The 144,179-nt window shown below is 44.9% G+C and overlaps 3 protein-coding genes across 3 annotated transcripts; 1 reads left to right on the top strand and 2 right to left on the bottom strand.

The window, feature by feature from the left end:
* The first annotated feature begins 2,244 nt into the window (after positions 1 to 2,244).
* Positions 2,245 to 87,001, top strand: TRIM14 (tripartite motif containing 14). Its single transcript, XM_063455332.1, has 6 exons — positions 2,245 to 3,086; positions 49,979 to 50,074; positions 58,851 to 59,084; positions 60,039 to 60,201; positions 78,927 to 79,019; positions 86,250 to 87,001. Exons 1-6 carry the CDS (start codon positions 2,463 to 2,465, stop codon positions 86,783 to 86,785), a joined length of 1,746 nt encoding a protein of 581 aa, XP_063311402.1. The 5' UTR covers positions 2,245 to 2,462; the 3' UTR covers positions 86,786 to 87,001.
* LOC134610501 (nucleoporin SEH1-A-like) lies at positions 22,794 to 24,286 on the bottom strand. The gene has a single exon (XM_063453468.1). It carries the CDS (start codon positions 24,284 to 24,286, stop codon positions 22,955 to 22,957), a length of 1,332 nt encoding a protein of 443 aa, XP_063309538.1. The 3' UTR covers positions 22,794 to 22,954.
* Positions 87,002 to 90,727: 3,726 nt separating the features above from the next.
* NANS (N-acetylneuraminate synthase) lies at positions 90,728 to 112,586 on the bottom strand. Its single transcript, XM_063455341.1, has 6 exons — positions 112,387 to 112,586; positions 102,074 to 102,289; positions 97,148 to 97,247; positions 95,450 to 95,604; positions 94,173 to 94,439; positions 90,728 to 92,064 (listed from the first exon to the last, which is right to left on the bottom strand). The coding sequence occupies exons 1-6, from the start codon at positions 112,516 to 112,518 to the stop codon at positions 91,855 to 91,857; spliced, it is 1,080 nt and encodes a 359-aa protein (XP_063311411.1). The 5' UTR covers positions 112,519 to 112,586; the 3' UTR covers positions 90,728 to 91,854.
* Between the last annotated feature and the right edge of the window lie 31,593 nt (positions 112,587 to 144,179).

The raw sequence follows: 144,179 nt of genomic DNA on the forward strand, positions 1-144,179 counted from the left end.
TTTACGCTCCCAGCAATACAAATTGCTCTCTGGACCCAACCTCTAAGGTCTTCAGGGTCGACCATGCGGTTCTCCGCTCTGGCGTCTTCCGCCAAGTCAAATAATTTGGCCAAAGGCCCGAATATGTCCAGGTGCTTGTCCTGGCAGGACTTCAAAGCGGACTCTAGTCCTTTACGGGGGTTCCAGCCCAGTTTAGTGAGGAACTGGGTCATTTTTGGATCAACCTCTGGGGTGTCACACACCTTGTTGGGCACCAGAGGCCTAGGACACTCCGCCCTCAATTTGTTGCGGGCCGCCTTGCTTAAGGGTTTTCTGACCCAATTTTCCAGATATGTGGCAACGTGGTCGGCTGGGAGCCACTCCGCCGACCTCGGATGATGAAGGTCATCCGGGTCGAAGAGTGGGACCCCCGAAGGATCCACGAGGGATGGCCCCGCAGCCGCAGGGTTCCTGGTCCCCGTCTCGCCTCCGGGCATCTCTGCCTGAGCAGAGGAAAGGAGGTCGAGAGCGCCATCGGCGGAATCCGCATCAGAGTCGGAATCTGACTCGTTCATAGCCTCCTCATTTGACCCGATTTCTGAGTCGGTGCCGCTCTCAATCTGTGCTCTAGCACATTTCCAAAGCCGCGCCCGTTCTGCCTGGCGCGGAAAGGCTCTTTTGCGTGGATGGGACACGCTTTCTGGGGCGACCGAAGGTACGCCAGTCATGGTGTTTCTGGAGGCAGAGGAGTGTTTAGATTTACGGGCAGCCTTTTTGAAGTCCCCTTTAGATGCCTCTCCCTGGGGTGTCGAGGTGCCCGAGAGTTGCTCGTCTGAAGGACGGGGCAAGAGGGCTTGTGAAATGGTGTGGGAGAGGGTGGAGGACATAGACCCCATAGCAGCCATAATGGCGTCTGTCACTGAGCGCTGTAGCGCCAGAAACTGTGGTCCACCGGGTTGGGTAGTCCCATCCGCCAAAGAAGGCGAAATATCTGAGGTGACAGGGACCTCAGTTCTGATTACTGGGGAATCCGACTCCCCAGAGTGAGCGGACCCAGTAGATAGTCTGGGTTTAGGCATGATCAAGGACGTATGGGTTAGTCACCCAAACAAACTAAGCAAAGGAAAAAACGCTCTCACCAGGGCCCAGACCAGCGACACACTAAGAGGTAGGGACAGAATGACAGAAAATGGCCGCCGGGAATCTCGTGGGATTCGCGGCACCCGCAAGCTACGCGGAGGAATAATGAAACAAGAAGAAGTGCGCAGAGAGGCGCTCGAGCAGAAGAAACAGACAAGGTTACATAAGCAGGGGAGGTCTGGGCCCTGAGGTTAGTGTATAACGATACAATTACTAACCTTAGAAATAAAAGACTAAATAATACAAATTAAATAAAAATCCATTAAATTATCAATGAATAGTATATAAGAGAAAATATGGCATGTACTTATCTTTGTGTCAGAGCAGCAAAGAAAGAGGGAAATGGAAGGGAAGTGCTGCCTGTTATACTGGGACCTGAGGGGGAGGGGCCTAGGTTATCACATGTTCATTCTTTTTTCACTCTGTATGTTTCCTTTGCTGCTATTTGTCAACAGTAAAGAAAGGGATATGCAATATGAGCCTCCGTGTCTTGTTATAAAATTGTACAGCTTTGCTTGTATAATGATTACACGTCATGCTTTCCCTCTTTGCCACCCCTCTGAACACCCTCCTCTGACATGTGCATCTCACTAATTCACCTAACCCAATTGTGAACCTAAACTACTGAAATATTGATATAAAAAAAAAGTGCCTGAATAGCAAATGCCATGACTCGTATTATCAATGTTTACTAACTGTCCCTGATGTCGCTGTTGTGGCGCACCAAGGCTACTTTTTAACTTTGTGCACAAATAAAATAAAGAATTAAAAAAAAAAAAAAGGTAAAAAGAAACCAAAGAATAGTGCAGATAGAAGTAAAAAGAAATGTATTACAATTGCACATACAAGATCAAACGGTAAAAAAGGCATGTCTCCATTTCAGAGTGGACCTGGTATAATAAATAGATGCAAGTCCCCAGCGTCTATATCCTACGCGTTTCGTCCTGTGGACTTCTTCAGGTATATCCCTGAAAGGGATATGCATCATTTGACAATGTTTAAAAAAAAAAAAAAAGCAACCAAACAATTTTAGACAAATATACAAACTAAAACAAATCAAGAAAACTGTGTAGTCTCTTTATGATGCATGTCACTTTAAGTGCTTTACTTTCATTTCCTCTTCAGGACGCGAACAGTAAGCCTATACAGGGAAGTGGCTGGCAACAAGAAGGACTACCTGTACTTGGCCTCCATGAATCCAGTGCCATGTGCTCACTGACTCCTATATTGCACATGCCAAGGGAATAAATCTCTGCTCTCCGGACTTACATGAGTGTACTGGCATTGGGGAATAATCCGTGATTAAAGCAGAAGAGAAGAGTTCAGCTGGGAGAGGAGCAGCTATGGGCAGTGTGAGCACAGATAGGAGGTATCACAGCTCCCCACCTGCCCCCACTGTGATGCCAGCAGGGGCCGCAGGGCACAGCATGCCCCCTGGCTTTGGCACATGTGGTCTATGCAACTCGAGCTGCCCAGTCCCTGTGCACATGGGGTCCTGCGGGCACTGCTTCTGCCTGGGCTGTCTGGAGAGCTACTGGCATCGGATCCCCAACAATGAGCGACCCTGCCCTACATGCACCACCGCTGGGGGGCAGCAGAAACTCCACGTCGCTAAGCCGCCAGCGCAGTGTGATTGGTGCCCGCCTCAGGCCCCCTGCACGGCCCGCTGGGGCTGCCTGACCTGCGGAGAGTTCTACTGCCCCGAACACTTCCAGCCTCACATCCTGGGGGAAGGAGGCCAGACCGAGGACATGGCCGGGCACCAGGTGTGCGATGCAGGTGGGGACCAGGCTGTGCAGATGCTGGAGGAGAGGAGAGATGGGCGGCGGTGCCCAGAGCATAGGGAGAGGGCGGTGGAGCTGTACTGCGGGGCGTGCAAGCTGTGTGTCTGTACCCTGTGCCCCCTCCTAGGGACCCACAAAGGACACCCTGTAACCCTCATACAGCAGGAGGTCCAGCACAAGAAGGTAATAATAACACCAGGTAATACATGTGCCAGGTGTGTGGCTTGTGGTAGAACCTTTAAGAATGTTGCTTTTGGCATGGTTCTAAGATGGAAACAGTCACCTTGGGAAACGATGCAGTCATTATCATTATCACTTTGACCATAACAATCAGATTTTATTATCAGAGTAGTTGAATATTCGAAGTGCAAAGATTTCTGGCTACATGGGTGAAGACGGTTTTAAAGCCACCCTGCATGTGTTTAAAAAAACCAAAAAAAAACTTTTCTTATCTACTAAGCTGTGTTACTAAATATATGCACTTGTAGATTACTATGTTTACATATGCTTAGAAATGCATATATTTGTTATGAGTCATGTGTTTGTTTATTCAAACATTTATGTCTATCAACATTCCTCTTTTTGGCTCTCACCTGAGGGAAGGCTGCTTGCTCCTTTGCTACTACTGTATTTAGTTTAATCTTCTTACTAAGAATCCACGTTTGTAAATTTGGTAATGGTGGTTCTCTGCTTAAATATATACTGTAACAATCTTTATAAATAGTTGCCTATATAATTTACTCTCTTCACGCCTTAGTTACCTTGTTTAGTCTATGCTATTTCGGAACTTTGTATACTAATATTCACAGTTTACCAGTAATCCCAGTGGAGCTGTGGCTAAATTCTATCTGTCCTCTGACGTCATTAAACTCTTTTTATCATATTGTGTCTGGAATATCTCCCTTATTTAACGGCACCTTAAAGCGCTAGTACATATTATTTCTTCTCTTTTTATCATACTCTCCCTCTTTTTCTTATTCACCTACTTCAGCGCCTTTTCTTGCCATGTATTTGGTCCTGAAAAAAAGCCTGGTTAGGATTGAAATATTAATGCTTAAGTATTACTGCACAAACAAAGTAGCAACTATTGAAACCTACTTATTAGTCCTTCAAGAGCGCTCTGTGACGTTGGTTGTATTGGAACAAGAGTTTCTGTACTGAGGCAGAAACAAAACAGAGACAGTGAGTGCTGGGTGTAAGGATGTGTGTATATATATATATATATATATATATATATATATATATATATATATATATATATATATCTCAAAAGAAGCTCTTGCACTCCAACAAAAAAATTATTTGATACGAGTGTCCTAATGAAAGCTCCGCAATGGAGCTGAAACGTTGATCTTATACTCTGGAATAAAGAATACTTTCTTGGAAAGCCTAGGAGTGCCGGTATTTTTCCATCTATATATATATATATATATATATATATATATATATATATATATATGTGTGTGTGTGTGTGTGTGTGTGTGTGTGTGTATATATATCTGTGTGTGTGTGTGTGTGTGTATATATATATATATATATATATATATATATATATATACACGCACACTTTATTAATTAAACCTTGACGTTTTAAAGACACACAAACACACAAACACACACAACATACACACTTTCTAACTAACCTGCCTACGTCATAGACCCGTTATATTGACCCTGTTATTTTTCTGATCCAATTCCTGTGACTAGACCTCACTATCTATTAACCAAGAATTATTTTGTTCCTGAATAGCATATCAGCTCCGACCTGTTTCTGACTTTAAGTTATTTCAGTATACCTGTCCCAGTTGTTTTATGCTATAGTGCCAACTTTCAGAGGGCCCTCATGTTTTGTTAAAATCCCCCTTTGCCCGCCACACGTCGATGGCAGCTCTAAACAAAAATATTGAAGGGGGGTGCACATGCCATTGTCCTTAAGTGTGTGTATGTGTGAAAAAAAATCTACCTACCCCCTGACCCTAAGAATAATAATGAGGGTGACCCAATCAGTTTAAAAACCTGCAAAGACACATGTATTCTGCCTTCTTAAAACTTGTGGTCTTCAGACCCCAAAAAAGGACAAATAAAAAAACATACTAGAGTGCAAAAAAAAAAAAAACATGTTGAGATAAAAACATGATGCAATAAAAATAGGCCAACTTTAACCCTGAGGGCTCAGTCAGACTGAACTTTCATGTCTGGAAAAGCCCAACAACCAATATATGTTTAGAACATTTTGTAGAATGGCTTGTCCACCCCCTTTTGTAATTCTTATTTAATCCTTATTATATTTTTTAATAGGTGATCCCCATTGTCAATATTATAGCCATCTGCTTTCCATGCATGGGGGTTGTGGGGGACACTAGGACCTCTGCATTTATTATTATTAGAGCCCCCACCTTCTGACAATGGATGGGACATATGGGAGACATTAGATCTGACACAGTTGGTAAGGAACCTAACACACAGACAGGGCACAACAGACAGAATTGAAATACCGGTCCTTAAAATGGCCGAGCTATGAAAAGAATAGTCAAAGTAAGCCAAGGTCAAAGGGAAATAGAGAGATGGAAAACGACGAGACAAGCCGAGGTCAGGTAGCAGAGAAAATAGAGTAAACGTAAGACAAGCCAAAGTTCGGTAACCAATTAATCAGACAGAGTATAATGTGCTATTGGGCTAAACAAAGACCACAACAGGGCACTGAGGCAAGGGGGAGGTGAGCGTATATACACACAGGGTGTGTCTGATTGGCTAACCTCCAATTAGTGTTAACCACAACACATGTTTCTTCCCTCCCTCGAGGTCATCACTGTGTGCTCGGTCACATGGCCGGGTCTGGCACACATATAAGGATGCTGTTCTGGAGCGTACAGTGTCAGGTCCGCACGACGCGGACAGGGACCAGATGGCACTGCTCACGGTGATGGGGTAAGCAAGGCTGCCGCGAGCGGCGCAGAGGCAGGGGACCTGACAAGATCGATCACCCCATTTAATCTTTTTATTAAAACACCCACTGTAGGGGCACGGGGGATGGACAGTGGTTTATCCACCACTGGTTCTTTAAATTAAAACATGGGGGTTATTACTAATGACTAGGCAGCAATAGCTGCCCATTTGCTATTCTTTATTTTACTTAGCAGACATTCCTCCACTTGAAACATGGCGAGTGGGCTCATGGGGGTGGTGTAAAACATCCCTTGTACTACTGGGGAGGTTATATTGTCCATCACTTGCAGTTTTAACCATCTGTCAACTGACTGCTAGTGCTGCCAGTGTACAAACTGTTAACATCTAATCTTGAAGCAACTGGCCATTGGGCGATTCAGTTGTTTCCAAGTTAGATCACGGTTCTGCTTTTTAGTTAGATTTTTTCAGAAGAATCGGTAAATGGTCCAAATTCATCAGAATTTCTCTTCTTCTAATTCCGATTCTACAAGTCTACCGCTTAGTACTGGTAGTAGTCTAATGCCTACTACTACTGTTACCTTTGCTGATTCTAGTTTCCACAGTGAGAAGATGGATCAAGAGAAGATGGATGATGGAAAAAAGCCTTGATATCTTTTTTTTTTTTTTTTTTTTATTCTTTATTTTTGTTGTGCAGTTTATTACATATTATTGACATACGCCACAACAGCGTGTTTGTTGATACATATAAGTTTGATAGTGGCATGAGACATTGCACATTTTTATATAGTTATAACAGGCTTTGGCTAAACAGTGAAATTGTTATGATAATATAGTAAGGTGATCAACGCTTTATGGTGCTAGGTTGGCATTGCTAGTGTTGTTGTAGTGTGGCATTATAATTTGCAATAGAACAGTAGCTGGGCAATCGGCACATTTTTGTTTTTTATGTTACATGAAGATATCAGGCTTCTAGACATCATTTTTATGGCATAACATGCTAGGCTAGACATGCGTATAACAAGCTAATTGCGCTTAAGATTGTAAATGTATTGCACATTTTATAGTATAGCATGAGGCGTACGTGTAAGCAAGAAAACAGTACTAGTAATCAATTATCTATTGTAACACAAGCTTGTGAACTATAGTACTATGATATTTACTCATGAGTTAGCTGTTGCTAAATTATGCCCTTAAGCTGTTGCCCTTGCTAATTACGCTTAATATGCAGGTAGAGTCCTGAGGTCATTTGCTTAAAACTATAAGAGTATAGGAGCACCCCGACACCCCAGTGGCAGGCTGCCAGATACTTGTACCCCAAGGAGGTAAGTTATGCAGGCTTCGCTCCCCCAGTGAGTCCAGAATTGTTTAGTGCTGTGATGTGGAGCTCTTTTCCGTCGTTTTCTCCCAGCTGTCCGGTGCCTACTCCCTGCGGTCCGGCTGGCTAGTTTCACTGCGTCGTTATGGAGACGGTGTAGGTCAGCTCTTCGGGATGGAGTTATGGTGTGCACTCTGTGCAAGCCATTTGGGCAGGTCCAAGGGGTCTGCTGGGTCTGGGACGATGGGTCTGTGCTTTGCTGGTTAGCAGGTAGTCGCTCCCGCCGTTTTTTCGTGGTATTGCTTGTACAGCTATCACTGCGGCTGTGGGTTAGTGGGTACTGATCCGTTTCTGCAGGCGTGCAGGGCTTGCGTGGGATTCTGGAGGGTGCCATCCCCTCGGAAGCCAGAGGCGCTCGTGTGAGCCAGCAGTGTCACTGCGCCACCATTTTAGGTGCGGTCAGGGTTGTGTTTTGGCGGCCTGTCGGGGACTCAAAAGCTCCGATGTAGCAGGAGCCACAGGGCGTACAGGGTGCAGGCCGGGATCACCCCCACTGGCCCAGAGGGGGGGGCGGAACAGGGCCCAGGTCGCCCAACCGAAGGAGCCTGGCTGAGTAGCATTGGGCATGATAGCGGGCGGCGGCCGTCCGCCTCACTCACCGCCTGAGTAGGCCTCATCCAAAAGGAGCGATGCGTACCCCACCGGGGGACTAAAACATCAGCTGCAAGCCTCTCCCCGGGTCCAGTGTCTCCATAGGTGCCAGCCCACCGCGGTAGGTCAACGAGGGGAGTTCAACAGGTCCAAATTGTAAGTTTATGAGCCAAGATTTGCCGGAGCTGTTGTGAGGTGCGACCGGCCAGCTCGGCGGCCAGGCCCCGCCCCCCGCCTTGATATCTTTTTACCCCTTAGTGACCAGACTGTTTTTCAATTTTCTTACCGTTAAGGACCAGGGCTGTTTTTACATTTCTGCTGTGTTTGTGTTTAGCTGTAAGTTTCCTCTTCCTCATTTACTGTATCCACACGTTAAAAGGCCTGAACTTGTGGCCCTGTGGGGGGTAGGGGTGCTGTGTTCACGTAAGTTAAGTGTAAGAAATAGCGCCCCGCTATTTCCCGCCGTTCGGGCCTAAAAACGTAGGGGTAGGCTCCCTCTATCATATTCGTACAAATACACGCTTTTTTAACCGATTTCAGTGTTCACGCCAAAACAAACGAACGCTCGGCACTTTATCACTGCTTTTACATATTCGTACGGAAACTACCTAATCTATTATTATTTATATACACAGTAATATTATTACGGGCATTCTCTTATTTCCGTTTGGTCACCCAGGACCAATCTGTTTCGTACGATTAAAACACAAACACCTTGCTCTAAATCCATTTTCGGCTAGTTCTTATTCAAATAGGCTACAGTATGCACTAAGTTCTATTTCACGAATTCTACTTTTCTTTACGTATATTCCCTGTTCGGTCATATTGCTACTGATACCTTTTTTTGTCAGTTTGGGGAAATAATTTAGCTTGTTTAAAAATCTGCCTTGTGATTTTCTTTCTATGTTAACCAGTTAATTTGTTTTACTACTTTTTAAAATATCCACGTCTATCATAAACGTACGGTTTCTATACACTGTGGCAGGATGGCCAGGCTCGTCACAAACTTCAAATCAACAGTCAGGATAAAATAGTACTGCAGTTTGTCACTTTCCACAATATATACAAGGTTGTGCTCTCCCACAAAATAAAACAAAAGAAAATAAATCCTACTCCAACTTGGAGACTTACTAAACAGTATTACTAACTATCCAACTGGCCAGCTAATCTAGTTCCCAGTTTTAAACAAAATGAAATACAGCACTTTAACCCCTTAAGGACCAAACTTCTGGAATAAAAGGGAATTATGACGTGTTACACATGTCATGTGTCCTTAAGGGGTTAAGCAGGTTTCACACAGTACCTTTGTCTCAGGCTTAACTGCCTCCTCTCTCCCAGCTGTTAGACTCTCTGATGTCTTCAGAGGCTAACCTTTTAAAACCCTAGTGCTGGTTAATTACATTCACCTGGTATATAACATTCAAGGGGTGACTCCCACCAATTAACCCCATCATGCTGGGAATAGAGAGCACTCCAATCTATTACTAACATAGAAAGCCTCTCTGACCTTGCCACAACACATATTTACCTATTAAACACTTCATTTTGTCACATATACTAATAAATACTGTTTATAAACACAATATCCGCACATAAACGTCTGTACTATTCATTTTCCATATAATCACGCTGTCACATATTTTTGGCTTTACAGACTGCATCGGTTTCTCGCTTTTTCTGCGCTAAAGTTGTTTATTTCAAGGTCTTTTATTACAGGAACAGGTATTGTATTTTATCACTTTGCATTATAAAGCCATAGGCCTAAAATGTTTACATATTGGGTTTTATTACTTACCTCCACACCTGTCGTTAACTATGGAATTTTTCTTCGGTTAACCCTTAGCTCCAGTATTATTCTAGGCTTCCCCCGGTTCTACACAGTTAAACCGTTTCGCATAACGTAATTTCTTTATGTCAAACCAAGGTATAGTTCACAACTCGTTTGTTACTACACCTCATATAAAACCTATCACGGTCTCAAGTTCATTACTACTTTTCCACAGGCTTACGCCCACGGTACGTTAATTCTTTACTATTATTTCTACTCAGACATACGGTCATACAGCCATCAGGCTCCGGAAAACACCAAAACCTGACCCGGTACTCAGCCATACCTTCAGGTACTTACGTCTATACCCAAATACGTCCAATCGTCACCCCAAGGCCTCATCCAGCCTTCTCACAAATATCTATTTCAGCCCAGTCACACACTTAAACCTTCCAGATCCCTCAATGCAGGATCTCACGTTGCACCCCTAACAAACAACCTACTCCCAATTCAAATCATACGCCACCACGATACGCATAAATACGTCAACATCTGTCTTAAAGCCTCAGGACTCTTCCTCAAGGACAGCATAAGACGAGACTTACCACACTTATTACCACCAGAAGGTTCCAGATACCATTCGCAAGAAGTCAAGGTTAGTATCTACACAACATTCCAGTCCTTTCACCTTATCCTTAAATATACAATCGAACTGGCTACAGGGTCTAGGCTAATGCCTTAGCGCACCCTATCAGAAAACCCGTCCCAGCGAGGCCTTCCATCCCCCCCCACCTCAACACGGAGGTACGGCCCCACGCCCAAATCATAGTTACAAGCCTCGCATGCCCTACTACAGGGCGCTAGTCAGGGCCTCACCTGTCACGGCCACACGTTTTGATTTCTCTCTACTGTCACCGAGAGGCCAACATCCCGCCACCACGTCTGTGGCAACTACGTCATAAGCCAAATCATAGGTAGAGCCTCTCACCGCCACTTGGCATTAGCAGGGCCTCACCTATCCAAACATTCAACAGTTAAGTTTTTCGCTTTGGCATCTAGCATTACAGTCCAGTTCTTCCATATACACCACCCCACATACCCCGCCTACTTACCTTACGCCCCTTTTAATATATCTTTCACATAATCATTCCTTTTAGAATGTCCCAAGAACCTATTCCAACCAAAGAATTGACAGAAGAAACTCCATTCACGCCTACCAGACCCGGGTCTCAAGGCGAATCACTCACTCTTTCAACCCCCACGTCCTTGAGAGCATGGACTATTCCCAAAATTACGGCCGAGCTTAGGCTCAGGGGAATCCCCTTTCCGGCCACAGCTAGGAAGGCTGAACTTTATAGGCTACTTACTCACCAAGCCCCCGAGCCCAGGCCAGGGACTAGCTCTCAAGGACAACCACCAAGCAACAGCACGGCCACCCAGGATACCCTGGCAGAGATCTTGGCCAATCTACAGACCCTCAATAGCAGGCTATCTAAGGTGGAAAGCGCCATCTCCTCCCCAGGTACTACCACGGTAGTCCCAGTCGCTTTCACGGCTGTACCTACTATACCAACATGCCCTCCTATACTCCCCCCTGCAGCACCGGGCACAGCCATTACACCATTTGAGTCACCAGCACACTCCGTCCCTGACTCTATCAGGAAAGATATCCTAGACGGGAAGGATGTGTGTCTGGTGTCCTTGCTCATAGCCTCACAGGATGTACTTGAGAACAAGGCATTCAATTACGGTGATATCTCTGTGGTGCTCAAGACAAGGGATCCCAGGCTTAATCATCTGGTGGATTATCTCACCACAGGGTTCACTATAGGGTTTCTCACAGGGTATTGTAGCCATTCCCCCAGGTACACTAGAATGCCCTAATCTCCAGTCAGCACGTTTAGACCCAGTCTCCATAGACACTCTCATTGCCTCTGAAATCACCAACGGTTTCATGATCGGCCCCTTCACCTCTTCACCATTCTCCTCCTGGCGCACTAACCCCATTGGTATTGCTATTCACAAATATTCTAAAAAAAAAAAAAAAAAAAAGTCTAATTATTGATTTATCGGCACCGCACTCCTCTTTTGTTCCAAGCATAAACGCACTCATTCCAGCAGACGAATTCTCACTTCAGTACGTAACCATCGACGACGCCATACAGTCCATCATATCATCTGGTAATCGACCCTGGCTTAGCAAAACGGACATCACAAACGCGTTTAAATTACTACCCATGCACCCCTCACTCTGGCACTTACACGGTGTTAAATGGCGAGGGAAATATTACTTCTCTACACGACTCACTTTCGGTTCTCGAAGCAGCCCCAAACTGTTCGACATTTTCGCAGAGTCACTATGCTGGCTGCTTCTGAACGTCACCAGGTGTCACTCCATTATCCACTACCTCAACGACTTTTTACTAATAGAGCCAGGGTCACCTTCACCCACAGCAATCAGAAGCACTACTGCACTATTTTCCACACTTGGAGTCCCTTTGTCCACAGCCAAAACTATAGGCCCCACAACTAAATTGACCTTTCTGGGGATAGAACTGGACTCGGTTAACCTCAGAGCTAGCCTCCCCCACGACAAACTGTCACGTTTGAGAGGGGAGATGACTTGTTCCTGCGGAATGATGTTTGCACTAGAAAATAACTTCAGTCCCTTCTCGGATCCCTGAACTTTGCGATGCGCATCATTCCGCAGGGAAGGTCTTTCATATCCAGACTCCTTTGCCTGCTGCACGGAGTTCCGGACTCTGGCACAGTTTCTTTGGACCCCCACGCCAAGGCTGACTTAGCTATGTGGGGGAAGTTCTTGAAGGACTGGAATGGAATCTCCATGTTTATTCCCCCTCTCTCCACCTCTTCACCCATCATCCACACAGACGCAGCAGCCAATACCGGTTTTGCAGCCATTTTTGGGAACCACTGGTTCAGAGGCCATTGGCCCACTGATATGGATGCCTTGCCAGGATTCAGAGAGACCTCAGCACTATTTGAAATTTATCCCATTGTGGCGTCCGCACACACCTGGGGTCATCTCTGGTCTGGCAAGGCAGTCAAATGCTACTCTGATAACTCGTCAGCTTGCGAAATCGTGAACAAAGGGCGATCATCTTCCCTGACCATCATGCGGCTGATTCGCAAGCTGACCTGGTTGGCAGCATCCGGCCAGTTTCACTTAGTTTGTTTTCACATCCCGGGTATTCACAACACGGCCGCTGACGCTCTTTCTCGTTCTCAATTTCAGGCATTTTCTCAGGCACTCCCAACGGCTCACCTACAACCATCCAGGACACCACGGTTCCACGATCTAATCCTGGATTAAGCACACTCTTGAACCACGCTAGAGCACTCACTCACCAAGCATTATCACCAAACACGGCTATCACTTACAATAGGGCTCTTAATATATTCACAGCAGAGTTCGGTTTACAAGGTGACTTCTCTATTCAAACCATGGTGGCTTTTGCCTCTTTTTTCCACCTACACCTTAAACTATCTCACAACACCATTAAACTATATCTCACGGGGGTCCAGCACCACAGCCTCACCTTTTTTTCCTAACAACACACCTTTCCTGTCTTCATACCCCGTCAAAAAGGTTTTGAAAGGAATATCAAAGGTTTCACCTCCACTCTCTACCATTAGATTACCTATAGATGGGCCTATCTTCAGGTCACTTAGCAATCTCCTTGACACAGCCCCATTCGACATCGGCACAAATACGGTGATCAAATCTGCTTTATATCTCGCTTTCTACGGTTTTCTCAGACCTAGAGAGTTCACCGTAATTTGTCAAGGAGATACGAAGCTAAGACTTAAAATATCACACCTCACTAAAATAGAGGATCACTACCAACTTTCGATCCCTACAACTAAAACCAACCGGTCACTACACCCTACTATAATTCCTCTCTTCCCTACTGATAATGCCTGGTGTCCGGTAAAAGTACTAGACCACCTACGGTCAACTCTGCACGGTCACCTACTGGACTCTCCGCTCTTAACACTACAAGAGCACCCGTTAACCACAGCAAAATTGATGGTTCATATCAGAATTCTGTTATCTAAGCTCGGACACAACCCGATTGCATTCTCTAGGCACTCCTTCCGTATAGGAGCAGCCTCTAGCACTAACACACCGGTCCATATCATCAAGAGACTGGGGCGGTGGAAATCCTCCATATATACTGCATATATTCCACAGCCGGAGAAAGAGCTTCGCCAAGCTTTCAGCAACTTGGTTTTGTAAAAAATGCAATAAAGTGTGTATTTCTCAAATTTATCTTTTTGCCCTCTTTTATTTACAGGCCCACACGTACGTTGGTTTCGGCACACCACAACCAACTTTGCTCACAGTTACTATCCATTACGTATTTAAATTCCGAGCACAAGTTAAAAGGCCTGAACTTGTGGAGGCCTGAATTTGTGGGAGGAGTAAGTCCCCTACTTAAACTCCCAGCCCCTACTCACCTCTGCCTTTCAGCTGATTGTTCCCACCCACCTACACCCTGTTATAATTACATTCTCCTTGGTGGGCCCTCTTTTATTTACAGGCCCACTCGTACGTTGGTTTCGGCACACCACAACCAACTTTGCTCACAGTTACTATCCATTACGTATTTAAATTCCGAGCACAAATATTATATACAGTTTTCCCGCCATTAAATGGTCTTTCTAAAGATATCATTATTTTCATCATAACATATAATTTACTATAAAAAATTTATAAAATATAATGAAACAACAAAAAAAACCGAAACTTTTACTAACTTTGACCCCCAAAATCTGTTATGCATCTACAACCGCCAAAAAACACGCATGCTAAACAGTTTATAAATTTTGTCCAGAGTTTAGAAATGCCCAATGTTAACATGTTCTTAGCTTTTTTCTCCAAGTTATAAGGCAATAAGTACAAGTAGCACTTTGCTATTTCCAAACCATTTATTTTTCAAAATTAACGAAAGTTACATTGTAACACTGATATCTGTCAGGAATTCCTGAATAACCCTTCATAAGTATATATTTGTTAAAAGAAGACAACCTAAGGTATTAAACTTGGGGTATTTTGACTCTGTTTCTGCAACCATTTTACCACCAATCTATGCCATAAAAAAAAAAAATTGGTGATTTTTTTTGACACACAAAGCAATTTAAGAATACATATACTGAGAACTTTAAGGATTACTGCCAAAGAAAACCTCAATATGTGTTCAGCAACATCTCCTAAGTACAGTGATACCACCCATGTATAGGTGTGTCGGGTTCTCTGGGGGCTAAAGACCTTATTTGGAAGGTGCGAATTCCAGTTTTCCATCTTGGAACTGGTCATCATGCACAAATATCCTATTTGGGACATTTTTGAAGCCGGCCCATGTAATTTATCCTCATCAAACCATATATTTTTTTAAAAGTAGACACCCCAGGGTATTTTAAATGTTGGTATTTTAACACTTTCAATGCACTAATTCTACCACCAGTCTTTGTCAAACCTTTGGGTAGCCATTTTTTTGTGTTATTTTTCTTTCACATTGTACTTTAGGCATGGATTCTCAGTTCCTGTTGTTATTGACAATAACACCCCAATATTAGAGATGTCGCGAACATAAAATTTTCCGAACGGCGAACGCGAATTTCCGCATATGTTTGCAAACAGGCGCACCGGGCGAACTGCCATAGACTTCAATGGGCAGGCGAATTTTAAAACCCACAGGGACTCTTTCTGGCCACAATAGTGATGGAAAAGTTGTTTCAAGGGGACTAACACCTGGACTGTGGCATGCCGGAGGGGGATCCATGGCAAAACTCCCATGGAAAATTACATAGTTGATGCAGAGTCTGGTTTTAATCCATAAAGGGCATAAATCACCTAACATTCCTAAATTGTTTGGAATAACGTGCTTTAAAACATCAGGTATGATGTTGTATCGATCAGGTAGTGTAAGGGTTATGCCCGCTTCATAGTGACAGACCAAACTCCCCGTTTAACGCACCGCAAACACCGCAAACTGTTGTCAGAGGCAGACACACCAAAAAAATGCCACACTGCTGAGCTCTGCAATGACGGCATTCTGGTGGTGGCAACAGCATGCGTTGATTGGCGTGCTGTCTGGCTGACCCCGGGTGCCGATGCATGCTGTCTGACTGTGCCACTAGCTCCTTGCGACGACCTCCCCCTGCTTCCAACTCGTCTTCTCCTCCTCTCTGTCTCCCCATCTGAACTTTCCCCCTGTTCTTCTTCTCTTCTAGCGCGCACCCACGTGACATCCACGGACGCATCGTCATCATCAACCGCTTCACTTGTATCTGACAACTCAGCAAAGGAAGCAGCAGCGGGTACAACATCATCATCATCACACCGTACGTCCATGTGTGTAATGCTGTCTGACTGAGACATATCCCTGTTAGCTACATCCTCTGGCAATAATGGTTGCGCATCACTCATTTCTTCCAACTTATGTGTAAATAACTCCTCTGACAGATCAAGTGAAGCGGCTGTGGTGCTAGTGTTGGTGGTGGCGGCAGGCAGGCGAGTGGTAACTTGAGAGGTGCCCGAAGCTAAGCTGGAGGAGGTTGGTGCGTCAAGGTTCCGAGCGGAAGCTGTAGAAGATTGGGTGTCCTGTGTTAGCCAGTCAACTATGTCCTCAGAACTTTTCGAGTTCAGGGTATGTGGCTTCTGAACACTGGGCATTATTCTAGGGCCAATGGGAATCACAGCACCACGACCACGACGGCCCCTGCGGGGTGGCCTGCCTCTGCCTGTCATTTTTTTTCCGATTAGTTGTACTATGCGTCTAAGCTACTGTGACAACAGATATGAGTGGCACTGTGCACTGGCAGAAGTTGGCAGAGTAGACGCTGTAGGCCTGACACACACGCTTGCAGACAACTAACTGCTATTCAATCTATCACAGTTTTTTTTTAACTGTACACTACTGTTACACCAGATATGAGTTGCACTGGTGTGACACTGTGCCCTGGCAGGCCCTGAAACGCACACGTGTGAAGGAAACTGACTGCTATTATTTCACAGTCAAATTTCTATTTTTTTTTTTTTTTATTTACACTACTGTTACACCAGATATGAGTTGCACTGGTGTGACACTGTGCCCTGGCAGGCCCTGAAACGCACACGTGTGAAGGAAACTGACTGCTATTATATTACAGTCAAAAAAGTATTTTTTTTTTTTTAAATGCAAGCTATTGTGACACCAGATATGAGTGGTGGCACTGGGCAAGTGGGCACAGTATACGCTGTGAGCCTGACACACACGCTGGCAGGCAACTGCAATTCGATTACACAGAAGAAAAAAAAAAGCTGACTGATGTTCTAGCCCTAAAAAGGGCTTTTTGGGGTGCTGTCCTTACAGCAGAGATCAGATGAGTCCTTCAGGACTGTAGTGGACACTGAATACACTAGCCTAGCTATCGATTTCCCTATTAAATCAGCAGCAGCTACACTGTCCCTCCTCTCACTACGAATGCAGCTTCCGGGGGGCGGGGCCTAGCTGTCATGGAGGAAAGACGCACTTCGTGTGAGCTCCCTCAATATCTCACTTTAAGCAGCTTTCAACAAGCGAATTTCACCCCAGAAGGGGATGACCCAGCAATTTTGCTCCTACCTGACCGACCCGACAAGCTTAATAGCGGTCAGCAACTCGACAGAGTTTTACTTACCTCCGCGTGGCAAGTGTGGCCTGGTGCTCACCCGGCGGGAGAGGCGGCCAATCTCCCGATCCTGGGATGCCCAGGAGCAGCTACTTCCCGGCAGGAGCTCCATTACCCCCCCCCCTCGAACCGGTGGGGGTTATCCCGGTCCACCCCTGAGAGGCTGTCTGGAGCTAATGGACGCACAGAGCACAGACGCCCAGGATGACATACTCATCTGCGACTCTCCTAATATGGCGGCAACCGCGTGTCCTCCTGGTACCAGCAAAGCATGGCAGGATATTGAGTCTAAGCTGGACAGACTCTTCAATCAATTTTGGAAGCAAATAACAAGCAGGAAGCCCCAACAAGCTCCACCACAGCCCCAACAAGCTCCACCACAGCTAAGCGAAGCAGTCCCCATTAAAATCCACCAACGTAAAAGGCGTAGAAGACGGGACCGGAGGCACAAACAGAAATGCAGAGCCTGCCCCACGTCAAGCACTCGCCTCCACCTTAAGCCACCACAATCCCGCACCGGACGTGAAGCACCACCGGGACAGATCCGACCACCCGACAAAACAAGCTTCCACCACCTCAAGCCGCGAACCCGGCACTCAGCCAGAGACTTGCCTTTGTTGTTCCAGGTATCAGGGACTCCCAGGGTCTGCACCTGGCGCCCAGAAGGGATCTGATGAGCACAAGAAGTAATCAGCAGCTTGCCAAGCATAAACTGCCATTTCACAGATGATATTATCACTATAATACATTTTACTGCTCTAAAACAATTATATTTGTGTAGAATAATGTTTCACAAGTACAAGAGTAACCCTTAGGTTTTATGGTGCTTTGGAAAGTTACAGGGTCAAACATAAGATTTTCCAGTTTCTGTTTTTGTAAATTGCTATTTGCCAGATTGGCTATGTTGCCTTTGAGACGGAATTGTACCCCAGAAATGAAAATTAACTCTACCATTTGAAAAAGTAAACAACCCAGGGTATTCAAAATGGTGTATTTTCAGTCTTTTGTAGTAGCCACAAACGCTTGCCAAAGTTAGCGTTCGTATTTGTTTTTTGCATTTTTTAAAACAAAAACTGCACTTTTTACTGGGGATTTTATTGTCGTGATAAGTTTTACTGTTTTAAACACTCATATTTGTGTTCATCGAAGTCTCCTGAGTAGTAGAATGTTTGTGTATATATATATACACATATATATATATACACACATAGTAAAAAAAAAGAATTTTTTTATTTATTTTTATATTTATTTATATATATATTGGAAGGCTTGGTCTGAATTTGTAGGAGGGGGCAATGTGCCTTTAAAATGGACTCCCCCCTTCCCTATGTTACTGCTATTGGTCCAGACGTTCTGCTGGCCCACCCTCAACTCCCTCTATTCAACTTTATCTAAGGTAGGCCCACTTTATTTACAGGCCTACCACCTATGTCATTATCGGCACACCTCAACCGACTTTGCTTATTTTAAGGTAAATTACTTTATTCTCTATTCGTATCATTACTGGAATAGTCCCGAGCACAAATATATATATATATATACAGATGAAGAGAGCACTCCAGAGGATTTTTTCAACGAGTTTTATATGAGGTTAAAGTGATCAATGTTTCGACCCAAGAGGTCTTTGTCAAGATGTGCATACAAGTGAGTGAATTGTTTATATAAGGCATAAAATATTACAGAGTAATCACTTACCCAGTGCAGGTGTGACACCCAAGATCCGTGTTCTAACGCTGTGTTGTGCTCTAGTGATCACGCGTGTGTGACCGACGTGAACGTGATGATGTAATCAAACTGCAACCGAGAAGTCGCGAGTGCGTCTAGTTGCCATAGTAACGCGGTGTTAGATGAATATCAGTGAATGTGAAACATGCATTAGATGAATGATGTGGAGATCTCCACATCATTTTTATTATATTATTAAAGGTTATGTATTAACTACTTAGGGCACTCACTTCCTCTCTTTATTTTTTCACTACTTTGGTAGTTCTTTTAGGGTTAACCCCTTTTTGAGTGTTTTTTCTAGGCTTCCAGCTTTCTATTTTTTGTATGCATTAGATGAAAAATAAAACCAACGAGGAGGATATGTAGTATGATGTACTGATGATATATAAAAGAGCAGAAAAATGTGTGATGAGACTAAATGTAGTAAAGAAGACCAGACCAATGGATAGCAGATGAGTGGATGAGATGTTTTTTGGGGGTTTTCGCACACAAACTTATAACAAAGAACTTCTCATGTGTATTTTGTAAAGTTGGTGTGTGCTATTCCTGTACAAAGTTGTATTATGTGTTCAGTTACTTCTGCTGAGTACAACGGTACCCCCACTGTATGTCTTTGGCACTATTTCGTGAAGTTACAGTGCCATATAGGAGACCTATCCATTTCAGTATTCACAGTAGAATTTTGAGAGACGGATTTAATGAGCCTATGTGTCCATTTGGGGTATTATAACAGTTTGACTGTTCAAAAAAAAACCACAAAGGCCTACCATTTGTAAAAGTAGACACTCCAGGGTATCTCATAAGGTGCATATTGTGCCTTAACATGCCCCCATTATTTCACCAATATATGCCAAAGTATGTGGTAAAAAATAATTTTGTGCGTTTTTTACATATGGATTGCATTTTTGCTAGGCATTTTGTATATTTCACATGTGCCACTAAGTTTAACCCCCCCAAATTACGCTCAGCTAAGTCTTCTGAGTAAAATGACACCCCCATTGTATGTCTTTGGCACTATTTCGTGAAGTTACAGTGCCATTTAGGTGACCTGTCCTTTTCAGTATTCAAAGTAGAATTTTGAGAGACGGATTTAATGAGCCTATGTGTCCATTTGGGGTATTATAACAGTTTGACTGTTCAAAAAACCCCCACAAAGGCCTACCATTTGTAAAAGTAGACACTCCAGGGTATCTCATAAAGTGCATATTGTGCCTTAACATGCCCCCATTTTTTCACCAATATATGCCAAAGTATGTGGTAAAAAATAATTTTGTGCGTTTTTTACATATGGATTGCATTTTTGCTAGGCATTTTGTATATTTCACATTTGCCACTAAGTTCAAACCCCCCAAATTATGCTCAGCTAAGTCTTCTGAGTAAAATGACACCCCCATTGTATGTCTTTGGCACTATTTCGTGGAGTTACAGTGCCATTTAGGTGACCTGTCCTTTTCAGTATTCAAAGTAGAATTTTGAGAGACGGATTTAATGAGCCTATGTGTCCATTTGGGGTATTATAACAGTTTGACTGTTCAAAAAAACCCCACAAAGGCCTACCATTTGTAAAAGTAGACACTCCAGGGTATCTCATAAAGTGCATATTGTGCCTTAACATGCCCCCATTTTTTCACCAATATATGCCAAATTATGTGGTAAAAAATAATTTTGTGCGTTTTTTACATATGGATTGCATTTTTGCTAGGCATTTTGTATATTTCACATTTGCCACTAAGTTCAAACCCCCCAAATTATGCTCAGCTAAGTCTTCTGAGTAAAATGACACCCCCATTGTATGTCTTTGGCACTATTTCGTGAAGCTATAGTGCCATATAGGAGACCTATCCATTTCAGTATTTACAGTACAATTTTGAGAGATGGATTTAATTGGCCTATGCTTCAATTTGGGGCATTATTGCAGTTGGAAAGTAAAAAAAAAAAAAAAACCACGAAGGCCTACCATTTCCTAAAGTAGACACCCCAGGGTATTTCAAAAGGCATATTTTAAACCTTAGCGTAGGATCATTTTTTTGTTAGTTTGTACCAAGTCTAGTTACAATTAGCATTTTTTCTGCCTTTTTGACACACACTTGGAGATGTTACTGTATATTTTGTAATCCTTATGTGTGCTATGGCAGTATAACACCTAATATGTTGCTCAGCTATGTCCTGCTCTTAGTGCAACAATGTGTCACGGGCAACGCTGTCACGGATTCCAAAACACAGACAGACCACAAAGAGAGAGAACACAGAGAGAGAAACTTGTAATACCGGTCCTTAGAATGGCCGGGCTATACAAGCAGAGAATAGTCAAGGTACAAGCCGAAGTCAAAGGGGTAAAGAGAAACGGAACAACGATAGGACAAGCCGAGGTCAAGGATCAGAGAAGACAGGATAAACGGGAGACAAAGCCAAGATTTGGTAACCAGACAGTTGACTAAAATCACACCCCAAAACGGGTCTGCTTATTCGGCCTGGGTGTGGAAAACTTTAAAACAATGGCCAATACATAGGCCGGGCTGAGAGGGGCAATCAGGGCAGTAATAGCTTGTCTCAACTCTTACGCCCCTCTTGTTACACACCCTGCACCTTTTCTGGGGGTTTTGTTTTTTAGGGGTTGGTGGAATCTTAAAGCAGAAGTGACCTGCCTCCATTCTTCTGCTAGGCTCCACTGATGGTCCCCCTCTGTGGCACTCAAGTAACCCAGAAATGAGCTGAAATTGAAATGAAAGGAATGTGCATTTCAGCTCAGCATTTGCCTTTTTAAAAATAATAAAGGCATTGTGGACTGCCGTCTGCATTATATATATGCCCACTTTTTTGTACCATGCCCTGGTTTTGCGCATGATTAGATACGGCTGCATTAGTTGATCGGATAGATCAACTCCCCCCCATGTACCGATTATATTGCTGAATGCAGACTGGCACCCATTTATATTCCTCTCTGCCACGAACTGCGACCCTGCGAGTGTTTTCCCCATGGATCGTAGTTAGGATGAAAACCTCCTTTTTATCGCGGTACTTGAGTGCCAGCAGTTCATTCTGGCAGAGAGCTGCTGTTTCCCCCTTTTTTAGTTTTTTTTCTGCTAGAGCCTTTGGGAAACCTGTGCGACTCTTCCTGATAGTGCCACAGGCCACGGTCTCAAAACAGTACAGCATTTATAAGAGTTGGATGCTGTTATAAAAGTTATCGATGTATAAGTGATAACCTTTGTTGAGTAATGGCATTATTAAGTCCCAGACAATTTTCCCACTTGTCCCTACTGTATCTGGGCAACCTGGGGGATCAAGGTGGCTATCCCTTCCTTCGTATACACGGAAGGTGTATACATAGCCACTGCCACTTTCACATAATTTATAAAATTTTATCCCATACCGGGATCTTTTGGATGGGATGTATTGTCTAAATCCCAGTCTTCCCTTATATTTCATGAGGGACTCATCAATTGAAATGTGTTTTTTGGGGGTGTAAATAGTGGCAAAATTTTCATTTAAGTGGGAAATTAGAGGGCGTATTTTATAAAGAATGTCATACTGCGGATGACCTTTTTTTTTTTTTTTTTTTTTTTTTGTTTGGTTGGTTGTTTTTTGAGATAAGCAACTCAGATTAGTAGCAGACAATATCCAAATTGAACAGTATTAGATGAAATACACAATGTCATTATACACACAGACAGTGCTCCAGACTCAAGCATCACAAAAGGTGCCTTTTCAGAGCACTACCTGTGAACAGATACACACTAGACTCTGTAGACAAATCTGCAAGTCATTTCACACTCTGATTAACAAGAACTGAAAGGTTTAGCAATCATTTAATTTTCTTTTCTCTTGAAATAAAAATATATACATATACATAAAATGGGCCTTTATTTCATTTAGAAGTATGCAGCTTGACCGTGTATCTTGGAAGGTCTCAAACTGTGCTGGGGAGGAGAAAATGAAGTTCGGCATCCATTCCTGTGTGCATGCAACAAGCAGCAAAACAGCAAAGTTACTCCTGTTAGCTTGGAATCAGCTGTGCTTTCTGCTGGATGCTGAACCATTCACAGAATTCTGAAGACTCTGATTTGTTGATCCAAACGAAGAACCCATGAATCCTTGCTGGGATGGGTTTACTGGGTTCCCATCTCCCTTTAGAACACCAGTGCACTTCCAATTGTCCATGTAGTTTGCTTTCCACAGTCGTACACTTCCATCATCTCCTGATGATGCCAAAACAGTACCAGTGATGTTCCAACTCACTCTCCATACCTGAGAGTTGTGGTTATCAAACTGAGCCACTGTGTGAATCTCAAACTTTGTCACACCTCCAGAAGAGGTCTGCTCCTTCCTTAAGGGTTTCATGGTAAATATTCTAACATCTTTTGAGGCAACAGCAAGAATGTGGAAAGATCGTCCCAGATTTGGAGCAAAGGAGAGGTCATGAACAGGATCTGTGACAGTCATAAATGTTTCTGCTTTTACATATTTCCTTGTATTTTCATTGTATTCATATATTTGGACTTTTCCCATAATATTGGGACTACTGTCATCACTACCAACTGCGATCATTGGAGAATGAGCTCGCGAACTGGAAGGATTCCAGGAGATGCAACTGCAGCTCAACTTGCCAGAGATTTCATGCTGCAGAGACCACTGGCTCAGGTTCATCACATCAGGTGCTTCATACACTCTCACTACACCATCTGCTGAACATGTTGCCAACATCAGCCCCATGTGCTTTGGAGCAAATTTTACATCAGTAACTGAGGTTCTACTGTCCACAAGTGTTGTCCTCTTAACCCAATGACTTTGCCCACGTAATTTATCATTTGATTCACCAACAATTTCCTCCCACACAGCAGCTGTTCTGTCAAACGAACATGAAGCCAAAACCTGTCCAAACTCTGGATGAGCCCAAGTTACTCGCCACACAGAACCACTGTGCGTCTTCCAACTTGCTGTGCAGTGCCAATCGCCATTTTCACTTTTATCCCAAACACTGGAGACCGATTTTGTTTCTGTAGGGGGGCGACAGTGGGTCTTGATGGATTGCTGCCTGCGGCGAGGGACCCTCCGCATCCATGATCGATGCGGTTCATCCCTGCTGGTTTTCGGCCCAGATAGACCACGTGAGGGTGAGTGTGCCGCTGTTGTGGAGGGAGCGCACTGGGGTGCCCGCTCTTTTCCCACCTCTCCCCCTCTGTTCCTCCCCTTCACCGGAGCTGTTGGCGCCCGTAGGTGAGCTGAGAGCTTGGCCCAGAAGGTTGTAAAGATTTCGGTCAGGTGTCGTGGTACCTGCTCGGGTGAGCCCTGTGTGGTCGTATCGGTTTCTTGCACATGAGGTGGCAGCGTGTCCGCCATCTTGGGGTTTACTGTCCCGTCCAGGGCCTGCATCGGTGTGGGTGCTTAAAAGTTGCAGAGGGTAGTGGTGTTTGCCCGTGGGGACCGGGATAACCCCCACCGGTCCAGAGGGGGGGGGGAACACAGCCAGGTGCCGGTCAGAGAACTGGAAGAGCGGCCGTCTCACCCCAGCTCAAGCTCATCTAGGCCTCAGTCCCCTCAGTCCGGGTAATACAGCTTTAGATCGGTTTGTGTCAGGTATCCCTGAGATCCCCAGCTTCCGCTTAGCAGGGTGAGTACCTTGTAGGGTCAGATTTAGCGTGTGTCCCGCAGTTAGCCCCGGATTTTAGGTTACAGAAGCCGGAGCTCAGACGATACACGTCTGATCCGTCCAGCAGTCAGGCTCCGCCCCCCGCGGATGACCTTTTGGGGGGCACTTCATATTGTCATTAAAATGCATAAAACGCAGTATGTCCTCATATCTCTCCCTATGCATAGTCTGGGAAAAAATGGGGGTATTAAAAATAGGATTTTTAGTCCAGTACATTCTAATTGTGGGCTTTTTAACTACCCCCATTAACATGGTCAGTGCCCAGAATTGTTTAATTTCTGGCACACTGGTTGGGTACCATCTCTCTGTGCTGGCGATTCGGGAGTCTTGGTTGCGTGCAAGATATTGCTCCGCATACAGATTCGTCTGGGTAACTACTTCCCCAAAACAATCATCCCCCAAAAACAGCTCCATACAATCCAGCGCATTATAGCCAGACAGGTCAGCCTGTATGCCGGGATTGGCAGTGAACACTGGTATGTCTGGCGAAAAATGATTAGGGGGTACCCAGTCATCTGCGCCATATTGAACATTAGGGGAATCAGCGATTTCCTCTGACGTTACTGCACTATCTGGCACATAGTCCCTGTCCCCTGCGTCACTCCCTGCGTCACTCTCTGAGGCAGTGTCGGTCGCCTCTGAGTCGGCGGCTAACAGGGCATAAGCCTCCTCTGCGCTATACTTTCGCAACATTTTTAATACAGTTAACACAGCTAAGAAAACTTTAACTAAATAACTAAACTTTTTTTTTTTTTTTTGACCCCTAACTAAATTCCCCAAATTACCACTAAATTCCACCCACCAACTAACTAAATCACAAATTAATAAAATAAAAGAATAAAATTTAACCCCTTAGGGTTACAAAAAAAATAAAATGTAACCCTTAAGTGTAAAAAAAAAAATAGATCACAGTAAAGTACTGTGACCTGTATATTGATCACTGCTAGCAGTGATCAAGCAGCAGGGAAAGGGTTAATATTTTTTTTAAAGGAAGGGGAAAGGGATTAGGAACTGAGCTGGAACAGTTGAGCTGGTCATTTTAGAAAATTCTCATTCTGCATACTGGAAAACATTTTAGAAATAATTCCCCAAACAAGGGTGCACTAAGTAGTTCTTTTCTTCTTCAACATATGAGAACTATGTTATTATGTAGAGTTTTAGATTAGATATAAATCTGTGTTGTGATATGTCAACAAACAATTGTTTATATGGTCATGTCAACCAACAATAGTGTTAGAGTAACTCTTGCTGGCATGTTAGCCACCTAGAATATAGCTATAGTGCCATATAGGAGACCTATCCATTTCAGTATTTACAGTACAATTTTGAGAGATGGATTTAATTGGCCTATGCTTCAATTTGGGGCATTATTGCAGTTGGAAAGTAAAAAAAAAAAAAAAACCACGAAGGCCTACCATTTCCTAAAGTAGACACCCCAGGGTATTTCAAAAGGCATATTTTAAACCTTAGCGTAGGATCATTTTTTTGTTAGTTTGTACCAAGTCTAGTTACAATTAGCATTTTTTCTGCCTTTTTGACACACACTTGGAGATGTTACTGTATTTTTTGTAATCCTTATGTGTGCTATGGCAGTAGAACACCTAATATGTTGCTCAGCTATGTCCTCTTAGTGCAGCAATACCCCCATGTGTACCCTTTTTGGGGATATGTGGATGTTGAAGGGGCACATTGGAGACCAAGCCATATCAGTTTTTACCGAACTTTGAATTTTGACGCTCGGCCCATGTGCAATTTCCAAGCATCTTAGCAGGTTTTAAGTTCAAACTACCCCACAAAGGCCTACCATTTCTTAAAGTAGACACCCCAGGGCATTTCAAAAGGCCCCCCCCCCCCCCCCCCCCCTTACACCTGTGGCGAAAAATGTTTTCTCTTTCTCGGTATGTGCAGTGTTTCAAACTGAAATGCGGCCCAAACATGACAACTTCAAATCACTAAAGTGGTTATAGTGCTTTTAGTAACTCGTTAAAAGGACACCATTGTCACCAAAACATCTTAATGAAGCGTTTTGGTGTATATATCATGCCTCAACAGTCTCACTGCTCAAATCTCTTCCATTTACAAGTAAAATCACTTTCTTTATACAGCTAGTCACAACTCCCTAGTCACAACTCCCTGCATGTGACTTCCACAGCCCCCTAAACACTTATTGTAAAGAGTCACCTAATGTTTATACTTCCATTATTGCAAATTATGTTTTATTTAGATTTTATTATCTCCTACTCTGTTAAAAGCTTGCTCCTGTATGTAATTCAAGTTCAATTTACAGAGCAGAAGATAAAATATTTTAAGGTAAGTTACATGTGATGGAAATTGAAACCATTTTGTTTTTGCATGCTGGCTGTGTCAGTCACAACCGGGGGAGGTGTGGCTAGGGCTGCATAAACAGAGACAAAAGTGATTTAACTATTAAATGGCAGTGAATTGAGCAGTGAAACTTCAGAGGCATGTTCTATACACAGAACCTGACTCATTAAGCTAAAGTTGTTTTGGTGACTATATTGTCCCTTTAACCCCTTAAGGACCAAACTTCTGGATTAAAAGGGAATCATGACATGTCACACATGTCATGTGTCCTTAAGGGGTTAAAGAAGGGAAAGTTTAAGTAATATATTTATAGTATTTTTATGTAACATGTTAGCTTAAAGAAACAAGCTAATTCTAACCTTAGTCTTCTGTAACTTAATTAACCTATACAAATTTCCAAAAAAGTGGATTTATTTTCTTTTGCGCTACCTCGTTGATGTTGAAAAGGGCTGGCCAAAAGATCCCTTGCTGTCATAGACCTACAGGTACAACGATGCTTTGACAGGCTACACACTGAGAAAGCATGATGGGAGTTGTACAGCTGACGATCTGCTGTTTGGTCATGCCTTTTGCAAATTGACTTTAAACGTATCACACCATCTGTGGCATATTTATTCAGATACAGAGAACTGCAAGTTTAAAGACCTTTACCCAGCAATATAATCTCACATGATTTTAGAGTGTGCTTCAGATATCAATAAGTATTAATAATTAACTAACCTATGTCCAGAAAACCTGTATGTTACAAGTATCCTTTTAACTAGTCAGTGTAAACTGAGATTTCTCTTGCTAAATAAAATTTCATGCTACCATCCACCCGTACAAAAATAAACAAAAGTTATCTGACCAGGGAAAAATGGCAACCTTTTTACATAATTTAAATATTTAGCTGCCGTAGTGAAGGCTTGCCTTGTGGTCTATTTAGCAAAATCAAATTGCTGAATAGCTCCTGTGACAAGAAAAGTAAATTGAAAGAAACTTAAAGGACCACTATAGGCACCCAGACCACTTCAGCTCAATTAAGTGGTCTGGGTGCCAGGTCCCTCTTGTTTTAACTCTGCAGCTGAAAACATGTTTCACTGAGGGTTAATCCAGCCTCTAGTAGCTGCCTCACTGACAACCGCTAGAGGCGCTTCCGCGATTCTCACTGTGAAAATCACAGTGAGAAGACGCTGGACGTCCATAGGAAAGCATTGAGTAATGCTTTCATATGGGCTGTTTGAATGAGCGCATGGCAGGGGGTGGAGAGTTCCCCAGCACAGAGGAGCCCAGCGCTGGAGAAAGGTAAGTGGCTGAAGGGGTTTTAACCCATTCAGCCCAGCGTAAGGGGGGCCCTGAGGGTGGGGGGGACCTAATGACCCTATAGTGCCAGGAAAACAAGCTTGTTTTCCTGGCACTATAGTGCTCATTTAAATTGTGTATAAACGGTAATATTTTCCATCTCCTGTTATGTAGCAATGTTATATATTCTTGGTTTGGCTGTCAAGGAGGAAAATTTATATTTTTGCACAACTGAGAAGGTGACCTGCACCCAGTAGAGTCCAGGTAAGTTTTCAAACTACTTACAAAAGGTTTGACTACTTATCTTGGAATGATTCCAGGGCACTCCTGACACCATAACCACCACAGAGAGCTGGAGTGATCATGTTGCTTGGAGTGTTCCATTAACATACCAGTAATAGACCAAATTAATCCTCAATATAAAGCTTCTACGCCTCGAAAAAAATAACTTTACTTTCTAGTGAAATCTACACTATATGTAACATTCAAAAAAGAGGACACACTCTTCACACATATAGCAAATCAGCAAGCTAAACTGCTTTAGGTGTTTGATGTCTTCCTTTAACAATCAATTATATAAAGGTCTAAATTAGATTAAGATACCATTTAATGAACAAAGTATTTTCCCCTTGTGCTAGGATCTACAGATCTGACAGTGTTGTTGAAGTGCAGTTAAAAATGATTTACATTAAGCAATTAGGTTAGCAATTAGGCATAAAAAGACTCATTATTAATTATTGAAAATATAAAAAATAAATAAAGTAGTTATGATATATATTTGAGGGGGAAAAAAAACAGGATTATGAAAGAACCAAATTAGAAAAGCTTAATTGACTTCAGAGATTACATGTATCCGAAACCTTTGGATATTATTATTAAACTTGTACAAAAGTCACACACTGTTTAATACTGTCTTTTAAATCAATAGTTTTTAGGCACGAAGACACCAAAACGTTGTTAATCCAGTATGTGATGGTTTAAATCATTCAGGATGTTCCAAGTGCTATAACCACTAAAACTGAAAGTGCGGTATCAGTCCATTTTTAATCAGTTTGATGAATATTCCAGTAGTCCCTATATCTTTAAGCCCTCTCTTCCCTGTGACATCATAATGGGGGAATTTCACATCACATTCACAGTATAAGGGCTTGTATGGTGGGATAATATCAGGAAGTGAGTGTCTCTGAGTGCTGAGGAATAAAATTATTTGACCGAATCAGTACAGGCCCTTTTGCTACTACTAAATAGATTTAAGACTTGTCAGTGATACTAACCCTGCAGTGAGCATCTAAGTGCATTACCATTGTTTACAAATAGTGATGTCCCGAACGGTTCGCTGGCGAAAAGTTCCTGGCGAACATAGCGTGTTCGCGTCCGCCCCCTATTCGTCATCATTGAGTAAACTTTGACCCTGTACCTCACAGTCAGCAGACACATTCCAGCCAATCAGCAGCAGACCCTCCCTCCCAGACCCTCCCACCTCCTAGACAGCATACCATTTAGATTAATTCTGAAGCTGCATTCTTTTTTTTTTTATTATTATTTTTTTTTTTTTTTTGGTTTATTATACATTATCCTCCATAGCCAGTAACCTGTGTTTATTATACATTATCCCCCATAGCCAGTAACTTGTGTTTATTATACATTATCCCCCCAACAACCAGTAACCTGTGTTTATTATACATTATCCCCCCCATAGCCAGTAACCTGTGTTTATTATACATTATCCCCCCATAGCCAGTAACCTGTGTTTATTATACATTATCCCCCCCCCATAGCCAGTAACATGTGCCTATTATACATTATCTCCCCCATAGCCAGTAACCTGTGTTTATTATACATTATCCCCCATAGCCAGTAACCTGTGTTTATTATACATTATCCCCCCACAACCAGTAACCTGTGTTTATTATACATTATCCCCCCATAGCCAGTAACCTGTGTTTATTATACATTATCCCTCCCGCATTTCCAGACTTTTCAGGACTTTTGTTGCAGCCGCTTGGTAGATAACTCCTTAATTCCAACGGTATTAGGGAGTTATCTACCAAAAGGCTGAAAGACCTAAATTGGTCTTAAAATTGGTCTTTCAGCCAAATTTACTAATACTAAGTAAAAATTACTTAGTATTAGTAAATTGTGACCTACTCGCAATACCGCGAGTAGGGGCATATCTATTAAACAGTGAGCAGCCTGTAAGTCCCCCCTCCCTGAGCGGATGGGGGCCCTAAAGTAAAAAAAGGGGGGAGGACCTATTGTCCTCCCCTCCGGCCCCCACCCCTGAGCGGCGGTGGGGGCCCTAAATAAAAATTGGGGGGTGGGACCTAATGTCCTCCCCCTGGCCCCCACCCCTTTGCGGTGGGTGGGGGCCCTAAACAAGAATAAGGGGGGGACCTAATGTCCTTCTCCTGGCCCCCACCCCTGAGCGGTGGGTGGGGGGCCCTAAATACTAATAAGGGGGGGACCTAATGTCCTCCCCCCTGGCCCCCACCCCTGAGCGGCGGGTGGGGGCCCTAAATACAAAAAAGGGGGGACCTAAGGTCCTCCCCCCTGGCCCCCACCCCTGAGCGGCGGGTGGGGGGCCCTAAATACTAATAAGGGGGGACCTAATGTCCTCCCCCCTGGCCCCCACCCCTGACCGGCGGGTGGGGGCCCTAAATACCAATAGGGGGGGGACCTTTTGTCCTCCCCCCGGCCCCCACCCCTGAGCGGCGGGTAGGGGCTCTAAAAAAAATGTCCCCCCCAGGTGACTAGGGGTCCCCAAACCCCTAGTCACCCCGCTCCCCCCCCAAAAAAAAGTATCCCCCTACCTACCCCCCTAACCCTAAAAATAATGAGGGGGGGACCTTTAACTAAGAACCGGTAAAGAAAAAGAAGAAAAACTTACCATTGGGTGTTTTCTTTCTTCTAAAATCTTCTTCTTTCAGCCCCAAAAAAGGCCAAATAAAAAAACCATAATAACCGACGCAGTGAAAAAAATAAAAATAAAAACGAGCGCAAAAAAAAATAATCCATCTTCACCCATGGAGGGCTCCACGCAGACTGAGCTCTGCAGGGCGGGGGAAGGCTTATAAAGCCTTGCCCCGCCCTGCAATTAGGCTCAGAGCACTCTGATTGGTGGGTTTAAGCCATCCAATCAGAGTGCTCTGACAGGTAAATGAAGAGACTGACAGGTAAGTCTCTACATTTACCTGTCACAGCACTCTGATTGGTTGGTTTGAAATCCTCCAATCAGAGTGCTCTGTGTCATTTTTCACAGCGTGGGAAAGTTCTTTGGAATTTTCACACGCTGTGTAATTTGACTAATAACACTCTGATTGGTTACTTAATCCACCAATCAGAGTGTTATGAGTCAAATTACACAGCGTGGGAAAATTCCAAAGAACTTTCCCATGCTGTGTAAAACGACACAGAGTGGCAGCAGCTTCAAGACCAATGTCCCTTTAATTAGCTTCAGTCTTATAGCATATAAAAACTATATAGTAATGGAAGCATTTTTCATCTACACAGATCACAAACCTACAACTAACATCCAGATGGTGAGATTGAGTGAGGGGTAGACAGCCCCTTGTTCCAGAATATGCTTAATTGGGCAAATCACAGCCTTTGTTTAAGTGAATTTTTAAGAAGATCATGCTGTACATTTGGAAGTTGAGATAAGGAACAGATGTGCTAATTAATTTTTGTGTCTGAACTGGCCGTCTGTGTATAGCTGTTGGCTAGCTTTGAATTTCAACAAGTGTTTGTTAATGTTGTTTGTCCAGGGTGTGGCAGAACTAACATAGAGAGTGGGCCTAGTGCAAGAATTTTTTTGGACCCCCTATCACAAGGATGGTTAAAAGGTAGATCCCCTTCTGTCGTACAATTCCCACAATGCTTTGTCAGCTGGGGATCTATCATTTGTCCATCCTTGCAAGGTTGTATTAAGCACTGAGCAGTCAGGGCCGCCATCAGATATTTGAGGACCCCTAAAATAGCTCAAGGTCTTGGCCTCCGGGGGCCTGCATTCAGGGTCCCCCTCCAAGCCCGCCCACAAGGATACAGTGTGTGTAAAGTGGATAGAGGGTGTGTTTGTTTATTGGGTTTAGTGTGTATAAAGTGGACACGGTGTGTCTTAGTGCATGTGTAGTGGATGCAGTATGTGTATATGTATGTAATGTTTAAACATCATACTTCTATTTGAGTACAACAAACCTGTATATATATATGTGTAAATATGTAAATACACACAATTTGTGTTTGAATGTAAGCATATTTTTGTATGGAGTATGTGTGTGGACGTTGGTGTTTGAATGTAGGCGTGCATTTGTGTGCAGTGTATACACTTACACACACACACTTATACATATACACACACAGATACACAGACACACACGCAAATACTGATACACACATATACACACACAAACACACATAGATACACATACAGACACTCATACATATTTACACAGATACAGACACTCATACACATTGACACAGAATGCAGGACATGACCGGGCCCCTGATAACATATGCCCATCGCGGGTCCTCAGTGCTAAGGAACCCAATGAGCCCTCTCAGCTGCACCAGCAGTAGTTCCGCTGCTAGGTGTGGTATATAACATTTTATAGTAAGAAATGTGAGAACTTTGTAAGGCACTGAAAATGTAAAAGGGAGCTAAGTTCATATTGCTTTCTACTGTGCTAGAGCACTGCTCTTATTTCCAGCCATTGTTAATTCCATTCCAATTTATAGTGCTTTAATAATATCATAAAACTATTGCATTTATCAGGATGGATACAGTTGTAAAAAAAACAATGATTGGTTGCAAGTGCTAAGGGCTTATAACTTGTTTTGTAAACTTTGCCAATGCTAGCAATCTGAACATGTTTTGGGGTCAGCAAGCATACTATACCTACCCTTCAGAAATGTATCTCCTTCACTAAAGTGATTAGGTTCACAGAATAATTGACCTGTCTCCTACAGCAGATACACTTTGACTTTGTTCATCTGGAATACTTTTTCTGCTTGTGAGTTCACCTTGTAAATCTTTGCCCTGTACCTTGGTATTAGGCTATAGTAGTGATGTACCGAACTGTTCGCCGGCGAACATAGCGTGTTCGCGTTCGCCGCCGCGGGCGAACACATGGGCGGTTCGATCCGCCCCCTATTCGTCATCATTGAGCAAACTTTGACCCTGTGCCTCACGGTCAGCAGACACATTCCAGCAAATCAGCAGCAGAACCTCCCTTCCACACCCTCCCACCTCCCTCCCAGCATCCATTTTAGATTCATTCTGAAGCTGCATGCTTAGTGAGAGGAGGGAAAGGGTAGCTGCTGCTGATTAGATAGGGAAATTGATAGCTAGGCTAGGGTATTCAGTGTCCACTACAGTCCTGAAGGACTCATCTGATCTCTGCTGTAAGAACAGCAACCCAAAAAGCCCTTTTTAGGACTAGAACATCAGTCTGCTTTTTTTTTTGTGTAATGTAATTGCAGTTGCCTGCCTGCCAGCTTCTGTGTCAGGCTCAGTGGATGCTGTGTCCATTTGCACAGTGCCACCACTCATATCTGTTGTCACAATAGCTTAAGCTTTACATTTAAAAATATATATATTTTTTTCACTGTAATAGATTGAAGAGCAGTTAGTTGTCTGCAAGCGTCTGGGTGTCAGGCCTCCTTCAGCGTGTTCTCTGCAGACCCCTGCCTGTGTACTTTGACAGTTGCCACTCATATCTGGTGTCTCTATAGTGTGCTTTTACAAAGAAAAAAAAGGTTTCCAGTGTAAGCTAATAGCAGTCAGTGTCCTTAAAGCGGGTGTGTCAGGCCTACAGCGTGTGCTCTGCAGAACTGTGCCAGTGCACATTGCCACTCATATCTGGTGTCACAATAGCGTGCATTTAAAACCAAAAAACTTTTGTCACTGTTATAGATTGAATAGCAGTTACTTGTCTTCAAGCGGGTGTGTCAGGCCTACAGCCTGTGCTCTGCAGACCTGTGCCAGTGCACATTGCCACTCATATCTGGTGTCTCTATAGCGTGCTTTTACAAAGAAAAAAAGTTTTCCAGTGTAAGCTAATAGCAGTCAGTGTCCTTAAAGCTGGTGTGTCAGGCCTTCAGCCTGTGCTCTGCAGACCTGTGCCAGTGCACATTGCCACTCATATCAGGTGTCACAATTTTGTGCATTTAAAACCAAAAAACTTTTTACACTATTATAGATTGAATAGCAGTTACTTGTCTTCAAGCGGGTGTGTCAGGCCCACAGCATGTGCTCTGCAGACCTGTGCCAGTGCACATTGCCACTCATATCTGGTGTCTCTGTAACGTGCTTTTACAAAGAAAAAAAGGTTTCCAGTGTAAGCTAATAGCAGTCAGTGTCCTTAAAGCGCGTGTGTCAGGCCTACAGCGTGTGCTCTGCAGAACTGTGCCAGTGCACATTGCCACTCATATCTGGTGTCACAATAGCGTGCATTTAAAACCCAAAAACTTTTTTCACTGTTATAGATTGAATAGCAGTTACTTGTCTTCAAGCGGGTGTGTCAGGCCTACAGCCTGTGCTCTGCAGACCTGTGCCATATATATATATATATATGTGATATGTTATTGTTCTAACACGACCCCCTCCTCCTCCTTCCTCAGATACACCTCCCATATGTTCCTGGCTTCCACTATGTGGTGTGGGTGGTGTAGCCGCTGGCAGGTTTTTGTTTCATATGCTAGGTTTAGGGAGATCTGTTGGAGAAGGCTAGATCTCTCCGGTGGCTGTTGTTGTTTCCACCCTCTGGCTATTAATAAGTTGGCAGCAATCAAAATATGATATGTTAGGTCGGCATGTGCTTTTGGGAATGGGTCAATCGAGATGAAGGGTAGGGCATTTTCTGGTCTCAGGTTGGTTCTCGTGACCATTGCCCCTTGTATCACCCCCTCAACTGCCTTCCAGTATCCTCTGAAGGCCGAGCAGGCCCACCAGATGTGGAGCATTGTGCCCTACTCTATTAAACATCTCCAGCAAAGTCTCGAGGTGTTGGGATATATGGTCGCTAGTCTAGTCGGTACCAAGTACCACCTATATTGTATCTTGCGCATTAGCTCTAGGTGGGATGCGCATCTGGATCTACCTTTATGGGCTATGAAGGCTTGGTTCCATTGTTCTTCTGAGAAGACTGTACTCAAATCCTTATGCCATGCCTATCAGGTGTGCGGTTCCTAAAATCGCTGCCATATACACGTCTACTGATAGGAGACGCAACAGGTATTAAACTGATAAGAATAATACTAAACACACCACTCCTATCTGGTGCCACATTAGATTGCACGCGCAGTGCCCCAAATTTGAAGTAGGAGGACCGACCAAGCATCTTCTTCCATCTCCCTGTTACAAAAATCGCTGCCATATCCATATAAGTTGTACATGATGTCCAGGATAGTTTTCCAGGGACAAATGTTGTAGCCTGTTGAACGTGGTGACCTTGCTCGGGTCCCAGGTGTGCGGTTCCTAAAATCGCTGCCATATACACGTCCACTGATAGGAGATGCAACAGTTATTATTAAACTGATAAGAATAATACTAAACACACCACTCCTATCTGGTGGCACATTAGATTGCACGCGCAGTGCCCCAAATTTGAAGTAGGAGGACCGACCAAGCATCTTCTTCCATCTCCCTGTTACAAAAATCGCTGCCATATCCATATAAGTTGTACATGATGTCCAGGATAGTTTTCCAGGGACAAATGTTGTAGCCTGTTAAACGAGGTGACCTTGCTCGGGTCCCAGGTGTGCGGTTCCTAAAATCGCTGCCATATACACGTCCACTGATAGGAGACGCAACAGGTATTAAACTGATAAGAATAGTACACCACTCCAATCAGTCGGTCCCCCCCATTGTGATTTATGCCCCCCACCCACGGCGCAGGGGTGGGGGCCGGGGGAGAGGACAGTAGGTCCCCCACCTTATCCTTATTTACTGAATATTCCCCTGTATAACAATGTTTGGCATTTAGTGAATATTACCCATTCTGCTCTGTGTCAGTGTGTATCAGGGATCCTTAGGATAGGTGTCAATCCATATCTGCCAAGTGACCCTATGTAGGGGGAACAGTCCCTATTCTGCTCTGTGTCAGTGTGTATCAGGGGCTTTGAGGACCGGTGTCAATCCATACCTGCCAAGTGACCATATGTAAGGGGAACAGTCCCTATTCTGCTCTGTGTCCGTGAGCATCAGGGACTCTGAGGACAGGTGTCAATCCATATGTCAAGGTGTCAATATGTCATATGTCAGGTGTCAATCCATATCCATTGTGATTTAGGAATGTTAGGTGATTTATGCCCTTTATGGATTAAAACCAGACTCTGCATCAACTGTGTAATTTTCCATGGGAGTTTTGCCATGGATCCCCCTCCGGCATGCCACAGTCAAGGTGTTAGTCCCCTTGAAACAACTTTTCCATCACTTTTGTGGCCAGAAAGAGTCCCTGTGGGTTTTAAAATTCGCCTGCCCATTGAAGTCAATGGCGGTTCGCCCGGTTCGCCGGTTCGCGAACGTTTGCGGAAGTTCCCGTTCGCCATTCGCAAACCGAAAATTTTCGGGTTCGCGACATCACTAGGCTATAGCAAAATAATTTGCCAACTTGTTTCAGTTTACTTTTGTCATTCTATAGATCCCTCAAAACGGGGGGTGATAATTTGGATTAATTCCAAGGTGTTTAATAGAGCACAAGTCACTTTAATCCTTGTAACCTCTGTTATAATGCATAATGCATGTTGCTTGTACCCCCGTTATAATGCATGTTGATTGTACCCCCCATTATAATGCATAATGCATGTTGATTGTACCCCCTGTTGTAATGCATGTTGATTGTACCCCCTGTTATAACGCATAATGCATGTTTATTGTACCCCCGTTATAATGCATGTTGATTGTACCCCCTATTATAATGCATGTTTATTGTACCCCTGTTATAATGCATAATGCATGTTTATTGTACCCCCGTTAAAATGAATGTTGATTATACCCCCTGTTATAATGCATGTTGATTGTACCCCATGTTATAATGCATGTTTATTGTACCCCTGTTATAATGCATGTTGATTGTACCCCCTGTTATAACGCATAATGCATGTTTATTGTACCCCTGTTATAATGCATGTTGATTGTACCATATGTTATAACGCATGTTTATTGTACCCCTGTTATAATGCATAATGCATGTTTATTGTACCCCTGTTATAATGCATGTTGATTGTACCCCCTGTTATAATGCATAATGCATGTTTATTGTACCCCCGTTATAATACATGTTGATTGTACCTCCTATTATAATGCATGTTTATTGTACCCCTGTTATAATGCATAATGCATGTTTATTGTACCCCCGTTATAATGCATGTTGATTGTACCCCCTGTTATAATGCATGTTGATTGTACCCCTGTTATAATGCATGTTGATTGTACCCCTGTTATAATGCATGTTGATTGTACCCCCTGTTATAACGCATGTTTATTGTACCCCTGTTATAATGCATAATGCATGTTTATTGTACCCCTGTTATAATGCATGTTTATTGTACCCCCTGTTATAATGCATGTTGATTGTACCCCCTGTTATAACGCATAATGCATGTTTATTGTACCCCCGTTATAATGCATGTTGATTGTACCCCCTGTTGATTGTACATAATGCATGTTGATTGTACCCCCTGTTGAGTGTACATAATGCATGTTTATTGAGCCCCCTGGTTAAACTGCTGTCCGGTATATATCTGCACTTATTATAACTCTATACTGTAGATTACCATAGGTAAGCCTACATTTTTAAGCTACATTTCTATAGACTTGAGCAACCCCTTTTCTGTAAAATGCACTGGTTTTGTGCTGCCCCCTGCTGAATCTCACGCAATACGAAAGAATGTTGGAAAGTATTGGCACCTAAACTAACAAAAGTTTTGGCAAATAGCCATGGTTTTGCCTTCTGATTTTATTTTTGGATCATAATTAATGACTGCCACATGCTACAAAAAAGGAAAATGCTGACAAATGAATGCTGGAATAATAAAAAGTCTCCTGTTAATTGGTGTATGTGGAGGTAGTACTATCACAACTTGAGTTCAATCAACTTATCAACTTCAGGAAAACTGCAAACACAGCTCTACTAGTAAAGTTTTATACACCATCAGCACCTATACTGTCTGAATTTTAATTTCATGATACTTTTTAATCTATAAAAGTGAATCTAACTTATAACAGTATTTCATTTTTGCATAATACGTATGCTAAAAAGTGTAAATTCTATATTATATTATTATTATATAGAATAGTCTTTAGATATTTACATTTAATTTTACATTTAAAACAGAATAGAAATCCACCATGAATTGAAGTCTTTTAATTATTTTGCTTTCTCCTCTGAGAATCTCCAGAACCCTGAGATGGAATTATATGTTCCTTAGTGCACGCTTCAGTGTTATGTAATGACATTTTCATATTAGAGTTAATGTTATGGTAGTGTAGTGGTATGAACCAGTGCTGCCCAGAGTTTGGTGAAAGTTACAGTCCCGGGCAGCAACTATTTCAACTGCCATCAATACAATGTAATATAACTCCCACTAATTTCAGGTAACACCTGTCCATTATGGAGTATATTGCTATAACCATTCATGCAACATGGGCATTTGTAAACAGGCAGATCGTGCAAATATAAGTAGTATGTGTGTGTGTAATTTTTTTTTTTCGTGTTTTGTACAGTACAGTATATGCTGCCATTTATTGATTTCTTCAAAACTAACAATACCTATAAAGAAGAAACACAAGAAAAACAATACAAAATGTTATCCTGCATTAAAAACAATAAGCCCTTGGTGAATACTATCCCAGCAACCTACGTTTCTACCATACCCTTACCTTTTGTGTCACTATACTCCACTCCATCTAGCTTGTAAGTTCATTAAGCTGGGCCCTAAATCCCTCTGTTCCTGTGTGTTCGACTCATCTGGTTACAAATATGTCTGTTAGTCCACCCATTGTACAGCGCTGTGGAATTTGTTGGCACTTTCTAAATAATAATAATAATAGTATTAGTATAACCAAATTAAATAATACAAAAATGTTTTTCGTGTGTTTGTAGATTATATTAGGCAAGATTAAAACCAGCCTTTGGAAGCTCACGTACAGATCATATTGACAAAAATGATGTCTGATTTAATAGATCCAATAGGTAAACAATCTTCTTTATATAATACAATAGGTGCGATAGGAGTTGAAAGTGCCCCATGCAGCACTTCTACATGTATATTATTATTATTATTATTGATATTTATATAGTGCCAACTTACTCTGCAGCGCTTTACAATATTATGAAAGGGGGAAATATAACAATAAATGAGATTACAATGTTGCAGGAACAAAAGATAGATGAGGACCATGCTCAGCCGAACTTAAAGTCTTGAGGACGAGCTTACAGTCCATATAGGAAGAAAGGCATAATAAGGTAATAATGTTTCAAACATACTTGCGTTAAAGAAAATGAAAATGCTTACAGAAATATACAACATGCCCTTGTTTCACAAAGAACGCTTCATCTATAATCTTTCGCCCACATTTCCTTCCTTATTCTGGTCACAGTCATGCACCCAAAATTTTGTTCAATTGGAACAATAGACCGTATCCAAATTCATTGAATGCTTCACTTTCATGGCTGAAGGAAGTCTGGATATTTATAGAGCCCCAAGTAATGAGAGAGAAAACCAGCATTAAAAAATCCTAATCTACCCATTTCTAGTTAGCGTTATGTTGTTTTTAGTTTAAACCAGTGAATTAATGCCAGCATACAAGTAACAGAAATGATGTGTTTGTAAATGTGGTCATGCTGTCCAGTCAAGTCAAGTCGTTTTTATCTGGGAGCAGATGTAGACAGATATTGCACAAAAAATGATTTAAAGATGGGTCTAGGGGTGAGCTAAAGTGGTTATAGTGCACCCAGGCATCTCAACTTTGAAAGATAGTTTGTACTGTGCTTCTCTTGTGGATTCTTTTCACAGTTCCTCACTCAACTTGCCTACTAACAGCGATCTTGGCTGTTAAAATCAAGCCACCCTGCCTCTGTCATTCAACCCATGTTCTGATATATTTATGTGTTTTATGCATGTTTTAACTCTTTGTGTGTGTATGTCATTGTTGTGTCAAGGCACATCCTAATGCAGCACCAAACTGTCTCCCTGCTCCCCTGTCTAGGTCTCTATTGGCACTTTTGCAAAGGTTTGTGTTTTCTTGTTACATGGCTATTTCTGTACTCATTTAAATTGTAGAGCAAAAAAGTATGATCTCTAACAATTTCTTTAAGTTAATATTTGGTAAGAGGTTTTTCCATTTTCTAGTAGTACACCCTAAGATAGGTGTATGCACATATTTATGTACATTAAAACTTGAACACCTTGAGTGCCTGGAGAATTTCTTGTGTTGTTTTATCAGAGCTCCTCTTGACTGAAGAGGTAGAGCAAAGCTCCCAAGTGGTGTCCCTAAGGTCTAGTCTTGGTGGTGAGAAATCTGAAGATGATAATCACTAAAACTCTAGACATTTAAGTCTGTCCCAGGAGGAAATCAATTTTATTAATGACACGGAGGCTCCTATTATGCTGTCTCTTCCTTTATTTTCCCTCAGCAGCAAAGAGAAAAACAAGTAACTTGAATGAAATATGAATAAAAGGATCAAATATATCAAATCTGCCTTGGAATCTTGCTGATTGATAGGGGATCAAATACGTATTTCACTCAGTAAGATGCAAATCAATTTATAACTTTTCTGATGGTGGACAAATGGCGCCGACCTCCCCCAGCGCGGGAAGCACGGGAGGGTCCCTGGAGGGAAGTGAGGGAGAAGATGTGCTGGCACTAATTAGGCAGGAGCTGGCTCGGATCTCTGCCCATATGCTCACTAAGGCAGACACCGGCAACCTGCTGCAGGAGTTCCGGACGGCAGTGAGGGAAGAAATCTCCACCCTGCGCACAGACCTAGTGACATTGGAGGTGAGGGTGGACGCGCTGGAGACTGAAGCACAGGCCAGCCGTAACCAGCATCGTGCCGCCGAACTCGCGACCACCCACCAAGGTAACCTTCTCCTGACCCTACACCGCCAGGTTGAAGATTTGGAAAACCGCAGCCGCCAAAATATACGGATCCGCGGCCTACCAGAACCAGACACCGCACCACTGCAGGAGACAGTGAGAGCTCTCTTCCGGCAGATTCTAGGTGAGGAAAAAATCTAATATACAAAAAACTGGGTAGTGTTTGCACTCAATTACTCGGTGGTGCTGGTATTTTAGAGGTATTCCCTCTACTATAACCTCTAAAGTGAAAAATCCAAAAAATTAAATAAAAATACCGCACTCAAAATCTAGTATCAAAAAGTCAATCGATAAATCAAGTATAATTATACAAAAAATAATTTATTAGTATATATATTTTAGATCAAAAATTGATATATGTACATCTAAAGTTTTGATGATCTCTATCATTGTTTGAAAATGTATCCGCTATGTACAATTCTCAAACGTTTTAAACAGGAGATTAATTCATTGATTTTAAATCACTCTGATAGTGCAGTAACTGCCTCAAAATTCATATATATACATACATAAAACTTTGCATCAAGATCAATACTTAATCAAATTCATGAATATTCATAAGGAAACACCTAAAGTTCATATATGTACACAAAATGCTCTAATCAAATTCATGCGTATGACACTGTCCTCCCCTCATCTGAAGCTATGCATAGCTATGCAATCTATTTGTACACTGTCCCGATGGATCCAAATCCTTGCAAGGATCAATATATAAGAAAAAATAGAAAAAAAGGAAAATAAGGCAAAAAAACAAAAATTGTGTGAAAAACGTGAAAAAAAGAGAAAAAAGTATAAAAAGAAAAAATAAGTGAAAATAAGTCCTTTGCAAAGTCACTATGTACATGTACAGTATTTCTATGGATGGATCTAACCACTTTATATGTTGTAATCCAGACTCAATAATTAGCTGTAGTTTGTTGGATATCCTGATGAGCTCTGTTTGTAAAGTAGTTGGACAGGTTCCAGGTCGCTGAAGTAGTTCGTCAGGTAACCAGGACTTCAAACGGCTGGGTAGAGTCAATGTACTGCAGTTTCTCCGGCAGACTGCTGGATAGAGTGTCCGATCAATGAGATGAGTTGCTCGGGCTGCGCGCTCGGGATATGGAGTCATCAGGATATCCAACAAACTACAGCTAATTATTGTTTTTTTGCCTTATTTTCCTTTTTTTCTATTTTTTTCTTATATATTGATCCTTGCAAGGATTTGGATCCATCGGGACAGTGTACAAATAGATTGCATAGCTATGCATAGCTTCAGATGAGGGGAGGACAGTGTCATACGCATGAATTTGATTAGAGCATTTTGTGTACATATATGAACTTTAGGTGTTTCCTTATGAATATTCATGAATTTGATTAAGTATTGATCTTGATGCAAAGTTTTATGTATGTATATATATGAATTTTGAGGCAGTTACTGCACTATCAGAGTGATTTAAAATCAATGAATTCATCTCCTGTTTAAAACGTTTGAGAATTGTACATAGCGGATACATTTTCTTTCTTTTTTTATTTTTTTTGTCAATCTTTCTTTTATTGAGGCATATAGTTGTATGGGAACAGAAAGAAGAAGGGGAGACATTTAAGATACATTTCAAACGGGTTATAACAATACAGTAGGTGTCGCCTCCTTGAAGCATCTGCCTCTTTTTTTTTTTTTTTTTTTTTAAGAACAAGTAAATTACTAACACATCCATAGCTGTGTGGTACAATAATTACGGCAATATTCAGACTGCACAAGTAACAGTATATGTAGTGTGTGTACAACATACTAGGAGCTGAAACAGGCTAGTGAGGTTGTATGCGCTAGTAGTAGTGAACGTAGGAAGTATATAGACTGCTTATCCAAAGTGTGCCATATTCTCGTGTCAGAGCCAATGGTTGTAATCTTAAAACTTTACGTGAGAGTATATAGGCTATTGGCATCAAGCTGAAAGTTGCTAAACATTTGTGTCTGTGTGTAATCAAGCTTGTTAAACATGAAGTCATGCATGCATAGGGAACATTATACCACTGGGTTCAGGCCCAGGCACAGCAAATTGCGCAACCAGTAGGGGCAAAATTATAGGCAACAAAACAAACAAAATGAGCTAGAATTTCCTCTACAGAAAATGGGGAGTCTCTTATCTGGCATGTCCCTTCGCACGGTGTCTTCTGTGAGTTAACAGAAGCTCCGGGAGAGGGTGTAGGTGCCCGGTCATCCGATCCCCAGTAGCGGTAGGGACGATGTAGGTATAGGGGAGTCCCATCGATTGTCTACCGCAGTGTGTCGTATCATGGCTCTCTCCCAGCTCCGGGACTGCAGAAGGGTGAGTGTCTTTGGTCCATCGTCCCCGGCGGTCATGCGGATCAAGTCCGTCTCCCGTTGTAACTGTATGAGGGGTCATGGGGGGCTGCGGTCATGCCGGGCGGTATTCCACCTGCTTGGCTGTTGCAGGGAGACTGTGCCGTGAGGCGTTTTCTGCCTGAGAGGATGGGTAGCTTGACAGGTTGTCAGCTGCAGAGATTGGTTGCCGGGCTTAACCGGTGAGCAACGGGTGCGGGGGGCTATCCTCCTGCCCCAGAATGTTGCGATAGCCGACACCTTCTTTCCACGGACTCGGTATCCACGAGCGGCCCGGTCCTGGCCCCTTAAGGGGCAGTTAGAGAATCGCGGTGGCATCCGCCGCCTGCGGCGTGCGTCCTTCTCCCTGTGTGGTCGATGTCTCAAGGCTAGGCCTCTGTTGGCTATCTGCCCGGGTGGGCTGTCGCTGGTGCGATAAGGCGATATGCGGCGTAGGTTACCCGGAGGGGAATCACCCGCCTCCCGTTCTGTACACCGGTTGAGTTGTTCGGCTGTGGCACGGGTCTGCAGTTTGTCCCAAAATGCCTGGAATAAAGCGTCCAGTCTGGTTTCAAGGTTGTCTGGGGGTAGCTCAGGTGCTCGTGCGGGAGGTTGCTGCGACTGTGGTACGGCCTCCGCCATTTTGTGAGGTCGGGGTGCCTTGCGTTGTCTACTGTGTTCAGACAGCTGAGGTAATGATTGGTGCCACAGTCCGTTCTCCCATTGGGGACCGGGATAACCCCCACCGGTCCAGAGGGGGGGGGGGGAGTAGGAGTCCTGTAAAGTCGCTTGGTGTGTCTGGAGTCGGGTTGAGTGGCCGTCTCTCCCCAGCTCCAACTTTAGTAGGCCGCACTCGGCGTTTCGCCTTCCCGGCCCCGACGGGTTTCAGAGGTGTGTCCTTCGGTTCCGGGGTGCATTCCCAGCATGGGTAGCACAACCCGGTGAGTCTGCGGTCTATGTAGCCGTTGATTTTGCCCCAAATTCGGCCCGTCAGGCAGGAGCTCGTGGTGCCCACGTCTGTGCTGCTCGGCGGTCAGGCTCCGCCCCCCTAGCGGATACATTTTCAAACAATGATAGAGATCATCAAAACTTTAGATGTACATATAATCAATTTTTGATCTAAAATATATATACTAATAAATTATTTTTTTGTATAATTATACTTGATTTATCGATTGACTTTTTGATACTAGATTTTGAGTGCGGTATTTTTATTTAATTTTTTGGATTCTAGGTGAGAGCTGCCCCACGGATCTCCAATTTGACAGGGTGCACTGAGCCCTGGGACCCCAGAGACAGGATGGGAAGCCGAGGGACGTTCTCTGCTGCCTCCACGCCTATAGCCTTAAAGACCAGCTGATGACCGCTACCAGAGGTGTGGAGGTAGCCCTATTTCAGGACCTGTCCAGCCTCACCTTGGATGCAAGACGGGCTCTCAGACCCATAACAGCGGTCCTCAGGGACAGGAACATTGCGTACAGGTGGGGATTCCCTTTTAGCCTCCAGGTGAGACATGGCGGCTCCTGGCTACAGATCCGGTGGCCAGATGATGTACCACCACTGCTGAGAACCCTCCGTATCCCCCCTGTGCGCATCTGCAACTGGCTCTTGGAGACCCCGCTGGCACCAAGGGGAAGACCGGCTGATCGAGAGACCCAACCGACACCTACTCAGGCACGAGAGCCCCCCGCGCGGATGTGGGGAGGACCTGCCGAGGCAAAGAATAGCACGCCCGAATGCAGCAGCGATTGATCGAGGCACAAGGTACTGGGGGTTCCGCCTGGGCTGTGGGAGCACGCTGGCCATAGGGGTTTAGTTTTTAAGGTTGGGTGGGTGGCGGTGCATGGACTGGGGTCCCCCTTCCTCCACTCCCCCCGAGCCGATGGATGAAGCACAGATGCCCTGGGACTTGGCAACGTGGGGGGCGGCGGCATGAGATGACTGGGGAGATAGGTGGGGACCCCGGGGAACCGCACCATCCGCGGACCTGATAGCAGGTGGGAGCTCGGGCGGGCAGACCCTTGGTGGCCTAGCCCAATGGCCAGGGAGCTGGGGGTGGTTGACTTGTAAATAGTTTATCTTGAACCTGGTTACTGCACGGACACAACAAGCATGGACACCGGCTGGCCCGGGGCGGGCGCTGGGTGACACAGAGACACGACACCTCGAACTCAAAACACACGACGGGACTGACCAGTTCCCTGTGCGGATTCTGCGCACGACCCCTAGGACAGACTGTGGGAGGCAGTGAGGAGGGACGCAGGATGTAGAGTCACATATTGGACGGGGGACTCACCCCCTGCAGATACCCCCCCAGACAGTTAAGTCCCAACACGAATCTACAACGGACACGGACGTAATTCTGATCCCAACCCAGACCACAGACGACCTTTCGACTTGACCCCTTCTCCCCCTCCAGTCCTTTCCCCTCCCCCCCTACCCTCTCCACCAAGATGGCGTGGCCGGTGGCCGCCCCGGGGGCTGGGGGGTTCCTTCCCACACCTCTGCGCCTGTGGACCAATAATGTTAGAGGGCTTAATGCTCCTGAGAGGTGGTCGCACCTGCTGCGGTCCCTGTGGGTCAATAGGGCTTCAATTGCGTTTCTCCAGGAGACACATTTTAGAGACTCGGACCACCCCTCACTGAGCGACTCCAGATTTCTGACTGGCTACTTTGCCAACCACCCAAGCATAAAAAAAGCAGGTGTGGCGATCTTATTCGCCAGACACATCCCGTTCCGCTGCTTGGAAACGAAGGTGGACCCAAATGGTCGCTATCTGTTCATCAAAGGCACGATTGCGGACAGGAGATATACGTTCGCCTCCATCTACGCCCCGAATACGAGCCAACATCGCTTTATCTCCAGGACCCTCAAGTTGCTCGACCACTTCCGTGAAGGACTCCTTATTGTAGCTGGAGATCTGAACGTGCCCCTCGACCCCCGTATGGATACCTCCAAGGGTCGCAGCGCGCACTCGGACGTGTGTCGCCAGGTTACCCACGGCGCAATGCACGCCGCCGGACTGGCAGATGCATGGAGAGTCCTCCATCCGGAGGATCTAAGATACCTGGGGATAGGTTGAACATGCATATTTCATTCAGACCTGCATAAATACCGGGCAGGTAGCCCTTATTAAACCAGACCACTGCTTGACACTCAACACGGAGCCTTGTCTCGTTCTTGGGGGGATTTACTGTATGCTGCTTCAGACCGATTGTCAGGAGTGTAAACTGTTTGTATGTTTTTTCCTGTAAGCCTGTTTGCAGTATTCGTATGGTTCCAGTTCGGGAATTTGAAGCATTCGTTTGCTTCCTAGTCGGGAGATTGGTGTTCTGCAGTAGCTTCCTGTATATCTGGAAGGGAATATCCTCTTAATGGCTTTTAACCCCTTTTACGCCTGGGGGTGCCGTTACAAGTATCAAATTGAACTTTTGAGCAGCTATTGTCGTGTCCATAAACCACTGTCCCAAGTGAGTAGGTGTTTTCTCTGTCTGGGAATATTCTAAATCTCCAACGTTCACAATTGTCCTAGCAACTGATGGAACAAATAGGATTCCTCAAGAGTAAAATCAAAGTTGGGTTACTTTGCTGTTCACTGTGATACTCAAGGCATGAACATCTGCTAGTCAAGATACAATTGGCCACACACGTGTCCCTTCAAAGTTGTTTCCAAATGTAAAAAAAGTATTCTAAAATCTAGCAGTGAATAAAAAATGTCAAATTACATTTCTCCTGCAACTGTGGCCCCCTCTTTTTTCAAATGCCTTTCCTTGTAGTGGTTTCATTTTGCCTGGGAAAGCTTTGTCCTTGTCAGGTGTTGAAAGTGGTCAGTTAGTGGCCATTTTTGGAAACAAAATCACCTTTTTTTTTTTTTTTTTTTTTTTTTTTTTATTTATAAAATTCTTTATTTTATTTGTGCATAGGTTGTACAAACAGGATGGCAATGCCACAACAGCTATTGCCAGCCTCATAAGCATCGGTATTACAAATGTCTGGCATGTAAGGTCATAGCACATTTTTAGGAAAAAGAAAAGTTGCTTACATCTTAGTATCTGCATATTATGTGTAACAGAACAGAATACGCAAAGCACTGATCAGGCAGTTAATTGTACACTTACAAGTTACAAGGCATTTTAGTATTCTGCACATTTATGTTAAGCAAGGTAGATTACAAGCTAAGCAAAGCATGTCTAGGTCACACATTCGACAGGATGATGCGACTAAGCGGGTCAGAATCCTAGGCATGTTGATAGAGTTATGAAGGTGAGAAAACATATTTAGTAAGATAGGCTAGTCTAGTGTGTCTGGTGTACTGGTTTGCATGAGGTATGCTGATTCTTGGTATTACAACGTTTACTTAGCGGGTAGCATCTAGAACGTTACTATACAATCTTGGTAACGAGTATGCTTGTTGTCGATTATAAAATAAAAATGTGAGTGGCAGGCAACAGGCCTCATGGGGACATGGCCTCGTGTGGTGAACAGAAAATGGTACAATAGGGAGGTTATTATTGTGAGAAAACAAAGTAAAGTATTGAAGGGAGAAGCATAGGAAAGAAAACATATGCAGACAGTGAGGGTTACTCAAGTGTCAAGTCCAGCTCGGTTGTGGAGGCTGTTGTAGGGTCAGGGTAGCGTCCTGAGCGGCAGAGGCTCTATTTAGACAGGAGGCTCTCCTGACAGGAGTATGGGTGCTCTGTCAGCCTATACCCCGCTTGGGAGAGGACTTTGCGGGCGCTTGAGAGTCCTGCTGGGATCGAGCAAGGTGGGACAGTGTGGATGCCATTGGTGTTCTCAGCCGCCTGTCGCCATGAATATCTGTGCCGGTATTGACGGTGGGTGGTCTCTTTGTTTGGGTCACTGTGGCTCTCTTTGGCGGTGGCTGTACTCGGTGCTGTGAGGCTGGCCCGCTGGCTGGAGGTTGCGTCGTGGTTCTCAGCCGTGTGCCGGGTCTAGTGGGGGCCCTTGGGCCCATTCGAGCTGGCCTTGCCATGTGGCTCGGTCGTGGGTGTTTGCGTGCATGCTGGAGAGGCCTCCGTCTGCGGCACCATCTTTGGGATGTCGTCGGGTGCTTGTCAGCGCGGCTGTGGCAGGTGCCCTTTAGTTTGCTGTCAGGTGGGGTTGCCAGATTGTGTGTTGTAGCCTGTTGCTCCCGGATTGCTATCTTCCTCCAAAACCTGGCGAACAGCTCATCTATTTTGGCTTCGAGGTCAGTTGTCTTTGTGCTTCGAGCACACGTGGCATCGGCCATCTTGCCTGGCTGCGCAGTTTCTTGCTGCTCGCTGGGTTCCACCCCTGGAGTCTGGGCAGAGAGGTTGCCCCTCAGGGCTGGACCGGGATGACCCCCGCCGGTCCAGGGGGGGGAGCAGGGCATTGGGGGGTCTGTGTCTCTACCGCTTGGACGAGGAGAGCGGCCGTCTCTCCCCGGTCCCGCCATCAGTAGGCCGCAGCTCTCCACCTTGGGTTCCCGGTCACCAATTCGCTTGTGACAGATATCAGGCTGATCCCTGGGGTCACCCCTGTTGTAGGGAGTGTACCCCGGTTTGCTTGGTTTCTCGATTTTAGAAGGTATCTGTGTGGTATCGATAAGCAAGGCAGGAGCCCAGTTTACACACGTCTGCTCAGTTTGCTGGCTTGGCCCCGCCCCCTACAGTACTGAAAGTTCTAAGTAGCGGTGGTAATGTCAGGATTCTTGGTCCAGGAGGGAGAACCTTACCCCTCACAAAATCACCTTTTTTAACTTCAAATGAGTCATGCTCCACATTTTTAATTAATGCAATATACCAAAAGGAAAATAATGCAATCCATAGTAAAACTCTCGCATAATATTTTATTTTACAACTCCAGATATGTAATAATCTCATTTTGGCAACCTACCATTGGTATTGCAAAAATGCCCGGTATTATGTAGCCATTATGCCTGGCGATATTGTAGTAATTTCTGAATTTCATCACACTAACCAGGTGCCTTTTTTTCTGGCTGAATTTCTTTCCAGAATTTTTGGGCAATGAAATTCTGACAAGCCGAACTGCATCATGGACCAAAATTTTGCCATCCTCAAATTTATTTTTATTGTCCAGATAAAGTGATTTGATCGACACAAATATTTTTTTCTTGAAACGTCTATTAATTATTACTCTTTAAACACAGTTTGAAGCAAGTAAAGCATTATATTTGTTTGATATATGTAATATTTGCACATAGTGAACAGTAGTTCATTCTTTGATATGTGCCGCATTCTAGCAACTTACACAGCATTGCCCTGATATTTTTTTCATCCAACGCTGGATGAAACATAATGGTTTTAGGATAACAGTTTGCTCTTTGTTAAAACATCCCTTATTCTTTGCAGAATCTGATGAGCAGATGCCTGGAGCAGCTTGATCAGAAGAAGAATCATGTACTTGGCAACGTGGAACGTATTGAGAATGCTGCAACTGATCTTGAGGTATGAGGTATCTTTTATAAGCAAGATTCTGCCATATTGTTTCAGACAACAAAAAAGTACAATATTTATCCAGATAGCTGATGTGCAGTTATACCATTTTTTGTTAATTTTATGGTCTATGTGAATCAATAAGAAATAATAATAAGTAGTTATCGGATACGATAGTCTGTGAAACTGTTCATTTACCTACAAAACTAATCGCGCTGTCTCTGCCTCTGTCCCCTCCAATGTCAGCGCAGAGGGGGAACCCTAATGCACATGTGCAGTGAGCACTGCACGTACATTAGGCATTTCCCATAGGAAAACTTTTATTCAGTGTTTTCCTGTGGGGGATTTGAAGACACTGGACGTTCTCATGCAAAGTGTGAGGACATCTAGCGTCATTTCGTAGGATCAAACTCCATGAAACAGTAGGAAGCGCCTCTTGTGGCTGTCTGGTTCTAACTCTGCAATATAAATATTGCTTTTTCTCTGAAACGGCTATATTTTAGGATTGCAGGGTTAAGGGGACAGGAACAGTGTACCCAGACCACTTCAATGTGGTGAAGTGGTCTGGATACCTATATTGTGCCTTTAACATCTATTTAAAACAAAGAATATTTAGATTTACATCATTTTAATTAGTTTTCTATTTATTAATATGTTAATTAAATATTTAGTATAAAATGGTTTAGAAACCATTTGATATTTCATGTGTATATATATATATATATATATATATATATACATTCCATATATTTGATTTAAAAATTGTGCTTATAATAAAAGTAGAAATGTCATTATTGTCACAGACAGTCGGTATGATAATAAGTGATAAAGGAAAATGGTCAAATACTTGCTTATAGGTATTTGTAAGGATCCAGATTGTATTTTTGTAATAATGGAGCATCTGAAGTACATTTAGGTGGCATTTGCATCTGCATTATTTAAAATTATTATTATTATTATGATATTTATATAGTGCCATCAAATTCCGCAGCACTTTACAATGGGTGGACGAACAGACATGTAGTTGTAACCAGACAAGTTGGACACACAGGAACAGAGGGGTTGAGGGCCCTGCTCAATGAGCTTACATGCTAGAGGGAGTGGGATAAAATGACACAAAAAGGTAAGGATAGTATTAGACTAGTGAAAATTGCAGTAGAGGAATCAGTCAGGAGCTATTAACAGTTTAATTGATACGCTTTTATGAAGAAGTGGGTTTTTAACGATTTTTTGAAGGAGTGGAGACTGGGTGAGCATCTAACGGAGGAGGGAAGCGAGTTCCACAGGAACGGTGCAGCCCTCAAGAAATCTTGAAGGCGAGCATCAGAGGATAGAAGATAGACGTAAGTCTTCAGCAGATCGTAATGGCCTAGACGGGACATACTTGTATATAAGGGAGGATAGATAGGTGGGAGCAGCATTATGTAGAGATTTATAAGCAAGAACCAGAATTTTAAATTGAGCTCTATATTTTATAGGAAGCCAATGTAGGGATTGACAGAAGGGTGAGGAATGGGAGGTGCGGGAGGACAGGAAGATGAGCCTTGCCACCGCATTCATTATGGACTGTAACGGCGCAAGTTGGGAGCACGTAAGACCACTGAGAAGCGGATTACAGTAGTCAAGGCGAGAAAGGACAGTGGAATGGACCAACACCTTAGTTGCATCTGGCGTTAAGTAGGGGCGGATGCGCGCAATGTTTTTGAGATCGAAATGACAGGATTTGGCGATAGATTGAACATGAGGCTTGAAGGAGAGGTCGGAGTCAAAGGGAACACCTAGGCAGCGAGCCTGCGTGGTGGAGCTGATGATAGCACCGTTGACTTGGAGGGAGGGAGACACAGGAGTAACAACACTTGAGGGAGGAAAGACCAGAATTTCAGTTTTGGTCAAGTTTAGTTTAACCCCTTAAGGACCAAACTTCTGGAATAAAAGGGAATCATGACATGTCCCACATGTCATGTGTCCTTAAGGGGTTAAGGAAGTGGGCAGCCATCCAATTAGAAACAGCAGAGAGGCAGTCAGAGACACTAGTCAAGAAGGACGGGGAGAGATCAGGAGAGGACAGGTAGATTTGCGTGTCATCTGCATAGAAATGATATTGGAAGCCAAAGGAGCTAATGAATTTACCAAGGGAGGCAATATAGATGGAGAACAGTAGGGGACCAAGGACTGAACCTTGGGGGACACCAACAGAGAAGAGTTGGGGAGAAGAAGCAGAGCCAGAGAAAGAAACACTGAAAGAGCGCTGGGAGAGGTAGGAGGAGCACCAGGAGAGAGCAATATCGTGTAGACCGATATTGCGGAGGATGAGAAGAAGCTGTTGATGATCAACAGTGTCAAAAGCCGCAGACAGGTCAAGGAGAATTAGGATAGAGTAGTGACCATGAGATTTTGCAGCGAGTAGATCATTGGATACTTTGGTCAGTGCCGTTTCCACAGAGTGCTTAGCGCGGAAACTAGACTGAAGCGGGTCTAGCAGAGAGTTGAACTCGAGGAAGTCTGTCAATCTCGCATACACAGTTCTTTCAAGGCAGTAGCGAGATAGAACGATAGTTGGATGGGGAGTTAGGGTCAAGATTGGGCTTCTTTAGAATTGGGGTTACAGTTGCATGTTTGAAGGGCGATGGAAATATACCAGAGGAGAGAGAGAGATTGAGTATTTTAGTGAGAGGTTGAGAAAGAGAAGAAGACAGTACAGAAAATGAAACCAGATTTTTGACAACTACCTTATATATAACAAAATGGTGTTTCTGTAATAATATTTTACAAGAACATTATGTAAGAGACACAGTATAATTTCTTCTATGTTTTACCTCTTACCCCGATATTTTTATACAAGCACAATTAATTTATAGGCTTGGAGATTTTTTTTTTCTGAACTGCAGTTCATCCAAGTTTGGATTGATCAAAAGCATTACTGGACTCTGAAATGATATGTAGCTGAATCACGAACCAAAAGAAGAGATGACTAATAAAAAAAAATATATATGATTGATAGCTAGATGACAGTCACATGCAGGTTTATTCACTGAACTCCGGTGTGGCGAAACCGACCTCGCCATGTGTCCTTGGAGGGGGCTGCTTGCCCGCATCTTGCCTTTGGACTATGGACCAGACTTTATGTGAATGTGTTAACCCAGATAGCTATGCCATGGAGCCCATTCGTGTAGTTAAAGACTTCGGCTCCATGGCAATTGAACTGTGTGAATAGGATCTGCGCGCTATTCGGTAGTTTTGTGCGCTCAGATCCCAGCTATCTGGGAATATGTGAAATGTCTGTGTGTTATGTGTAAAAGGTGACTTTATGTATTTTAAAGTGTTTTATGTCTTTTTGCAACCATGTGCTCAATGGAGTCTGCCTCTAGCCCTGGATAATTTGATTGCTTTCCCCTTTGTCTCCAGGATAGAGGCCTCTGTAAAACCTGTTTGAGCCAGATTGATATGCTGCCAGCCAGGGGAACAAAAGATACTTTTACTAACTTTTGAACCCCTGGTCTGATTCATGCCAATTTTGAATATGTTGTTCCCCTGAATGGATTGATTATAAAAATTTAAGTTTTATTCATGTACTATGTAAAATCATAAAGTTATAAAAATATATAAAAATGTGTAAGTTTTAGCTTGGAGATAATTGAGTAGATATAGTAGGAAACTCAATTATCTCCCAAGCAGAGGGGAGGCAAACTGTGGGCTGTGCTATTATGTTATTGGTTGTTTTATACCTCCCCCTGGGTGTGTTCTGTTTGTACCTGACTGTAATAAAAACCAGGTTGGGAGTGCCAGCCTGAGTTCCTGTTTAACCCTCAAAGTGAAGTGTCGTCTCATTCTTGGGGGAGGATTTATTGCATGCTGTTCCAGTTTGACTGCTAGGATTGGAAACCTATTCGTATGGTTCCTATTCAACGGTCTACAGCATTCATATGCTTGAGAGGATTTATATGCTTCTCTGATATGGTGATTGTGGTGTCTGCCAGAGTGCTTGGAGTCCTCAGGAAACGCTAGGAGCATCCTTTAACGGAGGTACCCAGTCGGGGTGCCAGGCGATCCGTTACATCGGATTTTATCCGAATGGACAAAATCTGTCGAGAATGACCGAATACTTACCACAATGGCAATTCTCACATTTTTTTTAAAGCGAAATATGGTTGGGCCAAGTAAATCTCTAGCAATTTCCCAGATGCATTGTGTCCAGATTTAAATCAGTGCTCCTGCTTGGAATCCTATACAAAGATTAGGATTTGGAAGATTCACAAACCAAAATCCAAACTGAATGCATATGGCAGGAAACACATTAGCAAATTATCATTAGCTTGCTTTTTGTAAGTGAATGATCATTTCAAGTGGTGTTTGCCCGCTAACAACACTAGCATTCAGTGGGCAAATACTTTCAAAACCATCAACAATGCGAGTGTTAACTATGTGGCAGCTGATTGATACTTGCTAGCCAGCCGCAACATTAAAAAAGGGTCCTACACTAGCAGCCTAATGCTTTGGGAGTCCACCCCTCCCTGTCACAGGTGCCTCATTCCAGGACCCTATTTAGCCTTGACTTGCAGAGAGTCCCAGTAAGGAAGTATTTCCCAAGTAAGTGGATTAATCTCATAAGAGCAAGCATTAGGCTTCTAGAGTAGGACCTGCCAAGAATGGGGTACATTGACGGTGTGGCAGGCTTATGCACTATATGATCATATAATGTAACTAAACCCCCATTATTTTTTGCCTAGGTGAGGTGTTTTTAAATAAAACTATTACAATCTCTAAGATTTTAAATCATTGTTTAGTGAATAAGCTAGTGCGCTGGATTCTGTATTTTGTGTGTGTATATCAGGGGTCAAGTCCTGGGTAAAAAAGTGCAGGAACTCACCCAAGACCCACTCCCCGCCCCCTTCCCCCCGCCCCCCCCTCACACCACAAAAAAAATGATAAGCTTGTATGCAGGGGCTGAGTAAGGGCACAGGGCTGAGGAGGGGGACAGGAGCTGAGGCAGAGGGACAGGAGCTTAGGAGGGGTGGGGGGCATGGGCTGAGGAAGGGGACATGGGCTGAGGTAAGGGATGGGGGCTGAGGAAAGGGGACAGGGGCTGAGGAAGGGGGACAGGGGCTGAGGAAGGGGGACAGGGGCTGAGGAAGGGGGACAGGGGCTGAGGAAGAGGGACAGGGGCTGAGGAAGAGGGACAGGGGCTGAGGAAAAGGGACAGGGGCTGAGGAAGAGGGACAGGGGCTGAGGAAGAGGGACAGGGGCTGAGGAAGAGGGACAGGGGCTGAGGAAGAGGGACAGGGGCTGAGGAAGAGGGACAGGGGCTGAGGAAGAGGGACAGGGGCTGAGGAAGAGGGACAGGGGCTGATGAAGAGGGACAGGGGCTGAGGAAGGGGGACAGGGGCTGAGGAAGAGGGACAGGGGCTGAGGAAGAGGGACAGGGGCTGAGGAAGAGGGACAGGGGCTGAGGAAGAGGGACAGGGGCTGAGGAGGGGGGCAGGGGCTGAGGAGGGGGACAGGGGCTGAGGAGGGGGACAGGAGCTGATGCTCGTATGCAGGGGCTGAGTAAGGGCACGGGGCTGAGGAGGGGGACAGGAGCTGAGGCAGAGGGACAGGAGCTTAGGAGGGGAGGGGGGCAGGAGCTGAGAAGAGGGACAGGGGCTGAGGAAGGGGGACAGGGGCTGAGGAAGGGGGACAGGGGCTGAGGAAGGGGGACAGGGGCTGAGGAAGAGGGACAGGGGCTGAGGAAAAGGGACAGGGGCTGAGGAAAAGGGACAGGGGCTGAGGAAGAGGGACAGGGGCTGAGTAAGGGGGCAGGGACTGAGGAGGGGGGCAGGGACTGAGGAGGGGGGCAGGGACTGAGGAGGGGGGCAGGGACTGAGGAAGGGGGACAGGGGCTGAGGAAGGGGGACAGGGGCTGAGGAAGAGGGACAGGGGCTGAGGAAGAGGGACAGGGGCTGAGGAGGGGGGCAGGGGCTGAGGAGGGGGACAGGGGCTGATGCTCGTATGCAGGGGCTGAGTAAGAGCACTGGGCTGAGTAAGGTGGACAGGGGCTGAGGAGGGGGACAGGGGCTGAGGAGGGGGACAGGGGCTAAGTAAGGTGACAGTGGTGTGGAAAAGGGACAGGAGCTTAGGAGGAGGGGGGGCATGGGTTGAGGAAGGGGCCATGGGCTGAGTAAGGTGGCAGGGCTGAGGAAGAGGGACAGGAGCTTAGGAGGAGGGGGGCATGGGCTGAGGAAGGGGCCATGGGCTGAGGAGGGGGACAGAGGCTGAGGAGGGGGACAGAGGCTGAGGAGGGGGACAGAGGCTGAGGAGGGGGACAGAGACTGAGGAAAGGGACAGGGACTGAGGAGGGGGGCAAGGACTGAGGAGGGAGACAGGGCTTGAGGAGGGGGGCAGGGACTGAGGAGGGAGACAGGGACTGAGTAAGGGGACAGAGCTTGAGGAGGGGGGCAGGGACTGAGGAAAGGGACAGGGACTGAGGAGGGGGGCAAGGACTGAGGAGGGAGACAGGGCTTGAGGAGGGGGGCAGGGACTGAGGAGGGAGACAGGGACTGAGTAAGGGGACAGGGCTTGAGGAGGGGGGCAGGGACTGAGGAGGGGGGCAGGGACTGAGGAGGGGGGCAGGGACTGAGGAGGGGGGCAGGGACTGCGTAAGGGGACATGACTTGAGGAGGGGGGCATGGACTGAGGAAAGGGACAGGGACTGAGGAGGGAGACAGGGACTGAGGAGGGAGACAGGGACTGAGGAGGGAGACAGGGCCTTAAATAGGGGGACAGGGACTCGAGAAAGGGACTTAGGAGGGGGACAGGGACTGAGGAGGGGGACAGGGACTGAGGAGGGAGACAGGGACTGAGGAGGGAGACAGGGACTGAGGAGGGAGACAGGGACTGAGGAGGGAGGACAGGGACTGAGGAGGGAGGACAGGGACTGAGGAGGGGGACAGGGACTGACAAGGGAGGACAGGGACTGAGGAGGGAGACATGGACTGAGGAGGGAGACATGGACTGAGGAGGGAGACAGGGACTGAGGAGGGAGACATGGACTGAGGAGGGGGACAGGGACTGAGGAGGGGGGACAGGGACTGAGGAGGGAGACAGGGACTGAGGAGGGAGACATGGACTGAGGAGGGGGGGCAGGGACTGAGGAAAGGGATAAAAAAAAAAACCTAAAGTGCTTTCCCCCCTCCCTGAGGCTTACCTTGGGCCAGGAGGGGTGGGACAGGATCTGGAACCTGCAGCCTGCAGAGTAAGCCGGCCTCTCCTGATGATGTCAGGAGGAGGGGGCGTGACTTCCTCTGCTCCCCAGCGGTCCTGTGAGAAGAGCAGAGGAAGCCACGCCCCCTCCTACTGACATCATTAGGAGAGGCCGGACGACTCCACTGACTGCAGGGGGAGAGGTGAGTTTAAAAATCCGAGTCCCCAGTCAGAGGCAGGGTTTTCGGATTTGTACTCCCCCTGCTCTGGCAGCCGCTTGTGCCAGCCCTGGGTCCTGCAGGATTAGTAATGGGAACGGCGTTCCTGCTGTGGAAAAAGTGCAGGAACGCCGTTCCCACGCGTTCCTGCAGGACTCGAGCCCTGGTGTATATATATATATATATATATCCAAGAAGAGAAGAGAGCACTCCAGAGGACTTGTTTGAAGCAATTTATTCCGTGAGGAAAATCGTGCAGAAAATCACGGAATAAATTGCTTCAAACAAGTCCTCTGGAGTGCTCTCTTCTCTTCTTGGATATACATATACGCTGTGTAGCACCGAGGCTTTTTTCTGCGGTTCTATTTAAAGGTAGAGTGCCAGACTTTGAACATTTTATTTATATATATATATATATATATATATATATATATATATATATATATATATATATATATATATATGATATTAGAGGCACCAAAACAAATTTAGCTTAATGAAGCAGTTTTGCTGTATGAATCATACCCCTGCAGTCTCATTGCTCAATTCTCTGCCATTTAAGAGTCAAATCACTATGTTTATACAGCGCTAGTCACACCACCCTGCATGTGACTCCCAAAGCCTTCCAAACACTTCCTGAAAAAGAACCTATATATTTTAGGTCTGTTTAATCCAGAATTCCTTAGCTCCTGTTCTGTTAAGAGCCTCTTAGACTCTATGATTCAAGTTCAATTTACAGAGTATGAGATAAAACCATTAAGAGCAAGTTAACATCTGATTGAAAATGGAAAAACCGTTTTCATGCAGGCTGTGTCCATTACAGGTGTGTCTAGGGCTGCATAAACAGAATCAAAAGTGATATAACTCCCAAATGGCAGAAAATTGAGCAGTGAGATTGCAGGAGCATGATTTATACACCCATAACTGCTTCATTAAGCGATAGGTCTTTTTTATGCCTGTAACATGGCTTTAAATATAACATATAAATATACATATTTTTAGTATCACAGGCAGAACTCAGAATTATGGACCCAAAAAACATGCTCAGAGGTTAGGAAATCCACCTGATCGATCTGTATTTGGTCAAATTGCAGGTCAGATCAAAACAAATATCCAGGAATACCAGTCAGTTAAGATCATAGTGGTTTGATAAAAGGTGTTTTTTTGATGTAACTGCTTTATTCAGCTTCCTGCAGAACATCCTTCTGTCATTGTCAGACATGACATAGTTAAGATGCACATTTATTTGACAGACAGCAGCTGTATACTTAATTTTATTATATTTGTGTCTCATCAGTGCATGTCAGTTGCAAGACTGTACTAAATGAGACATGAAGTCTATTGCTTAGAGGTCTTATACTTTCTTGATTTTGACTATGTACTTTGAGTTTCAGGGCCGTACTGTGGAAAGCAAAAATTCTGTGATGGAAAAATTCACAGAACTCCGATTGCTGCTTGAAGAAGAGGAAAATGTAGCAAAGAAATATATTGAAGACAAGGCAAAGCTTGCCCTGTGGGCATATGAAGGGCAAATAGAGTCATGTCAGGAGCACATAAATACCCTTGAGAAATTTGCAGTGCAAGTCAGAAATATACATCAGCAACCTGATTCTATCAAACTAATACAGGTAACATAAAATGTGTGAACAGAGAATAAAATGGACCAGCAGCTCAGTTCTACATTTAGAGGTCTACTTTTTGTCTGTTAACTCCTACCCTTGTGTATCTTACCCTGCCTGGGTCTCCTACATACACCCTTGCATTGTATCCCTTATTGTGTGTCATACCCCTCACTATGGGATGGCCTCACAGACCACGATACACCATCTTCTTCCTCTACCCTATCTAGGGAGCAGCTCATTGTTTGCCCCTTCCAGTCAGAGAGAGCAGATCCCTGTCAGACTGAGTTGAGGAGAAAGAAGATCCTCTACCATGGTCCACGAAGCCATGCTAACGAGAGTGACCGGTGGGAGGGGGAACTCTGTGTACCCATAGGTGTGAGAACCTATCAGTCGTACTTTGCACCACCAGCCCTGGCTCCCCCAGCATTTATACTAGATTCCTTTTCTAACGCAGATTTTTAAACTCAATAATGTATGATGGATTGTAGTATATGTCCTGGCCAGGTGATTCACTGATAGTTTGTTTCTGCCTTTACTATCTCGTAAGTACTCTGGTAAGGTGACTTGAGAAGATATTTGGTTGCAGTATGACTAGAACATTTTATTATTATTAGTTCCATAAGAAAGAATTATACACAAAGAATAATGTTAATTATTTAGCTTTCTCCCCACTTTGACAATTAAGGATATTAACTAAACCGTAAATTACGATTAAAGAGAAATGCTTTTAAATATTTATATTAATTTATATTTTACTTTTATAAGCAATGTTTGAATTTGTAGACGTTCTGAAAAGACAAATTAGCTAAAGTTAAATTTAATAAAGTGACAGCAACTTTTTGCAATTTGTTATTAAAATACCTACCTTTTGCCCTTTTATATTGTATAGATAAATTTCACTGTTTGCAGTAATCAATACACACTTTAGTTGTGATTCTGTTATCCACGTTACTCTTAAAGGAGTACACAGCAGCAGAAAAGGAAATGCAGAAGCAGATGTCTCCTGCTGAACTTTGGCACCCAATTCCAGTAACCTATGAACATATTGAGAAATACTTTAACTCCATAAAAGAAGTTATCAAATCATCTTTCAAGGAGCCTCTAGTAAAGCGTCTTCAGCAAGGTAACTTCCAACTGAATTTTCATGTCTTGCAGTAGCATAAGATGTATCATATGGAATCTTTTCGATTGGGAAAAGCTTCACAGGGCCCCTCCCTGGTCACACACTCTCATTCATGTATAGTGTGTATATGCAGGGCCGGGTTAACATAGGGGCTGATGGAGCTGCAGCTCCAGGCCCAGGCCCATGGAATAGGCCCTTTGATTTACACACTACTCTTAGGGTTGCCAGGTATTTCTTAGGGTTGCCAGATATTTCTCAGAAGTTTTTCTCAGGTATTTGAGGCTGCCTAGCTGGTGCCGGTATTGCATTAATACCGGCAATACAAATGTCTGTCTCCGTATAAACAGAGATTATTCTGCAATACCAGCGCCAGCCAGTAGGGGTCGCTGTTCGTGTGAAGAGAGGCAGGGATAAGAAATTATAGTATCTCCCTCCCTGCCTCTCACTACTCACTGATAGGCGGGGGAGCAGCTCTGCACAGAGCCCAGACAGCTTCTCCAAGCCTGCGAGACATGGGGACGCTGAGACATTGGGAAACTGGGCGACATGGAGACTCTGAGACACTAGTGGACACAGAGACATGGAGACACTGGGGGACACAGGAAGACATGGGGACACTGGGCGACTGGGAGACATGGGGCACTCCCAGTGTCCCCATGTCTCCCAGCCAGTGTTCCTCGTATCTCATTATTCCCATGTCTCCCAGTATCCCTGGTGTCTTTCAGTGTCCGTAGTGTGCCAGTGTCCCTAGTGTCCTAGTCTCCCAAAGTCCCCTAGTCTCCCAGTGTCTCTGTGTCCCAGTGTCCCCGTGTCTCCTAGTGTCTCAGTGTCCCCTAGTATAAAAGAAAAAATCTCAGGCACTCACTGTGATAGATTTAAGCAGGTTTATTGGACACCGCAATGTTTCGACCTGTACCTAGGTCTTTATCAAGTCTCCAGTGTCCCCTATGTATCACAGTGTCCCTTTTGTATCAGCGTGTCTCAGTGCCCCATGTCTCCCAGTGTCCCTGGTGTCTCTCAGTGTCCGTAGTGTATCAGTGTCCTTAGTGTCCCCTAGTCTCTCAGAATCCTCTAGTCTCCCAGGGTCCCCATGTCTCACAGTGCCCCCAAGTGTCTGTGTCCCCTAGTATAAAAGAAAAAAATCTCAGGCACTCACTGTGATAGATTTAAGCAGGTTTATTGGACACAGCAATGTTTTGACCTGTACCCAGGTCTTTATAAAGTCTCCAGTGTCCCCTATATATCACAGTGTCCCTTGTGTGTCACAGTGTCTCAGTGCCCCATATCTCCCAGTGCCCCCTCATGTCTCAAAGTCTCCCAGTGTCCCCAGGTCTCCCAGTGTACCTTGTGTGATATATTTGTGTATTGCCTTTGTGTGATATTTGTGATGGGTAATTACCGTATTTTTCCGTGTATAAGGCGACCCCTATTTTTTGTGCCTAAAATTAAGAAATCAATATTTTAAACAAATAGAACAACTTTGATATTTTAGAGGTGACTTTTGAGAACAACACACTTCTTCTGATATTCATTCCTCCCACATGCTAAGGTAGTCTGTGAAGTAAATGGCTATATAGTGCATGCTGGGAGACTACAGCTCCCACAATGGAGCAGGTGGTGTGGTGGCATGCTGGGAGACTACAGCTCCCACAATACAGCAGGTGGTGTGAGTGCATGCTGGAACATCACAGCAGTATTCCCACTGCTCCCTGATCCCCATTTCCTCACTTCATAAATATAAATCAGAAAGCAAGACCTACCTGAGGTGGAACATAACTTAATATGGCTGCTCCTTTTATGGTGTGGCATGTCTCTGAAGCTCCTTTGGTGATAATGTGTCTGCTACTGCTACAGCTCCCACGCATATAGGGACCTCTTCATCCTTGCCACAGCATTCAGAAGTGGATCAGCAGGTGGGAAGCCAAGTATGTGTGTGGGACGTAACACACTGAAATGTGCCAGGTGTCATCTTGGCTTAGGCCCAGTGTTTTGTTTTTTTTTAACCCCTGCAGTGACATTTCATGTATAAGACGACGCCCAAATTTAGACTAAAAAAAATGTAGAAAAAAAACATAGTCTTATGCATGGAAAAATACAGTAATTCAGATTTGTAAAAATGCACGTAGGCCAATATGTGATTGCAGGTGTGTATTTTTATGGTTTCACATGAACACAGTACAGTCGGACACACAGATGCACATTTATACACATATACTGTTTCATAGAGCCACATACACACAATCGAGGCACATAATCACTCACACACAATCACACGCACAGCTTCAAGCAGATAGTCACACACACACACACACACACACACAGACAGTTACACACACAGTCAGAGGAAGCCAAGAAAAGTTACAAACAGACAGTCACAGTTACAGGCAGTCACACACACACTCATGGGTAGCCACACACAGTTACAAGCAGACAGTAACAGAAAAAAAAAACACACCACTAATAATACATATACAAGCAAACCTACTGGAAAAGTGTGCCCTCTAAAACACCAATACAATAGTAAAACAAAAACAGAAAAGTAGGAATGCCAAAAGGGTGACGTAAAGGTATAAATGGAAATATACAACCTTATACAATAACAGCGTGATGAACAATATCTATAAAAATATATAAAAATCGCACATAGAGTAATAAGAGTGTAAATGTATGGACACGCAGGATGTATATATTGAACTCACAAAATATAAGTGAATATCAGGCCCATCATCCTTAATCAGAAGTAGTCTTCAGAATAATATGTAGAAAATCTTCTTTAGTACTTGTAAAATAAAGAAAACCAAGACATAGTGCAGATGGCATTAAAACTTCAAAGAATTTATTACAAATTGCACTTACAAAGGTCCAAGTAAAAACAGCATATAATCCACTGCAGGGTGGAGATAAAAGTACAGCAAGTCCTCAATACTTGGACCTGTGTAAGTGCAATTTGTAATAAATTATTTGAAGTTTTAATGCCATCTGCACTATCTCTTGGTTTTCTTTATTTTACAAGTACTAAAGAAGATTTTCTACATATTATTCTGTGAGTTCAATATATACATCCTGCGTGTCCATACATTTACACTCTTATTACTCTATGTGCGATTTTTATATCTTTTTATAGATATTGTTCATCCCGCTGTTATTGTATAAGGTTGTATATTTCCATTTACACCTTAGAAGTGATTACTTCACCCTTTTGGCATTCCTACTTTTCTGTTTTAGTTTTACAAGCAGACAGCCACACAAACACAGTTACACACACACACAGTTACAGGCAGACCTACACAGTTACAAATGGACAGTCACACAGTCACAGATACAGTCAGCCACACGCAAAGTTACAGATAGATGGTCACAAGCAGTCACACACGCACGCATAGTTACAGGCAGACATTCATACATGCAAAGTTACAGACAGGTAGTCACACACTCACACACAGTTATAAGCTTTTACACACACACACAGTTACAAGCAGACAGGCACACACACACAATCACAGGTAGACAGGCACACACACACACAGTTACAGGGAGTCACACACACAGTTACAAGCAGACAGTCACACACACAGTAACAGGCAGACAGTCTCACACAGTCAGAGGCGGCTCTCTAGTTGGGTGATTTAGGCGGCCGCCTAAGGCCCCGCGCTGACTAATTCACCATAGGGCAGACTGACCTGTCAGGTCTTTGGTCTATGACTGAGGGCCTGACACAGGAGGGGGTCAGACAGCTTGCCCATTATGCCGCCGGGTGTGGAGCCCTTCCGTACAGTCTGCCTTTGGCAGCCTCTTATCAGCAGCTACGCCAGGTGCAGAGCTACAGACTGAGGTGTCTCGCAATCTCCAGTCAATCAGAGCATTGCCGTGGGTTACTGGACTTTAGATCACAAAACTTACTATGTGGTCTTCAACTCTGCACCCGGTGGAGCTGCAGACTGGAGAGCCAACCCATCAGGGAGAGAAGGACCACCAGGGAAATCCAAAGGACCACCAGGTACTTATAAACCCCTCCACACTGTGTTACAGACTCCCCACCACATCCACCTTGTCACAGTCCCCCACCCTGTCACAACCCCCCTACCCTCTTACAGCCCTCTACTTTGTCAAATCCCCCCTACTTTGTCATAGCCCCCCTACCCTTTCTCATGCCCCATACCAGGTCACAGCCCCCCTACCCTGACACAGTTCCCCCTACCCTCCCACAGATCCCCCTACCCTGTCACAGCCCCCACCCTGTCACAGATCCCCACACCCTGTCGCTCTATGACAAAGTAGGGGGCTGTAAGGGGCCTAACAGCCCCCTACTTTGTCGTAGCCCCCTACCCTTTCACATGCCCCTCTACCAGGTTACAGATCCTCCTTCCCTGTCACAGAACCCCCTACCCTCCCACAGATCCCCCACCCTGTCACAGCTCCCCTTCCTCTCACAGTCCCCCCCCCCCTCCCACCCACCCACACACAGTCATGAAATGTAGCTGTGCCATAACACAATGCACAAAGGCCACAGGCAGCCCCCATAAACACAACACTGCAAGCAGCTACCCCAGACACATTCTTACAAAGACATACACTTTCACACACACGGATACTGTCTGCCATGCACATACACAGGTAGACAATGTAAGACACACTCAGAAATACACACCTGCACATGTGTATACGTGACTGCCAGGCTATGTAACCATACCCCACTAACATGTATATCGATTAGCATAATTGCTAATTAAATGTGTTTATTGCAAATTAATTACGTTTGCAAATTATGCAATTACTTCACTCTGAGAACTCACAATGGAGCGGCACAGGGAGCTGCAACACTGCAAGCCTCTGAACAATGAATACAGACACTAGCTCTCTGTATCCAGCGCTGCAAGCCGGTCCTTCAATCAGTAGCGGCTCTAGACTTGGCAAAGCCTAAGGCGAAACACATACATGACTAACACCATAATTGAAAAAAATAGAAGTTGACTTGTGTGTGTATAAGAAGTTGTAGATATATTAAAGGGGGGGGGGGGGGGCTTGCAGCATTGGATATATAGAGCTAGTCTCTGTATACATCGTTCAGAGGCTTGCATTGATGTGGCTTACTATGCCTCTGCGTTGTGAGCTCTCTGACTGTAGTTATGGCATAAATTGCAATAAACAAATTAAATTTGCAATTATACACAATTGCAGGGTATGGTATACAGGGTATACATAAGTGATGGTGTGATGGGGTTATTGGAAACAGAACTTTTTATTTTTAAAAAAATCTGTCACATTGTGTATTTATCTGGCTGTGTGTATTTCTGAGTGTGTCTTGCATGGTCTACCTGTTTGTGTGTCTGACAGTGAGTATCCTTGTATCTGTATGTATGTTACTCTGAGCATGTGAATGTTTATGTACTGCCTGTGGTCTTTGGGTCTATTGTTGGGAGGTGAATGTGACAGTGCGAAAAAAGGTAAGTGCTGCATGATTGGAGGGGGTGAGGGTGACTGAATAAGAAATTAATATAAGTGTGGGGGTGGTGGCCGTGTTTGGGGGGTGTCCGAGTGTTTGGAGGGGCTGTACCTGAATGTGGAGGGGGTGACAATGCATATGGAGGGGGTTGCCAGAGTGTGGAGGAAGGTGCCAGAGTATATAGAGGGGGATGCCAGAGTGTATGGAGGGGGGTGCCAGAGTATGGAGGGATGTGCCAGACTGCGGAGAGTGGTGCCCGTGTGTATGGAGGGATGTGCCAGACTGCGGAGAGTGGTGCCCGTGTGTATGGAGGGGTGACAGTGTGTATGGAGGGGGTGCCAGTGTGTGCAGAGAGTGGTGTCATTGTGTGCAGAGAGTGGTGTCAGTGTGTGCGGAGAGTGGTGTCAGTGTGTGCGGAGAGTGGTGTCAGTGTGTGCGGAGAGTGGTGTCAGTGTGTGCGGAGAGTGGTGTCAGTGTGTGCGGAGAGTGGTGTCAGTGTGTGCGGAGAGTGGTGTCAGTGTGTGCGGAGAGTGGTGTCAGTGTGTGCGGAGAGTGGTGTCAGTGTGTGTGCGGAGAGTGGTGTCAGTGTGAGGAGAGAGGTGACAGAGTGTGAAAGGTAGGGTGACAGTGTGAGAGGGAGGGTGACAGTGTGAGAGGGAGGGTGACATAAAGTGAGAGGAGGTAACATAGTGGGGGGGTGACATAGTGAGAGGGGGGTGACGTGACATCAGTGTGTGAGGGGTGTGACCTAGTGTGAAAAAGGGTTGACCTAGTGTGAGAGGGGGGTGACATAGTGTGAGAGGAAGGTGGTGACAGAGTGAGAGGGGGTGACATAGGATCATGGATCAGGAGCAGCAAGTACTGGTGCATTAGTTAGAGCCGTCTTAAGTTGGTTAAATGCCTGATCACACTCTGGGGCCCAGGCATCCTGTCGGGGAAGGTTCTTGCGGGTCAAGTCAGTCAAGGGTTTGGCTAGGGCACTATAATTGGGCACAAATTTCCTATAGTACCCTGCCGTACCCAGAAACGCCAGCACTTGGGTCTTAGTCCTAGGGGTGGGCCACTTGGCAACAGCTTCAATTTTGGCCGGTTCAGGTTTATGGTGCCCGCTCCCCACCCGGTGACCCAAATACTGCACCTCTGCCATCCCTATATGGCACTTACTGGGTTTCAGCATCAGCCCTGCCTCCCCTATACGGTCAATATTGGCCCCTATGTGTTGTAGGTGCTCGGCCCAGGTCTGGATATAGATGGCAATATCGTCCAGGTATGCGCATGAATATTCCTGGAACCCATCCAGTAGCCGATCTACCTTCCTCTGAAAGGTCGTTTTTCATCCAGAATGCCATGACCCGAAATTGGTACAGGCCAAACGGGGTGACAAAAGCCGACTTGGGGATGGCATCCTCGGCTAATGGAATTTGCCAGTATCCCTTACATAAATCTATGGTAGTGAGATACTGACCCCTTGTTATCTTATCCAGCAGCTCGTCTATCCGGGGCATCGGATGGGCATCAGACACCATTTTGTCATTTAGCCTCCGGTAGTCGACACAAAACCGGGTCGTGCCGTCCTTCTTAGGTACCAGCACTACCGGCGATGCCCAGGGGCTATCTGAATGTTCAATAACCCCTAGCCTCAACATTTCCTCAATCTCTTTCTTCATATGTTCCCTGACTGCTTCAGGGACACGATATGGGGTCTGCCGCATAGGTAGCTGTCCAGGGGTCTCAACCCGGTGAGTGGCTAGCGTAGTGTACCCAGGTAAATTGGAGAAGGTGGCCCCTTTAGCCGCGATCAACTCTTGTACCCGGGTCCGCTCCTGAGGGCTTAACCGCTCCCCCAGTTGAACCCCCGTGGAGGTCTCTGTCTGGTCCTCCCATTCTAAAAGGTCAGGTAGCGTCAGGTTCTCCTGATCCTCAGAGGCTGAGGCGCATATTGCTACCACGTCCTCTATCCTCTCATGATAGGGTTTGAGCATATTCACATGGAGCATGCGTCTCTTCCCTACCCCTGAGCAGGGGCCAATCACATAGGTGGTGTCACAACGCTGTTCCACCACCTGATATGGGCCTTGCCAGATGGCCTGCAGCTTGTCTGTGCAGACAGGTTTTAAAATCAAAACCTTCTGTCCCACTTGAAAGCTGCGGTCTCTGGCTCCTCTATCGTACAAGCGGCGCTGGCGTTATTGGGCCGCCTGGAGTTGGTGCGTACGGCCTGGGTTAATGCCTCCAGTCGGTCCCTGAACTCCAGCACATAAGATACAATGGGGGTCCCATCTGGGCTACTCTCTCCCTTCCAATGCTCCCTAATGAGATTTAACGGCCCTCGCACCCTTCTCCCAAACAGCAGTTCAAACGGGGAGAAACCTGTCGACTCCTGGGGTACCTCCCTATAGGCGAAGAGCAGATGGGGTAGGAAACGCTCCCAGTCTTTATGAGCCTCTCCAAACGTACGGAGCATCTGCTTCAGGGTACCGTTAAATCTTTCACATAACCCATTCGACTGGGGGTGGTAAGCAGAGTTTACTATCGGCTTAATGCCACATATCCTCCAAAGTTGTTGGGTGACCTCGGCAGTGAATTGGGTGCCCCTATCGGATATTATCTCTTGGGGAAACCCCACCCTGGAAAATATTTTCATTAAGGCTTCGGCTACCGTCTCCGCATGAATGTTGGAGAGAGCGATGGCCTCTGGGTACCGGTTGGCATAGTCCACTACGGTTAAAATATACCTCTTCCCCGAGGGGCTGGGCTTGGGTAGGGGCCCTACAATATCAACGGCCACCCTGCTAAAGGGTTCTTCAATAATGGGAAGAGGGCACAGTTTAGCTTTGTGGCGGTCCCCTCGTTTGCCCACTCGCTGGCAAATGTCACATGAGGTGCAGTATTGCCGTACATCTTTAGAGATCCCGGGCCAGAAAAAGGCGTGGGTCAATCGGTATCGGGTGCGTGTCATTCCCAGGTGCCCAGACAAGGGAATGTCATGAGCTATTCTAAGCAGTTCTTGTCTATACTTTTGGGGCACTACCAACTGTTTAGTTGTTACCGTGACTGACCCCCCACTCCTCTTTCTGCAATGCGATACAATAACTCTTTCTCCCAAGTATACCGCTCCCCCTCTAGCCCGGCCTGATCTGTGCTCACTCTATCCCTGTACACATGCAGTGTGGGGTCTAACTTCACCTCCGCATCAAATTTGGTGGGGGTATCCCAGGTCATACGTGTCAAGGGGGTGTCATGGTCTCTTACCTCAGAGTGTGCTTGTGGAGCCGTGGTGGGAGCCTGCTGCCGGGTGGTCACTGGGTGGGCTTCCTGGTGGGGAGCCTGGGGTATAAAAGCAGAAGTCATCTGGCCGAAGTCATTCCCCAGCACAACATCCGCTAGTAATTTCTGCATCAGGCCCACCTCTACCATCCCCTCCCCTGCACCCCAATCCAAATGCACTTTGGCAGTGGGTAGTCTGTACACTGCTCCCCCTGAAACTCGCACTGCCACTGATCTGCCGGTGTGTGCTGAATCAGGAACCAAATGGGGTGCTATCAGGGTTAAAGTAGCTCCTGAATCCCTGAGCCCCTGTACTTCTTTCCCCTCCAGTGTCACTAGCTGGCGATGATGCTGTCGTTTGTCAGTGGCTCGAACCGACATCACCTCATGCAGGATTCCTAGTGGTTCTTCTGCTTGACCGCTCAGTATCTCTTGAGCGGTTGGCTCCATTTGATAATGGTGGGCAGTGGCCCTTGGTGCCAGATTCTGTCGGACTTGGTTCCATGCGTGCCTGCTCCTGCTCCTGCTCTGGGTGCACTCACGTGATATATGTCCCCACTGTTTGCAGGTGTGGCATTGTATGTTAGCCCTGCCGTTATATCGGGATGGTGGTGGATTCCCCTGAGATGAACGAAACGGAGTTCCGGTGGGAGCGGTAGGCTGTAGAGTACTGGGTTGCCCCGTGGGTCGAGGGTAACTCCTAGTTAGGTGCCCGTGATGCCTTCTCGCATCAAAATGCTGGTCAGCTAACCTGGCTGATCCGTTAGGGTGAGGGGTTTTCGGTCTCTCACCCATTCTTGTGCCTCTGGGGACAAGCCGTTAAAGAATTGCTCCAACAGCATCAGTTGTCGCAACTCCTCCATAGTAGTAGCTTGGCTGGCTTGTATCCACCCTTGTGATGCTTGATCTAGCTTGTGCGCCCACTCGTCATGCAAATCTTTCTCCGGTTTGCGCAAGCCTCTAAACTTGCGCCGGTATGCCTCCGGAGTAATGGCATATCTCTCTAGTATCGCCCGTTTTACTTTGGCGTAATCCTTGCTGTCCTCTCTGGGTACAGCGCGATAGGCTTCTTCTGCCCTACCGGCTAGCTTGCCTACCAGTAACGGCACCCATACTGTCTGTCTGTAGCCACTCAAAGTCTTGTAAATACCCATCAATCTCATCCTTCTCCTCGCAAAACATCTTAAAGGCATGGTATGGGATTTTGGGTTTTACCTGGTTGCTGAGCGAAGCAGTAATGGATTCTGCTCAGGAGAGTGAATTCCGCGGAATGTGTGCCATCACGTACTCCTGCACATCCACCATCACCACGGACAGCATGTCCTGTGGTACGGGCTGGGGTAAAAATTCCAGCCTGGTCCTCATTTCCCTCTGGTATAGGGTCTCTTCCATGGCTGTGTAGCGCTTCCATGGTGTAGCGCTGCGAGCTCTGTCTCCCTCCATCAGTTCAGCAATCAGCACAGCTTTGGATTTGTTGCTGGCTATCTTACCTCTGGCTTCTAGCAGTTCTTTTAATGTCTGCCGCTTTAATGTAGAATAATCCGTATCCATTCACTTCTGGGTTCGGTTCTTTCGTCATATTCTAATTGCCATTCCCTTTTCCTGTTCGGCAGTTTAAATTGCACGAATCACGCTTTTCGGCTGTAAGGTTGGATCCCGTCGCTTGCCACCAATTGTAGCGGAGCGGCAATATTAAAATCCACGATCTCCGCTGATACAGAAGGTAATCCACAGTCAAGCGCTGAAAAGTAAGGCAATGTCCCAAATCCCCCAGTAACCGGACGAAACACAGTTCTGGGAGTCAACTGAGGCTTTATTCACAGGCTTCCAGTATTTATGCAAGTCCCCATGCAAGTGGTTTCCAGACAGACATAACAGGGGTAATACAGTGGGGGACTACATGGGGGACTTCACATTCTGGGCATTTCTCCCATCAGGCACTGCTGCACGAGAGGGATACTCCCACTGGGATACACCGTTAAGTGGATTATCCCTCCGTGCAGCAGAACCGGCATTTCAAATTTAAATCTGTAACTTCCACATAATTCACCTGATTTGCACGAATGGACGTTCGGTAGATAGCTGGTGTCTGGGGTTACATTTTGTGGGGATACCGCTCAGATCCCAGCTAAAACTACCGAACGCCGCACGAAATACACTTTGTTATCGAGTTCGGTTTAAAACCACCGAACACCGATGGCGAACCTTGATGGGATACGGGCGGAACTCCCGAACGGCCTGGAAGTCCAGCGGTGTTCGTGTCGTCGAGTATAAGTTTTCAGTTCCAGGCGCTCGACGACCAAACACCGCTGGTGGGACAAAGGATCCAAGATGGCCGACCGCCGCGTGGTCGGTAGTTGAACGACAGCAACCTAGGAGAGCCCTTAAGTACCGATTGCAACAATGTTGCAATCGGTTAACGAGCGCCACACATCCCTCTATGGGTGGTCTACCAGGGGGGTCCGCATTCGTTTCACAAACAGCCCGGACAGTCGCTGTTCATGAAACGAACTACATGAATGCTAGTGGCTTATGGCTGCTAGCATACGAATTCTTAAAGGCAGCACAATACACATTAAAATTATACATACATCATAGCAGTACATACAGACAACCTTTTGCTACATAAAGTCCAGTATCCTAGAAGTGGCTAGGTTTGCCACAGTAGGTAAGTAGCACAGAACAACTAAGCAATGAAAGCTCAGCAGTTATAGCTTTAAATAAGGTGCCAGACTAAAGGCACACTGGGGTTGCCATGGGAGTAAGTTAACCGGTAATATGTTCCAGCCACCCTGTTCTGCGGTGTGCCTGGGACATGTGACGCGATCTGCCTTCGAATGTCGTGGACCACCTGCTGCCTTTGCGCAAGCTTGCATTTGGGCGGTCGCGGCCTGGATAAATTGCGGTCGGAGCAGAGGTAAGTTGGGACTAGGTGAAAGTAAAACACAATGTTATGTAAGATCTAATTGAAAATGTAAAAAAATTCATGAAACCTGTGTAAATCACAGCCAATGAAGGTGTGGATATTGTTGCCTAAATCAAGTTGTTTAACTCTTATACAGCAGAGAATTGAGCAGTGTTACAACACTCACCGCCAGGGGAATGAAGCCGCCGTTTAGTCAATAATCCCCTTTCTCCAGAAATGCAATTTTAGTCCAACCGATCGTAAAACTCCCGAACGGAGCATACGAATACGGCAACTCCCGATCAGCAATTCATCCGAAATCCTTCCACAGCTAGAAATAAACGAAAACGCTGTCCCAATAGTAAATCCCTCCACAAACAAGGCAAAGCTCCGTCTTGAAGGTCAAACAGGAATGTGTTTAATGGGGGCTACCTGCCCGGTATTTATGAGGGTCTCCACAAGGTGGACACTCCCCTAGGTGACCTTGTGGAAGACTGTAGAATATATTAAACAGTAGCCAATCGCAGTGGCTTCAATACAAGTCCTTCCCATTTTACCCATAAGTCATTCTTTTCTATCCCGGAGATAATTAGGGAGAAACCTAATTATCTCCGAGGATAGAGACCATCGCCATTTTAAATCATAATAAGAAAAATACAATAAAATACATAAAATCAGAAATACCGATTGCATAGTGTTCGTGCAACGTATCCCCAGATAGCCTGGATCTGAGGGCATATTCCTACCGAATAGCGCTCAGGTCCGATGTACATAGTCCAATCGCCATGGAGTCAAAGTCTCTCATAAGTCCTTCGGTATACGAATGACTCCATGGGACGGCTACCTGGGTAAAGTCCATACGACTTAGAGAAACTACCGAACTGACCGGTGTTCGTACGCCTCAAGGAAATAGAAGGGGGGCGGCCGTCTCCAGCGGTGTCCGGTAGATAAAGAGTCCGTTTTTAGATCCATAGGTTTTGCACCGAACACCGCTGATTCGCCTCATGTCCAAAATGGCCGCCGCCTCGTGTTCGGCATACGAACGACGACCACCCGTACGAATGGAATGGAGAGGTGTTTGCGGTTAACCACAACGTTCTAATTGTGGTCAAGGTGTTAACAAGCCGCACACTCCTCTCCTGGGTGGCCGTTGGTTCGGTAGTTTCAATCGGTACTAGGGAAAACAGACGAACAAGGGCATACGGACAGGAAATCCATGAACTCAAGGCAAACAGACGAACCAGCAATACAAGTCTATACAGATGGGTTCGTCACACGGCTCCCCCCTTGTGGGACACTCCGGCAGACCCGGCTTGGCCCTTTAGCGGGTCAACTTGGGGATGACCAGACTAGGAGGTAGCAAGAACGTCGGTTTGCCGCGACAACCCATCTGCATTCCCATTCTGCTTACCGGGTCGGTAGCTGATGGTGAAGTTATACGGTTGTAGGGCTAAACTCCACCGCAGCAGTCTACCATTGTCTCCTGAGACCCGGTTAAGCCAGACAAGGGGATTGTGGTCCGTCACAAGGGAAAATTCCTGTCCCTACAAATAAGGGCTTAACTTTTTCAATGCCCAGACCAGGGCTAAGCATTCTTTCTCCACTGCCGCATAACTCACTTCTCGGGGTAACAGCTTTCTACTGAGATATGCGACAGGGTGCTCTCCTCCATCTTCCCCGACCTGGCTCAGCACAGCCCCCAGTCCATACATGGAAGCATCTGTATGGACGAGAAAACGTTTGTTAGGAACTGGGGCAGCCAGGACAGGGGCATTCACTAGAGCCTGCTTAAGTGCTCGAAACGCAGCTTCACAGGCTGGAGACCACAGGACCTGCTTAGAGAGGTTTTTCTTAGTCAGGTCGGGCAGGGGCTTAGCGATAGAGCTGTCGTCGGGGACAAAGCGTCTGTAGTACCCGGCTGTCCCTAGGAAGGCTAATACTTGGGTCTTAGTGATAGGTGTGGGCCAGTTCGCTACTGCCTCTATCTTAGCTGGCTCTGTTCTCTGGCTCCCACACCCCACTCTGTGACCCAGGTATTGCACTTCAGCCATGCCTAGATGACACTTATCTGGCTTCAATGTCAGGCCGGCGGCCCGAATTTTGTCCAGTACTACCCCTACATGCACCATGTGTTCCTCCCAGGACCCACTGTAGATCGCAATATCATCCAGGTATGCACAAGCAAATTCCTGGAATCCATCAAGGAGCCTGTCCACCATACGCTGTAAGGTAGCTGGGGCATTCTTCATCCCAAATGGCATGACCTTAAATTGGTATAAGCCAAATGGGGTGACGAAGGCCGACTTGGGGATAGCGTCCTTGGCCAGGGGAATCTGCCAGTAGCCCTTACACAGGTCTATGGTGGTCAGATAGCGTCCCCTGGCAATGCGATCTAATAATTCGTCTACCCGGGGCATCGGGTAGGCGTCAGTGGTGGTCCGCTCGTTGAGCCTCCTGTAGTCCACACAGAACCGGGTGGTCCCATCCTTCTTAGGCACCAGGACTACAGGGGAGGCCCAAGGGCTATCGGAGTGCTCGATGACCCCAAGCTGGGTCATCTCCTGTATCTCCTTCCGCATTCCTTCTCGGACTGCTTCAGGGATACGGTAAGGGGGCTGTCGCAGGGGATTCTGTCCAGGAGTCTCTACCTTATGTACAGCTAGGGTAGTGTAGCCGGGCTCTTGGGAGAATGTCGCCTGCTTCTCCCACAGAAGCTGTCTGTCCCCTAGCTGTACGAGGCTAGTCATGTCAGTCTGGGAATCTCTTGCTAACAAGTCGGGTAAGGGTAAATTTTCGGTATCGTCTGCAGCGGGGGCACATACTGCAGCTACATTCTCAGGTCGTTCCTGATACTCCTTTAGCATGTTCACATGAAAGGATCGCTGGATCCTGTCATCTGAACAGCTGGCTATAAGGTAGGTAGTATCACACACCTGAGCTACCACCTTATACGGGCCCTGCCAAGATGCCTGCATCTTGTTCGCCTTCACAGGTTTGAGCAATAGCACCTTCTGCCCAACCTGGAAGACTCGCTGCCGGGCACCCCGATCGTACCATTCCCTCTGTCTCCCCTGGGCCACCTGGAGGTTCTCTCTTACCATCAGAGACAGTTTCTCCATGCGGTCCCGGAGTTCCAGAACATAAGGTACTATGGGGGTCCCTTCCTGCTCTGTCTCACCCTCCCAGTGGCCTCTAATGAGATCTAGGGGTCCGCGGACCCTTCTCCCATAAAGCAACTCAAATGGGGAGAACCCAGTAGATTCCTGGGGCACCTCCCTGTAGGAAAACAACAGATGAGGCAGGAATCGCTCCCAGTCTCTGCAAGTGTCAGAAAAGGTCCTGTTTGAGGGTGCCATTAAATCGCTTGCAGAGACCGTTAGTCTGTGGATGGTATGGGGAACTAAGTATCGGTTTAATGCCGCATACCCTCCACAGCTGCTGGGTGAGCACAGCGGTAAATTGGGTTCCCTGGTCAGAGAGGATCTCTTTAGGGAACCCGACCCTGGTAAAAATCCTAACCAGGGCATCAGCAACTGTCTCTGCCTCTATGTTAGACAGCGCTACTGCCTCTGGATAGCGAGTGGCATAGTCCACCATGGTGAGAATGTATTTCTTACCGGATGGACTAGCCCTGGCCAGTGGACCCACAATATCAACAGCTATGCGGGCAAAGGGCTCCCCAATAATAGGCATCGACATAAGCCTAGCTCTTGGGTGGTCCCCCCGCTTACCTACCCGTTGACAAGTGTCACACGTGCTACAATATATCCGCACAGCCTGGTTAAACCCTGGCCAAAAAAAGTTCTGTATAATCCTATAGGCTGTGCGGCGGGACCCTAGATGTCCGGCTAGCGGAACATCATGCCCTATCCGCAGAATCTCCTGCCGGTATTTTGCGGGCACTACCAGCTGTCGATTCGGCGGAGGGGCAACACTCTTCTGGGACGGCTTAGGGATCCGGTATAACCTGTCCCCCACCCACTCATACCGCTCCCCATCTTTTCCTTCCTCTCCAGTATCTGCTCTGTCCCTATATCTCTGGAGGGATGGATCTGTCTGGGTTTCCCTCCCAAACTCCTCTGGGGAATCCCAGCTAACTAAAGTCTGCCCTGGGGTGTCAGTCGGGGAATCGGTTCTTACCTGGGTCTCAGCAGCAGGTGGGCTGGTTCCAGCAGCACGGGTCTGAGCACGGGTAGTCACTGGGTTGGCCTCGGCAGGTCCCATGGGAGCATATACAGAAACCAAAGGGGCCAAATCATTTCCCAGCAAAACGTCAGCAGGCAAATCCTTCATAACTCCCACATTCACATGTCCGGATCCCACTCCCCAGTCCAAATGAACCCGGGCAACAGGCAGACGGAAGACGGCGCCTCCTGCCACCCTTACTGCCACAGTATTTCCAGTATGTTGGTGTTCGGAAACAAGGTTCTTTTGGAGCAGGGTCATAGTAGCTCCGGTGTCACTCAGACCAGTGATCACTTTACCATTCAACTTAACGGTCTGTCTGTGCTGTTGGCGGTTGTCCTGCTGAGCTGCTTGTACTGGGTCTGCCTCATGTAGGATACCCCAAAACTCCTCCTGCTCAAGGCAGTGAGCAGAAGGCTGAGGTGGCTGCTGGGCTCCGCCGGCTGGTCTTCTCCATGACTGTGCTTGGCTGGCATTGTTCAATGGGCACTCTGGTCTTTTATGCCCCAGTTGCTTGCATCCATAGCACCGGATCTGTTGTGAGTAATCCCTAGCGTTGAACCGGGCTGACTGCCCATAGTTGGTCGCTGGCGGCATAGTGGGGGTACGTTGTGCTGGGGGGTGATGTACATTGGTGGTTGGAGGTGCTGCCAGCTTGTATTCTACTCGGGCAGGGACCTTGGCTGCTGTCTGGTCTAGCTTTCGTGCATCCGTGTATTCGTCGGCCACACGAGCAGCTTTAGGCAAGGTAGCGGGTTTGCGGTCCCTGACCCACTCTCGAACTCCTGCAGGTAACCGGTCAAAGCAGTGTTCTAGCAGGAATACTTGCAGCACCTCTTCTCCAGTTACCGCTTGGCACCCTGCCATCCAGTGGGCTGCCGTGCGGTGTACCCTGCATGCCCATTCCACATAGGAATCACCAGCCTTCTTGTTAGTGTCCCGGAATCGCCTCAGGGGTAACAGCGTATCGGGCCAAAAGGGCATCTTTTACTGCCCGGTAACTTGTAATTTCCTCCTCTGGGATGGCCCGAAAAGCCTCACTGGCCCGGCCGGATAATTTCCCAGAGAGGATAGTAACCCATTCTTCTGCGGGCACCTGGTGTAAAGCACACTGTCTTTCAAAGTCAGCCAGGAACCCGTCTATCTCTCCTTCAGTCTCCACAAAATTTCTAAAAGCAGCAAATGGTACCTTTTTCCTTCCATTATTATTATTAGTATAGGGTACCTCTGCTGCTGCAGCTCCTCTCCTCTGGAGCGCCTGTTGTGCTGTCACTGCGGCTTGTACTTGTACCACAATATCCGCTGCAGGATTGGGGCCAAAGTGTGCCAGCCTTATCTGGACTGCCCAGTTAAACGATATCTCCTCGGGTGTTAAATCCAGCAGGCCAGGCACATTAGCTCTTTCCATTCCCTGTGCTGCATCCATCTCCAACAATATAGAAATAATCTCCCTTTTCTTGAGATTACTTGCTGATCGTCCTCTGCGCTCCAAAATATCTTTAAGGGTAGCACGCCTTAATTCCTCATATTGCATTTCCAATCTGGGGTGTGTAGCTGGCCTTCAGGGCGGTGGGATTCATCCCGTCGCTTGCCACCAATTGTTACGACACTCACCGCCAGGGGAATGAAGCCGCCGTTTAGTCAATAATCCCCTTTCTCCAGAAATGCAATTTTAGTCCAACCGATCGTAAAACTCCCGAACGGAGCATACGAATACGGCAACTCCCGATCAGCAATTCATCCGAAATCCTTCCACAGCTAGAAATAAACGAAAACGCTGTCCCAATAGTAAATCCCTCCACAAACGAGACAAAGCTCCGTCTTGAAGGTCAAACAGGAATGTGTTTAATGGGGGCTACCTGCCCGGTATTTATGCGGGTCTCCACAAGGTGGACACTCCCCTAGGGGACCTTGTGGAAGACTGTAGAATATATTAAACAGTAGCCAATCGCAGTGGCTTCAATACAAGTCCTTCCCATTTTACCCATAAGTCATTCTTTTCTATCCCGGAGATAATTAGGGAGAAACCTAATTATCTCCGAGGATAGAGACCATCGCCATTTTAAATCATAATAAGAAAAATACAATAAAATACATAAAATCAGAAATACCGATTGCATAGTGTTCGTGCAACGTATCCCCAGATAGCCTGGATCTGAGGGCATATTCCTACCGAATAGCGCTCAGGTCCGATGTACATAGTCCAATCGCCATGGAGTCAAAGTCTCTCATAAGTCCTTCGGTATACGAATGACTCCATGGGACGGCTACCTGGGTAAAGTCCATACGACTTAGAGAAACTACCGAACTGACCGGTGTTCGTACGCCTGAAGGAAATAGAAGGGGGGCGGCCGTCTCCAGCGGTGTCCGGTAGATAAAGAGTCCGTTTTTAGATCCATAGGTTTTGCACCGAACACCGCTGATTCGCCTCGTGTCCAAAATGGCCGCCGCCTCGAGTTCGGCATACGAACGACGACCACCCGTACGAATGGAATGGAGAGGTGTTTGCGGTTAACCACAACGTTCTAATTGTGGTCAAGGTGTTAACAAGCCGCACACTCCTCTCCTGGGTGGCCGTTGGTTCGGTAGTTTCAATCGGTACTAGGGAAAACAGACGAACAAGGGCATACGGACAGGAAATCCACGAATTCAAGGCAAACAGACGAACCAGCAATACAAGTCTATACAGATGGGTTCGTCACAAGCAGTGTTTAAAAATTCATGATCTATACACCGAAATTAATGCAATAAGCTGAAGTTGTTTTTGTGGTTAGAGTATCACTTTAACCCCTTAAGGACCAAACTTCTGGAATAAAATGGAATAATGACGTGTCACACACGTCATGTGTCCTTAAGGGGTTAAAGAAAAGAAAAAATTGAAACATGAATAATTCTAATAAATTTCTCTTTTCCTCTTTTTTGTAGATGGTTTGTCTGGAGTCAGTGCACCATCCAAGCAGAAGCCTGGATCATTAATTAAAACAAAATTATTTGTGGATAGGTCATCACTCCTAAAACGTAGGTGACGTAAGGTCAATTATTGATTTGGCATAATTTTAAAACTTGTTTCTGTTTGCTTAGCTGTGTTGATGTTGTTTTTTTTTTTTTTTAGTTTAGTGATAAGCTATAAAATAACTGTTTTATAATACATTTAACTTAAAGGGGCACTATAGTCACAAGAACAACTACCGCTTAATTTAGTTGTTCTGGTGTCTTTTGCTGGAACCTGCAGGCATTTTAATGTAAACACTGCCTTTTCAGAGAAAAAGCAAAATCCCCTTTTTAACTGGAGGTAAGATGGGGCCGGGGGGCCCAAACAGCTATTTAGACAAGAATGTCAAGAATATACATTTGTGTTCCTGACACTATAATGTTCCTTTAAATGTCACTTTGGACATTACTTGTATATCGATAAATTATTATTCGCAAAGAAGATATACTTTCTATCCCATAGCTAATGGAGGGGGAAATATATATGGGGCAGATATCTTATGGCTTGTAATTTTTTATTTTATAAATGTTATTATCCCTTTGTATGAAGGGTGATTACCATTTGCCATATCCCCCTGGTAATAAATGTTCCATTAGAACCCCAAGTCATTTTCATCAACATTATTTCACTTACTGCACATGTGATAAGGGATGATTAGATAGCCAATTTGGTAACCATCAGTCTCTCACTCAAATGTTGAGGGAAAAGGAGGGATAATTTCTGAGCAATTTCCTACCTTTTTTGGTCCGCAAACAGCTTTTATAAATTTTGCCTATTGGCTGTAGGTACAGACGGAGAGTGACCTCAAGTTTTCATTTGCAATCTAATATTTCATTAAGCAATTACTAATCATCCAAGTCTGTGTAAGAATGTAGCAGTCATTGATTATTTGCTTTGTTTAAATATATAGATAATTAAAATGTCTATGTATTATTTTATTAGGACACTATTTCTCAGGTTATTCAACTATAAATTATTTTTAATAAATGAAAAAATTAAAATACAAACTTTATAACCAGAAAAATAAACAAAACAAAAAAAAAAGAGATCAAACGTAGAAACATATTCACTAAATGGTTAATTTCCAACCAACTTACAAAATGTAGGCAATAATACAGAACTTGAAAAAAAAAAAAAAATATTGCAAATCTCAATATGTATCATCTCTATATTTAAGTGCTTACAAATTTGAATAGGGGATGCCTTAAAAGAATATCTATTTTTATTAAATTATGGTAATAGGTCTGTGTCTATTTTTAAGGCCATCTTTAATGTTAGATTTCAATTGCGATAGCTGAGCAATCTACACCAGGCAATACTTTAACCAGGTCCGGAGAGAGTAGGATGGGAAAAAAATAAAGTAAAATTGTTTGAGACAATGTTATTAAAGAATTAAATCAAATAAGAACAAACAAAGATGTCTATGAGGAATGTGAAAAAGACAGAATAAATGTAATAACTATACGATATGGATGTGGGACAGATCCAAACCCAATTTGAGGGAGCAGTCGGAAACACAATTTTAACAAGAAGATAAATTAATGAGAATCTTTGTGTGCTTCTAATATTCACAAATCCTGAGCTATGCCACATCAATTAATGCGAGCGATACAAGAGTGGAGGTAAAAAAAAATATATATATATAAAAAATAAATATGGACTGTAGGGATGTCTAAAGCTATAGATGGTAGACAAAAACTATTTGACATCCAGCCTTCTCACTAAGTAAGACAGTAAATGAAGGGTAACATAGGAGAAAGCGAGGACCTTGTTCCCAATAATAATGGGCCCCTGAAAGAATAGAGCTAACTCACCCCAATCTCTAAAAATACCTCAGTACACCTTAAACTGGAGGTTGTTCCTACATTACTTGAATAAGTGTAGTAACAAACCACTAAAGATATAATCAAGGAAGAATGTGAGAGTGCTATGTCGAGTTTCCTCTATAATACACTGGTACCAAAGAAAACAGAGGGTCCCATTGTGGAGAACACCCAATACACACTCCCTAAGAAAAGCACTATTACACCATCTCCTCAGCAAGGAAGTGGCCACTGAGACCAGTCAGAACACAAACCCTAGCAAAAACATCATACCTACTGAGTGCCTAAATACTCTGGCACACAAAATAACATGTGCCTACCGGATACCAATACCTAAACTTGCCCTTCACCTTCATAAAGATATGCCTTACCTCTATGAAGAGCTATGTAATGCTGCAGAAGTAAACTTTTATATACCTGAGAAGAGTCTCCTGATTCTGTCTATTACTTGTGTGTGTGGCACATTTTTGTTGTGCTGCATTTATATCTTATATAACTATATATATATATATATATATATATAATATGTTATGTAACTATAGTAGTTATTTTATATATTGGATTCATTATCTGTCAACAATTGATCTTATTTTTTGCATACTTGGATTGATGGCTGATGTTAGACTACAGTCAGGTTTTATGTAATAAGGGAACTGGAAACAAGTTAAAAGGACACTATAGGTACTAGAAATGTTTTAGCTTAATGAAGCTGTTTTGGCATATAGACCAATACACTTGCAGTATCACTGCTCACATATCTACCATTTAGGACTTTGTTTGCACATTCTGTTTAATTTAGAATTTCTTATCTCCTGCTCTGTTAATAGCCTTCTAGACCTAGCAGAAACCTCATTTGTGTGATTGAAGTTCAATTTACAGAGCAAGAGATTAGAACTTCTAAAGCAAATCTACATCTGAAAACTAAATTCTCTTTTTCCATGCAGGCTGTATGAGCCACAGCCAGGGGAAGTGCAGCTAGGGTTGCATAAACAGAAACAAAAGTGATTTTACTACTAAATGGCAGAACTGAGCAGTGAGATGCCTATAGTCTCCCTTTCATGTTCTGATTGTGTCCATCCCATTGCTCAAGCAACACCACCAATGGTCCGTATTTTGTTACTATTCCCATTGAAATACAATTGGGAAAAGCCTAGATTCTGGACTTGTATGCCTTGAGAAATGGTTTTGCAACCACTGACTTCATAGGGCTCAATTTAATATTTTTGGATAAGCTTTTAACCCCTTCAGGACGGAGTCAATAGTACACGTTCTGATCAAAACAAAACCTGGAATTTGCGCTATATGTCTGTTCAACCGTAATTCACCTCTTTCATATTAAGTGCATCCCCCCTTATTATATATAATTTTTCCAGCAGAAACAGGGCTTTAATTTCACATAAACTATTCATATATTAACCCCTTAAGGACCAAACTTCTGGAATAAAAGGTAATCATGACATGTCAGACATGTCATGTGTCCTTAAGGAGTTAAACATAACTTATTATGAATAAAATAAAAAAAACTGTGAGAAATTTAACTTTGTTTTAAAAATTTGTAGTTCCGCCTCATATTTTAGCTGTAAATGTCATGATACGGTTAACTTTGACTGCAAAAAAAGCACATATTTGGATTCAGCAAAGTCTCACGAGTACAACAGTGTGTCAAGTCTTTTGTAGTAGCCACTTAGTCACAAACACTGGCCAAAGTTAGCATTCATATTTGTTTTTGTGTGGAAAAAGCAAAAAACAAATATTTGGTAATTAAAACTTAATTAAAGGGATTTAACTCCTAAATGGCAGAGGATTGAGCAGTGAGGCTGCAGGGGCATGTTCTATACACCAAAACTGCTTCATTAAGCTAAAGTTGTTCAGGTGACTATAGTGTCCCTTTAACTAATTTAATATGTATCATTGGCCTTCAAAATTGAATCATAATTAAATTCCAACCAACCTATAAAGTAAATACAATTGACACAGGTGTCAGAAATCTCAATTCCTAGTACGAACCCCTAGTATGAACCTGTGGGAAAAGGTCAGGAAAATCAGGACACATCATCCAGGTTTAAACATTTTATATTAGTAGAATTTTATAAGTGACTGTAATCACGTTTGTAACCAGTAATCCCCTGGAGTACCGGTTGAATTCGTGCCTATTTTGTGAGTTGTAATCACCGAAAGAACTAGATAGAGTGTTGAAACATACGAATGGATACATCATAAGTGTAAATCGAAAACCAAATGGAAATTTTATATGTATATAACCGAATGATAGCGCTCGTTAGATTAAGTAATGTGGAACATGCGTGTAGATAAGGAATTTTAGCCGAACGGCATACTGTACAAAAAGAACCGAACGCTGGTTCAAACGAACGGGGCTCCGCCATGTAAAGCTAGGAAGTTTGCGGCGGGCCTGACTTACGTTTTTTTCCGCGGTGGCAAAGTAACGAACAGGCTGTGCGGACGCCGGCGACGGGAAGGAGAGCCAGGGAAGCACCGGACCAGGAGAACATGAGGAAACAGGTAAGAAAAATCCAAGATGGCGATCTGAACCGGAAGTAAAACGTTTCAGACTCGCCAGACCAGCAACGGTAAGGTGGGAGTGGATTGGCAGCCCTTTTAAAGGGGAACCAAGCCCCTCCCACAACTACAGGCCAAGCCTTCAAATATATATAATTTTACAATTATTTTTATTTATAGGTGTGTATATATATATATATATATATATATAGTGATATATACATATATATTTATGTATATAGATATATATTATTTAGTTCTAAGTGTATTTTGATATCAATATATATTAATATCAAAATACAGTTAGAACGAAATTACACATATAGATTTTGTACATTTCTTTTCCATTTTTAACGTATTTATATATTTATTTTATTTATATATAAATATATATAAAATTTAAATTAATATCATTCTAAGTGTATTTTGATATATATAGATATATAGATATATATATATATATATATATATATACATACAGAATACTTCCAGCCAAAGGAAAACTCTGGCAGGGAGTACAGAAGGGGTTACAGGGCATAACCCTAAATTATATAAAGAGAACACAAAATAATGAGGAGAGCTCCTCGTGAAAACGGGGTAATTCTCCTCAAAACCACTACCCCCAATGATGAATCAAAAATTATAGCTTAAAAACTAATAAACTTTATTGAAGAAAAAAAAAAATGCCAAGAACACACAATCACCCTAAAAAATAGGGAATAAAACATTAGAACTAGAGACTGATAATCTAGCTGGCTATAGATGACTATAAGGCATAGTCCCTTTGTAGATTTTCAGTCTCTAGTTCTAATGTTTTATTCCCTATGATATATATGATCTAAGTATATATCATTTAATTTTAAACAGTTTTTTACTTTTATTTAACTTTTTACAGGCAGCAGGGGGACTACCTGTCATTCAAGGCAGTCCCCCTGCTTGCACTGCTATTAACGGCTATTCCATCCATGTGATCGTGAGGTCCTCGCAAGGACCTCACAATCACATGGCCTAGGAGGGCCGGATCCATGGCCGGCCTTAGGGCGCCTTGTGTGAAAAATCTTCACAGCGCCCCTCCCTTCCCCCTTTCCCCACACCCTGTCACACACACACAACCACACACACACACAGACACACGCAGGCAGTCACACACAAACAACCACACACACACACACACACAAACAGACATAGATACATAGTATGTGATGGCAGATAAGAACCATTCAGCCCATGTATTCTGCCCAGACAGTCACACATAGGCAGTCACACACACATAGGCAGACAGTCACTCACACACACACACACACACAGGCAGACAGTCAAACACACACAGTCACACACACAGGCAGACAGTCAAACACACAAAAGGGCAGACAGTCAAACACACAGACAATCACACATAGTTACCTATGTTCCCCTGCAGCAGTTACACGGCACTTTTTATCCCTGCCCCCGCCGCAAATGTATTATTATTTTTTATATATACCGGCGGCCATGTGTGAGCTGTGTCGGCCGCACGGTGCCCCCTGCTTCATGGCACCCTGCGCGGTCGCAAAGCTCGCACACCCCTAAGGCCGACCCTGGCCAGATCAGACGCAGTCTCCCTGGGATGCCAGGCAAGTCCCCCCCCATCGTGATCACTGGCAAAGGAAAGCCAGCGAGCAGGTAGGTCCCCTGGACGGCGTGCTTTGCCACCCGCTGGCATTTAGAGCCGGGTCCCCAAGTATGGCATAGCATGCCCGCCGTCCTTAATGGGTTAAGGAAGTAAAGTTGTTTAGTCAGTCTGCCCCAGCAAGTTCTGTTTACCTTTTCTCTCAGTAACAGGGTGATTATTAATAGGGGTGACCATCCAACCACCCTTAATTTTACTAAGGAGTTACCCATCAGCAACCAATCTAGTGAATCAAAAAGTGCTCAAATCATAAGTGAAATAAATGTGAAGCAAAAGAGGCGACGTGCGTTTCAGCGCCACAATTGCTCCTTGGTCTGGGTCATGTCAGGGCAGACTAACTAAAAACAACGTTCTAGTTCCTCTCACTTATCCGCTTATCTGGAGTATTCGCTAATCAAATGTTGTGGCAGATTCTTAAATGGGTCTCTTTAGTATTATGCCTAATAATTGATTTTTGTACATCTAGTCTTGTATTAGGCAGGATTTATTTTAAACAACTTTGCGGGCATATTATCTAAATGTCTATTGGGGCCCGGTTTCTTTCTCTTTAATGGAGATGTGCTATTCTAAATATTATTGTGGTTATACATTGCACACAAGTGGTCTGTTATTTTATATATTTTTTCACTCCACCTGGTATATCCAGAAGAGCGATCTCTAGTGGTCATTTTTTTTCAAATAAGTCTAAAATCCATTTTTGTGAGAACTTTTGTCTGGCTTTTTGTGGCATCTGGGGATATCCCTGCCCAAGACCCTGGTGAATTGCTCCTTCTGTGAAATGGTTGGCGTATATGTACATTCTGAAATATAAACCTAGTGTTTAACCCCCATCATGCACCACAGCCTCATGGCTTTTTAATGTGCATATGTACTGTCTCTTACTCTATTGTTTTTCAATTGTTACATATTCTAAGAACGTTTTTCTTCCATTATTTTAGCTACAGGAGCGATCTCCATCTTTGGACTTGTCTGCCCTTTTTGTCTATTTTGTAATCTAATTGAATTGTTGTGGGTTACCCCTACTTGGAGTCTTACGCACGGTTATTTGGTTCCCTTGTGGTTTCTTTTTGTTATTTTCAAATAAGGAAGTAACCTAGTGCAGGAGAAGAGAGACGATTTTGACCATTTATTTCTGAAGAGTTTAGTAATCTAGCATTAAAATGTTGATTGCCCACACTGGGTGTATTAAAGTTCAAGTTTAAATTGAAAAATAAATTCAAGATCATTTTATGTAAATTTCATTACAGATGGCAGGTGTCCGACCTTAGACCCTGACACTATGCATCCACGACTGAGGATGTCGGAAGACCGTCTCACAGTACATTGTGCCTGGTTTGGGAAATTTAATGCTGGTCACCCTCACAGATTTGATAAACTCTTACAAGTAATGAGCAGAGACTCCTATGCATCGGGCAGCCATTATTGGGAGGTGAGTCTTCTTCATGCGGGACAAGGATGGTGGATTGGGATCACCTATGGGTCAATCCAAAGGAAAGGAGACTCAGAGTTCAGTCGCTTAGGCTGGAACAGCGGGTCGTGGTGCATTAAACGGTATGATCATGAATACTGGGCCTTCCACAAAGGAGAGAGAACACCGCTAAGAATGAATAACCATCCAGAAAGAATTGGCATTTTCCTGGACTATGAAGCTGGAGTCCTTTCTTTTTTTGATGTCCGTTCTGGCATGAAGCACATTCATACATTTCGCTGTAGATTCATTGAGCCAGTCTACCCAGCTCTGAGACTTTGGGATGGATTAATAAGTATGTGCAGACTTAATTAAAACAAGCAAATGTTTTAGCTTTGAAAATTAAAAACTAAATGTAATTTCTTTTTGATTTTTTCTCTTTTTTTGGTGTGGAAATTTGCCAGGTTTAGGAGTTTTAAATACACATCCAATGTTAAATAAGATTTTTAGCACATGACCCTTAACATGATGCACAAGAAAAAAATTGAACAGATACAAAAGTAAAATTAAATATTTTGTTCTAACAATGAATTTGCATGTTGTCGTCTAATTTGCATATAGAATCTGCAGATTTTCTCCTTTGTGGGTGTCTTTTATAATGACTTGTCAGTACGGCTGAACATTTTTTTTTTTTTTACCTGGGTGCTGATGGGTCCTGGCACTCTCACTAAACACATTCTTTTCTATTACTTTCTCCCTCGAGCAATCCCAGTTGGCTACTTCCGACCCACAATATCCTTTGCCTCATTTTTTCAGATTAATGCACGGCCTCTAATATCTCTAAAACTTTGTTTCCTCTGTCAGATCACCCCCTCATATCTTTTGTTCATAATAGCACCCTCACCCAACATTCTCAGCCTAGCCCTCTTTTAATTCTTTTGACCTTCAGAAATTGACTGCTGATCTCCATTCTCTCCAGGCCTTTTATCTTCTTGCATAACATTACCCTTAACTCTGCAGTCCCACTCATAACATACACCTCAAGGCCAAACACGCCTCAACCCATAACACACAGTTGACGTGGTACTGTTGCTCCTGTTCAGCTGAAAACTGCAAGAGGAATATTCGCAACTTGTTAAGACTTTAAAGGGACACTATAGTCACCAGAACACCTACAGCGTATTGTATTTGTTCTGGTGAGTATAATCATTCCCTGCAGGCTTTTTCCATAAAATTTGTATTCAGAGAAAATGCAGTTTTTACATTACCGCCTAGGGACACCTCCAGTGGCCACTACTCAGATAGCTGCTAGAGATGCTGTGTTTGGTTTGTGCTAACTCTGCCCCTGATCTGCCTCCTTGACAAGCTAATCAGTCCAATATTTTACTATGGGAATGCATTGATTGGCTCAGAACACCATTTCTGTCAGTCAAGAAGGCAGATAAGGGTCATAGCCAGTAGGCTGGAATAAAAGGTAAGATATTGGAGGGGGAGGGGGGGGGGGCAAATGGTGTTTTTAACACCATAGGGTCAGAAATACGTGTTTATTTAACTACACATTCATGCTACATTTCTACAGAACAGCCCGCTACCTTGCTAAACAATCATACTTTTCCCCATAATCTTACTCATACTCCCGCAATCGCAGATGTCTGATACTTTCAACTCTCTGCTTCACCCTACTGCACCTCCCCTGCCCCCCACCCATCCCTCTTTCAACCTGACTAAGGCCGTTGCTCTCCAACCCTTCAGGCATTTCCCCAGTTACTGAGTTGGTGTCTGAAGGAATCTACTTTCCTCTTGCTCCACCACTTATTCCCTGTCACATTATCAGATCTCTCTCCCCTTGCATTGTGTTAAGGATGGCACACCGTGAAACTCTTCTGGCAATATCTCTGCTCCTGTCGAGAGAATATATATATATTTAATAGATATCTATCGCGACCCTTCTTCCCAATCTAATTACACAGAATTTCTTTGGTTTGTCTTGCGTTTGCTACTATATTTCAAGTATTTATTATATATTGCACGTTATTTTGTGACCCTTCGGTAATTTGCCAGCTATATTTCTTTAGATTATATTGTATATCACTCTGCTGTACTAGCCACAGTAACAGTTGGATATTTTCTTTTCCCCCTAAAATGATGTACTAAAAATTTAATTTGCCATATCCACATATTTATGGGATAAGCATTATTCAAAATTGAACATTGTTAGATTAGATCAATGCACAAAGTACTTTTTTTTTTTTTACTTTAGGGAGTTGCAGTGTATAGATCAGTTCACTGCCATTTGGAAGTTAAATAACTTGTTTGTTTATACAGTCATAGCCACACATCCCCTCTTACTCGGAGATCTCACTTTACAGGAAGTGTTTAGGAAGGCTGTGTAAGTCACATGCAGGAAGGTGTAGGTAGGGCTGCATAAACAAAGTATTTTAACTTCTAAATAGAGAATTTAGCAGTGAGACTGCCAAGGACATGATCTGTACATATAAATGGATTCATTAAGCTACAGATATGGTGACTAGGGATGGATTATTTTCAACATTTTAAAAACAGTATTTTTCAGGACTGACTTCATTTTTTAGAATGTCCTCACACATCAATGGATTCAATATTTCTAGGCAGGATGCATGGAAAACAGTACATTGAAACTTAGGTTAACGAAGATAAAGACTGCAGAATTTACATAGTAACATACTGAAAAGACTTAAGTTCTTTCACTTACACGAACCTTTAGTGCAGTTCATCCACTGGGGCGAAAAAAAAACCAATTTGAAAACTGGCAAAAAAAAAAAAAAAAAGCCTCCAAAATCGCAGATTTCTCCTCGTATCAACAAAAGTTATATCCTTGGATATCAGGTTATTTTATGCTTACTATGAAGAAGCATATACTCTGCCATAAGCAAAATCTTACCAGGGTACCAGAACGGTTTCTACTGGCCTTCTAGTCATGTGTGAAGCATCTTTTATCCATGGTAATCAAGGTCAAGTTGTCTTGCCTTCCTTCTTAATTAAAATAGCTTTCATTCGACTATGTTAATGGAGAAGCAGGCTACAAAATGAATCTAACAAAAGTTCAAGAGTGCACATGTGTTCAATGTGGGAACTTACTATTCATACAGAGGCAAAATTATATTGTCCTCTTTATACATTACAGTGCACATTGTTGGCCATAACTATTCACAAAGTCTTAAAGTTGTGTGGCACGCCTAGGGAATAGGTGTGGGAACCAATGCACCACCTGGTAGTCTGTGGTGGAAGCCTCCAACTTCCAAGCAATAGTATGGAATAGGGAATCCACAGGTTCAACAGATCAGTTAGAATTCTAACTGTTGAACCTATAGATTCTCAATTGGATACAAAAATCAAAGTCTTTTCATTTACCATTTAGTGAAGAATTTGTTTGTGCATTCTGCAAAACTTTGGAAACTGGTCAGCCATGTGGTTGATGAAGTTTAATGTGGATAAATTCAGTTTGTCCAGATCCCGCTTCAGTGAAGTAATATCCAGCTCACACTGTTACCTTACTTAAATTTTGTGGCATCTACAAAAAATGACAATACTTTCAAAGCCTATTGCATGATTAATAGATAGGTTGAAGATGCGTGTGTGTACGTACCCAGGACAGACCTCTGAAGGACTCCACTGACCATCTTTATCCAGCATGAACATTTCCCAATAATACTCTCTCTACAAGCCAGTTTGCAATCCATAACCAAGAATCAGCATATAAACTCTATGCTTACAATTTCTACAGTAACTTTAAGTTCCATTTTATTTTGTTTTAAATAGGTTTGTTTTCATATTTTGTAATGCATTTTCATACTGCAATACCAATAATCATGTTTGCACCTTCCTACAAAGAACATTTCTAAAATTCAGTTTAAACCTAGTTAAAATATCTAGCTTCAAAACACAAAAAGGATTTTCTAACCCAAAATATTAGGATGCAAATAGATTGATCACTTAATGGGCTAAAAAGCATGACTACTGCAATAATGTAATGGAATTCTGCATATTTATTTAATTTATTAACATCACAAAGAGGCCATGGTAAAAGCTAGCAAGAATGTCCAGTGATGTAACTTGTTTTTAATGCTTATTAACCCCATTCATTAAGCTAGCTACTTAGCTTGCACAATCTATATATTCAAATATTTGTAAATTTGAGGGATTCTGCCATATAGTCTGTGAAGCGGTCTCAAGTAATTTGTTTGTACAGAATACCAATGTTCTCCCCACCTCACCTTCCAAAAAAAAAAAAAACACAAACCAAAATTATATAAAGCACAAAGACAATTTTGTACACACTTTACATTTTGTTTGGCTTTTTAATCACAAGTATGCCAAAATAGCATAATCCTTTTCATAAAGCATTGTTTAAATCAGAAAACCTCATTCATAAAGTGCCAGGATCAAGACTGTAAAAAATAGGTTAGGTACCATTCCATATCAATCCATTCAGAACCTGTATACAGAAAACATGAAAATGTATTTTGGCTGAAATTAACATGCATTAATTAACTGGCCAAAAGATTCTGCAACCGATAACACGTTTGCACAACACAAAAGTTCCATTGGTTTAATCAGAGGCGATTTCTTTGTAAGTTTGATTACACATGCATGGACAAACTAGTCATAGATCCTAAACTGGTGGTAGTAAGCCATAAGCCGTATATAGTGAGGGAAAACAAAACGTTACAATTTCAGTAGATCACTATAGTAGTTCCTACAAAAACCATAAAATTCTATGCAAAAGGCAGCGTAGAAGCGGCTCTCACAGGCAAACTGTAGTAATTGTGATATTGGTTAGCCTTCCTCATTTATTAAAGGCCATCATCTGCTCAAGATTTAGGGAGTTGTGTTCAAACAAGTGCTTGTTCGTTATGACTAGTTTGAAAAAAACTAGCCTTTCTAAATGGCTAGTGGAAGAATGTTTTAAAAGCAAATATTAGCTCAGATGGGTTAAACAAATATGTACGTGCAACTCAAATTTGATTTATAACCGTATGGAAAACAATTCTTCAGGACAAGAAAAAACGGTCACAAGATTCTTTAAAATTTACAAAGTGCATTTTCATCTCAAGGAAGCACAACCTATAGCAAAGTAGCCATCTGGATATTTTTTGCATCTATAGAAACCGTACTACAAAAAGTTGTCCACAAATTGTGATTTACCATTATCTGGAGAAAATAGAAGTCTAACAAAACATTGATTGCCATGCAGTATTTCAAAGCTTTACAATAAACAGTATTTTCTCTTGTACAGAAATTACAGATCTAGTACAGCAACACGATCTGGCATGCCACTGAATGTTCCGTACAAAAAGATCCAACAACCTGTGCATGTGTAAGATTCTACACAACATGTATTGGTAAGGTATAAAGGTGACAGGAGCGTTAAAAACCCACAGATTACAGTCATACCCTCAATTCATTTAACATTTAGTTCTGGTGTTGTAGTTTTCTATTGCTTCTTCTGTAACAGATTCATCCTCTGCGATCTCCCTTTTAACAGTTTTGCCTTCAAGGTCAAAAATTTCTTCAGGAGGGAAACCACGTGGCTCTGCAACCTTCACAGTCAACATGTTCAGGGTGAGCACGCTGCCCGCTGGGATCCTGGTTTTAGCTACCACAGACTTGCCAAGCTGCATTTAAAAAAAAAAAACACTTGTAAGTCATAATCTGTTCCACAGTTCTCAAAGAAGATATAATTTAGATTACCGCTATTGGCATGGATCATAAGTCTTTCATACATGAATAGGAGGGGAGCCTGCATTAGTGGTTAAGGTGGTTGGAGTGGACACTATATGAAAAGAGAAGTATACAAGACTTTAATTTCAGACTTCCTTAGAAACTTAAAACAGGTTGAGCAATTTGAAATCACTGATCTACCATTAAAACATTCATTGTGATCTGTACCCCATGGGAAATTCTAAATTTAGCCTAACTTGTCCATGTGTCCAAATCCCATAAACTTTGTGGTCGTTCCCCTTGAGTATTACTGTATGTACTATAGCATTAGGAATACAAACATATATACCTAAAGGCGATTTATTTTCTTTGAGCTAAGGGAATTACAAATAAAGGAACACTATAGGGCCAGAAACAAAGTTTTAATCCCAACCCTATAGTTTTTTTTTAAAACTACCAATTAGTTGGCTTGCCCCCCTTTTGAAGGGGTTAAAGCTCACCTTATTTCCAGCGCTGTGCGTGTCTGCCGGCGCTGGCCCTGCTTCCTTGCCGACATCAGAATTTACGATTTTTATCCAATCCTTTTCCATATGGAAAGCATTGGATTGGCTGAAAACGGCAAGGAAGCGGGAATGGGGCCCAAACGCAGTTTTGACCAATCGGCACCTCCTAAGATTCATTGAATTAATGCATCTGAGAAAATGTTAGAGTCTCCATGCAGAATGTGGAGACGCTGAACGGCAGTGCTCCTTACTGTTCAGCACTGCCCCAGGAAGCACCTAAAATAGGCATCTGAGGAATGGTCACAAGGGGGCAAAGTAAACACAGAAGGGAATGATTATACTCACCAGAACAAATGCATTCTGCTAATTGAAGTGGTCTGGGTGATGTATCCCTATTGCACCTAATGCTGCAATGTAATTTTTTGAATAATGCTTTCCTATTGGAAAATGTTAGTGTGCGTGTGGCCATTGTCGCGCATGCGCATTAGGTCTCCCCCGCCTGCTGATGTCGCCGGGGAGGAGCTCGACCCATTTAGGTAAGTGGCTTAAGGGGTTTTAAACAATTCTGCTTAGACACCTGTAGGGCCAGGAAAACTGCTTTGTTTTCCTGGCACTATAGGATCCCCTTAAGCTGTAGTTGTTCTGGTGACTATAGTGCCCCTTTAAAAAGATCTGTACTATTCACTTTTTTGCACCCCTTTATCTTATTGGAATACACTACATTTGGAGTATTTTTGTCTTTGAAATGATAGCCAACATTAATGGCTGAATTTGTAATAGTTTCACATTGTTTATGAAACTTTTTTGCACTCTGCAACATAAACATGAAAAACCACGCTTCCTTGGTGCCAGGAATATCAGCTACACATAGTTCTAGAACAGGGATAGAAAAACCAGCATTCCAGATAGTGGTCTACATCTCCCTTAATGCTTGGTCATCTGTAAGAGCATTACAGTATCTGGAGTGCCAAAGGTTGCCAACACATTCTAGGAAAATGGGTAGCAGATGGTTATTTTATAAACTATAACGGTTGGCTGAACTCCTCTACAGAGAGGAAAAAAAATAGGAAAAACCACACACCACAAAAGGTGGCCTTCAGAAATAGAGGAGAATAACTGCATTCAATTATCCTCCTAAAATGATGCCACCATATATTGGGGTGATGACTGCATGGTCCTGGTTAATCTGTTATGGTAGACACCTTGGAGGAGGACTAAGATCTTTAGATAGGTTTATAAATACATTAGCACACGCTTGAACTACATAGATTGTAAAAGTCCTAATGCAGAGATAAGGAAGGAATCATAAAGTATGCCTCCTAACCAAATCACAGGCAGCCAATGGTGAGAAAAAAAAATAAAAAGATTTTTAACCCCTTAAGGACACATGACGTGTGTGACATGTCATGATTCCCTTTTATTCCAAAAGTTTGGTCCTTAAGGGGTTAAACTAGACCAAATAGTAAATATACACAATTAAATCACTGCAGCGGAGATAGCTATACGAAGATGACCATCACAGGCTCATCATGGTTGTGCTTTGAAACTAGCGATTTTACCTTGTTGTGGCAGGCCACTTCACATGGCAAGAGACGTTTTACAGAACTACCCATTGCCTTTTCTACAAGCCGTATTGAGCGGACCAGTTCAACAAATTCATTTGGCTCTAGTGAGGCCTGATGATCACTTCCCTTCCAGGTTTTGTCCAAAGTCACATGACGTTCAACCACTTTGGCACCCATGGCAACTGCTGCCACTGTGATAGTAGTGCCGGTTTCATGACCAGAGTAACCAATTGGAATGTCAGGGAAAAGTTTTTGATACTCCTTTGAAAACAAACAAAAAACACAGAAATCACACTATCAGACCATCAATTAAAAAAAAAAAAAAAAAAACCACAACACAACCAAAATTTTTAACATATGCTGCACTTCTATTGAAAATAATGTGAGGACAAGACTAGCAGCAGGCCTGGAGATCTGTAGCATACAAATGACATTGGAGTGTACATTCAAGCAGATCAAGATTTTTAGTCAAATTACAATTTTGCAGCGTAGACTATTTAACCCGGTTTTCTTCTTGGAACAACAACTATTAGAATGTTGTTAATATGCATAAAAAGTTATATTTTGGTGAATGGTTTGAAAATAAAACGAGAGCTTAAAGGGACACTGCAACAAACACCTCAACTACTCTAGCTTAAGATAGTGTTCATGATGCTGAAAAGCTGTAGCACTGTCCCTTGACCTGACCACACCATAAATGACCATTGCAATTCAGCAAGGCTTAATCAAACCTATGATTAAGTCCTGTAGACACATTAAGTAGTTCTACTTTGCTCTGCTGAAGGCTTTTTACAAATGTTTCAGCAGGGGACCTGACCTTAGTTTGTTGTCTTGCTTTTTTAAAATGGACAACCTTTATACTGGTCCTTGCAAAGCCCCAGGTTCAAAGTACACATCAGCAGGGCTTAAATATTCAAGGCCTATGCAACAAGCTAGATATTAAAAGTTACGCTCCATTACAAGTCTGCAAGGCCAAAGTTCATTCTCCAGGGGTGAATTTCTATTCGCTAAAGCTACATTTTCCACTCGCCATTGGCTAGTAGTAAGTGGAGATTTTTAGCCTGATATGCCTGTGTGTGTAGATGTATGCATTCGTGCGCACGCACACACACAAATGTGCATCAACATGTAAAAGAAAATGGTGGCAACCCTCAGTGCAAATGTTAGTGTCCCTAAGTAAGCCATTAATAGTCTGCACTGCATTCACACATCATCAATAAGAAAGAAAAACTAAACAAAAAAGGACATACAAAACAAACAAAAATTCATACGGTTATTATGCGGAGATTGACATCTTCTGGAAGAAGTGGGTAAGCACTAGTACACTGAAGAATGCAGAAATTTGTATTACTTGATTTTACAAGATTATAAACGCGACGCATAGTTTCCATTGACTGCATTCCACTAGAGATTACCATAGGTCGACCTAGGGAAGAAAAGAAAAAAGGAAAAAAAGTAAAAATACACTTTTACAACTAACATTAAAAAGGAGTCTTATAATGCAAGTCACATTATCTATATATGCACATTGGGTGTGCCTGCATGATTTGAGCTAGAACATGTTTTCCCTGCATCCATGTCACCAACCTTCCATGTAAATGCCCCACTGTATTACCAGATCACTTACTCCATGGCAAGAACCATCACCCCCATGTCAGTAACTCCCTCTTCTCAAATGCCAGCAATCAAGTTAATTTCCATTTTTCTTTAGTATGACATCTTCACCGATTAGCCAACATCTGCAGGTGAGGCTTTATCTATGGTTTCAAGTGGCAAAATGCAGCCACCATCATCTCTGATGTAGTTCAGCACAGACCCAAGTGGGTAACGAACATAATCCATCCTAACATTGTGATACGCACAGGATCAGAATATACATATAAGCTCTACGTTGTTGTGCTTGTTCCCACCAGCAGAGGTCCTGGTCCTGGTCCTGGCTTCTCTTCTCTGTGGCTATCATCTGGCCACACAGGATATGTTGCTGTAGTATAATAATGAATCCCTCCTTCAGGTCTGTGTGTAGATCTTTTCCTTGTAGTATTCATATAAATTTTTCAAGAACCAGGAGAACATTACATTATTGCACTGAGGTTCTCTATCACGACAAAGCACAAGGACTAAAACAGCGCACTGCAAAAGGTGTTGAACTAGAGGTCCAAAATAAGCATTTCCTCTTGAGGAAAAAAAATTAAATAAAAAATTAATTACTGGAGTAGACCTCTTGACCCGCTTTCCCCAAAAGAACTGTTTATTTACTGCGATGTTACTTTCCCAATTATGAAAGACTTAAAGGACCACTCTAGGCACCCAGACCACTTCAGCTTAATGAAGTGGTCTGGGTGCCAGGTCCTTCTAGGGTTAACCCATTTTTTCAGAAACATAGCAGTTTCAGAGAAACTGCTATGTTTATCAATTAGTTAAGCCTTCCCCCTATGTCCTCTAGTGGCTGTCTCATTGACAGCCGCTAGAGGCGCTTGCGTGCTTCTCACTGTGATTTTCACAGTGAGAGCACGCCAGCGTCCATAGGAAAGCATTATGAATGCTTTCCTATGTGACCGGCTGAATGCGCGCGCAGCTCTTGCCACGCGTGCGCATTCAGCCGACGGGGAGGAGAAGAGGAGATCTCTCCGCCCAGCGCTGGAAAAAGGTAAGTTTTTACCCCTTTCCCCTTTCCAGAGCCGGGCGGGAGGGGGTCCCTGAGGGTGGGGGCACCCTCAGGGCACTCTAGTGCCAGGAAAACGAGTATGCTTTCCTGGCACTAGAGTGGTCCTTTAAGCTATCTGGGCAACCGGAGAGACCCGGGACAAGAGGAAACCATCTCAAGGGTGTCAGGAGCACAAGATGAAGCAGCAACTTAGTAAGACAATTGTTAGTATTCAAAACATCCTGATGTCATCTATCTATGCTCTGTTTGCAACCCGACAGGAAGGATACAAACCAGGTCCACAATCACTGCTGATTAGGTTTACCTTTCTCAGATGTTTTCTTTAAATAGGGGAAGTTATTTGTGTCTCCAGAGCCTACTTTGAAAAAAGGAACCCCTAGCTCATGTAGAAATTCCACAGCCATCTGAAAAAAAGATATACAACTACAATTAATCACATTCCAATCAATATTACTTTTTTTGCTGTACTAAACATATAATATAAAAGGGACTAGTTAGTGATCCTTGCCAGTACCAAGTCAAGAGCATGTCTTGAGCTAAACAAGTCAAGATCAAAGTTTGCTGGGGACTAGATCGTAATAAAAAGGAAAGCATAAGAAATACAAAACACCTAGAGTTTGTTTCTCTTACTTTAAAATTTAGCCCATTCCCATACGGAATGAAAAATAAATAAGAATTGCTCACCATTTGCACCAGGCCATAGCTCTGCCCCCTAACAGAGATCATCAGTAATGATGGTCTTAGCCAAACACTTCTCCACAGAGAAGCATTGATCCTTCTCGTGTGGAAATCACCACAAGATGCCAATCGGAATCTTCCTCTAGGGATGCATTATACGGTTACATCTCCACGGAGAGCATTTAAACACTGCAGGGGACGTTCTCAACCTATCATTGCCCATATGGTACCCCCTCCTCAAATCAGGAAATACATGTTAATATATTATTATTTATATAGCGCCATCACATTCATAGTGCTGTACATTAGGTGGACTAACAGACATGTAATTTTAACTAGACAATTGGATGTACAGGAACACAGAGGTGGAGGGCCCTGCTCAATGAGCTTACATTCTAGAGGGAGTGGGGTATAGTGACACAAAGGGTAAAAGTAGGGCACGAAGTAGGTTGTTAGAAAAGTATTCATTGAGGGCTTAGTAGGTAATTTTTGACAGTTGCAGGAGAGGAGTCATGGGAGTGGGGAATAAAAAAAAATAGCTGGAAGTAACAAGATATACGGTCAATCAGAAAGTTGGGGGAGATGTAACATGGTACATTTATAAAAAAGTGCTGATTTCTATTGAAATGAATGCTTTGTTCAGAGCAAAAAAGCTTCCAGCTGCAAAGGAGGTGTCACAGGAACCTATATACCACAGGTAAGTTGTCAAACAAGTTGATTACTTAGAGGTTGGAAGACAGAGCATCCCTGGCACCATAACCACTACAGTCCAATGTAGTAGTTAGTAGTAACAAATTACTTATAATTTTAAAACGTAAGCCTGGAGGAACAGCTTCCTAATGCCATACCAACTACAATAAGCTGTAGTGGTTTCTGTGCTTGGAGTGTTCACTGATAAAGAAATTATTTTGCTTCTAGCTTTTTATTGCTGAACTCCAATCCTCAAGGACACTTGAAATAAACGGCTGGGAATTTCCTAAACCACTGCTCTGTAGTGTGTGTAAACCTCCTCCTCAGTGCAACGTGTCAAGGGTTTCCATGGAAACACCCTATTGTTCATTACTGATCAACGCATACACCGCCTTATTAACACAGGCAGGAACCTTGAATACACACACAATGATCCATTCCGGTGTATGAATATCGTACAGTGTACACATGGAAGATGGGAACACAATGGTCCCACTGCAGTATTCCTTGGTTTGTATTCACTGCCTGAGAATGTTTGAGCTTTACTGCAGTATAAAAAAAAATAAATAAAAAAAACAAAAAACCTTAACAAAGCAGCTAAACATTATACCGACTTTCAACTCAGCAATGCAAAACTACAGAACAGCAATAACATTCAGAATTACAAAAAAAAGAGACTTAAAATAATAGCTGGGATACACACACGCATTTTAGGTTCAGTGAACCTAGATAATTAATATATCAAAATCTGAAAGCTTTTAGCATTGAAACAACAAGGTCTTCCTTTTAGTAGGTCTTATATAACTGCACAAATAAGTGAAAATCCTAGACATTGGAGGTATTTCTAGAATAAGGACAAATATATAAATTGTGTTGACGATAACTCCTGAGTTAGGCTGGATAAAAAAAAAAAATTTTTTTTTTTATATATATATATATATATATATATATAAAAAAAAATTTTTTTTTATATATATATATATATATATATATATATATATATATATATATATATATATATATATATATATATATATATATATATATATATATATATATATATATAATGTAATATTCAACTGCACTAAACCAGGTGTTATCCTTATTTATACATCTCTAACATACGCCATAGAGCTTTACAATGGGAGAATGGGGATAAGAACCAGATGTCAGAGGCAAGGAGGAACTGATTGACAAGATGCTTGTCTCAAAATAAGTTAAAGTGGTGTATGGAAGAAGTGTGTAAACTGGACTATGGAAAAGAGGGAAGTGAGGAAGGTCATTATAATGAGAGCAGAGTCACTAAGGAAGGATGTTAAACTTTCCTACAGAGATGAGTTTTCAGTGAATTCTTAACAGACTATAGGCTAGGGGAGAGCATGATGACACAGGGTAGAGAGTTACACAAGACTAGTGCAGCCCTTGAAAAATACTGCAGATGACAGTTAGCCAAGTAGAAACGAGCAGATGACAGGAGAAGGTCACTTACAGTGCTAATGGAATGAGAAGGGATGTATTTGTTAAGTAAAACAGGTAATGTAGCGAGGAGTGGAGTTATTGAGGCTTTGTAGTACAGTATTAAAAAAAATTTAACAAAAAAAAACACAAACTGAAAGATTGGGTACAGGGAGGCAATGTAATGAGGGTGAGGGAGTAGCAGTCAGTCAGGAAGATGAGCCTTGCAGCAGCGTTTATTAAAGGCTAAAGAGGGGAACTGTGTGTATTTGAAAGATTGAGGAGTGGTGAATTGCAGCAGTCAAGTTGGGAAATTCAAAGAGCATGAAGTGCCAAGGTTGTGGAGGGTTTGAAGAAGAAAAGGAGAGGTCAGCAGTAGCAAAAGCACAAGTAATAAGCTGTAGATTTGGCAGAGATTAAGTCATTAGTCACTTTGCTAAGGGAGGGAGCAGAAGCCAGACTGAAGAGTAGCATGGAGGGAGTCGGTATTGAGAAAGTGAGATAGAAAGAGTTCCAGGTAACTTTTATTGTGCAGAATGTCAATAATTGGCTGAGAGAAAAGTCCGCTGACGGTCTCGGCCAATGAATGTCGACCACCATGCCAAATACTTACCTGGACAACCAGGTAGCATCGGAGCCCAGAAAAGGAGGCAAACTGTTCAGCAACGATTTTCCCCATTACCAGGGAACCAAGCCAGGTCAGCAGGCCATAGAGTAAAAATTATGGTGGAACACAAATTCTAGGTTTTGTTTCAGTTCAGAAGTTGCACAATTGCATTATTAATACTTAAGAGTGAAATTACCACTGACAACATAGCAAAATATAAACATTGTTTATGTTTAACCCCATAACGACCGGTGACAGTTCAGGACCGTCATCGGAAAAATCCCAGAGGACCGGTCACGGTCCTGAACCGTCATAACGGTATTATGTACTTACCTGATCGCCACCGATCACTTAGAATTAAGTTATACATGTATATATAAATAAATCAAAATACGAACTATATAAATCCATATACAAAATTACATAAATAATTTCATATATATATACACACACACACACACACACACACACACACACACACACACACACACACACACATTTATGTAATATTTTTTACCTAATTTTATTGAATGCAATTTGAGAGACCTGCCTGACAACCCAGGCCAAAAGTCCAGAGAATTTAATTTGCTAGCACTGTATTTAACCATGTAACCTTCCAGGACACCCTTAAATCTGCACATGGGGGGGTACTATTTTACTCGGGAGACTTTGCTAAACACAAATATTAGTGTTTCAAAACAGTAAAACATATCACAGCGATGATAGTCAGTGAAAGTGAAGTTTTTTATGCATTTTTCACACTGATGATAGAATTGTTGTGATACGTTTTACTGTTTTGAAACACTAATACGTGTTCAGCAAAGTCTCCCGAGTATAACAGTAACCCCCATGTGCAGGTTTTATAGTATTTTTGAAAGTTACAGGGTCAAATATAAAATGTCAAAAAAATTTACATAGAAAATTGCCAGGTTGGTTATGTTGCCTTTGAGAGCGTATGGTAGTCCAGGATTTTTTTGCATTTTTAAACACACAAATATAAATGCTGACTTTGGCCAGTGTTTGTGACTAAGTGGTTACTTAAAAAGACTGGAAATACCCCATATTGAAAACCCTGGGTTGTCTACAAAAAAAAAAAAAGTATGTACATGTGAGGTGTGATTCTGAGATTTATGACAGATAACAGTGTTACAATGTCACTATTGATACATTTTAAAAATATATATTTTGAAACAGCAATTTCCTATTTGTACTTATAGCCCTATAACATGCAAAAAAATAAAAAAAAACAGCATGTAAACACTGGGTGTTTTTAAACTCAGGACAAAATTTGGAATCTTTTTAGCGTTTTTTTCCCATTAGCTTTTGTAGATAAGTAAAAGATTTTTCAAGTAAAAGTAAAAAAACATGTTTTTTTTTCCACTTTCTTATTTAAGTAAATTATACGACATGATACAAATAATGGTATGTAAAGAAAGCCCCTTTTGTCCTGAAAAAAAAACAATATATAACTTGTATGGGAACAGTAAATGAGAGAGAGGAAAATTACAGCTAAACACAAACACCACAAAAGTGTTAAAAGAGCCCTGGTCCTTAACGTACAACATGGCCAAAACAGGCCGGTCCTGAAAGGGTTAAGGTACACAATAGGCCTTGGCATGAAGTGGTTCAAGTCTTTGAAAACAAATATAAAAACGTTATTTGCTGTACTTTCTTCCCAAAATTGCATTGACACTTTTACCCACTTCAAGAACTGAAGGAATGGTACTGGAATAAGTGAGAAATATAGTTTTTTGTTTTCCCTCTGGTTAAGTATCCATAATGCATTCAAGTTATGCTCACCTCATCCATCCCAGAAGCTGTAAAATAAATCCCTACTTCCTGTGCATACTTTTGTAGCTCTCTGTATTGGTCATGAGTAAACTCCAGGTGGCGCTTGTGCTCGCCGTATGTTTTTCCCCAAGCATGAGGAGAGTTGTATGGACGTTCCAGGGCTTTTTTGTTGAACTTGCACTCCAACTCACTCTTCTGGAACTTAGCACAATCGGCACCACAGTCCTATGAAGAACAGGGGGTGGGGGCGGGAGTGGGAGAGAAGAAATGGTAAATTCATGAAATAGGCAATCTTGGCATGATAAATAAAATTGAGAAAACTCATGTTTATTTGAATGGAATTTTTAAAGATATTATATATTAGGATATTCAGATGCAAACAGTGACAGGTACATTAATGAAAGAAGGAAAGAGAATAAGGGAGATGCAACTGAGATGTATAAGCACCAGACATGGTGCAAGGTTCTAGAATTCAATCATTTGGGGAATTCTATTGGTGCATGCAGAACTTGCCTCAGATTTAGCCAGAGTCCCTAAATGCCTGAATAAACAGCACATCGTTTTAATCAAAACTCGTTCCATTAGAGTAACTTGAGAGAACAGCTTTCAAGTTATAATTAGCCCGAAGATGCGGCCCAACAGCACTGTTGAAGTTCTGCCTTTGAGAGTCAAAAACCATTATCCTAAAAGGGACACAGTAGGCATTGAAACAGTTTCATCTTTTTGAAGTGGTTATAGTGTTTTGAGCACGCTGGTGCCTCCTTTCCATTCAGTGTTAAATGGTTTTTACATTCTAAAATATAGTCTCTAGCAGCACATTATCTGCTGAATACATGTTTGTGTTCCTGACCCTATAGTGCTCCTTTAAATACACATCATCTCCCCTCAATAATGTATATTTAAAGGAGCACTATAGAGTCAGGAACACAAACATGTATTCCTGACCCTATAGGGTTAAAACCACCATCTAGCCTCCCCTGCCCCCCTAAATATAGTAAAATCTTACTTGTATTCACGCCTGCAGTTGCTTACGTTGTCCCGTTTCCTTTAGACCTGCCCACTGCCTGTTGACATTAGTATAAGTGGTAGTCTGATCCAATCACAATGCTTCCCCATAGGATTGGCTGAGACTGACAAGGAGGCAGATCAGGGGCAGAGCCAGCACAATTTAAACACAGCCCTGGCCAATCAGCATCTCCTCAGAGATGAATTGAATCAATTAATCTCTCTGAGGAAAGTTCAGTGTCTACATGCAGAGGGAGGAGACACTGGATGTGTAGATGCATTTTAGGCAGCCATGACCCAGGAAGGATCTCTAGCAGCCATCTGAGGAGTGGCCAGTGGAGGCATCACTAGGCTTTAATCTAAACAGTGCATTTTCTCTGAAAAGACAGTGTTTACAGCAAAAAAGGTAGTGATTCTACTAACCAGAATAAATTCAATAAGCTGTAGTTGTTCTGGTGACTATTGTGTCCCTTTAATAAAGAAAATCTTTATGAAATACTCATAACTTGTAATTTAAATTAAATGTTCCTCCATAGACCTCACTGCTGTACTCTTGCGCATGCTGAAGAGGAACCAAAGGAGGAAGAGGCCATGTCCACGAGGAACAGGTTTAGGTAAGTAAGTTTCATCTGTACGTTTCCCCTGGCGGTAATATCACTATTAGGGTGATTAGTGAATTCTGGAAAATCCCCCGATAGCGCAGCTTCAAACTATTTACAAATGGTTCAATAATGAATAAAAGAACATCACCAGCGATACATGCTGACAGAGGGATTTTCCCGTCGCTGTAATAATTTGTTCTTGTTTCAAATTCATATAAACCAGTGAATATGGACATTTCTAAAATGGGACCAAGCTTTTCGTGTAAAAGGAACTCATTTTGTCATCTGAAGAACAATATATTCAAACCTTCACGATTCAGTTTAAAGCTCAACACTTAAAACTGCTGCAACTGAATGCTACACCCACTCATGTAGGACTGGTTCATCTGCATAAAATTACAGATGGTGTCATAGCACCACAGGACTGTGTGAGAAAGACAGAAGAAAAATATAAAAGCAGATACGGCATCTTTGCCCACATAACAGTTCTGTTTTCCTGAAGGGATAACCTTCTAGATTCACAAAATGGAGTTACTTATTAAATGCTAGTATTATCAAGATTTACTGTGAAATATATATAAAACACTTGAAAATTATTGCGCTTTGCACAAACAAGAAATTGAAATAGCCAATGAAAACCCTCTAATTCTGATCTTTGCACACAGTCATGTTTTTATTCCAGCATTGCAAGTGTAATTTTTAAAATGAAGCATGTAACACAAAAAAAAAAAAAAAAAAAAAAAAAAGGGGGGGGGGAGAAGGTGAAGAAGAAATAACATGCAGTCTAGCACAAACACAAACAGATTTAGAGAAGAACTATAACTAGTAGTCTTTAAAAGCACAACACAAAGACTCTAATAAAAGGATTACAATCCAGACTTAAAGGGACATTATAGTCACCAGAACATCTACAGCTTAATATAGTTGTTCTAGTGAGTATTCAGGAAAAGTGAGTATTTCAGGAAAAGGGCAGTGTTTACATTGCCCCTATGGACACCTCCAAGTGGCCACTGGAGGGGCTTCCTGGCTCAGGGCTGCACATAAAGCAGCCCTGCAGTTCAGCATGGAGACGCTGAATTTTCCTCATAGGGATGCATTGATTCAATGCATCTGTATGAGGAGGTGCTGATTAGCCAAAATGGTGTTGGACCCACCCCCTTGACAATTTGTAGCCAATCCAATGCTTTCCCATGGGGAAAGCATTGGCTTTGCAAAAAATCTGCAATTTTGATGATGTCACCAAAGGGGTGGGTCAGGACCTGCAGAACTGTGGAGAGCTGGAAATAACGTAAGTTTTAACCCATCTCGCATTATACAAAAAAACTGTGCTATCTACTCAAATGCTTCCAATTGTCACGCTATGTCAAGTCCACTGTTTGTCATTACCGTTGGGGCATTGACGAAACGACTAATTCACATGCACGAAAAAATAAAGAATTAAAAAAAAAAGTTTTAACCCATTCTGAGTGGGCTAAGGGGGGGGGGGGGGGGGGTCACTATAGGGTAAGGAATACATGTTTGTGTTCCTGACCCTATAGTGATCCTTTAATATAGTTATGGTGAATATAATACGTCACTGATGTATTTTTGCTTTAAAAACACTGCCTTTTCAAACAACACGTTTAGTGGTCACTCCTCAGACTGCCACAAGAGATGCTTCCTGGGTCAGTGCTGCACAGTGAGCAGCACTGACGTTCAGCATCTCCATATTGAACTTTGTCCATAGAGATACATTGAATCAATGCATTTGTATGAGGAGATGCAGATTTGCAATGCCGGTGTTTGGCCCCACCTCCTTGATGAACTCAGCCAATCCAATACTTTTCCGATGGCTGTAATAAATCAATTCTGATGTCAGCCACAGAGGCTAATCAGGGGCCGAGCCAGCATCAACAGACCCACGCGGCGCTGGAAAGGAGGTATGTTTTCCTGTTTGTTAAGGGGGCAAGTCACCAAAATGGTGGTTTTAAACAATAATGATTCTGATAAAAGCCTGAAATAAGTCTTCACTTGTAATAATATGAATGAAATATTAATGCTTCTCATTCTTTGTGTGGTCAGCACGGCTAAATAAAGCTTATTAAAGGGAAACTCCAGACACCCAGACCACTGCCCATTGGAGTGGTCTGGGTGCCAACTCCCACTACTCTTAACCCTGCAAGTGTAATTATTGCAGTTTTCATAAACTGCAATAATTTAACTTGCAGGGTTAAGTCTCCCTCTAGAGGCTGTCTACTAGACAGCCACTAGAGGACACTTCCGTGTTCATAGAACACAAAAAGTGTGTTATACGACGCTGGACGTCCTCACGCTATGTGAGAACCTCCAGCGTCACAGAAATCCCCATAGGAAAGCATTGAAAGCATTAATCAATGCTTTCCTATGGGGAGGTCTAATGCTGCCGCGCATGCGCATTAGGTCTCCCCCCCCCGCCGCCGGCCGCGCACGCACAATAAGGTCTCACCCCGCCGGCTGACATTGGCAGGGGAGGAGCATAGGCAGAGCCTGACCCAGCGCCGAGGGACATCGTCGCTGGATACAGGTAAGTCACTGAGGGAGTTTTACCCCCTTCAGCAACTTGGGATGGGAGGGAGAGGGGACCTGCAGTGCCAGGAAAACAGTTTGTTTTCCTGGCACTGGAGAGTCCCTTTAAGACAAGCAGACTGTGAATGCAGGTCCAGGAGATGTTGCAAGGTGAAGAGATCTTCAAACTGCACAAGTTTTAATCTGTCAGGTATGCCAAATGCACTTTTCCAGCATTCCTAATGATAAGACACTGATATGTTAGATCAGTATGCACCCTGAAGTTGGTGTGGAAAGATACACATATATACATACTTGCTTTTTTCTTAGCCTGCAGAGCAAAGCAACGGTCATATTCAAAGTTTTTGGATAAGAGTTGTCTCAATGTGATGCAAGTTGTACCAACCTCCACTTAATGGATGAGGGATGTATATAAACCAAGCCATCTAAGACATAGGTACCATATTACATGTTTGAGTGGAAAAAATTGAATTGTCACAGTTTATAAAATAGCTTTCTCCTTAGAGGTAAGCCATTTTAAAGGATCACTCTAGGGTCAGGAACACAAACATGAATTCCTGACCCTATAGTGTTAAAACCACCATCTAGCCCGCCTGGGCCCCTCATGCCTCCAAAAATATAGCAAAATCTTACTGAATTCAAGCTAGAAGCTGTACATCCGCATGCTGTTTGCATAAAAAAATAAATTAAAAAAAACAAAAACAAGCAGTCTGCTGACATCATCAGAAGTGGTAGCCTGATCCAATCACAGTGCTTCCCCATAGGATTGGCTGAGACTGACAAAGAGGCAGATCAGGGGCAGAGCCAGCATGATTCTAACACAGCCCTGGCCAATCAGCATCTCCTCATAGAGATGAATTGAATAAATGTATCTCTATGAGGAAAGTTCAGTGTCTGCATGCAGTGGGAGGAGACACTGAATGTTTGGATGCATTTTAGGCAGCCATGACCCAGGAAGGATCTCCAACAGCTATCTGAGGAGTGGCCAGTGAAGTAATCACTAGGCTGTAATGTTAACACTGCATTTTCTCTGAAAAGAGTGTTTACAGCAAAAAGACTGCAAACAATCAACAACAACCACCCACCCCAAAAACAGGTTGAGAACCAAAAAGGTGAGTGGGTCCATCAGTTGACGGATGCACTTACACGATAAGCCATGTGCCATGAGAAGCACGGTAGTCTACTACGGCGCTAACAGCGCGACCAAGCCCCTTCTAAGCTGTTGGGAGGAAGTGAGGGTACGTCACTTCCTCGCAGCTTACTCAGACCCAGCTGCACAGGGGCAGACTGGGATAGGAGCTTACCCCTAACCCCCAAACAGCCTCAGCCAGCAGAAGAAGTTAGGATACTGGAGGGTGGCTAAAATTGATATGTATGTGTTTTTGGGTGTTTTAATCAGTGAATCAGTGTACATGCAGGTATACATACATGCATTTACAGTCATTGAAAGAAAAAAAAAAAAATACTCGTATTTCACTTGAGAATACTTTGGTATACAGAGTGCATGGTCGATTCAATGACTGCAAGGTTCCCAGGTCCTGAGGCTGCCCAAATAATCAACCCTCCACCACCAGAGTAAATCTCGCGAGACCCGTGGCCGTCAGAGCGGTGCTATGGGTTTCCATGGCAACGCTCCGCGCGGCACGCTGGCCGCGAGACTTACTCTGGGGAGCTGGAGGAGCTGCTGGGAGGTGAGTAAACGCTTGCTGCCCGCCCCCCCCACAGCTCAGCCAATGCCACTGGACCACCAGGGATTTCTATATCCCCCCTCTCTGGCCAAGTATGAAACAGGGAGGGGGGAGAACAAAAAATAATAATTAAATATAAAAAAATAATTTAATATAAATTTTTTTTTATATAAAAAATGCCCCCCCACACACACACACTCCATTATATACACTACACAAACACACTGTGTATATAATGCAGTGTTTGTTTGTATAGAGTGTGTATATAATGCAGTGTGTTTGTATAATGCACACTATACAAACACACTGCATTATATAAACACACTGCATTATATACACAGTGTGTTTGTGTAGTGTGTTTATATAATTCAGTATGTGTTTGTGTAGTGTGTTTATATAATTCAGTATGTGTTTGTGTAGTGTGTTTATATAATTCAGTATGTGTTTGTGTAGTGTGTTTATATAATTCAGTATGTGTTTGTGTAGTGTGTTTATATAAACACACTACATTCACAATACAAACACTACACAAATACACACACTGCATTCACTTTACGCACACTACCCACACACTACACAAACACTGCTTTCATTATATACTAATACACACTGCATCCACAACACAACACACTGCATCCACAACACACACTACACACTGCATCCACTACACACACTACACACTGCATCCACTACACACACAGCTCCCCTGTCTAAACACACTGCATCCACTACACCTGGCAAGAATATATTTTGTGCATTTACCTTTAGAAATAGTTTTTATTTTCCAAAATGGTAAATGTACAGAATATCGGCAAATTATATCGGCTATCTGCCTAAAATTTCACAGAATATCGGTATCGGCTCTAAAAAAATCAATATCGGTCGATCCCTAGTGGTGCTATGCATTATGGTTAAACATCTCCACTTTGGTCTTATCTGTCCAAAGGACACTGTTCCAGAAGTGGTTTGTTCAGATGTAACTTTGCAAACCCAAGCTGTGCTGCCACCTTATTTTAGAGCCAAGAGACTTTCTCCAGGCAATCCTTTCAAGCAAACCATACTTGTTTAGTCTTTTTCTAATTGTACGGTCATTAACTTTAACATGCTAACTGAGGCCTGTAGAGTTAGGAGAAGTAACTCTTGGGTTGTTGCAATTTCTTAGAGCATTACATGGTCTGACTTTGGGGCAAATTTGTTGGAACATCCACTCCTGGGAAGATTGTCAACTGTCTTGAATGTTCTCTAAACTTGAAAAAAAGTCTCTCACTGTAGAATGATGGAGTTTAAACTGTTTGGTAATGGCCTTATAACTCTTCCCATATTGATGGGCAGCAACAATTGCTTCTCTGAGATCATTGCTGAGGTCTTTCCTACTTGGCATTGTGTTAACACACACCTGAATGCTCCAGACCAGCAAACTGCTAAAACATTGGCTTTTATAGAGGTGGTCACACTTTATGATGATCATTAACCAAGGTCATTTAATTAGCAGCACCTGTCTGATACCCAATTCTTATGGAAGAAGGGTGCACTTAGTTTTTCCACACATGGCTTCTCCATTTTGGCTTTATTTTTGTTAAATAAATCACGACATCATGTAATATCATGTGTTGTTGTTCATCTGAAGTTGCATTTACCTCATTTTAATACCAGCTAAGGACAGATTATTATTATGTCAGATATGTAAAACCATAGCATTCAAAGAGGGAGTACTTTCTTTTTCCCCATGACTGTATAGTATGACAGACAGAAAAAAAATTAAATACAAAAAACAGCAACTATATTAATTAACATTTTCATAATATGAGGGGTACAATTTATGGAAATAGACTGCCAAGGGGTAACACAAGTGGAAAAAAAAAAAAAGTATAAATAAATAAAAAAGCAGCATGCAAATATGTAACATGTCTCAGAACAGTAGCATAAGTTAGGAGACAAGAAAGAGTAGAGAGAGGAAAGAAAAGGCAGCATAATATTGCAGTAGATTTATATTCAAGCTAAAAAATAAAAGCTAAGTTTTTTCACAATATATTTCTTTGAAGTCCATGGAGTGCTATCATTACTACATATACATACACATATATTAAAGCATTACATTTAATTATTGAACCAGATATGCTCTCAGTTACCGTATATACTCGAGTATAAGTCGAGTTTTTCGGCAATTTTTTTGTGCCGAAAAACCCCAACTCGACTTATACGCTAGTCAATGTCTGTATTATGGCAATTTATATTGCCATAATACAGACAACTGGGCTGTGTAGGAGGGGGGCTGGCAGGGAGCGTTTACTTACCTCTCCTGCAGTTCCTGTCAGCTCCCTTCTCCTCCGCGCCAGTCCGGTCAGCTCCCCCTGTAAGTCTCGCGAGAGCCACAGGGTCATCCGTGCGGCCGCGAGACTTACACTGTGAGCTGACCGGACCGGCGCAGAGGAGAGGGGAGCTGACCGGAACGGCGCGGAGGAGAGGGGAGCTGACCGGAGCGGTAAGTAAACACTCTCTGCCAGCCCCCCTCCACTGAACTGCCAATGCCACTGGACCACCAGGGAGTGAGAGCCCCCCTCCCTGCCATGTATCAAGCAGGGAGGGGGGACGAAAAAAAATATAAATAATAATATAACAATTTTTTTTTTTTTAAATAATAATGAAAAAAAAAATATAATAATAAAAATGCCCACCCCCCACCAAAGCTCTGCAACACATACAAACTGCAAATAAATATTCAATTAATATAATTTTTTTTAGGATCTAATTTTATTTAGAAACTTACCAGTAGCTGCTGCATTTCCCACCCTAGTCTTCTACTCGAGTCAATAAGTTTTCCCAGTTTTTTGGGGTAAAATTAGGGGCCTCGGCTTATATTCGGGTCGGCTTATACTCGAGTATATACGGTATATTCAAAACTATTTTAAAATGTTTGGTCTGTCCAGCACTGTATTACAGGGCTATCCACTAGAGTGAGAATTCATGGTGAACGCAAAGTTTAAGTCCAGAGTAGCTGAACTGGAAGCATGACTGACTTAGAGAATGTTTCTAGATTGGCTACGTTTACCTTAAGTTTGAAATTCACTTTGAATTCTCACTTTAGTGAATAACCCTTTTAGACTACATTTTAGATTAAAAACATTCTAGGAAATCAGGGCAATGATGCACAGGCAAATATGAATATATGTATTTTGTTGTTTTATACTGGAATTGGGTGAATTATCTTATTTTCTATGGATTACCATAATGCCAAGCTAGGTATTAGCCCTTTAGATTAGAATAGTTAGACAGATTATAGTAAAATCAAAAATGCAATACTTATCCCGGTTTACGATGTAAAGATACAACATAAATGAGTCAGTTAACCAAGGTAATGGCAGGTAAGGCATACCCAGGACAGGAACTAAACAAAGGGGAAGGTGATCATGAAAAATTTCACAGCACTTTTATCTTTACAGCAGCAATGTGACGATGTATATGCATATTTGTTATTGAAAGAGTTACCCTTACATTTAAGCGTAATCAAATATAAGGGTGGAATGAAACTTCTTGTTGGATTATAAAGACTGATTTTGCAGGTTAAAAGAATGCTCGAGGTTTATTATTGTATGGTTAGGCAAAGAATAAAAAAAATTGGGTTATCTGCAGACAGATTGATGTATCACCTCCCCCTCCCTACTCTTTGGCATAAATCTTGCAGTGATTTCTTCTAAACCCACTCCCGCCTCCCTGTAACACCCACACTCAAGACATGTACATGTTAATGGGCCCCCCTTGAGCACAGAGGGAATCATGATCTGTTCTGCACCAAACCCCACAATCTCACCAAATGAATGGAGAATGATCCTATCCTCCAACAGAGACTATAACAACTATGGTTATTATTGCATTGTTTTAAAGATAGAATTAGAAGCTTTCTCCAGTCTCCTGTGTTTTAGTCTTGCCATGTATTTTATAGCATGGACTGTATCAGGACCAGCTATATCATATGAACATTGAATAAGGCATGATTTCACAATGCTGCATGTAGCAGTGATGATTACTCCATGGTACTAGAGGCTGAGGACTCAAGACTTCCTATAGGGCTCTGACAGCTGGCTGAGGATCATGGGAAGCTTAGTCCATAACAGATGGGGTGCATTAGGTAGCCATCACTGCTGTGTATGATTGCTGCATACAGGTAGTTTATTCTGTATATTCCCCAAGCTCCAAAATATGCCTACTTACAAATGGGAAGTCATTTTTAGGCTAAAATAGCTGATCTGGAAACATTCTCCCATTGGTCCGCAGTCACAGTTTGACTATTTCTGCCTAGATTTCTTTTCCCTTTGTTTTTGAGCCGATTCTAGCGGTGTGTGCGGTAGGGTGCCCGGTGTGTGCGGTAGGGTGCCCGGTGTGTGCGGTAGGGTGCCCGGTGTGTGCGGTAGGGTGCCCGGTGTGTGCGGTAGGGTGCCCGGTGTGATGCCCTGTGAGGTGCCCGGTGTGCTGGGTCTCGCATTACCTTGGCCATGCGGATCATTTTCTTGGCGATGGCCAGGTCTCCCTGGTGGTTCTGGCCGATCTCGGCGATGATGAAGCACGGGTTGTCGGCACCAATCATGCGGCCGGGGCAGAGCTCGAACTGGAGGGGCATGGCGGCGGGCGGCGGGCGGCGGGCGGCTGGGCGATCAGACAGACAGACAGTGCGGGCAGGGAGCACGGAGATACAGCAATGAACAGCCCGCCTCGCAACTATCCATCCAGCCGGCAAACCCCGCCCACAAGGGGAGGAGCTCTCTCGCAGCCAGTCACCGCAGCCAACCAATAGGAATGCCGCCATGATTTCCGCCTGTCACCTGATCCGCCTATAGGGAGGGAGCGGGCGCGCCAGCCTGTGTGGGTGACGTCACCAGCCGGCTTACTAGACTGCAGAGAGCAGCTCTCTCAGGGTCTCCCCAGTGGTCAGAAGTACCGCAGTGTACAGGGTCTGTCTGTCTGACTGAGGGAAACAATACCAGGGGCAGGGGCAGGACAGGGGGCTATTACATATCATTTCATAGCTTTGGGAGTAAGTTGGGAAGTCACTGGGTGCTGTTATAAAGCCATAGATTGGAAACAATTATTAGCAATGCAGAGAATCATAAATTATTAATAAATGAATCACAGGCCACTATGTACCAAACAGCCCAGTCTTTGGGTCACCTGCGCCAATGACCTGTTTTGCTGCCTTAGGCTCTGCCAAGTCTATGCATGACTGACAGACGGATAGGCTGACAGACGGACAGAATGTTTGTAGTGAGTTGATACATATGTGCGTATGTAAAAGAATATGTAAGTGCAGAGGCGGCTGGTATTTCAAAATGGTGGGACACTAGGCACCAAACCGAGAATTTGACTACTCCCTAATCTTTTGGGCTCTGCACATTTCACCCCATGTCATTGGGTGTATACCAGACCCAATAAGAGGTCATAGGCCCCCTCCGCTCGGCCGTACACATGCGTCTATCCTCTGTCCATACTCCCACCTCTGATGTTGCCTTCAATACTTTTCTAGGGCTGCACCGTTCCTGTGGACCAGGGCCGGAGGAAGGATTTTTGCTGCCCTAGGCAAAAACATTTTTGCCGCCCCACCCCCCCATATATGTCCTGCCCACCATGTGACATCACAATGCCTCGTCCAGCTGCGACCGCATGGAGTAGTCGCACAGACAGAGAGCTCCGCAACCACCGAGCCTAAAGCTACAGTAAACGAGCCATAATCGCACAAAAAATTACCGGCCTGGGAGCCCACTTACCCTCCCACTCCATGGCACCGTCTAGGCAGCTAAAAATGACGGACCCGATCCGGACCGCCAAAAAAGACCGCCCGCGGCAAAAGCAAGATGGCGACAGCATCACCTCAGAAGCCACAGAAACAGACACACACCTAACTGAGGAAACAGAACTAATCCCCCACGGAGACTCTCCGGTCACCAACCACAGCCTCCACATAATGCTGCAGGACCTGAAAGAGTCTCTCAGGTCAGATTTTAAACAGATTACTAAAGATCTCCGCAGAGATATTCAAGACCTGGGGGAATGTACAGACTGCCTAGAAACCAGAACGGAAGACATGTGCGCGGTTCACAATGAGGTAGTAGACCAGTTACAACGCTTAGAAGAGGAACAGTCAGCCCTAAAACTTAAAGTGGCAGATATGGAGGACAGATCCCGAAGAAACAACCTTCGCTTCAGGGGCATAGCTGATCACATTCCGGCAGAGGCCCTCCCACAATACCTAAAAACCATTTGCTCAGTTCTGGTACCACAGCTTGGGGATGCGGCCTGGACACTGGACAGAGCACATAGACTGCCAAGACCGGCCAGACTTGCGGCAGACACGCCGAAAGATGTCATTGCTCGCTTCCACTACTACAAATTGAAGGAAGCTATCCTGACCGCGACAAGAAAGATGGAAAAGCTACCAGAACCATACCAAGAAATCAGTATCTATGCCGACTTAGCGGCCACCATGGCGAGGAGACGAGAATTTATCAACATCACTAAAACTCTCCGCAACCGACAAATCCCATACAGATGGGGCTATCCGACTAAATTACTAATTTGGTACAAAGGCAAGACGGAAGTAATACTGGAACCGGAGGTTGGAATGGCGAAGCTGAAAGAATGGGGCCTACACCACAACATGGGCCAGAACTCTCCCACGCGCACACAGCCGAAAAAGTTGAGAGCTGAGTGGATGATGGCGGGAACGGCATCGAAATCCCCATCGCGAAAGGAGCAGCAAATCTGAGACCCCAAATGCCCATCCCAGGGCCGCTCTATTCACTTGAGTATCACTATGTTATTACTATGTTATCTTAAATACACAACTACTTTCGGTACAAACCTCGCCCAATAACGGCTTAACTGTCACCCACAGGTTATGTACCCTATACTAGCAAATGACATAGACTAATGTATAGTTTCACTATGTTATCTTATATGTACAATTAATGTCGTTACAAATTTCACTCAATAACGACGTAACTGTTAGCCCACAGGTTATTTACCCTATACTAGAGAATGACTTGGATTAATGTATAGTTTCACTATGTTATCTTACATGTACAATTAATGTCGTTACAAATTTTATTCAACAACGGCTTAACTGTTAGCCCACGGGTTATGTACCCTATACTAGAAAACGGATTAATGATATAATGACGCGGTCAGCACCGCACACTTAACAAGATGCTCAACCCCTTTTAGTCCAGAATGGCTCACCGATTCAGCAGTCTAACACAGGCTTGACTTCGGTGGAGACTCTAACCCACCCCCTTTTGCCCATTTTTGAGGGATGCCGATCTCTCACCTGTGGCAAACTTTATCCCTGTGTACGACACGGGATTTCCTAGGTTTACCCCCTTTTAAGTTAACTCCGAATTTGAATTTGTTTGTGAAATTTGTGTTACCATGCTTAGTAATGTTTCTTGATGTTATGCGATATATGAGGTTCCCCAGATGTGCCACACACTTCACATGGGTTAAAGATCACTTCCCCCACATTTCACACCCACTCGAACACAATCGCAAAATTGAATCCACACACACGGTCCCCCTGGTCGGCATGACACGACCTACAGGTATAAGGTGATAAAAGGCTATACATTTAGGTACCACAATGTCACTAGCAACGTTTAAAATTTACTCCCTAAACGTAAAGGGCCTAAACAGCCCACATAAAAGGCACCTTCTCGTTCACGAGATGCAGAAATCAAAAGCGGCAGTTATCTGCCTCCAGGAGACACACCTCTGTGTCCACAAACCCCCTCATATATACTCCAACCTCTATCACCAGGCATACCATGCTTATTCACCCCACAAATCGAGAGGGGTTGCCATTCTTTTCCACACAGATTGGGTCTTTCAAGAAACTAGTAAATACACAGACAAAGAAGGGAGATTGCTAATTCTAGTAGGGAACTTGAACGGAATGCTGATTACAATAGCTTCATTATACGCCCCAAACGAAGCCCAAATTGCGTTCATTCGCAAGTCCATGTATCAACTCAATAGAATTAAACAGGGCCACACGATAATATGCGGTGATTTCAACTGCACACTGAACCCTGATCTCGACATACAACGGGAATACCACAGGCCCCCTACTACACAAGTGAACGCAATAAGCGCCGACCTACGCAAATTGCTGTTCCACAATAATCTCTATGATACCTGGAGGTCTACGTACCCGAAGGAGAGAGACTACACCTACTTCTCACAGGTACATAGAACGTACTCAAGGATTGATCTATGTCTGGTTGACAAGACGACCCTAAATAACATAGAAGAGATACAAATAGGGCAGCGGACGTGGTCTGACCACGCTCCGCTGTCAATCATCTTCAGATCCCTTCACTTAGCAAGGGGCAGGGGGAAATGGAGACTTAATGAGAGCCTCTTAGATAACACACGTATATTAGACACCATAGCCAAAGAAGCGACCGAATACTTCACTCTTAGTCCACCTCGATTTCAACCGTATGGGTCGCACACAAGGCGGTTCTACGAGGCATACTCATAAGAGAAGGGTCCAAATTTAAAAAAAGCACTAACGACAGACGCAAACTCTTACAGCAAAAACTGGTACCCCTCGAAACACGCAACAAATCTAAGTCATAGAAATCTTTGACATCACAAATCACCGAAATACAGAGGGAACTGCATAGTCTAGAACTCTTGACCACCGAAAGGTGGATGAGATCCCTCAAACTCAAGTTTTACACACAGGGAAACAAAGCAGGCAAGACATTAGCCAACAAATTGAAAGCCAAACAATTACAAACCAAACTTCCCTATATCGAATCTTCCACGAAAGGCAGACTGTATAACCCCCTAGACATTGTTAATGAATTAGCACATTACTACGATAAACTATATAACCTGAACCAAGACCCCACAACCCCTCAACCCACTAATGCTCGCATAGAGGCCTTTCTAAATGGCATTTCCCTACCGAGGCTCTCACCACAAGCCTGTAAACAATTAGACGACCCATTCACGGAAGAAGAAATCCACAAAACCATTATGTCCCTGCCCAAACATAAGGCGCCTGGCCCAGACGGGCTCTCCAACTATTATTACCACAAACTGGCGACAGTCCTGACGCCACACCTTACAGAATTATTCAATGACATAAAACAAACAGGAACACTTCCATCGGAGATGCTAGAAGCACACGTAGTCACCCTACCTAAACCAGGCAAACCACCCACTCATTGCGAAAACCTTAGACCAATATCCTTATTAAATGCTGACATAAAACTATATGCAAAATTGTGGGCATCAAGGCTGAAGCACCACCTCCCCAGCTTGGTGTCTGGCGAACAGGCGGGGTTTGTCCCCGGTAGACAGGCAGGAGACAATACTAGGCACTTCATTAACTTAATCAACTGGGCCAACACGAGTAGACAATCAGGCGTAGTTCTTGCGCTGGACGCCGAAAAGGCGTTTGATCGCCTGAACTGGCCGTATATGGAAGCTACACTACTCAAAATGGGGTTCACTCACCAATCCTTGAGGGGAATTAAGGCGCTATACCAATCTCCCTCAGCCAAAGTCTTCAACTCTGGCTTCCTGTCGGACACATTTCACATAAGCAATGGCACACGCCAGGGCTGTCCACTGTCCTGATTGTTGTTTCGTCCTCTGCCTTGAACCACTTATAAACCACATCAAACACGACCCAGAGATAGCGGGTCTAAACACCCCAGCTGGGACCCAAAAATTAGCCCTCTTCGCAGATAATGTACTCGTGTATGTCTCAAACCCATTAAAATCCATCCCAAAATTGATGGACCTACTTCTATTTCATACTATAAGAACAACCTCAAAACAAGAACAACCTCAAAAAGACACAAGCACTGCCTATAAACATTCCTCAGCACGCAGCGCAGACACTCAAAAAATTACACCCCTTCGATTGGAGGAAAGTCTCCATAAAGTACTTAGGTATCAATTTAACCAAATCAACCCAGCATCTACCCAAAGAAAATCACACCCAGGTGGCCCACAAACTACAAGCACAATTAGACAAATGGCAAGATCTGGAAATCTCATGGTTGGGCAGGGTGAACACTATTAAAATGATGGCTTTACCCCATGTCTTATATTTATTCCGCACTATACCCATAGCGTTAAACGATAAACTACTAAATAAATTCCAAAGTATTTTCAATGCCTACATTTGGAAAAAGAAACCACGAGACTAGCCAGACGCCTAACATGGCTATCCCCGAACAAAGGCGGTCTAGGTATCCCAAACATTAGAGCATACTACAGGGCTGCAATTCTGGCTCAGAGGTTAGAGTTACTATCCCGTACCAACCAGCTAATATGGGCATCCCTAGAAAATGCTTGCATTCACCCACTTACGGAACAATCTACCCTGCAAGCTGTGGCAAATCTAGCCACTTCTGGACTACATTCAGTACAGGTTGTCCGTAGGCTGAAGATATACTGTGTAACGTTAAATGTATATGTATTGTCTGAAGATATACTGTGTAACGTTAAATGTATATGTATTGTCCTATGGCCGTTCGCATGCTGGCAGCCGTATGCTGCCAGCATACAAAGCATTCATACGACGAAACACGGCTATCCTGGCCGTTCGCCGTACGAATGTGGACTCCCCAGGTAGACCACACACTCACAGGTCGTGTGGTACCAATTAACCGGTTGCAACATTGTTGCAATCGGTAATTAAGGGCTCTCCTAGGTGGCCGTCGTTCGACTACCGACCATGCGGCGGTCGGCCATCTTGGATCCTTTGTCTCTGCAGCGGTGTTCGGTCGTCGAGAGCCTGGAACTGAAAACGGCTACTCAATGATCCGAACACCGCTGGACTTCCAGAGCGTTCGGGAGTTCCGCGTTCGGTACATTATATGTCCCGTACTTATTCGGTACTTTTAAACCCACTTTAATGTTTAACTGTATTATGTGCGGCGTTCGGTCAATTCAGCTGGGATCGGAGCGGTATTCTCACAAAGTGTGCGCTCCGACCCCAGCTATCTACCGAACGTTCAGTTATTCCGAAGTACCGAATATTGTGTGAATTATGGATTTTAATGTCAATTGTCGGTTTTGCTGCACGAGGGGATAATCCACTTAATCGTCCATTTTAGTGGGAGTATCCTTCTCGTGCAGCAATGCCTGTTGGGAAAGTCACAATGCATGTTGGGAGAAATCCCCTGGAATTACTGTATGGAAACCCCTTGCATGGGGAACTGTATAAATATGCTGCCTGTGAATAAACCGAGTTAGTTGACTCCCAAACTGTGTTTCGTCCGGTTATTGGGAGGATTGGGAATATTGCCGTGCTTTCTATTCTGACTGTGGATTTCCTGAATGTACCAACGGATATCGTATGCTGTTACACTGCATTCCGTTACAATTGGTGGCAAGCGACGGGATCCGAACCTTACAGCCGAAAAAGCAGCGTTCGTGGAAACTGGAACTACCGAACAAGGAAAGCAAGGGCAATTCGTATGGAGATTGATTATACCATACTAAAACGACAGACTTTAAAAGAGCTACTGGAAGCCAGGGGTAAAATAGCCAGCAACAAATCTAAGGCTGTGCTGATCGCTGAACTGATGGAGGGAGACAGAGCCCGCAGCGCTACACCCCCACCAGCCATGGAAGAGACCCCATTCCAAAAAGAGCTACGAACCAGGTTGGCGTTCCTACCGCAACCAGTACCGCTGGAAATATTGACCGTAATGGTATCGGATGTACAGGATTATCTGATGGCAACCAGCACACCAGCGACACCGCCTAGGGCAGAGTCTGTTACTGCATCCGCCTACGGACAGGTAAAGCCCAAAGTCCCACATCACGCATTTAAAGCGTTTTGTGAAGAAAAGGCCGAAATTGATGGGTATTTGCAGGACTTTGAGCGGCTGTGCGATTTGCACGATTTGGAACCCGCAACATGGGTGCCGCTGCTGGCAGGCAAATTATCGGGTAGGGCGGCTGAAGCCTACCGTGCTGTACCCCGAGAGGACAGCAAGGATTACCCTAAAGTAAAGAGGGCGATCTTGGAGAGGTATGCTATTACCCCAGAGGCATACCGGCGGAAATTCCGGGGCTTGCGCAAGCCTGAGAAAGATTCTCATGCAGAATGGGCGCACAAGCTGGACCAAGCATCACTAGGCTGGATACAGGCCAGCAACGCTACTAACATGGAGGAGTTGAGGCAGTTAATGCTGCTGGAACAGTTTTTTAATGGTGTGTCCCCAGAAGCACAAGAATGGGTGAGAGACCGTAAACCACTCACCCTACCCGAAGCCGCTAAATTGGCGGATCAGCATTTTGATGCCAGGAGGCATCACGGTGCCCAAAATAAGACTCTCCCTCGGATTACAGGGCCCCCCAGTAATTTTATCCCTACCGGCCCCACCACACCCCTGCACAGGCCGGCACTGAATACTCCACCACCCCCCTCCCGATACAACGGCCGGGCTAACATTCAGTGTCACACCTGCAAGCAGTGGGGACACATTTCTCGAGAGTGCACCCAAAACCGGAGCCGACAAGCTTGGAACCAGGTGCGACAAAATTTGGCACCCAGGGCTGCTGCACACCATTACCAGGTAGCGCCCGCCACCCAAGAATTGCTGAGCGCTCAAATTGAGGAGCCTCTAGGGGTGCTGCACGAAGTAATGTCAGTCCGAGCCACCGACAACCGACAACAGTTAGTAACCCTGGAGGGGAAGGAGGTACAAGGGCTCCGGGATTCGGGAGCCACTTTAACTTTGGTTGCTCCACATTTGGTACCGGGCGCAACCCACACTGGCGGCTCCGTGGCAGTACGGGTGGCCGGGGGAGCAGTATACCGGCTACCTACTGCCAAAGTTCATTTGGATTGGGGTGTGGGAGAGGGGACTGTAGAAGTGGGGCTGATGCAGAATTTACCTGCCGATGTTGTACTGGGGAATGACTTGGGCCAAATGACTTCCGCTTTTATCCCCCAGGCTCCGTACCAGGAGGCCCTCCCCGTAACCACCCGGCAACAGGCTCGCACCACGGCTACACCGATACACTCTGAGGCTCAGGTAAGAGACCATGTTCCCCAACTGACCACCATGTCCTGGGATACCCCGACTACCTTCGCGACCGAAGTCCAGACCGATCCCACTCTCCAAGTATATAGGGACCGGGCACAAACAGACCAAGCAGGGTTAGAGGGGGAGCGGTTCATCTGGGAGAAAGAGTTGCTATACCGTGTCACGGCAAAAGATGTGGGGGGGTCTGTCACCTTAACTAATAAACAGCTAGTGGTACCCCAGAAGTATAGACAAGAGCTGCTGAAAATTGCTCATGACATCCCCTTGTCAGGACACCTAGGGATGACCCGTACCCGATACCGTTTGACACATGCCTTCTTCTGGCCCGGGATCTCTCAGGATGTGCGCCAGTATTGCACCTCCTGCGACGTCTGCCAGCGTGTAGGTAAACGAGGGGATCGCCACAAGGCCAGGCTATGTCCCCTACCCATCATAGCAGAACCCTTCAGCCGAGTAGCGGTGGATATCGTAGGGCCCCTGCCAAAACCCAGTCCCTCTGGCAAAAGATATATCCTAACTATAGTGGACTACGCCACCAGGTACCCCGAAGCTGTGACCCTCTCTAATATCCACGCTGAGACCGTAGCGGAAGCATTAATGAAGGTATTTTCCCGAGTAGGGTTTCCCCAAGAGATAATCTCAGACCGAGGGACCCAATTTACGGCCGAAGTTACCCAACATATGTGGAAGGTGTGTGGCATTAAGCCAATAGTTAATTCCGCCTACCACCCCCAGTCCAATGGGCTATGTGAGAGGTTCAACGGGACGCTGAAGCAGATGCTTCGGATGTTCGGGGAAACCCACAAAGACTGGGAGAGGTTTCTGCCTCACCTACTCTTTGCCTATAGAGAGGTTCCCCAGGAGTCGACAGGATTCTCCCCGTTTGAACTACTATTTGGGAGGAGGGTGCGGGGACCCTTGAACTTGATTAGGGAACACTGGGAGGGGGAGAGTACCACTAACGTAACCCCTATCATATCATACGTCCTGGAGTTCAGGGACCGTCTGGAGGCGCTAACTCAGGCCGTACACACCAACCTCCAGGCGGCCCAGCAACGCCAGCGACGCTGGTACGATAGAGGAGCCAGGGACCGCAGCTTTCAGGTGGGACAGAAGGTTTTGATCTTAAAGCCCGTCCGCACAGATAAGCTGCAGGCCATCTGGCAAGGCCCATATCAGGTAGTGGAGCAGCGATGCGACACTACCTATGTGATCGGCCCCTGCTCAGGGGTAGGGAAGAGGCGCATACTCCACGTGAACATGCTCAAGCCCTACCATGAGAGGATTGAGGATGTGACGGCAATCTGTGCCTCCTCCTTAGAGGACCAGGAAAACTTGCCCTTACCCGACCTACTAGAACCCGAGGAACAGATAGAGCCCTCCCGGGGAGTTCAGCTGGGGGAGCGGCTAAGCCCCCAGGAGCGTGCCCAGGTACAGGAGCTGATTGTAGCCAAGGGGACTACCTTCTCCAATTTACCTGGATACACTCCGCTAGCCACCCACCGAGTGGAGACCCCGGGACAGCTACCTATGCGCCAGGCTCCATATAGGGTTCCGGAATCCGTCCGTACCCATATGAAAGCCGAACTAGACGAAATGTTGCAGCTAGGGGTTATCGAACCCTCCGATAGCCCCTGGGCATCGCCGGTAGTCCTGGTACCTAAAAAGGATGGCACCACCCGATTCTGTGTTGACTACCGGAGGCTAAATGACAAAACGGTGTCTGATGCCTACCCGATGCCCCGAATAGACGAGCTGTTAGATAAGATGGCACGGGGCCAGTATCTCACTACCATTGATTTGTGTAAGGGGTACTGGCAGATCCCACTAGCCGATGATGCCATTCCCAAGTCGGCGTTTGTCACTCCGTTTGGCCTGTACCAGTTCAAGGTCATGCCTTTCGGGATGAAAAACGCTCCGGCTACCTTTCAGCGGATGGTAGATCGGCTACTGGACGGTTTTCAAGAGTATGCCTGTGCCTATCTGGATGATATAGCCATCTTTAGCCAGACCTGGGAAGACCACCTACACCACATAGGGGCGATCCTAGATCGCATTGGGGAAGCTGGGTTAACGCTAAAACCTAGCAAGTGCCACATAGGTATGGCCGAGGTGCAGTATCTAGGCCACCGCGTAGGGTGTGGGCAGCAGAGGCCCGAACCAGCCAAGATTGAGGCCGTAGCCAAGTGGCCTACCCCCAGGACTAAGACCCAGGTGCTGGCGTTCTTAGGGACGGCCGGCTATTACAGAAAGTTTGTTCCCGACTATAGCACCCTGGCCAAACCCCTAACCGACCTGACGAAAAAGAACCTTCCCCGACTGGTTGTCTGGGCCCCAGAGTGTGAGCAGGCATTCCAACGACTCAAGACAGCTCTCACTAATGCTCCTGTGTTAACTGCTCCTGATCCAACTAAAAGATTTCTTGTTCACACAGACGCTTCAATGTTTGGATTGGGGGCAGTACTGAGCCAAGTGGGAGCCGATGGCGGAGAACACCCCGTAGCCTATTTAAGCCGCAAGTTGCTGCCTCGTGAAGTGAGCTACGCCGCCATCGAGAAAGAATGCCTGGCCGTGGTGTGGGCCCTTAAAAAGTTACAGCCATATTTGTACGGACAACCTTTTTCCTTACTCACAGATCACAACCCGTTAGTGTGGCTAAACCGTGTGTCTGGAGACAATGCCAGGCTGCTGCGCTGGAGCTTGGCGCTGCAGCCCTTTGACTTTACTATCCATTACCGGCCAGGAAAACAAAACGGTAACGCTGACGGGTTATCCAGACAGACTGAACTCGAGAAGTGATCTGTGAGTACTCTCCCGGACATCCCCAAGCCGATCCGTTGGGATCAGACTGTGTATGCCGGCTTGGTTCTGGGGGAGCATTGTGGCAAATCTAGCCACTTCTGGACTACATTCAGTACAGGTTGTCCGTAGGCTGAAGATATACTGTGTAACGTTAAATGTATATGTATTGTCTGAAGATATAATGTGTAACGTTAAATGTATATGTATTGTCCTATGGCCGTTCGCATGCTGGCAGCCGTATGCTGCCAGCATACAAAGCATTCATACGACGAAACACGGCTATCCTGGCCGTTCGCCGTACGAATGTGGACTCCCCAGGTAGACCACACACTCACAGGTCGTGTGGTACCAATTAACCGGTTGCAACATTGTTGCAATCGGTAATTAAGGGCTCTCCTAGGTGGCCGTCGTTCGACTACCGACCATGCGGCGGTCGGCCATCTTGGATCCTTTGTCTCTGCAGCGGTGTTCGGTCGTCGAGAGCCTGGAACTGAAAACGGCTACTCAATGATCCGAACACCGCTGGACTTCCAGAGCGTTCGGGAGTTCCGCGTTCGGTACATTATATGTCCCGTACTTATTCGGTACTTTTAAACCCACTTTAATGTTTAACTGTATTATGTGCGGCGTTCGGTCAATTCAGCTGGGATCGGAGCGGTATTCTCACAAAGTGTGCGCTCCGACCCCAGCTATCTACCGAACGTTCAGTTATTCCGAAGTACCGAATATTGTGTGAATTATGGATTTTAATGTCAATTGTCGGTTTTGCTGCACGAGGGGATAATCCACTTAATCGTCCATTTTAGTGGGAGTATCCTTCTCGTGCAGCAATGCCTGTTGGGAAAGTCACAATGCATGTTGGGAGAAATCCCCTGGAATTACTGTATGGAAACCCCTTGCATGGGGAACTGTATAAATATGCTGCCTGTGAATAAACCGAGTTAGTTGACTCCCAAACTGTGTTTCGTCCGGTTATTGGGAGGATTGGGAATATTGCCGTGCTTTCTATTCTGACTGTGGATTTCCTGAATGTACCAACGGATATCGTATGCTGTTACACTGCATTCCGTTACACAAGCACTCACGCTATGGGACGCGACCACAACCTGTCCATTACAGAGCACAAGATTCCTACTCAAGAGTTGGAAGAAATGGGCCGGCCCACTCATAGGTACAAACAACGTTTTATATTTTGCCCCTATACAAACAATCTCAGAACTTTCCGACAATATACATATGACACCCTGGAAACAGAAAGGCATACTAACGATAGCTCAACTGTATACGGAAGAAGGTCTAAAACCATTCACGTCACTTCAGCAGGAGTTTACACTCCCCTCCAAAGACGTGTTCACTTACATTAGAGTCAAGCACATCCTACACACCCTACATATACAACACTGTGACGAAGCACAGCTGACGAACTTTGGCCAACACTGTATAGGAAAACACCCAAAAGCGAAATCCCTATCATTGTGCTATTCGGCTCTGAATGACAAAGACCCACTCCTTAAACATAAATATATGCTAATGTGGGAATCGGAACTTAACATAAACATCCCCCCCCCCCCACTATGGTTACAAGCTATGCAAACAACTAAAAAGGTGTTCCACAGCATGTCACATTGGGAAGCATATTGCAAAATGATTATGCGGTGGTATCTGGTGCCGACCAGACTGGCTACTACGTCAGCCTCACATAGCTGCTGGAGGTGCGACATCTCCAAGGGCGACATGACACAAATATTCTGGGACTGCCCCATGTTGAGAGGGTTCTGGATAATAGGGAAAGCTATTAAGCTGCTAACGAACTGCAACATCCCAAATAAGCCAGAATTCTAGTGTGTGTGTATAGGGGATGCAATGTGTGTTTGTGTGTAAGGAATGCATTGTATGTTTCTGTGTGTGTGTGTGTGTGTAAGGGATGTAACGTGTGTTTCTGTGTATGTAATTAAATGCAGTGTGTGTCTGTAAGGGGTGCATTGAGTGTGTGTAAGAGATGCATTTTGTTTCTGTGTGTGTAAGAGAATCATTGTGTGTGTGTGCGCGTAAGGGATGCATTGTGTGTTTCGGTGTGTCTGTGTGTGAGTAGGGATGCATTGTAAATGTGTGTAGTGTAAAAGATAGGGTTTGTGGGGTAGGACAGGGACTGAGAGGGGAGCAGCTCCTTTATTTTTTTTATAGTGCTCTCCCTTCCTGTCAATTAGTGATCTCCCCTTCTGTCCTTTAGTGCTCTCTCATGGCCCTCTGTCCCTCTGCAGTCCCCCTTGGTGGTCTTCTCACTCCCCACCCCCTTAGTGGTCCTTCTCTCCCCTCCACCCCCTTAGTGGTCCTCCATCTCTCCCTCTCTCCCAAACCCCTTAGTGGTCCTTCCCCTCCTCCCCAGTGGTGTATCCTGGTTTTGTGCTGCCCTAGGCAGGACAAAACTCAGGCGCCCCCACCCAACCCTTCCCCCCTGCCCCGCATTCTAAATACACACACACATTCACTGATAGAAACACATACTCACTAACAGACACACACACTCACACTCACTAACAGACACTCACTCACTAACAGACACACACACTCACTAACAGACTCACTCACTAACAGACAAACACTCACTGACACACGCACACACTCACACACACTAACAGGCAAACACACTCACACTCACTAATAGACACACACACACACACTAACAGACACACACATACACACAGACACACACTAACAGACAGACACACATACACACTAACCGACACACTGTCACGATACTGGGGAACCCAACACGCTAACACACACACAGACACACAAACAGAAAGTGTGCAGTACCGGTCCTTAGAGTGGCCGGGCTAAGCACACACAGAATAGTCAGGAGACAAGCCGAGTAAGGGGAACCAGAAAACAGAATAACGGGAAACAAGCCGAGGTCAAAGGGTAGGAGAAAGTCACAAAGTCAGTATAACAAGCCAGAGAGTACGTAACCAGAAAGCACACGTTCAGAATCAATACTATAAAGCAAAGACCACAACAGGGCACAGATAGACAGGAAAGGTAAGTATTTAAATCCTAACCACCAATCAGTATTAACAAACACACGTGGGGGATATCTATACCCCCCACTGTGTTTGTTGCACTGTAGCTTTAACGCCGGGTCACGTGAGTGACCCCGGCGCTTAGATAATAGTGCCAGCTCCCAGCGTGCAGCGTTAGACATGCTGCCACTGGGAGGAGGAGAGGAGGACGCGAGCGGCGTGTCAGGAGCCGTTCGCTTATCGGTAAGGGGAGAGGGGACCGCGAGTGGCGACGGACCGAGGGTGAGTGCTGCGAGAGGATTGCAGCCTCCCCTCACCGCTGCCCGCGGAGCCCTGACATAACCCCCCCCTCGAAGACCGCCCAGAGGGCGGGAAGCCGAAGGCTTCAAAGGAAACCGCGCATGAAAGGAGCGGATCAAAGAGGGCGCGTCCAAGTCAGAGACAGAAACCCACGACCGCTCCTCCGGGCCGTAACCCTTCCAATCAACCAGATACTGCAACCGACCTCGAGAGAAACGAGAATCAAGGAGAGCAGCCACCTCATATACGTCACTAGAGACCGGGGGGCATCGGAACGCCTGAGAGACCCAGAGAACCGATTACAGAGCAAGGGCTTCAAAAGGGAGGTGTGAAAGGTGTTAGGTATGCGCATGGAAGGGGGCAAGGCCAGGGAGTAAGACACAGGATTCACCCTACGCAACACCTTATAGGGACCAAGGAACTTGGGCGCGAACTTCATCGAGGGAGCCTTAAGGCGGAGATGCCTAGAGGACAACCAAACCCTATCACCCGGAGCATAAGAAGGAGCCGCACATCTGCGACGATCAGCAAATCTCTTTTGAGTAGCAGCAGCACGACAAAGAGCAGTATGGACCTGATCCCACATCTTCCGTAAGGAGGCGAGGTGCTCGTCCAAAGCGGGCATTCCCTTGTCGGAGAACACACTCGGAAGGACAGCGGGTTGGAACCCATAAGCCACCATAAAAGGACTTACGCCAGTAGAAGAATGAGACACAGTGTTCCTGGCAAACTCAGCCCAGGGAAGGAGATGGGACCAGTTGTCCTGGTGTGCATTCGTGAAACAGCGTAAATACAACTCCACAGACTGATTTGCTCGTTCGGCAGCTCCATTAGATTGCGGATGATAGGAGGAAGCAAACGATAAGGAGACCCCCAACTCAGCACAAAAGCCTCTCCAAAACCGAGAGACAAACTGAGGGCCCCTGTCAGATACGATATCTTGTGGTATACCATGCAAGCGGAACACTTCTTTGGCAAACACCTGAGCCAACTGAACCGCAGAAGGTAGCTTCTTAAGCGGAATGAAGTGCGCCATTTTGGAGAACCTATCCGTTACAGTTAAAATTACTGTCTGACCATCAGATGAAGGAAGATCCACAATGAAGTCCATGGATAAGTGTGTCCACGGTTTCTTGGGTACAGATAGGGGCATAAGGAGTCCCAGGGGTTTAACATTAGGGGACTTACACTGTGTACAGACACGGCAAGCCTGCACGTAATCTACCACGTCTTTCTTGAGTGAGGGCCACCAAAACTGTTGGAAAAGACCCTTGTAAGTCTTGGTAACCCCTGGATGACCGGCCGTTTTGGCTGTGTGAAATAAAGTTAACAACTTCTTTCTGTCTTTTACTTTCACGTACAGCTTACCAGTAGGAGTCTCAGAGGGTGCTTGGGATTGGTATGACTTGATACCATCAAGAAAAAGAGACGAGATAACCAAACGGGTAGTAGCTATTATATTAGTTGTGGGTACAATGGGCTCAGGAGTGGAGGTAATAGAATCTACAGGTTCGTACTGGCGGGAGATGGCATCAGCCTTGACATTTCGATAACCAGGCCTGTATGTGATTATGTACTGAAAACGTGAGAGAAACAAAGACCATCTAGCCTGACGAGAGGATAACCTCTTAGCATCTGCGATATAGGATAGATTTTTATGATCAGTTATAACCAGAATCTTGTGTCTAGCTCCCTCTAACAAGTACCTCCATTCTTTAAATGCCATCACTATAGCTAATAATTCCCTGTTCCCAACGTCGTAATTCTTTTCAGACTCTGACAAGCGTTTAGAAAAGTAACCACAGGGATGGAGGGGTTCGTCATACGATTGTCTTTGTGACAACACTGCTCCTATACCTGATTCAGAGGCGTCTACTTCCAGTACAAAGGGAAGGGAAGGATCAGGATGGTGTAACACAGGAGCAGTGGCAAATGCCTTTTTTAGAGACTCGAAGGCCACAATAGCATTAGGATTCCAAACCCTGGGGTGTAAACCCTTTTTTGTCAGTTTAGTGATAGGGGAAATAATGGACGAGAAGTTTTTAACAAACTTTCTATAATAATTTGCAAACCCTATAAATCGCTGTATAGCCTTAAGTCCTTGGGGAAGGGGCCAGGACAGTATAGCTTCCAATTTTGAAGGATCCATACTGAATCCTTGTTCAGAAATAACATAACCCAGAAATTGTACAGAAGTTTGGTCGAATAAGCATTTCTCTAATTTACAATAAAGACCATTCTGCAACAACCTTTTAAGCACCATCCTAACATGAGTATGATGTGTCTCCAAATCCGGAGAATATACCAGTATGTCATCAAGGTAGACTACTGCACAGACATGCAGTAGGTCTCTAAGGACATCGTTTATGAGATCCTGAAATACGGCAGGAGCATTACACAATCCAAAAGGCATGACTAGATACTCGTAATGCCCACTGCGTGTATTGAACGCCGTTTTCCATTCATCGTTCTCCTTGATACGAACAAGGTTATAAGCCCCCCTGAGGTCTAGTTTTGTAAAATATCTAGAACCTTTGACACGATCAAACAACTCCGTAATGAGAGGGATCGGATAGGCATTTTTAATCGTTATATTGTTTAGTGCTCTGTAATCTATACACGGTCTCAAATCGCCCTCCTTTTTCTCCACAAAAAAGAAACCAGCACCAGCCGGAGAGGAGGACCTTCTAATAAATCCTTTAGTTAAGGCTTCCCGTATGTACTCCTCCATGACCTGGTTCTCTTTCTCAGAAAGAGGGTAGACCTTACCCCTAGGAGGCATAGTACCCGGTAATAGATTAATGGCACAGTCATACTCACGGTGTGGAGGTAACTTATCTGCCTCCCTTTTTTCAAAAACCAATGCAAGGTCTGCATATACAGAAGGGACAGAAACAGAAAGTGGTTTAGCTGTGGGCACGTTGAGTAAACAAACGGGACGTACCTGGGCCATACAGTCTCGTTGACAAGATTCCCCCCAGGAGAGTATATCTAAACAACCCCAATCAAGTACTGGGTTGTGTTTAACTAACCAGGGAAAACCCAGAACGATGGTAGCAGTAGGGGAGTCAATTATTTGGAAGGTTAATCGTTCCTTGTGTAAAGCACCCACAGACATAACTATATCTTGGGTTTCATGGGTCACCAGAGGTTTCTCAAGTGGTCTACCATCTATGGCCTCAACGGCCAAGGGTGTGGCCTTTCGGATCAAAGTCAGGGCTGCGGTTTTGGCAAAGTTCTCATCCATAAGGTTGTCTGCCGCACCTGAATCGATCAAGGCTTTGGTTGTTATAGTGGTTTTATTGACCAAAAGAGAAACCGTAATAAACGGTCTGGAGATGGACACATGAGGGGACAAGGTCATAACACCCGAGGCCGACCCCTCTCTGGGCCTTAGGTGCTGTAGTTTCCCTGTAACTTAGGGCAGGTATTACAGTGGTGCCCCCTCTTACCACATTAAAGACATAACCCCTCCCTTCTACGATACGTTCTTTCAGCCTCAGTTAACCCTGTAGCACCCAATTGCATGGGTTCGGGGGATGGTTGCCTAGGAGCGGGTAATGCTAGTAAGGCAGTACTGGGTAGAGCAGGTAACACCCGTGTCTCCAGCCGTCTTTGCGTACGCCTCTCTCTAATACGGTTATCAATAAGGATTACATAGTCTATAACATCATCCAGAAGAACAGGCAGTTCCCTGGATGCTATTTCATCCAGTATGTAAGCGGCCAAACCCTCCTGAAAGGCTGTTACGAGGGCGTCATTATTCCAAACCACTTCAGCTGCTAGAGTGCGGAATTCGATAGTATAATCCGCTACAGATCTGTTACCCTGTCGAACCCTAAGCAGAGCTTTGCCAGCAGAGGCAACCCTACCGGGTTGATCAAACGTGCGTTTGAATGCTGACAAAAAATCTGCAAACGACATAGGAGACATATTTTCCCACATGGGGTTTGCCCATGCTAAAGCTCTCCCAGACAGGTGGTTTATCAAAAAGGCAATTTTGGACCTGTCGGTGGGATAGGAACGTGGATTCATCACTACATGGATGTCAATTTGATTGAGGAAACCACGACACAAGGCTGGGTCACCACTATAGCGCTGTGGCGGTGTCATATGGACTACATGAGCAGGAACGGGTACTGGAGTGGCAATGGGTTCGGGCACAGCAGCAGCCGCCTCCTGGACGGCAGGCTGTAAGTGTGCAGTACGAGCCAGTATGGTCTGTAAAGCTTGAGCAAACTGATCCATACGGTGGTCCAAGCCATCCATTCGGGCCTCCTGATTAACTAGGAGCTGGGGTATGTCAGCAGGTTCCATTATGGCCCTGTTGTAATGTCACGATACTGGGGAACCCAACACGCTAACACACACACAGACACACAAACAGAAAGTGTGCAGTACCGGTCCTTAGAGTGGCCGGGCTAAGCACACACAGAATAGTCAGGAGACAAGCCGAGTAAGGGGAACCAGAAAACAGAATAACGGGAAACAAGCCGAGGTCAAAGGGTAGGAGAAAGTCACAAAGTCAGTATAACAAGCCAGAGAGTACGTAACCAGAAAGCACACGTTCAGAATCAATACTATAAAGCAAAGACCACAACAGGGCACAGATAGACAGGAAAGGTAAGTATTTAAATCCTAGCCTGAATCCTGATTGGCTAACCACCAATCAGTATTAACAAACACACGTGGGGGATATCTATACCCCCCACTGTGTTTGTTGCACTGTAGCTTTAACGCCGGGTCACGTGAGTGACCCCGGTGCTTAGATAATAGTGCCGGCTCCCAGCGTGCAGCGTTAGACATGCTGCCGCTGGGAGGAGGAGAGGAGGACGCGAGCGGCGTGTCAGGAGGAGAGGACGCTGTTCGCTTATCGGTAAGGGGAGAGGGGACCGCGAGTGGCGACGGACCGAGGGTGAGTGCTGCGAGAGGATTGCAGCCTCCCCTCACCGCTGCCCGCGGAGCCCTGACACACACACACTCACTCACATTAACACTCACTTTTGTTTTTTTAATTTAACCCCCCCCCCCAGCCTTCTTATCTTTAGGAATGCTGGGAGGTTCTCCCTCTGCTGGTCGGGCTGATGGGCTGGCTGCTGGGCGCGCCGCAAAGTGATGCCGGGAGACGGAATATGACGTCATATTCCGGCTCCCAGGCTCACTCTGCGGGCGGCGCGCGAGGGAGCTGAGCAGACAGCTCAGGGGGGAAGTGTTCCCTCGCCAGCGCCACCCGCCCAGCAGCCAGCCCATCAGCCCGACCGGCATGTCAGTTAGTCGCAAGGCTAACTGGGCATTTGCCACCCCCTGAAAAATGCCACCCAAGGCAAATGCCTTGTTTGCCTCTCGGCTAAAACTCCCTGCTCCTCCCCCCTCATTAGTGGTCCTTACCCTCCCCACCCTTAGTGGTCTTCCCTTCCCCCCCCCCCTTAGTGGTCCTCCTCTCCCTCTCCCAAACCCCTTAGTGGTCATTCCTCTCCCCCCCAGTGGTCCTTACCTTCTACCCCCCCTCTTAGTGGTCCTTACCCTCTCCCCCCCCTTAGTGATCCTCCTCCCCCCCCCCTCCCAAACATCTTAGTGTTCATTCCCCTCCTCAGTGGTTCTTTCCTCCCTCCTCCACCCCACCCCCCACCCCCTTAGTGGTCTTTCCCCCCCCTCCTCCCCCTTTAGTGGTCTTTTCCCCCTTCCTCCCCCTTTAGTGGTCCTTTCCCCCATCTTCCCCCCTCAGTGGTCCTTTTCCCACACACCTACCCCCTCAGTGGTCCTTTCCCCCTTTTGTGCGCCCTACCTATGTAGCGTGGCCAGGCAGTGCGGACCGCAGTACAGGAATTTCTGTTTCCTGTACCCGGCCACCGGCCGACTGAAGGGAAGTGCTCACTGAGGACAAAGATACTAGAAGACACTGGGCGACATGGGGACACTGGGTGACAACTAAGTCGTTTTTAAGTGATTTCACAGAATTTTCTCTACTCCTTGTGATTTATATAATGTGATGTCACCCATACATATTTAGCCATTGGCAAGCATGCAAGATTGGCAGGCAACCTGACATGCATTCATGCCAGGCTAGACTTCCAATTCTTTGGGCAGACACGCCTCCTTTTTGGGCATGTTCGTCCCTTTCGGGAGTTATGGTTACATGATGTGCGTCAGTGGCTGTAGCGGAGAGCTGATATCCCACAGCTATTCTCCACTAAAGATCCCAGGGAGGCTCAGGAACAAGGCAATAGTAAATCCACAGGCAGAGTTTCCAGCAGGCAAAATAACACAGCAGTATCCCCACAGCAATCCCAATAACTGGACGACACACAGTTTCAGGAGCAGAACTGGCAATCTTTATTCCAGGGTTCCTTATAAAGCATGCTCCCATGCATGGGAGGGGTTTACATCAATTAGAACAGTAACCAATACTGTAAATGTTACCTCCCACACATCTCCTCCCCTCTGGGTGACTCATAATCCCCTTAACTGACACAGTGTTTTAGCCCAAACATGGATGTACCCCTAAACCAACACATAACATTAATATTAGGGTACCGCTAGGTAGCCCTGATCTGGGTGAACAATATATCCAAAATTCACCCAGATCGGACCAGGGGTTCTGTAGTTAGGTGGAGGGTGAAGTTTGACCGACCGCAGGGCCCAAACGTATGTGTAGCGGAACCCTATTGTGGCTGTCCTCCCTGTATTATGGATTGCCCTCATCTACCCTGTTAGTCTGGGGGGAAAAGGGGAGAAGTGTGGCGAAACCGACCTCGCCACGTGTCCTTGGAGGGGGCTGCTTGCCCGCCTCTTGCCTTTGGACTATGGCCCTGCAGGTTAAACTGTTTATTTTCCCTGCAGAAAGGCTTATTCATGTGATCTGAGTGCCATTCATCTAATAATGTGCAGTCAGATCAAAGCTATCTGGGGATATGTAGAAATGTGTGTTTTATGTACTAAATGTATCAGTATGTAATTTTATGTCTTTTACTGTCTTTTTGTCTGCCATGTGGGTAATGGAGTTTGGCTCTGTCTTTGGAGATAATTAGATTCCTTCTCCAATTATCTCCAGGGCAGAAGGGAGGAAGCCAGGATGCATTGTGGGGATGGTTTTACTTTTACTGTTTGAGCCAGATTAAAATACAATCAGCCAGGGGGAACAAAAGATACTTTTACTAACTTTTGAACCCCTGGTCTGATTCATGCCATTTTTTTATATGTTATTCCCCTGAATGGATTGATTGTGAATATGTATTTTTATGCGAATGTGATGAATATTATAGAAGTTATGAATATGGTGTAAAAGTTATGTTTGAAACTGTACAATAATGGGATTATGTGTCACACTAAGGGGAGGGGATGTGTGGGTTGTACCCAAGATACCATTGGTTGTTTTATGCCTCCCCCTGGGTGTGGCTTGTCTGTGTACAGTTGTAATAAAAGGCAGGCTGGATGTACCAGCCAGCAGTTCTGTTCCTGAAACTGTGTGTCGTCCAGTTATTGGGATTGCTGTGGGGATATCGCTGTGTTACTTTGCCTGCTGGAAACTCTGCCTATGGATCTACTATTGCCTTGTTCTTGAGCCTTCCTGGGATCGTCAGTGGAGAATAGCTGTGGGATATCAGCTCTCCGCTACATTGGTTGGCAGCGCTGGGATCCAGACTCACAAGGGAACAAGGATTAATGGAATACGGATGGAGAGCTTAAAAGATCCACGCTAAAGGACTTACTGGAAGCAAGAGGGATTGCAGCAAGCAACAAAAAGAAAGCAACTCTCATTGCAGAAGTCATGGCAGAATACCAAACCGAGGACAGGGCAATCCCTGAACAGCAAAACACATCGGATGGGTCAGAACAAGAAGAATTTCAAAGACAAGTGAAATGTAGACTGGCCTTTTATGGAGGAAAAGAAACGCTTGACATTATTTCCAGGACTATGACCGAGGTGCAAGAATTTATGTGGCGCCAAAGGCCACAACCATCCACAGTACGGGACACAGCAAATACCAACAATACAGAGGGTAAGATAAAAATTCCTTACCAAACGTTTAAAAACTATGTGGAGGCGGAGGAAGACATAGATGCTTTCCTCCAAGATTTTGAAAGACTGTGTGCCTTGCATAAAATCAATACTGAGGATTGGGTACCTATTTTGGCTGGGCGGTTGTCTGGGAGGGCAGCAGAAGCTTATAGAACTGTACCAGATGAGGAGATCCGGAATTACAGCCGAGTAAAAGAGATTATATTGGCCCGGTATGCCATAACACCAGAGGCATACCGAAGGCGGTTTCGAGAGTTGAAAAAGGCAGATAAAGACTCACATGCCGAGTGGGCTTGTAGGTTGCAGCGGGCGGCCCTTGGCTGGGTGCAAGCCAGCAAGGCTCGATCCATGGAAGATGTGATACAAATGTTGCTCATGGAACAATTCTATGATGGGGTAACAACGGATGTACAGGAGTGGGTAAGAGACCGCAACCCTGTATCCCTCACAGAGGCGGCTAGGAAGGCGGATGAGTACCTAGATGCACGCAGGTCACAGAAACCGGTAGCCCCAAAAGTCACAATGAAAACCTTTGTGGGGAACAAACTACCCCCCTGTACCACCCCGACAGCTACCACCACCACCACCGGCTGTGCAACCACGTTTCCGCCAACCTAGCTCTGGGCCCTGTCATCACTGCCAGAAGTGGGGGCATTACAAAAGAGAGTGCCCACAACTCAGAGACCGATCCTCATGGATCCGATCAGGGCCCCCACCACCCCCGAGAGCCACTGCCCATCACTACCAGGAGGAGCCACCAGCTGCTTATGGCTCCGCGGTTCCTGTCACCACCATAGAACAGTGGGAGGTACTACACGAAGCTAACCCACTACAAGCCCATGCCGATAACCGCCAGCACCACAGACAGACGGTATACCTGGAGGGAAAAGCAGTACAGGGGCTCCGAGACTCTGGTGCCACTATAACCCTGGTCAAAAGCCACTTGGTCGCTGACAAGGCCAAGACTAACCGGACTATAGCCGTCAGAGTTGCTGGGGGAGCCGTCTACCGGCTGGACACTGCCAACGTCCATTTGCATTGGGGAGCGGGGGCAGGGAGGGTGGAGGTGGGGTTGATGCCCCAGTTACCCGCAGAGGTGGTACTGGGAAATGATTTGGGAAAGCTCACATCTGCTTTTGAGCCACAACCCACCATCACTGAGGAAGCACACCCAGTGGTCACCCGACAACAGGCCCGCACCCAGGACTACAACACACTGCCGGAGGTCCAGGTAAGAGAACCTTCCCCTTCCCTAGACTGTGTCCCCTGGTCCCCCCCTAACGAATTTGCAGCAGAGGTGATAACTGACCCTACCTTGCAAGTATATAGAGATAAAGTCACCTCTGATCACCCTGGGGCAGAGGGGGAAAGATTTGTTTGGGAGGGACAGCTGTTATACCGGGAGTCCGACAAGAAAGTAGAGGGGTCAGACCCGATTGTGTTAAGGCAATTAGTGGTACCACAGAGGTACCGAGCCGAATTGCTGCGGATAGCACACGACATTCCGCTATCCGGGCATTTAGGGGTTAGTCGGACCAGATACCGACTGACGCAAAATTTATTTTGGCCGGGAGTTAGCCAGTAAGTACAGAAGTATTGTAATACCTGTGACACGTGCCAGAGGGTGGGGAAGAGGGGAGACCGGCGGAAAGCAAAACTGCATCCGCTACCGAAAATTGAGGAACCCTTTGTCAGGATCGGGACAGGGATCCAACACGCAGAGTCCAAACAGTAGCCAGATACGTATACCGGACCTTAGAATGGCCGGACTAACGTAAGTAGTACAGTATAGAATGGTCAAAGACAAGCCGAGGTCGAGGGTAACAGAAGACAGGTAAGCGAGAGACAAGCCGAATCAAGGGTAACAGAGATAAGCAGAGTAAGGTAAACAAGCCGGGTCAAAACCAAAAGGGATAATAGAATACACAAGCACTGAGTGACTAGAACAAGCTAGAACCACGACAGGGCAATGAGCTAATGAAAGAAGCTCTGTTAAATACCCTGTTCAGAACAGTAACCACGCCTCCGAGGCGTCCTGATTGGTCCTGCAGCAATTGACTGACAGGTCGTTCCGGGGGAGTGTCCTGATGACTACTTCCTGCCTAGATGCTGTAAAAGGCAGTCACTCCCTCGCGGCCGGCCTAGCATGACCGGATAGACCGCGGGGAAGGGAGCCATCAGACCGTCTGGATGGAGGAACAGCTAAGTCTCTACCTCTTTCGGAGGTAGAGACCACAGGTACCCTGACACCCTTCCACCGAATAGCGGTGGATATCATAGGCCCCCTCCAGAAACCTAGCCCTTCCGGCAAGAGGTACATCCTCACGGTGGTAGACTACGCTACCCGATACCCCGAGGCAGTGGCCCTGACAAATATCCACTCTGAGACAGTGGCCGAGGCCCTGATGCAGATCTTCTCCCGGGTAGGGTTACCTAGGGAGATCATCTCGGATCAGGGTACTCAGTTTACTGCCGAGATCACCCAACAACTCTGGAGGCTGTACAATGTTAAGTCCATTATTAGTGCCCCATACCACCCCCAGACCAACGGGCTCTGTGAAAGGTTCAATGGCACCTTAAAGCAAATGCTCCGAACCTTTGCTGAGACCCATAAGGACTGGGAGCGATTCCTGACGCACCTCCTCTTTGCTTACAGGGAAGTGCCTCAGGAATCAACGGGATTTTCCCCATTTGAGTTATTATTTGGGAGGAGGGTAAGAGGACCCCTAGATCTCATCCGAGAACATTGGGAGGGAGACCGGAGTGCAGACGGTACCCCCATCATACCCTATGTGTTGGCACTTCGGGACCGACTGGAGGCCCTAACTAAGACAGTAGGAGAGAACCTCCAGGCGGCCCAGACGCGTCAGCGTACATGGTATGATTGGGGCGCCAGGGACCGTAGCTTCCAGGTGGTACAGAAAGTTTTAATTTTAAAACCTGTCCGACATGATAAGCTGCAGGCCGCATGGCAAGGCCCTTATAGAGTCGTGGAAAAGAGATGTGACACCACTTACATAATTGGCCCCTGCACAGGAACTGGAGGGCGACGCATGCTCCATGTGAACATGCTAAAGCCCTACTGGGAACGTTCAGAGGAGGTGACAGCGATTTGTGCACCCACCTCCGACGAGTGTGACAGCCTTCCCCTTCCAGATCTGCTGGAAGATGGGAAGCTGTCTGGAGATTTAGGAGAAGTTGTACTGGGAGACCGGCTGAGTCCACAGGAGCGTATCGAGGTACAGCAGCTGTTGCGAGAGAAGCAAGAAACTTTCTCTAATGTACCTGGGTACACTCCTCTGGCAACTCACCGGGTCGAGACCCCAGGGCAACTACCCATGCGCCAGACCCCCTACCGCATCCCAGAAGCGGTGAGAGAAAACATGCGCAAGGAGATCGATGAGATGCTCCAACTGGGGGTGATAGAGCCCTCAGATAGCCCATGGGCCTCTCCGGTAGTCCTCGTGCCGAAGCGAGACGGTACGACTCGCTTCTGCGTGGACTATAGGAGATTAAATGAGAAAACCGTGTCAGACGCCTATCCTATGCCCCGGATAGACGAGTTACTAGACAGAATGGCCAGGGGCCAATACCTCACCACTATTGACTTGTGTAAAGGATATTGGCAAATCCCCCTGGCCCCAGACGCCATCCCGAAGTCGGCCTTTGTCACCCCATTTGGCTTGTATCAGTTTAAGGTCATGCCAATTGGGATGAAAAACGCCCCAGCTACCTTCCAGAGGATGCTAGATCGACTTCTGGATGGATTCCAGGACTATACCTGTGCCTACCTGGACGATATTGCTATTTTTAGCAATACGTGGCAAGAACACTTGGCTCATATAGGAGCTGTACTAGACAGGATAAGGGAAGCTGGTTTGACCCTGAAGCCGGCTAAGTGTAGTATCGGAATGGCTGAGGTGCAGTACCTGGGACATAGAGTAGGGTGCGGTAAACAGAAGCCCGAACCTGCCAAAGTAGAGGCCGTAGCTCAGTGGCCCACCCCTAGGACTAAGACCCAGGTGTTAGCATTTCTAGGGACCGCGGGGTATTACAGGTCCCCAATTATAGCGCCCTGGCCAAACCCCTCACAGACCTGACCCGTAAGAACCTTCCCCGCCAAGTAAACTGGACCCCGGAGTGTGAGCAGGCATTCCAACAACTGAAAAATGCACTGATAAATGCCCCTGTCTTGGCAGCTCCCAATCCAACTAAACAATTTCTTGTTCACACAGACGCTTCTATGTTTGGATTGGGAGCAGTACTGAGCCAAGTCGGGGCCGATGGCGGAGAACATCCCGTGGCTTACATCAGTCGTAAGCTGTTACCTAGAGAAGTAAGCTACGCCGCCATCGAAAAAGAATGCCTGGCTGTGGTGTGGGCCCTAAAGAAACTGCAGCCCCATCTGTACGGACAGCCCTTTTCCTTGCTCCCGGATCACAACCCGTTAGTATGGCTAACCGGGTGGCTGGGGACAATGCCAGGCTGCTGCGCTGGAGTTTGGCGCTGCAGCCCTTTGACTTTAATATCCAGTACCGACCGGGTAAGCAGAATGGAAATGCTGACGGGTTGTCCAGACAAACTGACCTAGAAAAATGATCCGTGAGCCCCGGACATCCCCAAGCCGATCCGTGTTGGATCAGACTGTGTATGCCGGCTTGTGGGCAAGGGGGAGCAGTGTAGCGGAACCCTATTGTGGCTGTCCTCCCTGTATTATGGATTGCCCTCATCTACCCTGTTAGTCTGGGGGGCAAAGGGGAGAAGTGTGGCGAAACCGACCTCGCCACGTGTCCTTGGAGGGGGCTGCTTGCCCGCCTCTTGCCTTTGGACTATGGCCCTGCAGGTTAAACTGTTTATTTTCCCTGCAGAAAGGCTTATTCGTGTGATCTGAGTGCCATTCATCTAATAATGTGCAGTCAGATCAAAGCTATCTGGGGATATGTAGAAATGTGTGTTTTATGTACTAAATGTATCAGTATGTAATTTTATGTCTTTTACTGTCTTTTTGTCTGCCATGTGGGTAATGGAGTTTGGCTCTGTCTTTGGAGATAATTAGATCCCTTCTCCAATTATCTCCAGGGCAGAAGGGAGGAAGCCAGGATGCATTGTGGGGATGGTTTTACTTTTACTGTTTGAGCCAGATTAAAATACAATCAGCCAGGGGGAACAAAAGATACTTTTACTAACTTTTGAACCCCTGGTCTGATTCATGCCATTTTTTTATATGTTATTCCCCTGAATGGATTGATTGTGAATATGTATTTTTATGCGAATGTGATGAATATTATAGAAGTTATGAATATGGTGTAAAAGTTATGTTTGAAACTGTACAATAATGGGATTATGTGTCACACTAAGGGGAGGGGATGTGTGGGTTGTACCCAAGATACCATTGGTTGTTTTATGCCTCCCCCTGGGTGTGGCTTGTCTGTGTACAGTTGTAATAAAAGGCAGGCTGGATGTACCAGCCAGCAGTTCTGTTCCTGAAACTGTGTGTCGTCCAGTTATTGGGATTGCTGTGGGGATATCGCTGTGTTACTTTGCCTGCTGGAAACTCTGCCTATGGATCTACTATTGCCTTGTTCCTGAGCCTTCCTGGGATCGTCAGTGGAGAATAGCTGTGGGATATCAGCTCTCCGCTACAGTATGGAACCCTTTTCGGCTACCACCTCGTGTGCGGTCGGTCAAACTTCACCCTCCACCTAACTACCGAACCCCTGGTCCGATCTGGGTGAATTTTGGATATATTGTTCACCCAGATCAGGGCTACCTAGCGGTACCCTAATATTAATGTTATGTGTTGGTTATGGGGTACATCCATGTTTGGGGTAAAACACTGTGTCAGCGGCCACCCGTTCGGCAGATGAAATACACAATATTCTTAGCCATCCAGACCTAAATTCCCCTGCATTACATTTCCCTCATTCGGTACTTAGTTTCTACCGAATGGGGTGGTGTTAGGTCCCTCCGTTCGGTAGTTACGGAGCTCTCGAGGTCTCAGCGGTGTTCGGTTGTTTGATTTCTCAGCGGTGTTCGGTTGTTCGGTTGTCCGATTTGAGTTCCAGACACTCGACGACCAAACACTGCTGAGATTTTGATGCGTAAGATGGCCGCCGCACGTGGTTCGTATACCGAACAACGGCCACCCAGGCATCAGCAATAAAGACCTAAGTTGCGGTTTCTGTGAGAAGTGTGAATGCTTAACGAGGTGCACACTTCTCACTGGGGTGGTCTAATGGTTCGGTAGTTTCATTCTCATGGAACTACCGAACCCACATACGAAATTATACATAAAGACAGGAATACACAGCACGAATATAGTTATACAGGTAAATTGCAGGACAGGCTTACTGCATTCCGCTACACTGCTCCCCCTTGCCCACAAGCCGGCATACACAGTCTGATCCCACACGGATCGGCTTGGGGATGTCCGGGGTGCTCACGAATCATTTCTCCAGATCAGTTTGTCGTGACAACCCGTCAGCGTTTCCATTTTGCTTACCCGGGCGGTACTGAATGTTAAAGTCAAAAGGCTGCAGCGCCAAACTCCAGCGCAGCAGCCTGGCATTGTCCCCAGCCACCCGGTTCAGCCAGACTAACGGGTTGTGATCCGTGAGCAGGGAAAAAGCATGTCCATATAAATACGGCTGCAACTTCTTCAAGGCCCACACCACAGCCAGGCATTCCTTCTCGATGGCGGCGTAGCTTACTTCTCTGGGTAATAGTTTGCGACTGATGTAAGCCACTGGATGTTCTCCGCCATCGGCCCCGACTTGGCTCAGTACTGCCCCCAATCCAAACATAGAAGCGTCTGTGTGTACAAGAAAACGTTTAGTTGGATTGGGAGCGGCCAAGACAGGGGCATTAACAAGAGCATTTTTCAAGTGTTGGAATGCCTGCTCACACTCCGGGGTCCAGGCAGGGACGGACTGGCCCACCGGGATACCGGGAAATTTCCTGGTGGGCCATCGGCACCTGGGGCCGGGGTGACCTGCGGCCGCAGGGAGAACTTGAAAGGCGGCCGCAGGGGAAGCTCTTCATGAGGCCGGGAGCAGGCTCTTCTGGGGGAGCAGGCTGTTCTGTCTCTGCTCCCCCTCCCTCGCGCGCTAGAAAGAGACCGGGGCCGGAATATGACGTCATATTCCGGCTCCGGTCTCATTAAGCTGCGCACAAGGGATAGGGAGCAGAGACAGAACAGCCTGCTCCCCCAGAAGAGCCTGCTCCCGGCCTCATGAAGAGCTTCCCCTGCGGCCGCCTTTCAAGTTCTCCCTGCGGCCGCCAGCACAGCTACCAGTCTGCCCACCCACAGGTACTAAAAAATATGTATGTCAGTGGGAGTGTGTGTGTGTGTGTGTCATGCTGTGTGTGTGTGTGTGTGTGTGTTCCATGCTGTGTGTGTGTGTGTCTGTCATGGTGTGTGTATGTGTCTGTGTCATGCTGTGTGTGTGTGTGTCTGTATCATGCTGTGTGTGTGTGTGTCTGTCTGTCTGTCTGTGTCATGCTGTGTGTGTCTGCGTCATGCTGTGTGTGTGTGTCTGTATCATGCTGTGTGTATGTCTGTGTCATGCTGTGTGTATGTCTGTGTCATGCTGTGTATGTGTCTGTGTCATGCTGTGTGTGTGTGTGTCTGTATCATGCTATGTGTGTGTGTGTGTGTCTGTCTGTCTGTGTCATGCTGTGTGTGTCTGTGTCATGCTGTGTGTGTGTGTCTGTATCATGCTGTGTGTATGTCTGTGTCATGCTGTGTATGTGTCTGTGTCATGCTGTGTGTGTGTGTGTCTGTATCATGCTGTGTGTGTGTGTGTCTGTCTGTCTGTCTGTCTGTGTCATGCTGTGTGCGTCTGTGTCATGCTGTGTGTGTGTGTCTGTATCATGCTGTGTGTATGTCTGTGTCATGCTGTGTATGTGTCTGTGTCATGCTGTGTGTGTGTGTGTCTGTATCATGCTGGTGTGTGTGTCTGTCTGTCTGTCTGTGTCATGATGTGTGTGTCTGCGTCGTGCTGTGTGTGTGTCTTTGTCATGCAGTGTGTGTGTGTCTGTGTCATGCTGTGTGTGTGTGTCTGTCTGTGTCATGCTGTGTGTGTGTCTGTGTTACGCTGTGTGTGTGTCTGTCTGTGTTACGCTGTGTGTGTGTGTCTGTATGTGTCATGCTGTGTGTCTGTCTGTGTCGTCTGTGTCACGGTGTGTCTGTATCATGGTGTGTGTGTCTGTCATGGTATGTGTGTGTCTGTCATGGTGTGTGTGTGTGTCTTTGTCTGTCATGGTGTGTGTGTGTGTGTCAGTCGTGGTGTGTGTGTGTCAGTTGTGGTGTCTGTGTGTGTTTTTAAAAATAGTGTTTTACTCACCTTTTTTTTTTTTTCCAACGTCGTGCTGGTCTCTGCCTCTATGACTGAGATCATCAAGCTTGATGATCTCAGCCAATCCGCACTGACACAGGAAGCGCCTCTAGTGACCGTCTGAGTGTCTGTCACTAGAGGTGTCACTAGGAAGCAATGTAAACACTGCCTTTTCTCTGCAAAGTCAGTGTTTACATTCAAAAGCCTGCAGGGACAGGCTATAGACACCAGAACCACTACATTAAGCTGTGTGTGTGCCTGCTAGTGAGTGAGCTTGTGTGACTTTCTGTGACTTTGTGACTTTCTCCTACCCTTTGACCTCGGCTTGTTTCTCGTTATTCTGTTTTCTGGTTCCCCTTACTCGGATTGTCTCCTGACTATTCTGTGTGTGCTTAGCCCGGCCACTCTAAGGACCGGTACTGCACACTTTCTGTGTGTGTGTCTGTGTGTGTGTTAGCGTGTTGGGTTCCCCGAATCGTGACATTACAACAGGGCCATAATGGAACCTGCTGACATACCACAGCGCCTTGTTATTCAGGAGGCTAGAATGGATGGTTTAGACCACCGTATGGATCAGTTTGCTCAGGCTTTGCAAACCATACTGGCTCGTACTGCACACTTGAAACCTGCCGTTCAGGAGGCTGCTGCTGCTGTGCCCGAGCCCATTCCCACTCCAGAACCCGTTCCTGCTCATGTGGTTCAAATGACGCCGCCACAGCGCTACAGCG

The sequence above is a fragment of the Pelobates fuscus genome, chromosome 5 (assembly GCF_036172605.1).
Source record: "Pelobates fuscus isolate aPelFus1 chromosome 5, aPelFus1.pri, whole genome shotgun sequence".
NCBI classification, from domain to species: Eukaryota; Metazoa; Chordata; class Amphibia; order Anura; family Pelobatidae; genus Pelobates; species Pelobates fuscus.

What these genes read in the sequence shown, in the direction of transcription:
- NANS (XM_063455341.1), bottom strand. Translation starts at nt 112,518, where the DNA reads ATGCCCCTCCAGTTCGAGCTCTGCCCCGGCCGCATGATTGGTGCCGAC. An exon ending in TCAATCTCCGCATAATAACC is followed by an intron (nt 94,440 to 95,449) that starts GTATGAATTTTT and finishes TTGTTTTCAAAG; the next exon opens with GAGTATCAAAAACTTTTCCC. An exon ending in AAGTGGCCTGCCACAACAAG is followed by an intron (nt 92,065 to 94,172) that starts GTAAAATCGCTA and finishes TTTTAAATGCAG; the next exon opens with CTTGGCAAGTCTGTGGTAGC.
- LOC134610501 (XM_063453468.1), bottom strand. Translation starts at nt 24,286, where the DNA reads ATGGCGGACACGCTGCCACCTCATGTGCAAGAAACCGATACGACCACA.
- TRIM14 (XM_063455332.1), top strand. Translation starts at nt 2,463, where the DNA reads ATGGGCAGTGTGAGCACAGATAGGAGGTATCACAGCTCCCCACCTGCC. An exon ending in ATTCTATCAAACTAATACAG is followed by an intron (nt 59,085 to 60,038) that starts GTAACATAAAAT and finishes TTACTCTTAAAG; the next exon opens with GAGTACACAGCAGCAGAAAA. An exon ending in TAGGTCATCACTCCTAAAAC is followed by an intron (nt 79,020 to 86,249) that starts GTAGGTGACGTA and finishes ATTTCATTACAG; the next exon opens with ATGGCAGGTGTCCGACCTTA.